At 39.1% G+C, this 113,568-nt stretch overlaps 3 protein-coding genes across 3 annotated transcripts; all 3 read right to left on the bottom strand.

Annotated features, from left to right (window-relative positions):
* Window positions 1-2,550: 2,550 nt before the first annotated feature.
* LOC309622655 (protocadherin beta-5) lies at window positions 2,551-15,322 on the bottom strand. Its single transcript, XM_082378650.1, has one exon. It carries the CDS (start codon window positions 9,874-9,876, stop codon window positions 7,486-7,488), a length of 2,391 nt encoding a protein of 796 aa, XP_082234776.1. The 5' UTR covers window positions 9,877-15,322; the 3' UTR covers window positions 2,551-7,485.
* A 4,977-nt stretch (window positions 15,323-20,299) lies between these two features.
* Window positions 20,300-37,484, bottom strand: LOC309623490 (uncharacterized protein). The gene is given in 4 exon segments (XM_082380439.1): window positions 20,300-22,132; window positions 22,134-24,701; window positions 34,556-34,559; window positions 34,931-37,484. Coding segments are annotated over 4 exon segments (5,127 nt in total). The 5' UTR covers window positions 37,282-37,484; the 3' UTR covers window positions 20,300-21,928.
* Window positions 37,485-37,619: 135 nt separating this feature from the next.
* LOC309623489 (protocadherin beta-1-like) lies at window positions 37,620-91,314 on the bottom strand. The gene is made up of 2 exons (XM_082380438.1): window positions 86,339-91,314; window positions 37,620-43,248 (listed from the first exon to the last, which is right to left on the bottom strand). The coding sequence occupies exons 1-2, from the start codon at window positions 88,789-88,791 to the stop codon at window positions 40,833-40,835; spliced, it is 4,869 nt and encodes a 1,622-aa protein (XP_082236564.1). The 5' UTR covers window positions 88,792-91,314; the 3' UTR covers window positions 37,620-40,832.
* Window positions 91,315-113,568: the final 22,254 nt, after the last annotated feature.

The raw sequence follows: 113,568 nt of genomic DNA, 5'->3' as shown, positions 1-113,568 counted from the left end.
TGTTTTTTTGATATTGAGCTGCATGAGCTGCTTGTAAATTTTGGAGATTAATCCTTTGTCAGTTGCTTCATTTGCAAATACTTTCTCCCATTCTGAGGGTTGTCTTTTCATCTTGTTTATGGTTTCCTTTGCTGTGCAAAAGCTTTTAAGTTTCATTAGGTCCCATTTGTTTATTTTTGTTTTTATTTCCATTTCTCTAGGAGGTGGGTCAAAAAGGATCTTGCTGTGATTTATGTCATAGAGTGTTCTGCCTATGTTTTCCTCTAAGAGTTTGATAGTGTCTGGCCTTACATTTAGGTCTTCAATCCATTTTGAGTTTATTTTTCTGTATGGTGTTAGGGAGTGTTCTAATTTCATTCTTTTACATGTAGCTGTCCAGTTTTCCCAGTACCACTTATTGAAGAGGCTGTCTTTTCTCCACTGTATATTCCTGCCTCCTTTATCAAAGATAAGGTGACCATATGTGCATGGGTTTATCTCTGGGCTTTCTATCCTATTCCATTGATTTATATTTGTTTTTGTGCCAGTACTGCATAGTTCTTTTCTTAAGGTAATGTTTACACAAATTGAAGTGCACCAATCTTAACTGTATCATTTTTAACAAATGGATCCATCAGTGTTAAAGATAATGAACGTTTCCATGATTCACTGGGAGCTGTCTTAATTATATTTTCCAGGTTAATTTTAATAATTAGGTGGCAAAATATTGGTCTCCTCTGGACACAACACAGAAAGGTAAACAATGTAAAAAATCACCATGTCCCATGCTCTTTTTTGCTCATGCATGCTAATTTGAAGTGACCATTTCAAGATTAATTTAGTTGTATTATTACCAATGAGTTGAAATAGTACTTTAACTGATGAAACATTGTAAAGTGTGTTAAACTTAATTTTATTTAGTTAACTTATAACTGTTGCATAGCTGATCAAGCTGATTTCCATTTATATGCCACGTGTGTTTGTTTTCCTTTCATTCCATTATAACATTTTAAAAATCTTCAAGTTATTAAAAGTGAAAGATAAAGACTAATCTTCAAGGATGAATTGAACTTCTTGGAAATCTTTCTAAATTTAGTTATATGCAAGGAAAAACACAATTATTCAGGGAAAAGATAGAAATGATATATAAGCCAATAGCTTATGAAAACCTTTCAACTGATGTGATATATGCTGCAGAAAAGTTTTAAAATATAAAGAGTTTGATGCTAAACACATTTGAAATCTGAAATGGTTGGGGAAGATCATTCACTTCAATATATTTGAAAAATTTCCCTTGAGACTTTGTGTTTGACCCATAGACTAGTTAGAAGTGTGTTTAGTTTCCAAGTGTTTGAAGATTTTCCTGTTATTTTTCTGTTATTGATTTTTAGTTTGATTCCATTGTGGTTGGAGAACCCATGCTGTATGATTTCAATTTTTAAAAATTGGTTGAAGTTTGTATTATGGACTTGTTTACATGGTCTGTCTTGTATATGTTCTCTGAGCATTTGAAAAGGATGTGTATTCTGGAGTTGTTGGGTGGGTGTTCTATAAATATGTTGGTTGACGGTATTGAGTTTTCTGTATTCTTGCTGATTTTCTGCCTAGTTGTTCTGTCAGTTGAGATAGGGTTGAGAGAGGGTGTTTAAGTCTCCAACTTTAATTGTGGATCTATTTCTCCTTTCAGTTCTATCAGGTTTTGCTTCACATATTTTTCAACTCTGTTGTTTGGTGTGTACATATTTAGGCTTGCTATGTCTTCTTTTATCATTATATAATGTCCTACTCTATCTTCAGTGTCATTTTCTTTGCATAATATATTTTTCTATCTTTTTACTTTCAATCTGCCTGTATCATTATATATATTTTCTAATTAATTAATTAATTTGTTTTTGGCTGCATTGGGTCTTCGTTGCTGCACGTGGGTTTTCTCTAGTTGCGGCGAGTGGGGGCTACTCTTCGTTTCGTTGTGTGGGCTTCTCATTGCAGTGGCTTCTCTTGTTGCAGAGCATGGGCTCTAGCTGAGCAGGCTTCAGTAGTTGTGGCTCACGGGCTCTAGAGCGCAGGCTCAATAGTTGTGGTTCACGGGCTTAGTTGCTCCTCAGCGTGTGGGATCTTCCCAGACCAGGGCTCGAACCTGTGTCCCCTGCACTGGCAGGCCGATTCTTAACCACTGTGCCACCAGGGAAGCCCCTGTATCATTATATTTGAAGAGAAGTTTCCTATAGACAGCATATGGTTGGTCATTTTTAAAAACCCATTCTGCCCACCTCTGTTTTAATTGGTGTGTTCAGACCATTTACATTTAATATAATTACTGATACGTTAAAGCTTAAGTCTGCCATTTTATTTTTTGTTTTCTATTTGTCTATCTTTTCTTTCTCCATTTTCTTTTTCCTGTCTTCTTGTGGGTTATTAGAACGTTTTTTAGAATTCTACTTTAATTTCTCTGTAGTGGGTTTTAGTGTATCACTTTGTATAGCTTTTATAGTGGTTGGCCCACACATAACTTATCACAGTTTACTGGTTGTCATTTTACCAGTTCAAGAGAAGGGTTAAAAACCTTCCTCCCTTTACATACCTTTACCCTCCCCCATTTATAATTGTCTTAAATATTTCCTCTACATAAATTTTGAACTATATCAGACAGTATTATAATTTTGGATTCAACCATCAAACATAATTTAGAAAACTAAATTCTAAAAAGGAGAAGGAAAGTCTATTGTGTTTACCCATATTTTTGTTTACTGTGTTCTTCCTTCTTTCCTGATGTTCCAAGATTCCTTTTTTTATTCATTCCTTTCTGTTTGGAGAACTCCCTTTAGCCTTTTTTTTTTTTTTTTAGGGTAGGCCTACTGGCAACAAATTTCTTCCAGGAGGATATTTTCACTGGACATAGAATTCTGGGTTAATTTTTCTTTTCTTTCACCACTTGGAAAATATGCCATTTTCTTCTGACATCCATGGTTTCTGATGAGAAATCTACTCTCATTCAGATTGTTATTGCCCTATGGGTAATGTGTCATTTCCTTCTTGCTGCTTTTAAGATTTTTTCCTTCTCTTTAGTTTTCAGAAATTTGACTATGTCTTTTGGTATAAATTTTCTGTTTGTTTGTTTATCTTGTTTTGGATTTGTTTGGCTTCTTGAATCTCTGGGTCTCTATCTTTTGCCACATTTGGAAAGTCTTCTCCTCTCCTTCTGGAATTCCAGTGACACAAATATTAGATCTCTTGGTATCGTCCAACAGGTCCCTGAGGCTCTGTTAATTTTTTACACTCTGTTTTCTCTCTTTTGCTCAAATTGCGTGCATAATTGCTATTGTTCTATCTTCTAGTTCCCTGACTCTTTATGTCTTCCTGTTGTTGAGCTCATCCACTGTTTTTCATTTCAATGATTGTATTTTTAATTTGTAAAAATTCCATTGGTATTCCTTTATATTTCTTTATTTCCTTGCTGCAACTTTACATTTCTTTTCTGAGAATATTTTTTCTTTTGTTTCAAGCATGTTTATAATTGCTCATTGAGGCATTTTTCAAAGTCCATTTAAAAATCGTTGTCAGATATTTCCAACATCTCTTTCATCTTGGTGTTGGCATCTTTTAATAGTCTATTTTATTCACTTCGATATCTTTCTAGTTGTTGGTATGACCCAGGTAGTACCTTCCTAGATGTGCCTGTACCCAAAAGGAACTCTTGCTCAACTGCATGAAGAGATGTATTCAAGAATGCTTATAGCGGTATTATTATGGTAACAAAACTCTTGGAGCAACCCAGAATTCAATCAACAGTAAAATGAATTTAAAGCTGAAGGTGCATTTATATAGTGGAATACTGTAGAGTGGTGTAAATGAATGAACTGCATTAACATGGATGAATTCAATACCATAATGATTGAAAAAAGCAAGCCCACAGATGATCCATACTACATGAATCCATTTATATAAATTTCAAAGACAGACAAAAATCAAACAATGTATTATTTAGCAATATATGCATATCTGATACAATTACAAAGAATAACAAGTAATTAATTAAAAATTCAGGATAGTGGTTGATTATAATGAGGGTGGAAGATGTTATCGTGGAGGCACACAGGGATTTCCAAGGTCTTGGTATTGTTCTAATTCTTAAGCTGGGTGATGAACATTTTATTATTTTTATTTTAAATTGTACATATACATTGTATACACTTTTTGGAATGTTTAATAGATTTCAAAATAGAAAAAAGTAAAAACAAAAAAGTAATGTCTTTGGGGTCAGGCTGCCTGGACTCAAATCCTGATTCCACCACTTACTAGCTAGGTAGCCTTGGGCAAGTTACTTTAATTCTGTATGTCCAGTTTGTTCATCTCTAAAATTGGCATACCATTTGTACCATTATTTTGAGGATTAAATGAGATATGTGTAAAGAATTTAGAAAACAGTAAGGTGCATAGAAATTGTATAATAGTAATAATAATAATACATTGTATGTAACATATAATTTTAATAATTATTAGTTTCTCTCCAGACCTTCCTTCAAAAACATTAAGGCTCATTTCTAAAGAAATAAAAGAAATTTTTTTAGAGAACACTAGGATATTTTAGTGGAGATTTTAGGAGTCCCAGCATAAAACCTTTGTATCCTGACACTTGCTGGGCCACATCCTGAAAAGAGTTCTTTGCCCATTCATCACAATGCCCCTTAAAGTAAAGTCTGATATTTTATAAACCTGGCTCTGCACTACCTCACATGGAGCACCATGTCAAAATGTCCACTCAGGACAGAAACTTGGGTGCAGACCACCTTATCACACAAAAGCAGAGAAGACTTGGGACTTCCCTGGTGGTCCAGTGGTTAACACTTCACCTTCCAACGCAGGGGATGCGGGTTTGACCCCTGGTCAGGGAGTTAAGAACCCACATGCCTCACAGCCGAGAAACCAAAACATAAAACAGAAGCAATATTGTAACAAATTCAATAAAGACTTTAAAAATGGTCCACATCAAAAAAATCTTGAATAAAAAAAAAAGCATAGAAGAGAAAACAGCAATTGCTACACACCAGCTACTCAGTTTCTTTTTCTTACATATGAACAGATAATCTATCACCAGACATATGAAAACCACAAATGACACAGAAACACAAAAAGAGAAATGCAACCTCCAGGAAACAAATCATTCAGGAAATAAAGTGAACTTTGAAAATCCCAAGTGCTACTATGGAAAAGACACAATCAGATAATAAGAAAACTCTTAGGGATTTAAATATGCCACTAAAATTAAAAATTCAATAAAAATACTCAAAATAAAGTGAGGGACTAACTTTAAGTGAGGATATAGAGGAAAAATCAAAGATGTAAAATAAAGGAGAAATATAAGAAAGATAGAGAAACTATTTAAAATGTTCAATATCCAACAAGTACAAGTCTCAGAAAAACATAACAAGCTAAAGTTAGGAATACAATTATTCAGGAAATAATACTAGAGATGAAACAATACCAGATATGAAAAGGCATGAATCGTTAGAATGTATAAAACATTGAATGACATAAGTAACATGTAAGACATTTATGAAGTGGAAGCGAAAACTAAATGCATTTTCAGATATGCAGAGACACAGAAAGTTTATTTTTGTGCACCCTCTCTTAAGAAGCCACTAGAGGATATACTGTAGCAAAGAGAAGGAATTAAAAAAAAAAAGAAGGAGACTTTCTTGAACCCTACCCCGATCACCTAACATAAGCCCAAATCCTCTAACTCCTTGGTAGGGCACTGTTACTGAGTTGACCCATGGTTCCCCATGGTGTGCAGTCTCCCTCATTATAAGTCAGTAAACCGACCTTTACTAACTATAATGTTCTGATATAATGTGTTCCTGGTGATCTTTAGCTGCAGGGCATTCATAATTTATATGGTCACTAAAAGTAAATTTTTAACATTGCTTTTCAGGTTTTAAAACATCTATAGACAAACAAGGAATTCTTAGCTACAGTTGTAGAATGGGTCATTAACCCTAACTATATAAAAGTAAAAGCTCATTTTTGAGAGGTTTGAAAGTATAAGGGAGAAACAAGTAACAGGGAGAATAAGAATTCTATTAGTTACTTTCACGTAAGAAAATCAAAGAAACTGTTGTTAGTGGAACAATAAATGGAGCTTTCAGTTTGAGCAGAGAAGTAACAGAAAATAGTGAGACAGCTATATATGAAGGATGTATGAGAGAAATTTTAAATACCGGATACCAAACAACAATAGCATGAAATTAATTGTTTAAAGTTTATGAAAAAGTTACAAACATATTCTTTAGTGATAAGAAAGTATTTAAAAAGTTAGAAAATGAAGGTTTAAGAGTGCTTTCCAAAGGGATGAAATGAAAGACAGATAATACCAGGTATTGGCAGGAATGCTGAGGAACTGGTATATCCAGACACTGCTGAAAGCAGTGTAAACTGGGACAACCACTTTGGAAAACTATTTGGAACTATCTACTAAAAGTGGACATGCACTAACTAAATGAGTAGCAATTCCACCCTTAGGTATATACCCAACAGAAATGCATATACATGTTTGTTGAAGGACATGTAAGAGAATGTTTATAGCAGCATTATTCAAACAGCCAAACGCACCAACCCAAATATCCACATACAGTAAGATGGGTTATAAATTGTGACATATTCATACAGTGGAATACTATACAGCAACAAGAATGAAGAACTAAAATTAAAAGCAGTATCACGGATAAATGTCATAAACATATTGTTGACACGCCAGATGCAAAACGGTTCACACTCTACTATTCCATTTATATAAATTCAAAACAGGCAAAACTGAACTATAGTATTGGAAGTTGAGATATTTGTTATACTTGACCTGGTAGTGATTTTAAGGGGTAAATTGTGTGGCACCTGGGATGCTAATAATGTTTTGTTTCTTCAAGATGCTGATACCAAGTATGTTCACTTTCTGAAAATACAGTGAGCTGTGTTAAGGATTTGTTCACTTTTCTGTATGTATGTTATAATTGAATTAAAATATTCATTTAAAAAATTATTTGCCAGTAGGATGAGAGCTAGGAAAGAAGTGTAAATAGAAGAGTGTTGGTTTTCATCATGCTTTCTCACATATTATATTTGTTATATGAATGTATTCCTTTGCAAACAAAATGAATATTATGTAAATATTTTAAATTTTTGCTATTTAGCATCAAATAACTTAGAGCGTGATGAAACAATGAATATAGAGAAAACAATATTTTATTAAGACAGTTCATTGCAACAAGTACCAACGGAAGGAGCAAAAATTTCAGGAAAACCAACAGCATGCAAGGATTTGGAATGGCGCACTATAAATAAATGCAATGACAATAGAATTTAGTTTTCCAAAATTGGACAAGGTAAAGTTAAATGGACTAATTCATTACAAAAAGGAAATGAAGGCTATACCTGAAGATGGAATTTTTCTCAAATTCGGTATCTGGGGAAATTAGAGATAAATGACAAATACCTTGCATCATGATGAGATCCCTAACTGAATCCAAAGCTATTCCGGAAGTTGTCGTTTTCCTCGATTTCTTCACCAGCACCCTGAGGCGGGAGGTTGGGGAGAATCGGCTTCAAGAATTTAAACTCATTTAACCCGGAGCCTCCCGTCAGACACACCTCGTACTGGTAGCTCTGGGACAGGGTCCCCGTGCCGCTGACGTCCACCAGGTGGCCCGGAAAGGGGCCCTCGGGCACCGAGCAGCGACCCACCGAGGCCGCCTCGCCCCTCATGCACAGCCGCACCGCGACAAACACCAGCACCGAGAAGAGGAAGAGCGACGACACCGACGCCAAGGCGACCACCAGGTAGACGGTGAGCGGGGCGGCCGGCGCCGCGTCCGCCGCTTCCGCTTCCGGGGCCGGCAGGTAGGGCTGCGAGAAGCCGTCCACCAGCAGCACGTGCAGCGTGACGCTGGCCGACAGCGGCGGCTCGCCGTTGTCCTTGACCAGCACCACCAGCCTGTGCTTGGCCGCGTCGCGCTCGCTCAGCAGCCGGGCCGTGCGCACCTCGCCGTTGTGCGCCCACACGCCGAACAGCCCGGGCTCCGTGGCCTTGAGCAGCTGGTACGACAGCCAGGCGTTCTGGCCCGAGTCGCCGTCCACCGCCACCACCTTGGTCACCAGGTAGCCCGCCTCGGCCGCCCTGGGCACCAGCTCGGTGCAGGGCGCCGAGGCGTTCTGCAGCGGGTACAGCACGAAGGGCGCGTTGTCGTTGTCGTCCGCCACGAGCACGCGCACCAGCGCCTGGCTGCTGAGCGCGGGCGAGCCGCGGTCGGCGGCGCCCACGCGGAACTCAAACGCCCGCAGGGCCTCGTAGTCCAGGGACCTCAGGGCGAAGAGGTGGCCGTTGTCCGGGTTGATGGACACCAGGGAGGCCAGGGGCACGTGCGGGTCGAGGGGCGGCAGCAGCGAGTAGGTGACCTGGGCGTTGGCGCCCGCGTCTCTGTCTGTGGCGCGGACGGTGCCGATGTGCAGGGCGGGGCTGTTGTTCTCGCGGACGGACAGGGTGTAGGAGGTCTGGGTGAAGGCAGGGGCATTGTCGTTGACGTCGGACACCAGCACGGTTATGTTGTGCTGGGTTTTCAGTCTCGGTGTCCCCATATCTGTGACGGTGATGGTGACGTTGTATTCCGCTCTGCTCTCTCTGTCCAGTGGCCTCTCGGTCACTAGGGTGTAAAAGTTTTTGAATGTGGGTTTCAAGAGAAAGGGGAGATCATTCTGGATGGAGCAAACCATCCTACCGTTGTCCCCGGAATCTGGATCAGAAACACTGAAAACGGCCACCACAGTCTCTGGGGAGTTTTCTGGGGTAGAGCTGGTGATCGTCGACATGGTCAGTTCAGGGACGTTGTCGTTCACATCCACCACCTCTATAACTACAGTGCATTTTCCTGAAAGGCCCCCGCCGTCTGTGGCTGCAACCTCCACGTTATAATATCGAGTTGACTCGAAATCCAATGCCCTTTTCAGACGAATTTCTCCTGTTATTTCGTCTATTACAAACAGTTGAGTAACTTCATCACCTTGGAATAGAGCGTAGGCTACATTCCCATTCGTTCCTGCATCTAAATCTCGGGCGGAGACAGTGACAACTAAGGAGTTTAGGGGGCTGTTCTCCGGAATCTGTACCTCATAGACCGACTGTAAAAACTCAGGGGCGTTGTCATTGATGTCCACGACTTCAATGCGGACTGCAGTGGTCCCGGACCTGGGTGGAGCCCCACTATCCAGCGCCGTGAGGGTTAAACTGAGCTCAGGCCCTTCCTCCCGATCCAGCGGTTTGTCCAGCACCAGTTCTGGGTATTTTCTGCCATCTCCGCGATTATGAGTGACAACATGAAAATGAGAGTTGGGGCTGATTGTGTAATTCTGAATAGTGTTGCTACCTATGTCAAAGTCCTGAGCTATTTTCAAAGGAAACACAGTCCCTGTCTGGACGTTTTCTGGGATTTTTAGGAGCATTTCCCTCTCGAGGAACTCTGGGGAATGGTCATTTATATCTGTGAGCTGCAGATCAGCTTGAAAAAACTGCACCGGGTTTTCCAGTAATAGTTGGAAATGCAGTATGCAGGGATCGGTCGCCCCACACAGCACCTCCCGGTCTAGTTTTTCACATAGAAGCAAATTCCCGGTCGTTACATCCAGCTGCAAGAGCTGTTTATTTCCTTTGTAATGGATTCGCGCGCCCCGAGTGGCCAGTTCCCCCACCCTGAGCCCCAGGTCTTTTGCCAGGGTGGCCACAAAAGACCCACTTTCTGTTTCTTCTGGCATGGAATACCTAACTGCTTCAGAGCCAGCCTCCCACAAAAGCAACAATATAGCAAGAAAGATAACTTGCCTTTTCTGTAGCGTTTTTGCTGGTGCAGTCTCCATTGTTCAGACCCTGTTCAAGAACGTGCAGTTTCTTCAACTCCGTATGCAATCAACCCAGATGATTTGGTTAAATAAACTCGAATTAGATCTTTCTGACTGACCTGCAGTAGAACGATGCCCTTCTCTGGAGATCTCTGCCTCTAGATCTTATGTAAAATGCTTCCTTCTTTTAGAAAGCATTCAGAGTTCTGATTCCCAGCTTAATGGCTTCCCGGGTATCCACAGAGCCATTCATTCCTACTCCTAGCCTGCAGCACCACCAGGCGTCCTTATTTACTATTGCATATAGTATTTGCCGTTTCATTCCAAGTTAGAACCTTTTAAGTCACAGAAGTGTTCCCAGTTGTATCTCCACTTCTCAGTTATTGTAAGTTCTAAATAAACATGTGCTAAGTTAACTTCCAGTGAAAGAATACTATTCAGAACAAACTAAAACACTAGTATTCCTCATAAAATATCTTTTGAGTACTCGAAGAAACTTTCTTTTGTGTGATTCTTACTTGATTATATTCAAGAAATAAGCAATAATGGATGTTTACAAAAGTTTACACTATTAAAATTATTTTTATTTTTAAATATTACATATTAGAAAAGGGCATAAATCATGAATGTACAACTCAAAAAATTTTCAGGAAGTAAACACACTCATAAGCAAAATCTAAATTAAAATTAAAATGTTACAAAAACCCTAGAAGCCCCCTCCTCTCATTGTCTGGTCACTACCCTCCCCGCTAAAGGTAAGCACTCTCCTGATTTCTATTATCATAGAGCTTGTGTGTGTGTGTCTTTTTTGAACTTTTATAGAAATGGAGTTATAGAGTGTTTGTTATGTTTGTCTTCTTTCACTCAACATTACCTTTGTAAAATTCATCTGTTACATATTGTTCTAATTTTATTCTCATTGCTTTATGTTATTCTATTGTATGACTATACCAACATTTGTTTTTTTATTCTCCAGTTGATGGACACTGGGTTTTTCAGTTTGGGAATATTTTGAGTAGTGCTGCCATGAACACTCTTGTATATGTCTTTTGGTGTCTATGTGTGCATTTATATTTACTATATTCCTAGGAGTTAGACTGTTGTGCCTTAAGATGTGCACATATATATATAGCTTTAATAGATATTGCAAAACAGTTTTCAACTGTGGTTTTACCAAAACCAGCAGAGTGAGAGTTCCAGTTGCTCCATATGCTTGTCAACATTTGATAACATCTTTTAATTTTAACCTCTCTGATGAGTGTGTGATGATGTCATATTGTAATTTTAATTAGCATTTCCCTGATGATTAATTAAATTGAGCACATTTTTCACATGGTTATTTTTATTAATGTATATTCTTGTGAAGTACATAAGTCTTTTGTCTATTTTTCTATTTAGGGTACTTGTCTTTTTTTCTTATTGATCTTTAGAAGTTCCTTATATATTCTGGGTATAAGTACTTTGTTAGAAGTATGTATTGCAAATAGTCTCTCCCATTCTATGGCATGCATTTTAACTCTCTTGTGGTATCTTTGAAGAACAAAACTTCTTAACTTTTACTCTAATTTTTCAATATTTTTTATTTATGGTTAGAACTTTTTGTGTTTTCTTTAAATCTTTGCATACACTAAAGTCAAGAAAATATTGTTGTATGGTGCTTTTGAAAAATCATTTACTTTACTTTTCACATTTAGAGCTATAATCCTCCTGAAATTATTTTTTTCATGTTAGTGAGGCTAGGGTCAAATTATTTTTTTTTTCATATAAATATCCAAATGACTGCACCATCTATTGAAAAGAAGTTCCATTCCCAATTGTTTCTGATGTGCCATTTTTTTCATAAATCAGGGGTCCATAGTTCTGTTCAAGAGTCTTTTTTTCCCATTTTCTCTTTGTTTATCCCATAATACAATATTATCTTAATTACTATACTTCATAATAGGTTTTAGTATCTGATTGCTAAGTCCTCCAGTTTTATTCTTTTTAAGATTGCTTTGGTTATTATTGTCCCTTTGTATTTCCATATAAACTTTATCTTTTTTTTAAGATTTTTTTTGATGTCGACTATTTTTTTTAAGTCTTTATTGAATTTGTTACACTATTGCTTCTGATTCATGTTTTGGATTTTTGGCCACAAGGCATGTGGGATCTTAGCTCCCCGATCAGGGATCGAACCCGCATCCCCTGCATTGGAAGGCGAAGTCTTAACCACTGGACGGCCAGGGAAGTCCCCATATAAACTTTAGATTCAGCTTGTCAGCTTCCACAAAGAAATCTGCTGAAGTTTTTTTAGGATTTTATTGCATCTGTAGATTGAGAAGAACTGACATATTCCCAATATTGAGTCTTCCAACTATTGAACATTATATATCCCTCTGTTTATTCAGATATTTAACTTTTCTCAATAATATTTTATATTTTTCAGTGTAGAAGTCTTATGTATATTCTGTTATGTTTGTTTCTAGATATTTGATGTTTCTGAAACTATTGTAAATGATGCTTGAAATTTTTAATTTTCTGGGTTTTGTTGCTGTATAGAAATACAATTATTATTTGCATGTAGACCTTATATCCAGTGGCATTACTAACTTCATTTATTAATCCTAATAGTCTGCAGATTCTTTATGACTTTTAATGTATACAATCATGTCATTTTAAAAAAAGACTTCTTATTTCTTCTCTTCCAATCATTGTGTCTTTTATTTTTTCTTTGCTTTATTCCACTGGTTAGAACCTATAGTAAAACACTAAAGTGAAATAGTAAAGGCAAGCATTCTTGTCTCATTCTTGATCACTGAGGGAAAGTTTTAAATAATTTACCATTAAGGATAATGTTTACTGTAGGTTTTAAAATACTTTCTGAAAGTTCCCTTCTGTTTTCAGTTTGCTAACAATTTTACCATGTGTGCGCTGAATTTTATCTTGTGACTTTTTCTGTGTCCATTGAGGTAATCATATGATTTTCCTCCTTTACCTATTAATGTTATATAGTATATTGATTGGATTTGCATTCCTAAAATAACACAGTTTTCTCATAATTTATTATTTCTCTTTTATATATTTCTGAATTTTATTTACTGATATTTTGTTTAGAATTTTTCCATCTGTGTTTGTAAAAGAGATTGGTCTCTAGTTTTCCTTCCTTATGATGTCCTATTCAGGTTTGGATGTCATAATCCATTGAAGTCATTCTGGTACCCAAATAATCTGGGAAATATTTCCTGTTTTTCTGTCTTCCAAAAGATTTTGTATAAATTGGTGTTAGTTGTTCCATGAGTATTTAGAAGAACTCACTAGTGTGAACTGAAGTGGCAAGGTTTTTAATCACAAGTTTAATTTACTTACGATATGACTAATCAGATTTCTTCTTGTTTCAGTTTTAGTAAATTGTGTTTTTAAAAGATGTTTTCCATTTTACATAAATTATCAAATTTATTGGCATACAGTTGTTCATAATATCCTCTTTTATGTTTTAATGTCTGTAGGATTGGTAATGATGTTCCTTTTTCATTCCTGATATTTATGATCGATGTTTTCCTTCTTTTTAACATTAGTCTTATGAAGAGTTTTTAATAAGAGTTATTAATTATTACGTGGAAACAACTTTAAGTTTTGTTAATCTTCTTGGTTGTATATTTGTCAGCTTTGTATTTATTTATGTTTATGTATTATTATGTATTATTTTCTTCCTTCTACATTGGTATTTAATTTGTTCTTTTTCTAGGTTCTTCAGATGAAAGCTTAGATTATTGATTTTTAACCTTTCTTTTCTAACCTGTGCATTTAAAGTTTTAAAATTTCCCTGTAAAATCTGTTTTGATATATCAGATCTTAACTTTTACCCAGTTCAAAATATATGGAAATTTCTTCTGTGATTTCTTCTTTGACTGATGGATTATATTATTTAATTTTGAAGCATTTGGGTATTTCTTTTAAATTTTTATTTCTGTCTTAATTTCATTGTCAAAGAGCATATTGAGTAATTTCAATTCTTTAAAAAAAAATTAGAGACTTGCCTTATGACCCAGAATATGGATAATTTTGATATATGCATGTGCATATAAAAAGAACGTGTACTCTCCAGTGTACTATGTATGCCAGTTTATTCAAATATAATTATTGTGTTGTTCAGATTTTTAATATTCAGTGTAGGTGTGTCTTCTTATTCTATCAGGGGTTGAGAGAGTTGTAATACATCCTCCTCCTATGACTGGATTTATCTATTTCTTATTTATGTTCTTTCAGTTTAACTTTCTGTATTTTGTAATTATCTTATGGGGATATATTCAGTCTTAGAATTGACAAACTTCTGGTATATTTACCTCCTTATCATTATGAAATATATCTCTTTATCTCTAGTAATGCATCTTTCTTTAAAGTCTCCTTTGTCTTATGTGAGTATATCTATACTTGGTTTATTTTGGTTAGTGTTTGTGTCATGTATCTTTTTCTAATTTTAAATTTTCAAACTTTCTGTCATAACACACACACAGAGACACACACGTTATGTGACAGCATATAGTTGAATTTTTCTTAAACCTAATCGGACAATATTGGTTGTTTAATTTGATTATTTAATCCACTTGCAATTAATGTAATATTTGATATCTATCCACTTATATTTACCATCTAAACTTTTGCTGTTTGTCCCTAAAGTTTTTTTCTTCTTTTCGATTATTTAGATATTTTTTTCCTTCAATTCATTTTAAAATTATCTTCTTGTGATTATCTTAGAGATTACAACATCCATCTTTGATCTACAAGAGTCTAATACAAAATATTTAATTTTACTACTCCCATGATAATGCTTAGAACCTTAGAATTCCTTAACTCTGTTTATAGCACCTGCCTTTTACATTATTATTGTCATGAATTAAAATTTTATATATATTTTAAATCCTTTAAGAAACTATTATTTTTGCCTTTAATAATCAATAGCAATTTATAGTTACCCTTATTCTTGTTCTTCATTTCTTCCTGAAAATCTGTGATTCCTTCAGGACTGTTTTCCTTCTGCCTAATGAATTCCACTAAAAGTATTTCTTTTAGTGCAGATGCGACTGTGATTAATTCTTGCAGTTTTTGTTTGTTTGAAAACTTCATTTTTGAAAGATATATTTTCCGGTGATAGAATTCTAGTCTGGTAGTTATTTTTTTCAGGACTCTGAAGACATCATTCCTTTGTCTTTTGGCTGCTTGATGGTCAGCTCTCCATTTTATTGTTGTTCCTTTCAAAGCAATGTGTCATCTTCATGTGGTTGCTTTTAAGATTTTCTCTTTGACTTTGGTCTTTAGCAGCCTTCCTGTGATATTCCTAGCTGTGCTTTGTTTTTTATTTAACATCTTTATTGGAGTATAATTGCTTTACAATGTTGTGTTAGTTTCTGCTGTATAACAAAGTGAATCAGCTATATGTATACCAATATCCCCATAACCCCTCCCTCTTGCGTTTCCCTCCCACTCTCCCTATCCCACACCTCTAGGTGGTCACAAAGCACTGAGCTGATCTCCCTGTGCTATGAGGCTGCTTCCCACTAACTATCTATTTTACATTTGATAGTGTATATATGTCAATACTACTCTCTTGCTTCGTCCCAGCTTACCCTTCCCCCTCCGTGTCCTTAAGTCCATTCTGAACATCTGCGTCTTTATTCCTGTCCTGCCCCTAGGTTCATCAGAGCCTTTTTTTTTTTCCTCTTAGATTCCATATATATGTGTTAGCATACGGTATTTGTTTTTCTCTTTCTGACTTACTTCACTCTGTATGACAGACTCTAGGTCCCTCCACCTCACTACAAATGACTCAATTTCATTTCTTTTTATGGCTGAGTAATATTCCATTCTATATATGTGCCACATCTTCTTTATCCATTCATCTGTCAACGGACACTTAGGTTGCTTCCATGTCCTGGCTATTGTAAATAGAGCTGCAATGAACATTGTGGTACATGACTCTTTTTGAATTATGGTTTTCTCAGGGTATATGCCCAGTAGTGGGATTGCTGGGTCATATGGTAGTTCTATTTTTAAGGAACCTCCATACTGTTCTCCATAGTGGCTGTATCAATTTACATTCCCAACAACAGTGCAAGAGGGTTCCCTTTTCTCCACACCCTCTCCACCATTTATTGTTTGTAGATTTTTTGATGATGGCCATTCTGACTGGTGTGAGGTGATACCTCATTGTAGTTTTGATTTGCATTTCTATAATGATTAGTGATTTGAGCATCTTTTCATGTGTTTGTTGGCAATCTGTATATCTTCTTTGGAGAAATGTATGTTTAGGTCTTCTGCCCATTTTTGGATTGGGTTGTTTGTTTTTTTCATATTGAGCTGCATGAGCTTCTTTTATATTTTGGAGATTAATCCTTTGTCAGTTGCTTCCTTGGCAAATATTTTCTCCCATTCTGAGGGTTGTCTTTTCATCTTGTTTATGTTTTCCTTTGCTGTGCAAAAGCTTTTAAGTTTCATTAGGTCCCATTTGTTTATTTTTGTTTTTATTTCCATTTCTCTAGGAGGTGGGTCAAAAAGGATCTTGCTATGATTTATGTCATAGAGTGTTCTGCCTATGTTTTCCTCTAAGAGTTTTATAGTGTCTGGCCTTACATTTAGGTCTTTAATCCATTTTGAGTTTATTTTTGTGTATGGTGTTAGGGAGTGTTCTAATTTCATTCTTTTACATGTAGCTGTCCAGTTTTCCCAGCACCACTTACTGAAGAGGCTGTCTTTTCTCCATTGTATATTCTTGCCTCCTTTATCAAAATAAGGTGACCATATTAGTGTGGGTTTATCTCTGGGCTTTCTATCCTGTTCCATTGATCTATATTTCTGTTTTTGTGCCAGCACCATACTGTCTTGACTACTGTAGCTTTGTAGTATAGTCTGAAGTCAGGGAGCCTGATTCCTCCATCCATTTTTCTTTCTCAGGATTGCTTTGGCTATTCGGGGTCTTTTGTGTTTCCATACACATTGTGAAATTTTTTGTTCTAGTTCTGTGAAAAATGCCAGTGGTAGTTTGATAGGGATTGCATTGAATCTGTAGATTGCTTTGGGTAGTAGAGTCATTTTCACAATGTTGATTCTTCCAATCCAAGAACATGGTATATATCTCTCCATCTATTTGTATCATCTTTCATTTCTTTCGTCAGTGTCGTGTAGTTTTCCGCATACAGGTCTTTTGTCTCCTTAGGTAGGTTTATTCCTAGGTATTTTATTCTTTGTTGCAATAGTAAATGGAAGGAAACAATAGCAAATATCAATAAAACTAAAATCTGGTTCTTTGGGCTTCCCTGGTGGCGCAGTGGTTGAGAGTCTGCCTGCCAGTGCGGGGGACGCGGGTTCGGGCCCTGGCCTGGGAGGATCCCACATGCCGCGGAGCGGCTAGGCCCGTGAGCCACAACTGCTGGGCCTGTGCGTCTGGAGCCTGTGCTCCGCAACAAGAGAGGCTGCGGGGGTGAGAGGCCCGCGCACCGCGATGAAGGGTGGCCCCCGCTTGCCGCAACTGGAGAAGGCCCTCGCACAGAAACGAGGACCCAACACAGCCAAAAATAATATATAAATAAAATTTTTTTTTAAAAAGCTGGTTCTTTGAGAAGATAAACAAAATTTATAAACCATTAGCCAGACTCATCAAGAAAAAAAGGGAGAAGACTCAAATCAACAGAATTAGAAATGAAAAAGGAGAAGTAACAACTGACACTGCAGAAATACAAAGGATCATGAGAGATTACTACAAGCAACTATATGCCAATAAAATGGACAACCTGGAAGAAATGGACAAATTCTTAGAAAAGCACAACCCTCTGAGACTGAACCAGGAAGAAATAGAAAATATAAACAGACTAATCACAAGCACTGAAATTGAGACTGTGATTAAAAATCTTCCAACAAACAAAAGCCCAGGACCAGATGGCTTCACAGGTGAATTCTATCAAACACTTAGAGAAGAGCTAACTCCCATCCTTCTCAAACTCTTCCAAACTATAGCAAAGGGAGGAACACTCCCAAACTCATTCTGTGAGGCTACTATTATCCTGATACCAAAACCAGACAAAGATGTCACAAAAAAAGAAAACTACAGGCCAATATCACTGATGAACATAGATGCAAAAATCCTCAACAAAATACTAGCAAACAGAATCCAACAATACATTAAAAGGATCATACACCATGATCAAGTGGGGTTTATCCCAGGAATGCAAGGATTCTTCAATATATGCAAATCAATCAATGTGATATACCATATTAACAAATTGAAGGATGAAAACCATATGATCATCTCAATAGATGCAGAAAAAGCTTTCAACAAAATTCAACACCCATTTATGATAAAAACTCTCCAGAAAGTAGGCATAGAGGGAACTTACCTCAACATAATAAAGGTCATATATGACAAACCCAGAGCCAACATCGTTCTTAATGATGAAAAACTGAAACCATTTCCTCTAAGATCAGGAACAAGACAAGGTTGCCCACTCTCACCACTATTACTCAACATAGTTTTGGAAGTTTTAGACACAGCAATCAGAGAAGAAAAAGAATAAAAGGAATCCAAATCGGAAAAGAAGTAAAACTGTCACTGTTTGCCGATGACATGAAACTATATGTAGAGAATCCTAAAGATGCTACCAGAAAACTACTAGAGCTAATGAATGAATTTGGTAAAGTAGCAGGATACAAAATGCACAGAAATCTCTTGCATTCCTATATACTAACGATGAAAAATCTGAAAGAGAAATTAAGGAAACACTCCCATTTACCATTGTTTTTTATTCTAATTGGGTTTCACTGAGCATCTTGAGCAGTACATTTTTTTCATCATTTTTGGAAAATTCTTGGTCATTATTTCTTTAAACATTGCTTATTCCCCATTCCTAGTCCTTCTAGGATTACAATCATATGTGTGTTGGAGTTTTTCATTATGTTCCACATGTCACTAAATGTTCTTGTCTGTATTTTTAATTATTTCATTCCTCAGTGCTTCTATTTGGATATTTAATATTGGCCTGTCTTGCATTCACTAATCCTATAATCCTTTACAACTACTATGCCATTACACAATCTAATATTTTAAAATTTCAGTTATTATATTCTTCAGTCCCAAAATTAATTTCCATTTTATTCCATTCTCTAGTGAAATTCTCTTCTACCTATTTTCTGTATTCCTTATTTTAACATATTAGTCATACTTATTTTAACATCACTGTCAGTAAATTCTAGTATGTATTTTATGTGTAGGTCTTCTGTATTGTTTGTTTTTTCCTCTAGGTTTTATTCATGTCAACCAGCCTTTTTGTATGTGTACCTCATAATTTTTTATTGAATGCTGAAGATTAATGTAAAAAGCTATCCAGGATCCAGATGATATTATTTTCTTCCAGAAAGAGTTCACCTTTTCCTCTGTTAGCTTGGTAGAGTCATGTCTAATCAAATTGCCTTAATTCAAACAAGCACTGTGCTTAGTCAAGGTTCTTTGCAGTCCTGAAAAGCACCTGACCCTTCAGAATTTTCAGTTCAGAACTCAGTGTATTCTCCACAGCCTTTCCCATGGCAAGTCACAAACTCTAATTTTCATGCATTTTAAGACTATTAAAACTTCACTCTGCTTTTCAGAAATTTTCCTTTAAGTTTTTAGTCTTCTTCCCTGGAATGTCCCAGAATTTGACAAGCATCATGAGGGGGAAAACTGGCCTTGAGCTTGAATCCTCCAGTTTGCCAAAGGCTGTTGAAGTTACCCCATCCCTGGCAGAAGCCTTTTGTCTGTTCTTTGAGTTTGCAAATTTCCTTAGGGCAAATTGACTGTAGGAGTCAGTTCAGAACTCCAAGGATTTTCCTTTTCAGGAATCTTAGCCCCTTCAGTTCTTTTTATATCATCTGCTGTCTGTTGCTTGAAACTGGTAATTTCTGAATTTAAAACAGGTTTTATTGTTGTTTTCTGCTGTTAGATAATCCATCTAACTGGGAAACAGAATTCCACCAAATATGTGCATAACTTATAATTTGACTATTTAAAATCTATATTTTGTAACTTCTGGTAGTAAGAAATAGGGGGTCTTAAAGTGATGTGGGTTATATTGCCTTCAGTAGAATTTCTGTGCCTAAAACAGCATGTGTTAAACTCACTATATGCTATGCCTAAAAACAACAACAAAGGAATTGTAAAAAATGCACATATAATAGAAGCACTTGAGAAACTATGATTGAAATGGGTATTATTATCCAGATATTTGGCCTCCACTCTCTATTTTTGTTTTGCAAAAGTAGAACTGGCCTATTTTTCTTAAGGTATTCATTTTGTGGAAGTTAGTTGGATTATATTTACTATTATATTATAATCATTGAATTTTAAAATGTTGATCTATTCTACACCAAAGACTGGTGGTGATCCCCAGCTAGTAAGGAATGATCCATACTTTATGAATACACACAGTAACTTATAAAGTAATACACAAAGTAATTCATAAATTTACTCATATAAATTCATAAATGTGGTTCTGAGTGTTTGGCCAGTCTCATTTGGGTGATTATACAAATTGGACTTTCCTGGTATAAACAAAAACATGAACTTAGATTTTCATAATGTTGAAATATATTGCTGAAAACTTCAATCACATTTCTTGTCATTATACATAAAAACTATTCATTTAAATATCTAACAGTAAATGGAGAAGTCGTTAAAGTTGACTACCGTATTTATGTCTTATATATTTCTTTGTGTTTAATTTTGTTTTCATTTTTATCACTTTCTAATTTCAAGCATTAGATTGGATGAAGGCTAAAAGCTATGTTTCAATAATAAACAGTAATTTTCCTTTTTTATTTCATTATATCCTTAGAAAAAATGTAATTCAGAGAAAGATGCAAGTAATTAAATTCCAGTAGGATGATACAAGATCTAAAAATAAATACTTAGGTTATAAAGCAGGCTCTTTAACTACTCACATTGTGCCGAAAGTTCAATAACTGATCTTATAATTACATCCATATAAATTTAGTTGGAAACCACATAATCGTCTTGCTTGCTTAATGAACACAACATGAAACAATTATAATTCAGGTAAGTTTATCTTAATTTCTATTTCTATTCTTGTTGTCTTAAAAGAAAAAACAATGCTTATTTCTTACTACTAAAAGTTAGCATAATTGAAAAAGTAAATTTATGCAAAATACCCAAAAGCTACATTGAAGAACAAAACAAGGTGACTTGGAGATCAAAAATAAATCATCATTTTGTTCATAAAAGTTGCCCATGTTTGCAAAGTAACTTAAAATGAGCAATCAGACTAGAACATAATAACCAAAACTGAGAAGAAATTCTCTTTTGAAACATGCAGAGAAGCTGCAGGAAAACCAAGAAAAACGCATACGTTAAACTACATTTGAACTCCTATTAATAGGGCAAAAGGAAGGACAAGAAAGTATATGCCCTCTACCTCTTGCGTCCTTTTAAAGGATTTAGGGTTTACTTAAGGTTCTAAGATTTTAAGTATTTTACCAAGCAGTGACTTAGTTTTATTTTAGTGAAGTGGTACCAAGTTATATAAGATTTTCTCTTTAATTGTTATTTATAAATGAGAATAATTTTTATTTTAATATCAGTGAGTATTTATGGAGCAATTACAATGTGCTACGTGAGTAGCAAACAAGATAATCTCTAGCATATACGCTGCTCACAATGGGATATGGTCACAACTGTAGTGTATCAATAATAAAGTGCATGTTTAGGTACAATTTGGGAGAAACAAGTATGCTAATTTATATGTTCGTGGCTATTCAGGGGGGCATAGCCTGGTAGAATAGTGAACAAGAAAGGTCTAGGTAGCTACAAAGAATTTCAAACATTCTGGTCTTGCAAATATAAAGCTATGTGGTAAAGACAAGCACCAAAAATATATAGAAATGTAAGATTACACAGAAGCTTTAAAATGTTTCCTTGAAAAGACATTAACCAAGAAGTTCCTTTAAATAAAATTTCTTCTTACACTACTTGAGTAATTTATAATTATGGAAAGATTAATCAAGAGAAGGTCAAATATGGAGAAATACATAATATCAAGTGTAACTAAAAATGCTAAATCCAATGAATATTAATAAAAGTGAGATTTAGCACAGAGACATGCATAAGTTTGCAATAGTGATATACATATTTATACAACAATACAATCTCAAGAGAAAGTATCGCAATGTGAGTCAGGTTTAACAAAATTGAGAGGCTCACTTGACCAAATACGACACTTAACTGAACAAAACTACTCCTGCAGTTGGGGCTTTCTTTTAATTTCTCTCTCTGTGTTCTGATCCAAGAGGTTGGGAAATACTGGCTTCAGGAATTTGAACTCACCAGTTCCATGGTCTCCCGTCAGACACACCTCGTACTGGTAGCTCTGGGACAGGGTCCCCGTGCCGCTGACGTCCACCAGGTGGCCCGGAAAGGGGCCCTCGGGCACCAAGCAGCGACCCACCGAGGCCGCCCCGCCCCGCCTGCACAGCCGCACCGCGACGAACACCAGCACCGAGAAGAGGAAGAGCGACGACACCGACGCCAAGGCGACCACCAGGTAGACGGTGAGCGGGGCGGCCGGCGCCGCGTCCGCCGCTTCCGCTTCCGGGGCCGGCAGGTAGGGCTGCGAGAAGCCGTCCACCAGCAGCACGTGCAGCGTGACGCTGGCCGACAGCGGCGGCTCGCCGTTGTCCTTGACCAGCACCACCAGCCTGTGCTTGGCCGCGTCGCGCTCGCTCAGCAGCCGGGCCGTGCGCACCTCGCCGTTGTGCGCCCACACGCCGAACAGCCCGGGCTCCGTGGCCTTGAGCAGCTGGTACGACAGCCAGGCGTTCTGGCCCGAGTCGCCGTCCACCGCCACCACCTTGGTCACCAGGTAGCCCGCCTCGGCCGCCCTGGGCACCAGCTCGGTGCAGGGCGCCGAGGCGTTCTGCAGCGGGTACAGCACGAAGGGCGCGTTGTCGTTGTCGTCCGCCACGAGCACGCGCACTAGCGCCTGGCTGCTGAGCGCGGGCGAGCCGCGGTCGGCGGCGCCCACGCGGAACTCGAACGCCCGCAGGGCCTCGTAGTCTAGGGACCTCAGGGCGAACAGGTGGCCGTTGTCCGGGTTGATGGACACCAGGGAGGCCAGGGGCACGTGCGGGTCGAGGGGCGGCAGCAGCGAGTAGGTGACCTGGGCGTTGGCGCCCGCGTCTCTGTCTGTGGCTCGGACGGTGCCGATGTGCAGGGCGGGGCTGTTGTTCTCGCGGACGGACAGGGTGTAGGAGGTCTGGGTGAAGGCGGGGGCGTTGTCGTTGACGTCGGACACCAGCACGGTTATGTTGTGCTCGGTTTTCAGCCTGGGGGTTCCCATATCTGTGACGGTGATGGTGATGTTGTACTCGGCTCTGCTCTCTCTGTCCAGCGGGCTCTCTGTTACCAGGGTGTAGAAATTCTTGAAAGTCGGTTTTAGAATGAATGGCAGATTATCTGGAATAGAGCAAACCATCCTTCCATTGTCTCCGGAGTCTCTATCTCGAATTCGGAAGATGGAGACTACAGTCTCAGGAGCATTTTCTGGGATGGAGCAGGTGAGTGAAGGTATGGTAAGTTCAGGGGCGTTGTCATTCACATCTACCACCTCTATGACTACAGTGCCTTTTCCGGAAAGGCCTCCTCCATCTGTAGCCTCAATTTCCACGTGGTAAGATTTAATTTGTTCAAAATCCAATTTCTTTGTCAGTCGGATTTCTCCTGTGACTTCATTTATTGAGAAAGTTTGTTTAATTTCCTCTGATGCTTGGAACAAGCCGTAGGAAACAGTCCCAAAGTTTCCAGCATCTACATCCCTAGCTAAAACAGTAAGTATTGGGGAGTGTAGGGGGCTGTTTTCCAGAACCTGCACCTCATATGGAGTGTGCACAAACTCAGGAGCATTGTCATTGACATCCATGATCAGGATTCGTAACATGCTGGTGCCAGACCTAGGTGGAGACCCACCATCCAGCGCCATGAGGGTTAAGCTGAACTCAGGCTGCTCCTCTCGATCCAGTGCTTTGTCCTGCACCAAATCTGGATATTTCTTGCCCTCACTATGATTTCGAGTGACAACGTGAAAATGAGAATTGGGGCTGATAGTGTATTTTTGAAGAGCATTGCTGCCCACATCCAAATCCTGAGCTAATTTCAACGGAAAAACAGTCCCTGGCTGGCTGTTTTCCGGTATTTTCAGGAGCATTTCCCTATTTGGGAATACTGGGGAGTGGTCATTTATGTCCTGGATTAATAGTTCTCCTTCAAAAAACTGCACCGGAGTTTCCAGGAACACTTGGAAATGCAACACACAGGGTTCAACGGGGCCACATAAATCTTCCCGGTCTAGTTTCTCCCTCAAAAGCAAATCTCCAGTCTGGCGATCTAGCAGCAAGCGCTGCTTGTCATCGTCACACACCACCTGGGCCGACCGGGCGGCCAGCTCCCCAATTCCCAGGCCCAGGTCCTTGGTCAAATGGGCTATAAAGGAGACGCTCTCTGTTTCTTCCAGCACAGAATAACGAATAGGCGCAGGGTGAGCCTGAGACAAGAATACCATCAAAATAAAGGTCATCACTTGCCTGTTCTGTTGAATTCTCTCTAGCGTCTCCATGTTGGAGCCAGAGTGCTTACATCCAATCCCTTCAGCAACCACAAAAAGACCCGAGGTATTAAATTCTGACTTGCTTGGTAGAATCTTCACAAAGTTGCCTTTAATCTTAAAGTCGTTTAGTATATCGCTACCCAAACTCGTTGGTAACCCAGCACTGCTGGCAAAGCTTCTTCTGTGTGGTGTTGATTTCGTCTGGCAACAAAGGGATACGGGAGCTTTTTAGGGCTCTTTATTCACAGTCTTAGCCGGCAGCGCCACCCTGCGTCCTGATTGAGAAGCTAATACTGTAGTCTCAAGTCGGCCTATTTTGAAGGTGTCCAAATGTAAGCCGTTTAAAAAAGTGTATAGAACTTTTACAAGTTTTGTTATTCCATTAAATGGCTTAAGGTATAGGTTATTCCATTACATTGCATGAGCTAGAATAATTGTGAGCACAAAGCAAGGGGATATCTTCCTCTCCCCATACCCTTACAAGTGGAACTTAAAGAACTCCATTTCCCTTTTGTCATAATCTAACCAAGGGAGATAAACTCTTATAAAATTACAATTCATAATAGTTTTATCTGTTTATTTCCAAGTATGTGAGAAATTTATGATGATGCAAAAAGTTTGTGTAAGGTGTTCTGTACCACCTGGTCTTAGGTTCTATTTTTTTACACTGGTGTGCAAATAGTAATACAGTTGAATAAAGAGGCATCTTGCTTTGTTATAAGTCCTTTTACAGTGTGAACCCACATTAAAATATTAAGGAGGTCAAATAGTATTAGAATCAGATTCTTAGATCCAGAGAGGAAATGAAAGGATTTTTACAGATAAAGAAACAGAAGCTCAGTGGGTGATAGGACTTGATTATTCTACTTGACTATTATCAGGATAATATCAAGAGAAAACTGAGTGAAAATCATAGAATTTTATTAAGATAAAGGCTTTAAGTTTAAGCTGATTTAGCTAGATATCTGTATTTAATAATGAGTTTGCTTCTTACCACATTGATCCTTTGTAGCCCAGATATCACATTCCTTGACTAACCAATTTGCGGGAAGACAAGAAGCAGTGATTTAAAACATTTTAATGTGTGAGCAAAGGGTACCTCAAGCTTTGTCTACTTATATATGGTGAAGAGGAGAGACTTGTTTATAAAATGGATTTCAGTGCCATGCAGCTATTGTGATTTCCCTGATACAGTAAGTTAACTGAGACACAGTTAATCAGTTTACTGGTTACAATTAGTATATTGAATGGAGTACCACTTATCTTGGTACATATGGGATTTCTCCTCCTTAAATATCTTGTAATTTAATTACTTAATTAACTTCATAAATTATGATTCACATTTATTGAATTATTTTAAAATCATGTCAGTAATCTTAGATTCTGATAATGATAGAAAGTATTAGGAAAGATTATTATTATTATTTACTTTTTTTTGGCCATGCCGTGCACATGCGGGATCTTAATTCCCCAACCAGAGATCGAACCCGTGTCCCCTGCAGTGGAAGCGTGCAGCCTTAACCGCTGGTCCGCCAGGGAAGTCCCAGGAAAAATTACTTTTGAAAGAAGCCTGTACTATAGTAGTCATTCAGTAAATATCATTTGGATAAATTAATTAACCCACTCTAATGATCATATTTCTACCTATATTAGAAGATTACTGTGAGATCATGCATTCAGCCATGAACATGTCTGACACTGAATAAAGAATTCTGAGAGATGAGAGTATAATACACGCTAAGCACTGTTCAAATAAATTTACTTTTATTCTAGCTCTGTTAATTCCTGTTGTAAGAGATCTAGTAGTAGCAATAATAGTAATATTAATATGCTGTAGAATTTTCTTTCATGTTTAAGGCAAATCGGAGAAATATATATCAACATTAAGTGAAATGAAAAAATAATAATAAACATACTGAAAAGAAAAAAGAAAGAATATTATTTTAGATATAAATGGAAAGCAAATTTCATGAATGAAACAAAAAATTGTTTCATACTATATTAACTGAGCTCTAGTTAGATTCAAGTTAAAGAGTTCAGGACAAAATTCAAACTAGATTTTGTTTACTTATTCCTATATGCTGACATAGAAATAGTGTTGCAGATTAGCTCTTTTCGATCCTTTTGTCAATCCAAAGCAAATGAAGTCTAGGTAATATTAACATATATGTGTCACTATATGCCAGATAGTATTCTAAGCATTTTACATACACTAACTCATTTTATCCCTCAAACAACCCTATGAGGTGGGCACTCTTATTGGGCACATTTTATAGACAAAGACATCGAGGAATAGAAAGTTTAAATAATCTGCCCACAGTCGCGCACCATGTGAAATGGCAAAGGTAGGATTCAAACTGTTACAGAATGGCTCCAGAATCCATTCTTTGATCTAACTAAGTGGAATTAGAGAGGTGAACAACTTTTTAGATAATTTAGATCCAAACTTCAGCCTTGCCTTGGGTACACAGATATCATAGGTGAAATATATTTGTATTCAAATTTTCAATTAATATAAGAATCTTTTAAATAGTTTGTCTCCCTTTAGAGATAGGTACCAGCAAAAAGAGGTGCTTACAAAATTTAGAAATTGAAAGGAAAACTAAGAGTGTTTTGTTGAGATCATTAATTAGGTTTAAAAAAAAGAACTAAGAGTGACATGAATAATGAATTCCCTGTAGCCTTAAATATATATCCATATATAAGTATATACACACACATATATATGTATATATAAATAAATACCTATGTATAGATCTTTTGAACTATTATCAGGGTGTAAAGTTAAAATCAAGAAAGGTGGCCTAAGATGATAGTTTAACATTGGATCATGGATTATTTTGCCAAACTGCCAAACTTATCAGGAAAAAACTATTATATTTGCATGGAAGAGGCATTAATGATAAAGAGAATGACCACCTGCGAAACCATTCCATTCCAGTCAGGAAAACTGCATTATCCATTCTGAAGGATTCATACAACAACTTACACAATTGGTTGCCAGACCTGAAGCACAATATTTAAAACATTTCTTCCATTTTGAATACACAAAGAGAGATAGAATAGTTAGAGGGATACTCTGGTAATTAAATATCAGTTTTAATTCCTCCCTGGTAAAATATAGGCAAGAACTTTAAATATCATTGAGGGAAAGATAAAAATCATTTTAAAGGAATTTGAATACAAGAAGTCCTAAAGTTCAAATGCTAAACACATACTTTGAAGTTTTGAGTAGTCTCACTTGTTTTTAAAAAAAAATGAGAGAATGTTTTTTTAAACTTCATGATGACTTGAGGGCTGTTTTGTTCTTAACTTGGAGGGGGAAAGTACAGAGGGATATTAAGTGATAATTGTTGAAAGGAGAGATAAATTGGTGAAATATGTATTAGATTTTAACTAGTATTTTTAGTTACTGAAATCACACTTCAAATAGTATTATTTCAAAATATTAAGCAGCATTGATAATTGGTAATTATAAATGGTTTGTAGATTTTACTAGGAACTCTTATAAAAGGAATTATCTTTTGGAATTTCCTACTAAATAGATAAATTAGATTCATCAGCTGGCCATTCAAATGAAATAACTGTAAAGCAAACAATACTTGTCACTGGTAAAAGCAAACTAAAATTTAATATCTTTTAAACTTTTAATATCTTATAGCTAAACTGAAGCTATAAGATGTTTTAAAAATCACACTAATTGAAATGCAAATTTAGAAAGGAGATATTTGAATAATTAGAGTGTTTGGCCTTAGAAATTTGTGATGAAATCCAATATAATTTCTAATAATTCCTTGTAGTACATACTAAATTAAAAATAGTATTTGTATGTTTAATGTATCAAAATATTCAAACATTTATTGTTGTTATTTTTCAAGATTGTTTTGGCTATTTGCATTTCCAAGTGAATTTTACCTTCAATTTGCTAATTTCTGCAAAAAAAAAAAAAAGCAAGCCTGCTGGGATTTTGATAGGAATTCAGTTGAATATGTAAACCAACGTTAAATCTTCCAACACATGAACAATTTCCATTTACTTAGGTTTTCTTTCATTTCTTTCACTGATGTTTTATAGTGTTTGGCATACAAGTCTTGCACTTATTAAATTTATTCCTAAGTATTTTATTATTTTTGATGCTATTGTAAATGGAATGTTTTCTTCATTTCATTTTTGCATTGTCCAATGCTAGTGTATAGAAATAGTATTGATTTTTGTATATTGGTCTTGTATCCTTTGCTGAATTCATTTATTAAGTTTAGTAGTTTTTTTGTGGATTCCTTAGGATTTTCTATATGCACAGTCATGTCACCTGCAGAGATAGTTTTACTTCGTTTCCAATCTGAATTATTTTATTTCTTTTCTTGTCTAATTGCTCTGGCTAGAACTTCCAGTACAATGTTAAATAGGAACAGTGAGAGAGAACATCCTTGTTTTGTTTCTGATCTTAGGGAGAAAGCTTTCAGTCTTTCACCATTAAGTGTGAAGTTAGCTGTGGGTTTTTATAGTTGCCATTTATCAAGTTGAGGATATTCCTTATTATTCTTAGTTTCATGAGTGTTTTTATTATGAAAAGGTGTTGTATTTTGTACAATGCTTTTCCTGCATTTATTGAAATGGTTGTATGGTTTTCCTTTTCTGTTAATATGGTATATTGCATTGATTGATTTTCATATGTTAAATCAACCTTGTATTTCTGGGACAAATCCCACTTGGTCATGTTGTATAATCCTTTTCACATGTTGCTGGAGTCAGTTTGCTAGTATTTTGTTGAGGATTTTTTGTACCTATATTCACAAGAGATATTGGTATTTAATTTCCTTTCCTTGTGTTATCTTTGGTTCTGGCAGCAGGGTAATACTGGCCTCATAAAATGAATTGGGAAGTGGTCCCTGCTCCTTTTTTTTTTAAACAAGTTTGTGAAATATTGGTGTTAATTCTTTTTTTAAAAAATATTATTTATTTATTTGGCTGCACCTGGTCTTAGTTGTGGCACTCGGGATCTTCGTTGCCACATGCAGGATCTTCATTGCAGCATGCAGTATCTTTAGTTGCGGCATGCAGGATCTTTAGTTGCGGCACGTGGGATCTTTAGTTGCGGCATGTGGGATCTAGTTCCCTGACCAGGGATCAAACCTGGGCCCCCTGTATTGGGAGCGTGGAGTCTTAGCCACTGGACCACCAAAGAAGTCCCTGGTGTTAATTCTTTAAATGTTCAGTACACTTCCCAGTGAAGCCATCTAGTCCTGGGCTTTTCCTTGCGGAAAGTTTTCTGACTACTGATTAAGTCTTGTTGAATAGGATGAAACATTCAGGATGAAGAAATCCATTTCCCCAGAGATAAATATAAGGGGAAAAAAACCCTCAAAAGACAATATTTAGAGAAGACAATTTTAATTTTTGATAAACTTCTAATTTTTCTAGAAGTTGAGTTTCTCATCAAAGTCTTTCCTCATGGACAGCCCATATTAGTTGGACACTATTGACTTCAAAAATCTGAACCCATTTGTCTCTGATATTCCAGTCAGAAACCTCTCATATTAGTAGTTCTGGAACTAAGTCCCAGTGATGGTCACATCCCCAGAATGCTCAGAAGGTGGCCTTATGAGCAGCAGTCCACTGAAGGCTCCCTGTTCATCCTCCACATTTGAGCATCATTGAATAGGAGCAGAGAGAACTGAAAGAGGAAGATGGCTAAATCAAATTAGTGATCAAGAGGATAGAGCATATGTTGGCTTGAGTAAACTTCTATGGGTGGTTCAAGGAACGGAAGGTAGGGCTGGGATAGGTCCTAGACCAGGTATAGCATGATTATGCCAAATAGAAGGTGGCTTCTAGTTGTCTTTAATAACAGCACAAGCTTGTGCCTGGCTGTGTCTATCTCTTAGGAGCCTAGATATGCTTCAGTGCTCTATACTAACAGGTTGTGGGTCCATGTGCTAAACATTAAGTACTTTGAGGCTCTGAGTCTTTGAAAAAATAGTCATGAGTTCTAGCTCATCACCATCCAGGATACCACCTTGTTCTACCTGGTACCAACTCAGTACACAATATAGGATTGCTTAGCAGTGGGTTTTCTTTGTCATCCAGCAAGTTGGGTGCGTCATCCAGGACCATCATATGCAGCACTGTCATGCATATTAATCAAGACCATGTTTTTTCCCTGTAGGTAATTCTCATGTATCAGTTACTTCAGTTACAACTCACTTTCCTCAAAATCAGCTTTATTCTAAGATTAAATCAGCTTGTTTACTCTAAAGATTGAAAAGTAAATGATGTCTTCATTAGCTCTCATGTCTATAGCCTTATCAGACATCATGACAGCCAAGAAGCAGAGGGTGACAGTCCCTAAGATTTTGCTTCATGGAGAAAATGCAGAGCAGTGCCACCCAAGGGAGACTGGGGCCCAGCTCAAACACATCATTAGGTGTTGGTCCAGAACTTCTACCTGTGTGTGGCAAAGTTGAGCTAAGCTCCTTAATTAAGGCTTGGATTTGTAGAGCCTGAGGCTGTAACTACTTTGAGACTCCTTCCTCCCTTTGCAAGACTACCAAAACCAGTACTGGTATGAGGGAAACCTCCAATAGAACATGAGTTCTCAATAAAATATCACCAACTAACAAGACTAACAGTGTGAAAACAGACTCAACAAATAAAAGATGTATACAGAAGAAACAGAGATTGGAACAATATGGAAAGAACTTAAAGGTAAAAGATATTTAATTTCCTCCAACAAAAAAGAAGGAACTGGCAATTGTTTAAAAAAAAAAAAAAAGAACAAATTGTTGTGAAAACCTGCCAAATGGAAATTTGGGGGAAAAAAAGCCCACAAAAAACTATAGTTAATTTTTAAAAATTCAGTATATTGGGTGAATCTCAGGTTTGCACCTAGCAAATATCAGAACATCAAGAATAAAGAAAAAATCTTAAAGAAGTTTACAGATAAAAGAACGAGAACTAGACTGATATACTTTTCATCAACAGTCTTCAATACCAAAAGAGGGAGAAGGAAAATTAGTTTACATTTTATTTTTTTATATAAATTTATTTATTTATTTTTTGCTGCATTGGGTCTTCGTTGCTGTGCGCGGGCTTTCTCTAGTTGCGGCGAGCGGGGTCTACTCTTCGTTGTGGTGTGCGGGTTTCTCATTGCAGTGGCTTCTCTTGTTGCAGAGCATGGGCTCTAGGCGCGTGGGCTTCAGTAGTTGTGGCTCGTGGGCTCTAGAGCCCAGGCTCAGTAGTTGTGGCTCATGAGCTTAGCTGCTCCGCGGCACGTGGGATCTTCTCAGACCAGGGCTCGAACCCGTGTCCCCTGCATTGGCAGGCAGATTCTTAACCGCTGCACTACCAGGGAAGTCCCTAGTTTACATTTTAAAATCTATGATCAACCAAGCTATTGGCTAAGAACATGAGGATTAGACATAGAAATAACTGAATTATGCCTAATAGGTTGCCAGCTTTAAAACATATAACAGTCTACTCTAAGAAGCAAAATAGAGTAGTGGGATATATTTTTAAAAACTGTCATTTTTTAAAGTCCCCATTTGCAAGGAAGCCATATTTAAGGATTAAGGAAGATTTATTAAAACTGTGGTAAGTTAGTTCACTAGTTTTTTTTTTTTTTTTGAAATTCACTTTCTTTTATTTATTTATTTATTTATTTATTCATTCATTCATTCATTTATTTATGACTGTGTTGAGTCCTCGTCTCTGTGCGAGGGCTTTCTCTAGCTGCGGCAAGCGGGGACCACTCCTCATCGCGGTGCGCGGGCCTCTCACCATCGCGGCCCCTCCTGCTGCGGAGCACAGGCTCCAGACGCGCAGGCTCAGCAATTGTGGCTCACGGGCCCAGTTGCTCCGCGGCACGTGGGATCTTCCCAGACCAGGGCTCGAACCCGTGTCCCCTGCATTGGCAGGCAGATTCTCAACCACTGCGCCACCAGGGAAGTCCCTAGTTCACTAGTTTTAATGAGTGATATTTGAATATAGTTTAGTCTTTTAACAACTCTACATAAAAGTTTAAAGTTCATTTTCATCTCTTTGCCTTTCAGTGTTAAAAACTAGATTAGAATATTAGTAAGAGATCAATCTGGAAATAATTCACAGTAATGAGTTTGTCCATCCTTTAAAAGAAAAACTACTGGGAAATTATTATGAATGTAGAAACTCATCACTTTTACCTAGTGCTAGACTTTCAGTTGGGGGAATTCCAAAAAGTGGCAAAGATAGTTAGTACTATACATATAGTGCCCTGTCATGTACTTAATAAAATATCCAGATAAAGAAGTTTCTGAAAGTTGTCTTCAAATAAAAGGGTAAAAGGTTTCCAATAGCCAAGAAATAAAAGCAACTTTGAACCAAGAGTAAGGTATAATTTTTTCCTATCTTCAAATTTAGTCCATATGATCTTTTCTGGCTTTACTAAACTCTGATCACTTCTCAACAATATGTGAATTCAGTGCATCTATCAACTAAGATATTATTAAGTATCTGTTCTTCTTGTGTCTGGGTCTAAATAACTCCCCGGTTATATAGTGCCTCCAATTTGAGTCCAAAATCATATACCATATTGGCCAAAAAAGAACTGGCCTCCATATTTTCTGTAGTTGAAAACTTCCCTGGTTCTGATACGACCTGGAACTAAGCCAGCCAAATACAGAGAAGTCTTGATCAGAATTCTTTGCCTTTTCTCTGATCTTCATGAAAATTCAGCTAAGTATGAAAAGAAGAAAAAAAAATCTGACCAAAGAGCCAGATTCAGTATCTCTATAAAGTACTTAATGAGTGAAAGGAAATACTGTCTTTCCCCTGATTAATAAGGATTCATGTATTTGACTCTCATACATAAAATAACACCATTTTAATATGATTATAACTTTATGTGTGATTGAAGACATGTCAGTATTAAATTTTTTTGTTTTTTGGTTTTTTTTACAGTCAGTCATTAGGGGTTTTAAATTTTTGAGCTGTAACTGACATGTAACACTATATTAGTTTCAGGTGTGACACAATGATTTGATACTTGTGCATATTGCAAATGATGACATAAGTCTAGTTAACATCTAGTTAACAACATTCTTTTTCTCTTTTGAGAATTTTCAAAATCTTTGAGAAACTTCAGTTCTCTTTCTTCTAGTCATGAGTATTCAATTCCTGGAAAGTTCTATGCCTCTGGATGAGAAAATACCTATGAGGAGAAATTTTATTTTTCCCTAATCAGATTCTTTAATTGGGGACTAAATGTTTTGTACTTTAAAATAAGGTTTTTTTCTATTTCATTCAAAATAGACATAAAAATTGATGTTTGGTTGCTTCAAGAGTTTATTCTTAGCTGTAGTTAATTTAGACTTTCACAGTGATACTGCTCTCTCCCCTTTAGAACTTCCCATTCTTCTAATCTTCTTTTAATTACTCTATAGGAGGTAGAATGCTGATGTGGTTGGGCAGTGTTTATCCCAGAAGGACCATACATAATCCTAAATCATGTCAGGTTGAAATCTGAAGGAGGGAACTAAGAGAGGAAACAAAGAAAATATTTCCTTCATATATCACCATATAAATGCCAAGTAGGTATTAATTTTTTAAAAGTAGGATCGGATGGGACACCACTTTTGCTATAAAGCATTTAGAGAACATATATACATGTACTTTCTTGAAATTTTTTAAAAATGGCCCTCAGGTTGATAATACATCTCAGAAGTTAAAAAACAAATTGTCATTCTACCAGATGCTTATTAAATAATCTTTTCATGCCAAATGGAAAAGCACGATCAGTTGTTCAAAATGCCTATGTTTTATTTTTTTTTCTCAGTCATCCATCATAATTACACTTTAGGCAAATCTAAGAGTAATCTGACCTATTAATCTACATTTTTGTCCATTTTTAGCCAATATAAGCATATACAATGTTGAAATATTAATTACAAATGTCAAAACAGAAAATGAATTATATGTGTAAGTTTTATTTGAGTACTAAGCCTCTAAAGGATGATACACCTTAAAATGGTACATATTAAAACATTTTTATTTATCCACTTCATTAACCACAGACAAAGCTGCTTTAGGAGTATTATAAAGAATATTACCTGACTATATTCAATAGGGTAAATTATAATATTGGTGGTTCAGAACTCTCTCTACATTGCTTTGGATATAGAATTTGAAATGACTACCTTAAATAAACCTATTTGAAATCATCATTAAAAGATAATGCGTTTATTTTTACTCACCTATTAGAAAAAGAAAGAGGCATTAATACTGGATTGAAAAGGTAGGAAGCGGATGAAGAAAGAACATGCAGGGTTAACTAGATAGAAAGTAAAATCAATATATAAACAAAATACTATATCAACTCAAGAGCCTTGACTTAAAATAACTTAAAGAAAGCATTCGTAGCCAGACAACTTTTTGATTCTTCTGTTAATGAAACCTACGCTATCCTTGCAACTGCCTTTTTGCGCTAGTCCTGCCCAGTGTCTTGAATCAGACCACTAGGGAGAATCGGCTTCAGGAATTTAAACTCATTTAACCCGGAGCCTCCCGTCAGACACACCTCGTACTGGTAGCTCTGGGACAGGGTCCCCGTGCCGCTGACGTCCACCAGGTGGCCCGGAAAGGGGCCCTCGGGCACCGAGCAGCGACCCACCGAGGCCGCCCCGCCCCGCCTGCACAGCCGCACCGCGACGAACACCAGCACCGAGAAGAGGAAGAGCGACGACACCGACGCCAAGGCGACCACCAGGTAGACGGTGAGCGGGGCGGCCGGCGCCGCGTCCGCCGCTTCCGCTTCCGGGGCCGGCAGGTAGGGCTGCGAGAAGCCGTCCACCAGCAGCACGTGCAGCGTGACGCTGGCCGACAGCGGCGGCTCGCCGTTGTCCTTGACCAGCACCACCAGCCTGTGCTTGGCCGCGTCGCGCTCGCTCAGCAGCCGGGCCGTGCGCACCTCGCCGTTGTGCGCCCACACGCCGAACAGCCCGGGCTCCGTGGCCTTGAGCAGCTGGTACGACAGCCAGGCGTTCTGGCCCGAGTCGCCGTCCACCGCCACCACCTTGGTCACCAGGTAGCCCGCCTCGGCCGCCCTGGGCACCAGCTCGGTGCAGGGCGCCGAGGCGTTCTGCAGCGGGTACAGCACGAAGGGCGCGTTGTCGTTGTCGTCCGCCACGAGCACGCGCACCAGCGCCTGGCTGCTGAGCGCGGGCGAGCCGCGGTCGGCGGCGCCCACGCGGAACTCGAACGCCCGCAGGGCCTCGTAGTCCAGGGACCTCAGGGCGAAGAGGTGGCCGTTGTCCGGGTTGATGGACACCAGGGAGGCCAGGGGCACGTGCGGGTCGAGGGGCGGCAGCAGCGAGTAGGTGACCTGGGCGTTGGCGCCCGCGTCTCTGTCTGTGGCGCGGACGGTGCCGATGTGCAGGGCGGGGCTGTTGTTCTCGCGGACGGACAGGGTGTAGGAGGTCTGGGTGAAGGCGGGGGCGTTGTCGTTGACGTCGGACACCAGCACGGTTATGTTGTGCTGGGTTTTCAGTCTCGGTGTCCCCATATCTGTGACGGTGATGCTGATGTTGTACTCGGCTCTGATCTCTCTGTCCAGCTCTCCTTCCGACACTAGGGTATAAAAATTCTCTACAGATGGTTTCAGGATGAAGGGGAGATCGTTCTCGATGGAACACACCATTTTCCCATTGTCTCCAGAGTCTAGGTCGGAAACACTGAAAACAGCCACCACAGTCTCTGGCGAGTTCTCTGGGATAGGGCTGGTAATTGAGGACAAGGTCAGTTCTGGTGGGTTGTCGTTCACATCAACCACCTGAACTATCACTGTTGATTTTCCTGAAAGGCCTCCACCATCCTTGGCTTCTATGTCCACCTCGTAAGTTTGGATCGCCTCAAAATTCAAATATTTGATTAGTCGGATATCACCAGTAACTGGATTTAGTTGAAAAGTTTTTCTAATTTCTTCAGAAACATGAAAAAATGCATATGATATTGTCCCCAAATTTCCTGTATCTAAGTCAGAAGCTGAAACAGTGACAATAAGAGAGTTAACGGGGCTGTTCTCTAGAACTTGAACCTCATAGAGGGACTGTGTAAATTCTGGGGTGTTGTCGTTTATGTCTAAGACCAGGATGTGAACCTGGACGGTCCCAGACCTCCGTGGAGTCCCGCCATCCAGCGCAGTGAGCATTAACCTAAGCTCTGGCTGCTCCTCACGATCCAGCGCTTTGTCTAGTACTAGTTCTGGGTACTTCCTTCCATCCCTACGACTGCGTGTGAGAACGTGGAAATGGGAATTAGGAGTGATCGTGTAGTTTTGGAGACTGTTTCTTCCCACATCCAAGTCTTCAGCATTTCCCAAAGGAATTATTGTTCCTGGTGGAGTGTTTTCTAGGATTTTCAGCTGCATTTCATTTTCAGAGAATGCCGGAGAATGGTCATTTATGTCTATGACCTGGAGCTCATTTGTAATAAACTGCAAGGGGTTTTGCAGTAATATCTGAAAATGCAGTATGCATGGCTCTGCGGAGCCGCATAGCTCCTCCCGGTCCAATTTCTCATGCAGGAGCAAATCACCGGTCTGATGGTTGAGCTGAAAATGCTGTCTGTTCCCTTTAGACACAACTTGGGCCCCCCTCGCGGCCAGTTTCCGTACACTCAGCCCCAGATCCTTTGCTAGATTGGAGATTAAAAACCCCCTCTCTTTTTCCTCAGCCACAGAGTAGCGTCTCGACTGGGACCCAGCCAGAGACCCACCCAGAAAAACAAAGAGAAACAGGACTTGCCTTTGTCTAAGAAAGCGCTCTCCTCCGGCCTCCATTGCATTTTCTGCCGTGTTCTTCCGAGAAATATTGTCAAGCTAGCCTCCAACAGCACTGGGAAACGCAGTCTTTTGCCTCCTAACCTTTGAAGAAAACCTAGCGAATAATCCTTACCAGAGTCTCAGATTTGCTAGCTTAAAAATCTGCCCCGGCTCACAACCCCTAGTTTACTGCACTGAATCGGTGTGTTACAGAGTATACACAGTGCCTGCGGTTTAATCCTCCTTCTTAGTCAACAGCGCCACCGTGCGTTCGCTCACAGTTTCAAAATCTTGGAGAAGGTGATGTTTGCTGGGCTTTTTGTTTTTTTTTAATCGCTTATTCCCTTTTATCAAACCGAGTTGATGCTACTGTAGGAATTTCTTCTGTTATATGGGTTAAATAAACACAATCTAGGGAGAAGAAATGCGCTCTTATCTAAAAGAAGTGACTGTCCCTGGTAGAGTCCCATTTCCATGATTTTGCGGGAGTGGACACCTGCTAGAGCTACTCACCCCACCTCCTGTAATTATTACAGAAAAATTTTTACAAGATTTTGCTCTAAGTGATGAAGTTTCGTTTTCCTACTTGTGTTTCTCTTTATTTTCCAAATTTTGTAAAATGCACACGAGTTGCATTTATAGTCAGAAAAATGCTATGAAAAGACGACCTCAAGCAAGGTGATAAAAAATTATAATAAATCATGTCAGGGGATATATCCAGAGACCACAAATGCCTAATTCCTTCCACATTTTTGCACTCACTCAAGGAACACAGAGCTTTCTCCTCTTCCTATTTCACAGTAATTCTATGATTACTGGTTCCATCTGTATTAACTCTTTAATCTGCATAACTGTATTTCACCTGTGGAAACCGATATTTATTGCGTTTGTAGAAGTTAGATGTATTGTGGTAATAAGACAGGCTATGTCTATATATCTTATATAGTTTCCCATCTAATGGGGTGAACAGAATTTAAACAGATGTTTAAACAGTACTATATAGGAAATGTATAATGAGTGCACCGGAAGTATACAATATGCAGACCTAACTTAATGGGGGGGATTCAGAAAGTTTCCCAAAAATGTCCCATTTAATCTGGAATATGAAGGATGAGAAGAAGTTTGCCAGGCTAAAACTAAAATGGGAAGATTCCATATATAAGAAATGCAAAGGCCTGGGGACAGTAAAGCATAGCTATTCTAGATAATGAAGGTAGGACAGTGTACCCAAAGTTTAGTGTCTCAAGAGTAAGTGGGGGGCTTCCCTGGTGGCGCAGTGGTTAAGAATCCACCTACCAATGCAGGAGACACGGGTTCGAGCCCTGGTCCGGAAGATCCCACATGGCGAGGACTAACGCCCGCGCGCCCTAGAGCCTGTGCTCTGCAACAAGAGAAGCCACCACAATGAGAAGCCCGCGCACCACAACGAAGAGCAGCCCCAGCTCGTGGCAACTAGAGAAAGCTGGCGCGCAGCAACGAAGACTCAACGCAGCCAAAAATAAATAAACAAATAGACTTATAAAAAAAAGAGAAACATAAATATCACCTATTAAAAAAAAAAAGAGTAAGTGGGAAGAGAAGGCTGGACAGGTAGGCAGGGGCCAAATAATAGGTAGCTGGATTTTATTCTAAGAGTGAAAGGAAGCTATTGCAAGGTTTTGGGCAGAGCAGTGAAACAGCACAAATATCATGTGTTGAATATAGCTTCTTCACAATTATAAGTAATGTTATATGAAGGACCATTTATTAAATTTACTCTTAATATTAGTGATACTAAAAATAACAAAATTACACTTCTTATCCTTATGTTATCTTATTTGGACATAACTGCAAGCTATTGAAATAGCTGTTATCATTTCCAGGGGGACAGAAATTATATGACTTATTCAAGATCCTACAGGTAATAATTTGGTGGATCAAAGACCTTTGATACCAAGATACTTCTCTATATGAATGCTAAACTCAAAATGAGACCTTTAAATTTTATATTATAATTTTAATAGTATAGTTTGTTCAAATAAACATACAATAATATAAAAATTTAAAGATAGTTTGAAGAATATTAAAAATTAAAATTCTGTTTTAATGTGTGGATCAGAAATTGAACTGCAAGAAATAAATAATAAAGAAAGTTAAATGAATCATTTAAGGAATTATGGAAGGAAAATATAAATCATAAAATTGAAAACAATTTCCCCATGTGGATTCCTTAAGCTAGTGGGCAGGAGAGAAGATTAAAATTAAGCAGAAAAAGAAAAAGGAAAAATATGTTGAAGGAAAGAGACACCAAGCACTGATAACTGCATAATGTTTGAATAACAGTGAAGTTCTGTTAACAGCCAAAAATTAAATCAGAGAGCATTTAATTCCAGCAAAATTTGTCCTGTGAGTATTTTAATGTATTTGAGTGTCAGTATATCACAGATGAAATAAAGACATTTCTTTCCTTCAATCAGTCATTTAAAATTTTTATGAAGAACCTAGTCTTGCAGTCATTGTGCTAATCATGCAATAAATGGAGAGCTACTGAGAAACATAACTCAAGCACTAAAAAGGAAACAAAAAAGCATTGAAAAGTCTAGGAAACTGAAGGGGTAAAATGGAAGTAGTCAGAGAAAAAAAAATAGAATGAGCAAACCAGGATAAATATTTTTTCCATGGGCTTATTTCCAATTGAATCATAAATGCTTCAGATGTTTTTTTAAAATGCAATGCCAAATTACATATGAAGTTTCTAAAATTTGGTCATGGACAAAGACATGTACTCTCTCAGATCTTTTGGATTTTAATGAAGTACTCAAAGAATAGATGGTTTTAAATAATTAAAACAGATTTTTAAATGGATTGAAACAATCAGAGGTTTTAAAATTTTTAATAAAAAGCATGAATAATTAGCATGTCTGCAAATGACTGGACATTGCTATTTATTTAACTACATTTTAGAATATTGGTAGTTGATTTATTGAAGACTTTTAATGTGAATGATTTGTAGAATCCAACAGTCAAGGTTTTCACAATCTCTAAAGAATCATAATTATCAGGTATGAACATTTTAAGGAAGTATATATTTAGAAAAGTGTGAGGGGTGCTTTGTTATTCATGAATGTACCTATGTTAATGGTTTTAGCCAATGTGAGTTCACAAGAAGAAAGTTAAACTAGCCTAAGAGAATACTCTATACAAACACAAATATTCTGGGTAGGAAAAAAGAATAACCCTATGTACTTATTGCAAACCTTCAAAAATGTAGGACTGCAAAAATTACCTAGGGACTGTGGAAGGTGAATTTTGAAAAAAAGTGCTCTAAAAATTAACGACTTCAGAAAATACAAAATATACTTTCACACATTAAATCGAATTAAATTACAGTGATATTAACAGTAAGAAAAGAAAGAAAATTTGCATTCATTATACCACAGAGCAGCACATCTAGAAACACCAGTAACATGCACTGAATTGGAATAAGATGGTTACATTTCAAATAGAAAGAAAACTCCAATGGGCAAGGCAGTAAAAAAGGACTTTCCACAATTTAACTGAGACTAGGCATCATAGACCCTTATTCAAACTTAACTGAATTCAAAACTATTCCTGAAACTGGGGTTTGCCTCACTAACCCTCTCCTCATCCTGAATAAGGAAGTTTGGGATAATCGGCTTGAGGAACTTGGAAGTCCCGGAGCCTCCCGTCAGACACACCTCGTACTGGTAGCTCTGGGACAGGGTCCCCGTGCCGCTGACGTCCACCAGGTGGCCCGGAAAGGGGCCCTCGGGCACCGAGCAGCGACCCACCGAGGCCGCCCCGCCCCGCCTGCACAGCCGCACCGCGACGAACACCAGCACCGAGAAGAGGAAGAGCGACGACACCGACGCCAAGGCGACCACCAGGTAGACGGTGAGCGGGGCGGCCGGCGCCGCGTCCGCCGCTTCCGCTTCCGGGGCCGGCAGGTAGGGCTGCGAGAAGCCGTCCACCAGCAGCACGTGCAGCGTGACGCTGGCCGACAGCGGCGGCTCGCCGTTGTCCTTGACCAGCACCACCAGCCTGTGCTTGGCCGCGTCGCGCTCGCTCAGCAGCCGGGCCGTGCGCACCTCGCCGTTGTGCGCCCACACGCCGAACAGCCCGGGCTCCGTGGCCTTGAGCAGCTGGTACGACAGCCAGGCGTTCTGGCCCGAGTCGCCGTCCACCGCCACCACCTTGGTCACCAGGTAGCCCGCCTCGGCCGCCCTGGGCACCAGCTCGGTGCAGGGCGCCGAGGCGTTCTGCAGCGGGTACAGCACGAAGGGCGCGTTGTCGTTGTCGTCCGCCACGAGCACGCGCACCAGCGCCTGGCTGCTGAGCGCGGGCGAGCCGCGGTCGGCGGCGCCCACGCGGAACTCGAACGCCCGCAGGGCCTCGTAGTCCAGGGACCTCAGGGCGAAGAGGTGGCCGTTGTCCGGGTTGATGGACACCAGGGAGGCCAGGGGCACGTGCGGGTCGAGGGGCGGCAGCAGCGAGTAGGTGACCTGGGCGTTGGCGCCCGCGTCTCTGTCTGTGGCGCGGACGGTGTCGATGTGCAGGGCGGGGCTGTTGTTCTCGCGGACGGACAGGGTGTAGGAGGTCTGGGTGAAGGCGGGGGCGTTGTCGTTGACGTCGGACACCAGCACGGTTATGTTGTGCTGGGTTTTCAGTCTCGGTGTCCCCATATCTGTGACGGTGATGGTGATGTTATATTCGGATCTTGTTTCTCGGTCCAGGGCTGTGTTTGTGACTAAAGTGTAAAAATTCTCAACAGAGGGTTTAAGAATGAAAGGAAGATCATCTTGGATGGAGCAAACCATCCTTCCGTTGTCTCCTGAGTCAGGATCTGAAACGCTGAATACAGCAATTACAGTCTCCTGCAAGTTTTCTGGGATCTCACTGATAAGCGTTGACATGGTCAGTTCCGGCGGGTTGTCATTCAAATCCATCACTTGGACAAACACCACACAACTGCCAGAAAGGCCCCCACCATCTGTCGCCTGAATATTTAATGTATAAGTCTGAATAGATTCAAAATCCAGTTCCTGTGTTAAAAGGAGTTCTCCTGATTTTGCATTTATTCCAAATGTTTTCCGAATATCCTCAGATGCTTGGGAAAGTACATAAGATATTTCTCCATAGGTTCCAATATCTAAATCTCTGGCAGAGACAATGGCAACCTGGGATCCAATGGGGCTGTTTTCTAGGACATGCACCTCATAGTGCAGCTTTGCAAACTCGGGGGCATTATCATTGATGTCTAAGACTTCAATGCGGATTAGGGCGGTCCCAGACCTGGGTGGAATCCCGCCATCCAGCGCTGTGAGGGTTAATCTGATCTCAGGCTGTTCCTCTCGATCCAGTGCTTTGTCCAGCACCAGCTGTGGTAATATTGTGCCGTCGGAACTGTCTTGTAGTTTAAGATGGAAGTGGGAATTGGGGCTGACTGCGTAACTTTGGAGACTGTTCCTTCCTACATCTAAGTCCTGGGCACGCTCTATTAGGAAAGTAGTTCCAGGAATGATACTTTCTGAAATTTTCAATATTATTTCTTTGTCTAGGAAAACTGGAGAATGATCATTTATGTCCCTAATCCGTAGCTCAGCCTGGAAAAACTTCAAGGGATTTTCCAGTAACATCTGGAAAGGTAGTACACAGGGCTCAGTAGGGCCACATAGCTCCTCCCGGTCCAGTTTCTCATTTAACAACAAATCCCCGGTCTGCCTATCAAAATGCAAAGGCATTTTTTTCCCTTTGGAAACGACCCGGGGGGTCCGAGCAGCTAGATCGTCTACCTCCAGCCCCAAGTCTTTCAACAGATTGGCCACAAAGGAGCCACTGTCCATTTCCTCAGCCACTGAATAATGCCTAGGCTCAGAACCAGCCTGAGCTATGCCCAGCAAAACAAAGAATATCAAGACTTGCCTTTGTTTCAGAAAGCATTTCTTTCTCTCTCCTGCCTCCATCGCTCTCTCGTCTCCCAGCAAACTTGCCCCAGCTCGGATTCACGTTGTCGCTGATCTATCTCCCAGTATCACTCAGACACTGGGATAAGTGGAGATGCCTAGGGCCCTGATTTCCCGGAGCAACTGCCTTAGAAAGCCTCCTTTTCCTGCTTGCTTCTTTAGCAGAGCATCTGGCTAGAGGAGCGCAGACTGGTAGCTTTCTTCCTTCTACTTCTAATGCTGCAGCGCCACCCTGCGTCCTTTCCGAGTGTTTATTTTTTCCAAAACATAAAGGAAATCCCAATCCTTTCTTTCAGACTGATGGCAATCTAAATGGAATATTTTCAAGTAGTGTCTCTCAATGTACCGAAGTAACAATAATTCCATATTATCTAAAATCCAGTCCCTAATAACTTTTTAAAATTATCCTTCCATTATCCTCCCCCAGTTTTCTTCAACTTAAGAATTCATATTCACTCTTGAATTCCTTTTACAAATGCACTTATTTTCTTAACCACTTGACATAAGGAATGTCTTAGAAAATTTGTTTTTAAAACAAATTTCATGATTGTATTGGTATTACATCTATTTATTCTAGAACAGTCCCCTGTATTTTATTGATACTGAATTTTTTGAAGTGTCCAGATCAGTTGTCTTATAGGTAAACAAAAGATAAAAATAGCTAAGGCATTGGTACTTGTTGACTATAAATTAACAATTAGCTATGCTTCAGAAGAAGAGAAAACACTACTGAAGACAGAGCAATAAAGCAACTATAGCATTATTCAGAAAGGGGGTGTTTCCTCTACTTTTTACCCAGAGCCCAAAAAGCAAGAATGCCAAGGGTGATAGCTGTCTCCACATACTGTCTTGTTTTTAGCTTCAAAGAACCTAATTTAACTGGAGATAAAGTGATGTTAAAGAGATGTATCTCCCATCTCTCTGTCTTGCATTAGGTTGGCAGAGCATGGGGATTTTTTTTTTACATCCAATGGAAAGAAAATTCTGGAAGGAAGGACCAAGGCATTTTCTTTTTATTCCAGAGTTCTGAGATAATCCTTAAAGAGGTGAAGTCTTCTTCTGGAAGTACTGTAGGATGAGCAGGTAAGTGTCAACATCACCAATTTTATGGAATTGTCATCCAACATCTTTTACATGAAGAAAGGTATTTCTGAAACTATTTCCTATGTAAATTGCCTGAATGTTTGCCATGTAGCCATGAAGTTGCCTGGTAATTTTCTTGTAGTGGATGTTTATGATGCACAGATATGAGGTGTATTTAAAATGTGTGGTCAGTATGCACTAGAGATTGGAGAATTCAGTGAGACTGGAGAATTCAGCGAGCCTGGAGAATTCTGTGAACAGCTCCTTAATGTACTGAGATTAAATCTTTAGCAGGCTTTGACAACCAGGTTGCTGAAGAGCATGCATCTCAAAGGTTGTCACTGATTGTCACAATCTGGACCTTTGGAGGTCTGAGACTAGTGTTGATACCTACCATTCTCTTCTGTGAGAGTTAAACTTACCATAGGTTGTTCTTCATCCAGTGATTTTCCCCCAAGAATGGGAAAATTACTTACCCCACTATTGCATCGCATATTATTGTGAAATTAAACTCCCTGTGTGGTTTCCAATGGTGGAAAATTCAACCAAATCTCAGGCACATCCCCATGCACATTCTGAAACATTCACAAGAATTTTTCAAAGGGGCAACATCTCAGATTCATAGATTTTTCTCAGAAAACAAAAAAGTTTACAGGTAATACTTGGAAATGTATAGTTTCTATAGGTCTGGCTTCCTATTCGGGAGGAAAGGCTCTTCTGTGGGTGTATCTAAAATATTCTTTGATCTCTTAATAGTTTAGATCCACCCACAGAAGAGCCTTTACTCACGAATCTTTGGTCAGTTTGGAAACCACCTTGCTCAGGTCTGTCTGCCCGCCGCTACGCAGACACTCCCCTTTCCGCTGCAAGGCCAAATCTCCAGGAACCGGCTATAAAAAGCAGCCTTCCTTTTCCTGGACTGTTTACGCTACGCCCAGGAAGAAAAGGAAAACTCACCACTTGCCTTTTTTCTGCCAGATTTTCTCTCAGTTTCCAGCATAGCTTCTTTGACTGCGTTGTCTTTAATGAAAGAAGCCTTCGGAAGTCGTCCAGTAGGGATAACATCAACATATATCTAGTTCCCATTTGTTTGAAGAAAGGTCTAAAATCTCAGCTTGCTGCCGACGTTTTCCAAGGCGCGTCGACCCCCAGCCCCTCTCAGTTTTGTCTTTTCTAAAATGGAGTCTGTGGCAAGCGCCTGGCTCCACCTCCATTTTTAGCCTGCAGCGCCGCCAGGCGTCTGAACTGAAAACCTGGTTTGTACAGCGCTTTCCCTCAGAAACTGTCAAAAAAAAAAAAAAAAAAAATCCACCTTCGTGTCACGTGGTCTAGTGGCACAATTCTTACCTCCTGATAGTTTAAATTACTTCTCCGACTTTTGGTTTAGCTAATTACACTTTTTAATTAGTATACGGCTTTCTTATCAGTCAGCTGTACAATTTCTTTTGAGAGTAACTTGAATTTGATTTCTTCCATTTTAGACAGGCCAGTCGTTTGGCTGTTCATTCACTGAGTTTTTAAATTCATCGGCAGGTGTTTATTACACACAGATTAATTTCAGGCACTGTGAAAGGCATTAGGGATATAAAATGGAATAAAGCCTGGTACTCAAACCCCAAGAGGTTACAGCCTAGAAGGAAAGTAAAGCGATAATTACTGTAGTGAGTAATAAGTGCTAAGACAGAGATTTGCACAGGCACTCTGAAGTACTCAAAAGGAATATTTAAGTAAGAACAGAAATGGGGTATCAGGAAAGATCCTCAGAGGAGGTGAGGTTTGAGCTAAGTTGAATTTTATGGTACCAACTTAAACAGAAACCCATTGAAATAGTTTTCTACTGCAGATAAAGTATTTCTGATTTTACAGGAAAGAAGATTTACTCAAATGATGGGAACATCATGGCTTATTTGGGATACAGTCTTTTACTCAGTCAACATCACAGAGTTCTGTATGACGTGTTGTGGGGTGACAACTAACTAAAAGACTAGGGCTGGGCCCTTTTTTCCTATTTGAATTTGCTCCTCTATCTAATACTCAATTTAAAGGAGAGTCCTAAGCATGAGTATGTGCGTGTATGAGTGGCTTGTTCTGTTAACAATATCTTTAGGAGATATTTTTGAGTGGTGATTAAGAGCACAGACTTTTATGTCAGGAAGACTCATATTCAAGTACTGGCTCTGCTACATCGTATATGTTAAGTTAGGAAAATTCTTTACTCCCTCCAGACTTCAGTTTCCTCATCTGAAGAAAAAAAAAAAAACAACGGATGTAAGGATGGTATCTGCTTAATGAATTTGTAAGAATTAAGTGAAACAATGCTTATGAAATAGTCAGCCTAGTGCTTGGAACATCATAGTATTTCATAAGTGCTAGCTATTTTAAGTGGTGATACAATGAAAACAAGGAACTTATCTACATAGTTCGGTTTACTCCTACCAACAAATGTAAGTCTAAATGACTCCCTTGTGTACTGTTGGTGGGAATGTAAATTGGTGCAGCCACTATGGAAGAGAGTATGGAGGTTCCTCAAAAAATTAAAAATAGAACTATCATATGATCCAGCAATTCCACTTATGGATATATAGCTGAAGGAAATGAAATCACTATCTCGAAGAAATATTTGCACCCCTATGTTCATTGTAGCATTATTCACAATAGCCAAGACATGGAAAAAACCTAAGTGTCCATCCACGGATGAATAAAGAAAATGTGGTGTGTATATATACATGGTAATTATGTCAGAAAAAGGATATGTTAACTGACCTTACTGTGGTAAACATCTTGCAGCAGATAGGGGAATATTAGAGTAGTGGCAAGAGGACAGAACCAAGCAGGGTGGTTTACAAAGAGACCAAAGAATATCTTAGATCCACCCACAGAAGAGCCTTTGGTTCCAAAGGGAAGGCAGATGTATAGAAGCACTACATTTCCAAGTATTACTTGTAGACTTCCTTTCTGTATTCTGAGAAAAATCTATGAATCTGAGATGTTCTCCCTTTGAAAAATTCTTCTAGAGTTCCAGAATGTACATGAGGAAGTGCATGAGATTTGCGTGAATATTCCATCATTGGAAACTACACAATTGGTTCAATTTCTGTTTTGTTGTTGTTGTAATTATGGTGACAATATTGAGCTCTCCTCTCATAGCAACTTTCTATTATTGAAGTATAGTTGATTTACAATATCATGTTAGTTTCAGGTGTACAGCAAAGTGATCCAGATATATATATATATACACACATACATATATATATTCTTTTTCAGATTCATTTTCATTATAGGTTATTACAAGATATTGAATATATCTCCCTGTGCTATATAGTAAATCCTTGTTGTTTATCTGTTTTATATATAATATTGTATATCTGTTAATCCAAACTCCTATTTTATCTCCCCCCCTTCCCCTTGAGAAACCATAATTTTGTTTTCTGTCTGTGAGTCTATTTCTAATTTGTAAACAAGTTTATTTGTATTATTTTTTATATTTCATATATAAGCAATAATATTTGTCTTTCTTGGTCTGACTTACTTCACTTTCTATGATAATCTCTAAGTCCATCCATGTTGCTGCAAATGGCATTATTTCATTCTTTTACACGGCTGAGTAACATTCTTTTTGTATATGTACACCACATCTTCTTTATCCATTCATCTGTTGATGGACATTTCCATTGTTTCCATGTCTTGGCTATTGTGAATAGTGCTGCTATGAACGTAGGGGTGCATGTATCTCTTTGAATTATAGTTTTGTCTGGATATATGGCCAGAAGTGGGATTGCTGGATCATATGGTACTCCATTTGTAGTTTTTATAGGAATCTCCATGCTGTTCTCCATAGTGGGTGCACCAATTTACATTCCTACGAACAGTGTAGGAGGGTTGCCTTTTCTCCACACTGTCTCCAGCATTTGTTATTTGTAGACTTTTTAATGATGGCCATTCTGACCGGTGTGAGGAGGTACCTCATTATAGTTTTGATTTGCATTTCTCTAATAATTAGTGATGTTGAGCATCTTTTCATCTGTCTGTTGGGCATCTGGATGTCTTCTTTGGAGAAATGTCTATTTGGGTCTTCTGCCCATTTTTTGATTGGGTTGTTTGTTTTTTGTTTGTATGTTTGTTTGTTTTTTGATATTAAGTTGTATGAGCTGTTTGGATATTTTAGAAATTAAGCCCTTGTTGGTCGCATCATTTGTAAATATTTTCTCCCATTCTGTAGGTTGTCTTTTTGTTTTGTTGATGGTTTCCTTTGCTGTGCAAAAGCTAATAAGGTTGATTAGGCCCCATTTGTTTAATTTTGCTTCTATTTCTTTTGCCTTGGGAGACTAATCTAAGAAAATATTGCTATAATTTATATCAGAGAATCATTTACCTATGTTCTCTTCTAGGAATTTTATGGTGTCATGTCTTATATTTAAGTCTTTAAGCCATTTTGAGTTTATTTTTGTGTGTGGTGGGAGGGAGTACTCTAACTTCATTAATTTACATGTGGCTGTCCAGCGTTCCCAATACCACTTGAGAAGAGACTGTCTTTTCTCCACTGTATATTCGTCTCTCCTTCGTCAAAGATTAATTGACTGTCAGTGTGTGGATTTATTTCCGGGCTGCTTATTCTTTCCCATTGATCTGTATGTCTGTTTTTGTGTCTATATCACACTGTGGTTTTTTTAATAACATTTTTTAAATTTTGGATTGCACATGGGCAAGGGCAAGGGGTCTGGTGTGTATTTGTGTGTGTGTGTGTGTGTGTGTGTATGTGTTTTCCACTCATTTTTTTCAGAGCTTGGGACTGCTAAGGTCTTTTCTTTTGTTAAGGCCGCGCTGTGCGGCATTGGGGATCTTAGTTCCCCGACCAGGGATTGAACCTATGCCCCCTACATTGGGAGCACAGAATCTTAAACAATGAACCGCAAGGGAAGTCCCCACACTGTGTTTTTTTGTAATTTATTTTATTGAACCATAGTTGAGTTATGATGTGATGATTTCTGATGTACAGCAGAGTGATTCAGTTTTACATATATACAGATACTTTTTCATATTCATTTCCTTTACTATTTATCATAGGATATTGTATATAGTTAAATGTGCTATACAGTAGGACCTCCTTTTTAATCCATTCTCTATATAATAGTTCGCATCTGCTAATCCCAAACTCCCAATCCATCCCTCTCCTAATCCGTCTCCTTCTTGGCAACCACAGGTCTGTTCTCTATGACTCTGAGTCTGTTTCTGTTTGCAGATGAGTTCGTTTTTGTCATATTTCAGATTCCACATGTAAGTGATACCATATGGTATTTGTCTTTTTCATTCTGACTTCCTTCACTTAGTATTGGGAAGTGGTACTGGGAAGATGTTTTACGTAAGATGTTATGGAAAAACGCGAACGAACTTTTTGGGCAAGCCAATAGATACTCTCTTGATCCATCCATGTTGCTGCAAATGGCGTTATTTCATTCTCTTTTATGGCTGAGCAATACTCCATTGTATACATGTACCACATCTTTATCCATTCATCTGTCAATGGACATTTAGGTTGTTCCCATGTCTTGGCTTGTGAATAGTGCTGCTGTGAACATAGGGGTGCATGTATCTCTTTGAATGATAGTTTTGTCTGGATATATGCCAAGGAATAGGATTGCTGGATCATAATGTAGCTCTTTTTGTACTTTTTGGGGGACGCTGCTTACTGTTTACCCTAGTGGCTACACCCATTTACATTCCCACCAATAGCGTAGGAGGGTTCCCTTTTCTCACACCCTCTCCAGCATTTGTTCTTTGTAGGCTTTTTAGTGATGGCCATTCTGACTGGTGTGAGGTGGTACCACTTTGTAGGTTTGATTTGCATTTCTCTAATAATCAGCAATGCTGAGCATTTTTCATGTGTCCATTGGCCGTCTGGATGTCTTCTTTGAAGAAATCTCTATTTAAGTCTTCTGCCCATTTTTGGATTGGTTTGGTTTGTTTGTTGGTTTGTATTGAGTTGTATGAGCTGTTTGTATATTTTAGAAGTTAAACCCTTGTTGGTCTCATCGTGTGAAAACATTTTCTTTCATTCCGTAGGTTCTTTGTTTTGTTTTGTTGATGCTTTCCTTTGCTGTGCAAGCGCTTATAAGGTTGATTAGTCCCATTTGTTTATTTTTGCTTTTAATTCTTTTTAGTTGGCCAGCTGATCTAAAAACATATTGCTAGGATTTTTGTCAGAGGATGTTTTGCCTAGGATTTCTTCTAGGTGTTTTATGGTGTCATGTCTTTATATTTAAGTCTTTAAGCCATTTTGAGTTTATTTTTGTGCACGGTGGGAGGGAGTGTCCTAACTTCATTGATTTACATGTGGCTGTTTATCTTTCCCTATACCACTGGCTGAAGAGACTGTCTTTTCTTCATTGTATATACTTGCTCCTTCATCAAAGATTAATTGACCGTCGGTGTGTGGATTTTTTTCTGGGTTCCTTATTGGGGTCCATTAATCTATATGTCTGTTTTTGTGCCAATACCACACCGTGTTTTTATTTATTTATTTATTTTATTGAAGTATATTTGATTTGCAGCATTGTGTTAATTTTCTGCTCTGCAGCACAGTATTTAGATTAACTATATAAAGATTCTTTTTCATATTCCTTTCTGTTACAGAGTATCACAGGATGTTGTTTATAGTTGCCTGTGGTATACAGAAGGACCTAGTTGTTTATCCATTCTCTATGTAATAGTTTATATCTGCTAATCCCAAACTCCCAATCCATCCCTCCCCTGCCCTTCTCCCCCTTGGCAACCACTGGTCTGTTCTTTATGTCTCTGAGTCTGTGCAGATGAGTTCCTTTTTGTCATATTTCAGATTCCACATGTAGGTGATACCATATGGTATTTGTCTTTCTCTTTCCTACTTCCTTCACTTAGTTTTGGGAAGTGGTACTGGGAAGATGTTTTCCGTACCATGTTACGGAAAGACCAGAATGAACTTTTTGGCCAACCCAATGTGATAATCTCTTGGTCCATCCGTGTTGCTGCAAATGACATTATTTCATCTTTTTTTTATGGCTGAGTATGACTCCATTATATATATATATATATACCGTATTGTCTTGATCCATTCATGTCCTGACTGACATTTAAGTTGATCCCACGTCTTGGGTATTGTGGGTAGTGCTCCACATAGGGGTGCATGTATCTCTTTGAATGATAGTTTTGTCTGGATGTATGACCAGGAGTGGGATTGCAGGATCATATGGTAATTCTAGCTGTTTTTTTTTGAGGAACCTGCCTACTGTTTTCTATAGTGGCTGCACCAATTTATATTCCCCCCCACAGTGTAAGAGGGTTGCCTTTTCTCCACACCTCTCCAGCATTTGTTATTTGTAGACTTTTTAGTGATGGCCATTCTGACCCGTGTGACGTGGTACCTCATTGTACTTTTTTTTTTTAATCAGTCATCAATTTTATACTCATCACTGTATATGTGTCAATCCCAATCGCCCAATTCAGCACACCACCATCCCCACCCCACTGCAGTTTTCCCCCCTTGGTGTCCATACGTTTGTTCTCTACATCTGTGTCTCAACTTCTGCCCTGCAACCCGGTTCATCTGTACCATTTTTCTAGGTTCCACATGCATGCGTTAATATACGATATTTGTTGTTGTCTTTCTGACTTACTTCACTCTGTATGACAGTCTCTAGATCCATCCACGTCTCAACAAATGACTCAATTTCGTTCCTTTTTATGGCTGAGTAATATTCCATTGTATATATATACCACAACTTCTTTATCCATTCGTCCGTCGATGGGCATTTAGGTTGCTTCCATGACCTGGCTATTGTAAATAGTGCTGCAGTGAACGTTGGGGTGCCTGTGTCTTTTTGAATTACGGTTTTCTCTGGGTGTATGCGCAGTAGTGGGATTGCTGGGTCATATGGTAATTCTATTTTTAGTTTTTTCAGGAACCTCCATATTGTTCTCCATAGTGGCTGTATCAATTTACATTCCCACCAACAGTGCAAGAGGGTTCCCTTTTCTCCACACCCTCTCCAGCACCTCAGTGTACTTTTGATTTGCATTTCTCTCCTAATCAGTGATGTTGAGCATCTTTTCATGTGTCTATTGGCCATCTGCATGTCTTCTTTGGAGAAATGTCTATTTAGCTCTTCTGTGCATTTTTGACTGGGTTGTTCATTTTTCTTTTATACTGAGTTGTATGAGCTGTTTGTATATTTTAGAAATTAAGCCCTTGTCGGTCACATCATTTGCAAATCTTTTCTCCCATTCCGAAGGTGATCTTTTTGTTTTGTTGATGCTTTCCTTCGCTATGCAAAAGCATATAAGGATGATTAGGTCCCATTTGTTTATTTTTGCTTTCGTTTCTTTTGCGCTGGGAGACCGATCTAAGAAAATATTGCTACAATGTATGTCACAGAATGTTTTGCCTATGTTCTAGGAGTTTTATGGTGTCCTGTCTTACATTTAAGTCTTTAAGGCATTTTGAGTTTATTTTTGTATATGGTGGGAGGGAGTTTCTACCTTCATTGAGTTTCATGTGTCTGTCCTCATTCCCAGTACCACTTGCTGAAGAGACTTTCTTTTCCACATTGTATATACTTGCCTCCTTCATGGAAGATTAATCGTCCATTGGTCTGTGGATTTAGTTTTGGGCTCCTTAATCTGTTACAGTGATGTATGTATCTGTTTTTGTGCCTCTACCACACTATGTTTTTTTCGATTTATTTTATTGAAGTATAGTTCATTTACAGTGCTTTGTTAATTTCTGCTGTACAGCACAGTGATTCAGTTTTACATATATATAGATTCTTTCCACATTCTTTTTTAGTACAGTTTATCAGAGGATATCGAATGTACTTCCCTGTGCTCTACAATAGGACCTTGTTGTTTATTTATTCTCTATAGAATAGTTTGCATCTGCTAATCCCAAACTTCCCATCCTTCCCTCTCCCAGTTCCTCTCCCCCTTGGCCACCACAGGTCTGTTTTCTATGTCTTTGAGTCTGTTTCTGTTGTGTAGGTAAGTTCATTTGTGTCCTATTTCTGATTCCATGTATAAGTAATATCACATGGTATTTGTCTTTCTCTTTTTGACTTCCTGCATGTAGTATGATAATCTCTAGGTCCTTCCAGGTTGCTGCAAATGGCATTATTGCATTATTTTTTATGGCTGAGTACTACTCCATTGTATACATGTACCACATCTTCTTGATCCATTCATCTGTCGATGGACATTTAGGTTATTCCCATGTCTTGGCTTGTGAATAGTGCTGCTGTGAACATAGGGGTGCATGTATCTCTTTGAATGATAACTTTGTCTGGATATATGCCAAGGAATAGGATTGTTGGATCATAATGTAGCTCTTTTTGTACTTTTTGGGGGACACTGCTTACTGTTTACCCTAGTGGCTACACCCATTTACATTCCCACCAGTAGCGTAGGAGGGTTCCCTTTTCTCACACCCTCTCCAGCATTTGTTCTTTGTAGGCTTTTTAGTGATGGCCATTCTGACTGGTGTGAGGTGGTACCACTTTGTAGGTTTGATTTGCATTTCTCTAATAATCAGCAATGCTGAGCATTTTTCATGTGTCCATTGGCCGTCTGGATGTCTTCTTTGAAGAAATCTCTATTTAAGTCTTCTGCCCATTTTTGGAATGGTTGTTTGGTTTGTTTGTTGGTTTGTATTGAGTTGTATGAGCTGTTTGTATATTTTAGAAGTTAAACCCTTGTTGGTCTCATCGTGTGAAAACATTTTCTTTCATTCCGTAGGTTCTTTGTTTTGTTTTGTTGATGCTTTCCTTTGCTGTGCAAGCACTTATAAGGTTGATTAGTCCCATTTGTTTATTTTTGCTTTTAATTCTTTTTAGTTGGCCAGCTGATCTAAAAACACATTGCTAGGATTTTTGTCAGAGGATGTTTTGCCTAGGATTTCTTCTAGGTGTTTTATGGTGTCATGTCTTTATATTTAAGTCTTTAAGCCATTTTGAGTTTATTTTTGTGCACGGTGGGAGGGAGTGTCCTAACTTCATTGATTTACATGTGGCTGTTTATCTTTCCCTATACCACTGGCTGAAGAGACTGTCTTTTCTTCATTGTATATACTTGCTCCTTCATCAAAGATTAATTGACCGTCGGTGTGTGGATTTTTTTCTGGGTTCCTTATTGGGGTCCATTAATCTATATGTCTGTTTTTGTGCCAATACCACACCGTGTTTTTATTTATTTATTTATTTTATTGAAGTATATTTGATTTGCAGCATTGTGTTAATTTTCTGCTCTGCAGCACAGTATTTAGATTAACTATATAAAGATTCTTTTTCATATTCCTTTCTGTTACAGAGTATCACAGGATGTTGTTTATAGTTGCCTGTGGTATACAGAAGGACCTAGTTGTTTATCCATTCTCTATGTAATAGTTTATATCTGCTAATCCCAAACTCCCAATCCATCCCTCCCCTGCCCTTCTCCCCCTTGGCAACCACTGGTCTGTTCTTTATGTCTCTGAGTCTGTGCAGATGAGTTCCTTTTTGTCATATTTCAGATTCCACATGTAGGTGATACCATATGGTATTTGTCTTTTTCTTTCCGACTTCCTTCACTTAGTTTTGGGAAGTGGTACTGGGAAGATGTTTTCCGTACCATGTTACGGAAAGACCAGAATGAACTTTTTGGCCAACCCAATGTGATAATCTCTTGGTCCATCCGTGTTGCTGCAAATGACATTATTTCATCTATTTTTTATGGCTGAGTAGGACTCCATTATATATATATATATATACCGTATTGTCTTGATCCATTCATGTCCTGACTGACATTTAAGTTGATCCCACGTCTTGGGTATTGTGGGTAGTGCTCCACATAGGGGTGCATGTATCTCTTTGAATGATAGTTTTGTCTGGATGTATGACCAGGAGTGGGATTGCAGGATCATATGGTAATTCTAGCTGTTTTTTTTTGAGGAACCTGCCTACTGTTTTCTATAGTGGCTGCACCAATTTATATTCCCCCCCACAGTGTAAGAGGGTTGCCTTTTCTCCACACCTCTCCAGCATTTGTTATTTGTAGACTTTTTAGTGATGGCCATTCTGACCCGTGTGACGTGGTACCTCATTGTACTTTTTTTTTTAATCAGTCATCAATTTTATACTCATCACTATATACGTGTCAATCCCAATCGCCCAATTCAGCACACCACCATCCCCACCCCACCGCAGTTTACCCCCCTTGGTGTCCATACGTTTGTTCTCTACATCTGTGTCTCAACTTCTGCCCTGCAACCCGGTTCATCTGTACCATTTTTCTAGGTTCCACATGCATGCGTTAATATACGATATTTGTTGTTGTCTTTCTGACTTACTTCACTCTGTATGACAGTCTCTAGATCCATCCACGTCTCAACAAATGACTCAATTTCGTTCCTTTTTATGGCTGAGTAATATTCCATTATATATATACCACAACTTCTTTATCCATTCATCCGTCGATGGGCATTTAGGTTGCTTCCATGACCTGGCTATTGTAAATAGTGCTGCAGTGAACATTGGGGTGCATGTGTCTTTTTCAATTACGGTTTTCTCTGGGTGTATGCACAGTAGTGGGATTGCTGCGTCATATGGTAATTCTATTTTTAGTTTTTTCAGGAACCTCCATATTGTTCTCCATAGTGGCTGTATCAATTTACATTCCCACCAACAGTGCAAGAGGGTTCCCTTTTCTCCACACCCTCTCCAGCACCTCAGTGTACTTTTGATTTGCATTTCTCTCCTAATCAGTGATGTTGAGCATCTTTTCATGTGTCTATTGGCCATCTGCATGTCTTCTTTGGAGAAATGTCTATTTAGCTCTTCTGTGCATTTTTGACTGGGTTGTTCATTTTTCTTTTATACTGAATTGTATGAGCTGTTTGTATATTTTAGAAATTAAGCTCTTGTCGGTCACATCATTTGCAAATCTTTTCTCCCATTCCGAAGGTGATCTTTTTGTTTTGTTGATGCTTTCCTTCGCTATGCAAAAGCATATAAGGATGATTAGGTCCCATTTGTTTATTTTTGCTTTCGTTTCTTTTGCGCTGGGAGTCCGATCTAAGAAAATATTGCTACAATGTATGTCACAGAATGTTTTGCCTATGTTCTAGGAGTTTTATGGTGTCCTGTCTTACATTTAAGTCTTTAAGGCATTTTGAGTTTATTTTTGTATATGGTGGGAGGGAGTTTCTACCTTCATTGAGTTTCATGTGTCTGTCCTCATTCCCAGTACCACTTGCTGAAGAGACTTTCTTTTCCGCATTGTATATACTTGCCTCCTTCATGGAAGATTAATCGTCCATTGGTCTGTGGATTTAGTTTTGGGCTCCTTAATCTGTTACAGTGATGTATGTATCTGTTTTTGTGCCTATACCACACTATGTTTTTTTTGATTTATTTTATTGAAGTATAGTTCATTTACAGTGCTTTGTTAATTTCTGCTGTACAGCACAGTGATTCAGTTTTACATATATATAGATTCTTTCCACATTCTTTTTTAGTACAGTTTATCAGAGGATATCGAATGTACTTCCCTGTGCTATACAATAGGACCTTGTTGTTTATTTATTCTCTATAGAATAGTTTGCATCTGCTAATCCCAAACTTCCCATCCATCCCTCTCCCAGTTCCTCTCCCCCCTGGCCACCACAGGTCTGTTTTCTATGTCTTTGAGTCTGTTTCTGTTGTGTAGGTAAGTTCATTTGTGTCCTATTTCTGATTCCATGTATAAGTAATATCACGTGGTATTTGTCTTTCTCTTTTTGACTTCCTGCATGTAGTATGATAATCTCTAGGTCCTTCCAGGTTGCTGCAAATGGCATTATTGCATTATTTTTTATGGCTGAGTACTACTCCATTGTATACATGTACCACATCTTCTTGATCCATTCATCTGTCGATGGACATTTAGGTTATTCCCATGTCTTGGCTTGTGAATAGTGCTGCTGTGAACATAGGGGTGCATGTATCTCTTTGAATGATAACTTTGTCTGGATATATGCCAAGGAATAGGATTGTTGGATCATAATGTAGCTCTTTTTGTACTTTTTGGGGGACGCTGCTTACTGTTTACCCTAGTGGCTACACCCATTTACATTCCCACCAGTAGCGTAGGAGGGTTCCCTTTTCTCGCACCCTCTCCAGCATTTGTTCTTTGTAGGCTTTTTAGTGATGGCCATTCTGACTGGTGTGAGGTGGTACCACTTTGTAGTTTTGATTTGCATTTCTCTAATAATCAGCAATGCTGAGCATTTTTCATGTGTCCATTGGCCGTCTGGATGTCTTCTTTGAAGAAATCTCTATTTAAGTCTTCTGCCCATTTTTGGAATGGTTGTTTGGTTTGTTTGTTGGTTTGTATTGAGTTGTATGAGCTGTTTGTATATTTTAGAAGTTAAACCCTTGTTGGTCTCATCGTGTGAAAACATTTTCTTTCATTCCGTAGGTTCTTTGTTTTGTTTTGTCGTTGCTTTCCTTTGCTGTGCAAGCGCTTATAATGTTGATTAGTCCCATTTGTTTATTTTTGCTTTTAATTCTTTTTAGTTGGCCAGCTGATCTAAAAACATATTGCTAGGATTTTTGTCAGAGGATGTTTTGCCTAGGATTTCTTCTAGGTGTTTTATGGTGTCATGTCTTTATATTTAAGTCTTTAAGCCATTTTGAGTTTATTTTTGTGCACGGTGGGAGGGAGTGTTCTGTCTTCATTGATTTACATGTGGCGTTTATCTTTCCCTATACCACTTTCTGAAGAGACTGTCTATATTATATACTTCCTCCTTCATCAAAGATTAATTGACCGTCGGTGTGTGGATTTTTTTCTGGGTTCCTTATTGGGGTCCCTTACTCTATATGTCTGTTTTTGTGCCAATACCACGCCGTGTTTTTATTATTTATTTTATTGAAGTATATTTGATTTGCAGGGTTGTGTTAATTTCCCACTCTGCAGCACAGTATTTAGATTAAATATATAAAGATTCTTTTTCATATTCCTTTCTGTTACAGAGTATCACAGGATGTTGTTTATAGTTGCCTGTGGTATACAGAAGGACCTAGTTGTCTACCATTCTCTATGTAATAGTTTACATCTGCTAATCCCAGACTCCCAATCCATCCCTCCCCCATCCTTCTCCCCCTTGGCAACCACTGGTCTGTTGTTTATGTCTCTGAGCCTGTTTCTGTTGTGTAGGTAAGTTCATTTGTGTCCTATTTCTGATTCCACATATAAGTGATATCATATGGTATTGTCTTTCTCTTTTTAACTTCCTGAATTTAGTGTGATAATCTCTAGGTCCTTCCAGGTTGCTGCAAATGGCAGTGTTTCATTCTTTTTTATGGCTGAGTACTACTCCATTGTATACGTGTACCACATCTTCTTGATTCCTTCATCTGTCCATGGACATTCAGGTTGTTCCCATGTCTTGGCTTGTGAATAGTGCTGCTGTGAACATAGGGGTGCATGTATCTCTTTGAATGATAGTTTTGTCTGGATATATGCCAAGGAGTGGGATTGCTGGATCATAATGTAACTCCTTTGGTACTTTTTGGGGGACCGTATTTACTGTTTCCCCTAGTGGCCACACCCATTTACATTCCCACCAATAGTGTAGGAGGGTTCCCTTTTCTCACACCCTCTCCAGCATTTGTTCTTTGTAGGCTTTTTAGTGATGGCTATTCTGACTAATGTTAGGTGGTACTGCTTTGTAGTTTTGATGCATTTCTCTAATAATTAGTATGTTGAGAATCTTTTTATGTGCATTTTGGTTATCTATATCTCTTCTTTTGAGACATGTCTTTTGGCCTTCTGCTCATTTTTCAAAAATTTTTTTGATATTCAGTTTTATGACCTTATTCTCATTTTGTTAATTGTTTTGAATTTTTTTTGTAGGTATTTTTTTATTTCTTTCTTCTTTTTTTCTCCTGTGATTTGATGTGTGTCTTTAGTGTTATGTTTGGATTTTTTTTTCCTTTTATGTGTGTATCTCTTATAGATTTTTGGTTTGTGATTACCATGGGGTTTTTATAAAGCAATTCATATATATATACGTGATTATTTCAAGTTGCTTATGTCCTACTTTCAATTGCCTTTTAACACCCTGCATTTGTACTCTCTCCTCATGATTACTGTTTTTGATATATTTTATATCAAGTTGTTTCGTGTATTCCTTAACTGCTTATCGTGGATATAGATGGTTTTACTTCTTTTGTGTTTTTTTTTAAATCCATAGGATTTAATTTATTTATTTTTATTTATGGCTGTGTTGGGTCTTCGTTTCTCTGCGAGGGCTTTCTCTAGTTGTGTCAAGCGGGGGCCACTCTTCATCGCGGTGCACGGGCCTCTCACTATCGCGGCCTCTCTTGTTGCGGAGCACATGCTCCAGACGCGCAGGCTCAGTAATTGTGGCTCACAGGCCCAGTTGCTCCATGGCATGTGGGATCTTCCCAGACCAGGGCTCAAACCCCTGTCCCCTGCATTGGCAGGCAGACTCTCAACCACTGCGCCACCAGGGAAGCCCCACTTCTTTTGTTTTTTAACCCTGTTACTAATGTCCTACTAACTTTTTGCAGGGATGATTTTCTACCTTTACTGTATGTTTGCCTTTACTAATGAACTTTTTCAGTTTGTAATATCCATGTTCCTATTTCTGACCCTTTCTTTTTTGATTGAAGAATTTCCTTTAACATTTCTTGTTAAGCTGGTTTGGTGGTGGTGAACTCTAGTTTTTGCCTGTCTTTAAGGTTTTTGGTCTCTCCATCAACTCTGAATGAGAGCCTTGCTGGGTAGAGTATTCTTGGTTGTTGATTTTTCTGTTTCATCAGTTTAAATATATTGGGCCACTCCCTTCAATTTCTGCTGAAAAATCAGCTGGTAGCCTTATGGTGGTCCCCTGTGAGAGTTATTTGTTGCTTTTTCCTTGCTGCTTTTACTACTCTCTTTAACTTTTGTCATTTTAAGTACAGTGTCTTGGCGTGTTCCTCTTTGTGTTAATACTGTACAGAACTCTCTGCACCTTCTGGACTTGGATGTCTGTTTCCTTTCCCGGTTAGGGAAGTTTTCAGCTATTATGTCTTCGAATATGTTCTCAGCCCCCTTTGTCTCTCTCTTCTCCTTCTCGTACCCCTGTAATGTGAGTGCTTGGTGTTGTGCCAGAGGTCTTTTAAATTGTCTTCATTTCTTTTCATTCTTTTTTTTCTTCTGTTCAGCTTCAGTGATTTCCACTACTCCATCTAGCTTGCTGATCTGTTCCTCTGTATCATTTAGTCTCCTGTTGATTCCTTCTACTGTATTTTTTATTTCAGTTATTGTATTCTTGATTTCTGTGTGGTTGTTCTTTATATTTTCTAACTCCTTGTTAAAAACTTCTAACTTCTCACTCTGTGCAGCCATTCTTCTCCCGAGTTCTTTGATCAACTTTACGATCACTACCCTGTACTTTTTTTTGGTTAGATTGCCTATCTTTACTTCACTTAGTTCTTCTTCTGGGGTTTTATCTTGTTCTTTTCTCTGGAACATGTTTCTCTGTCACCTCATTTTCCCTAAATTGCTGTTTTTATTTTTATGTATGTGGTAGGTTGGTTATATTTCCCGACCTTGGAGAAGTGGCCTTTTGTAGGATATGTCCTATGTGTCCCAGCAGCACATGCCCCTCTGGTCACCCAAGCTATATGTTCTAGGGGTTCCCCCTATGATGGCCATGTGGGTCCTTCTCTTGTGGCAGGCTATATGGGTGGTATGCTAGGCTTGGTTGGTTCCCAGTCTGGTTGGTTGCCAGACCCTGCCTTATGTGGAGGCTGCTGACTGCTGGTTGGTGGGACCGGGTCACAAAGTGGCTGATTGCGGAGCCCCAGGGGGCCCTGGGGCTTATGATCACTCACTGGTGGGCAGAGTCAGGATCCTGAAGACTCTGGGGCTGCTGTCTGCACATTGGTGGGTGAAGCCAGGTCCTGGGGTTAGTGCTGGCCTACTGGTGGGCAGAGGCAGGTCCTGGGTTCTGGTAGCAGGACCCAAGGGTTCTAGAGCTGGTATCTGATTGCTGATGGTGGGGGGTGGTTCCTGACAGAGTTGGGTACAAGGTCCTGGGTATCCTGAAGTTTGTGCTGGCCTCCTAGTGGACAAGGCTGTGGCCCAGCTGGTCCCAGGGCAGGGTCTGGCCTGCTGATGGGCAGGCTGGGTTCTCAGGTTTGGGGATTATGGTTTTCTTGAGTCTGGTATCTGCCCCCTGGGGGGTGAGGCTGGTCCAGAGGCTAGAACAGGCTCCGTGGAGGTCAGGACCAGGGACTAGGGGATTCTGGGACTGGTGCCTGCCCACTGGTGTTTGGAGCTGGGTCCTGGGCCCTCTGGTGGGCAGGGCCATGTCCAGAGGTGACTGTGGGCTCAGGGGTCTTAAGGCAGCCTGTCTGCTGATGGGTGTGGCTCTGTCCCTGCCCAGTTAGTTGCTTGGCCTGAGGCATCCTAGCACTGGCACCTATGTGCTGTTGGGTGGGGCCAGGTCTTGGTGCTTATGAGCTAAAGGGAGGATTCTACAACGGCACTTGCCAACACCAGTGTCCACATGGTAGAAGGAGCTCCCCAGAATGGCTGCTGCCAGTGTCTGTGTTCCCAGGGTGAGCTGTAGTTGCCTCCTGCCTCTCTGGGAGACCCTCTGAGATCAGCAGGTAGGTCTGACCCAGGCTCCTCTCAAATTATAGCTTCTGCCCTGGGTACTGGAGCATGTCAGATTTTGTGTGCTCCCTTTAAGAGTGAAGTCTCTATTTCCCCAGCCCTCTGGGACTACTGAAAGTAGGCCCCACTGGCCTTCAAAGCCAAATGCTCATCTTCCTGGTGCAGGGCCCCCAGGCTGGGAAGCCTGTCATGGGGCTCAGATTTCTCACTCCTTTGACAGAACCTCTGCAATGTAATTATTCTTCAGTTTGTGGCTCACCCACCCAGCAGAATGGGACTGGACTGTATCTCCAGTCTGCCCCTTCTACTCATCTTGTTTTGGTTCCTTCTTTATGTCTTAAGTTGTAGAAAATCTTTTTTGATAGGTTCCCGTCTTTTTCATCGATTGCTTGTTCGATGAAATGGTTGTGATTTTGGTGTGCCTGTGAGAGGAAGTGAGCTGAGGGTCTTTCTACTCTGCCGTCTTGGCCAATCCTCCTAGGATTTTTGATTTGAGACCTTTCCTTTATCCAAATATATGTATTTAGTACTATAAATTTCCCTCTTAGCACAGTTTTCACTGTTGTCCACAAATTTTGATATGCTGTATTTTCATATTCATTCAATTCATTGCATTTTAAGACTTCCCTTGAGACTTACTCCTTGACGTATAGATTATTAAGATGTTTGTTATTTAGTTTGCAACTGTGTTGGAGCTTTTCATCTTATCCTTCTATTATTTATTCATTTCTAATTTGCTTCCATTATGGTTGCAGAGTAACTTCTATATCATTTTAATTTTTTAAAATTTGTTGGGGTTTGTTTTATGGCCTAGGACATAGTCTATCTTGGTATAAGTTCTGTAAGCATTTGAAAAGAGTATAATTCTGCTTTTATTATGTTCTGAGACTCTGAATTTAATTTAAGCCTTCTGTATTAACTGGCTTTCTCTGACACTGCTCTGGTAGAGGAAGAGAGAAAGCTGACTCATTATTGCCAGGGAGAGTTGGAAGTCCAGGTTCCCCACTTGGCCTCTGTTGACATCTGAAGAGGTGAGCTACTCATTACCATGGGTGGGTGGGAGTTCCAGCTTCCCACATTTTCTCCACTGATACCATGGCAGGTAGGGGATAGGAGTGGGGAGACTTGTTACACAAGTGTGTGAAAGACAAGCCTTCCCACTCAGCTTTGCTGGCATGGGTGGTAGGGGGACTATTATTTTTTTTCTGTGTTGTTTGTCCAGAGTAAAACAATTATTATCTAAAAGTTTTATGTCTTGCTAGGCTTCCCCTTTCCTGATCCATTGGGTAGAGTAGGGTTGGGTTCTTTGTTGGTTTTTTTTTGAGGCTTTTTTTGCCTATGACTATTGGCATTTCTGGATTGTCAGCTTCTTAAACTCCAAGTGTGAGATATATGAGGGGGAAAAAAGTAAGAAACTCACAACTGTGTTGTTGTTCCAGTTCCTAGATCCCTAGCTGGTCTGCCCTCTTCTCTCTACCTTACAAATTTTTATGTTTGTTTTATATATAATTTGAAAAGTTCTTAGTTGTACTTATCAAGAAGTATGGGGAAAAGTAGATTTATTCCATCTTCCTGGAAGTCGAAGTCTTATAAGCTAATGTTTAATCATTGCTATTTTCTCAATATAGTCATTCTATCCATCTATAAAGAAAGGCGGTTGGGAATGGTGGAGGGAGAGAGTCAATAGGAGGGGTTAGAGTGACCGAGAGATTGGGATTAGTTTTGCCAATATTTAGAATTTTTGTATCTGTTGATAGTGATATTGGGAAATAATTTTTCTTTTTTATTTCTCTTGACCAGTTTTAGTATCATAAAATGAGTTGAGGGGTGCATCAGGTACCCCCAAGATCACCCTTTGATGATTTGTTAGTAGGAGTCACAGGACTCAGCATACAGTTTTACTTACAACTAAGACATATTAGAAGAAAAAAGAAAACACAGCTAAATCAGCAAAGAGTAAAGGGACATGGGTGAAGTCTGGAGGAAATCAGGCACAAGTTTCTAAAAATTCTCTCCCTGTGGAGTTACACAGGGCACACTTGATTCCTCCAGTGATGAACTATGACAACATGTGGGAAATGCTGTCTACCAGAGAAGCTCACTAGAAACTCAGAGACCAAGGTTTTTACTGGGGCCTGGTCATTTAGCTACCCTCTACCTGGCTTGGGCCAAAATTCCAGACTCCAGAAAGGAAAGGTTTTCAGCATAAATCACAGTGAGCCACTCCTATCATTTAGGGAAAGCTTTATATCAGTGTAGTTAACTGCTTATGATTCAAGTCTCCACACTGCGTTTGCTTTTGGTATTATATCCAAGAAATCATTGCCAAGGCCAATGTCAAGAAGCTTTTCCCTAGGTTTTCTTCTAGGAGTTCTAGTTCAGTTCTTATATTTAAGTCTTTACCTGTTTTGAGGTAATTTTTTAGTGGTGTAATATGAGGTCCCAATTTCATTCTTTTGCATGTGGATATCCAGTTTTCCCAACACCGTTTATTGAAGAGACTGTCCTTTCCCCATTGAGTATTCTTGGCACCCTTGTCAAAGATCAATTGACCATGTATGAATAGTTTCATTTCTGGGTTCTCTGTTCTGTTCTATTGGTTAATACATCTGTTTTTATGCCAGTATCACACTGTTTCCATTACTGTGGCTTTGAACTATATTTTGAAATCAGGATGCCTCCAGTTTTATTTTTCCTGCTCAAAATTGCTTTGGCTATTTGGGGTGTTTTGTGGTTCCATGTTAATTTTAGGATTGTGTATTTCTGAAAAAATGCTATTAGGATTTTGATAGATCTATACTGAATCTGTAGATTGCTTTAGGTAAAATGGACGTTTTGACAATATTAATTTTCCCATACATGCACACCAGGTGTTTTTCCATTTATTTTTGTTGTTTTGATTTTTTTTTCAATTGTGTTTTACAGTTTTCCATGTCAAAGTCTTTCGCCTCCTTGTTAAGTTTGCTCCTAAGTATTTTATTATTTTTGATGTTAATGTAAATGGTATTGTTTTCTTCATTTCCTTTTCAGATAGTTTGTTAGCATATAGAAATGCAACTGATTTTTTGTACATTAATTTTGTATCCAGCAACTTTACTGATTTCATTTGTTAGTTCTAACATTTTTTTTTAATGTGGAGTCTCTAGGGTTTTCTATACATAAGATCATGTCATCTGCAAACAGAGATAATTTTACTTCTTTCTTTCTGATTTGAATGCCTTTTATTTCTTTTTTTTTACCAAATTGTCTTGGCTAGTACTTCCAGTACTATATTTAATAAAGTGGTGAGAGTGGACATCTTTGCCTTATTCCTGATCTTAGAGGAAAAGCTTTAAGCTTTTCATCATTTTGTATGATGTTAGCTGTGGGCTTTTCATATATGACCTTTACTGTACTGAGGTGAGTTCCTTATATACTTAATTTGTTGAGAGTTTTTATCATAAAAGGGTGTTAAATTTTGTCAAATGCTTTCTCTGCATCTGTTAGGATGATCATGTGATTTTTGTCCTTCCTTCTGTTCCTGTACTATATCACATGATTCGCATATGTTGCAGCATCCTTGCAACCCAGAGATAAATCCCATTTGGTCATGCTGTATAATTATTTTTAATGTGCTATTAAATTTGGTTTGCTAGTATTTTGTTGAGGGTATTTGCATGTATATTTATCAGGGATATTGGCTTGCAGTCTTCTTTTCTTGTGGTGTCTTGGCTTTGGTATCAGGGTGATGCTGGCCTCATAAAATAAGTTTGAAGATGTTCTCTATTTTTCTGAAAGAGTTTAAGAAAGATTGGTATTAATTATTCTTTAAATGTTTGGTGGAATTCATCCATTAAACCAACTGGTCCTGGGCTTTTCTTTGTTGAGAGGTTCATAATGTTTTTTGTTTGTTTGTTTTTGTTTTTTTATAAATTTATTTTATTTATTTATTTTTGGCTGCGTTGGGTCTTCGTTGCTGTGCGTGGGCTTTCTTTAATTGCAGTGAGCGGGGGCTACTCTTCATCGCAGTGCGCGGGCCTCTCACTATCGTGGCCTCTCTTGTTGCAGAGCACAGGCTCCAGACGCGCAGGCTCAGTAGTTGTGGCGCACAGGCTTAGTTGCTCCGTGGCATGTGGGATCTTCCCGGACCAGGGCTTGAACCCCTGTCCCCTGCATCGGCAGGCAGACTCTCAACCACTGCGCCACCAGGGAAGCCCGAGAGGTTCATAATGTTTCGATCTATGATCTTGGAATAGGATTTTTGCAGCCCATGCTAATTTGCCATCTTGGCAAGAACCAGAATCAGTATTATCTTTTCTCTTTCTGCCTTTCCCTCGATTCTCTTTTTCTATTCTTTTATTGAACATATATTAGGGTTTTTCAATCTATGTTCTATGTTTTCTGTGGCTGGTTTAAAACTTCGGTCCAAGATTTTTTGACACTCCTGTATTCAAGAGGTAGGACCTATGTCCCTTCACCTTGAATCTGGTCTCTGGCTGCTTGATCAAAGTCAACAAAGTATAATGAAAGCGATATTTGCTCTTGGACCCCAGCCGCCATGTTGCAAAGGAGCCCAGGCCATATAGAGAGGGCACATGCAAGTATTCTGGTTGACTGCCAACATCAGTGATGTAAGGGAAATCACCTCCAGATGATACTAGCCCATAGTTACCATGTCAACCCCATCTTTGAGCCTTTCTACGTGAGGCCTCAGATAACAGATCAGAGACAGCGCATCCTCACTGTGCCCTCACTGAATCCCTGACTCAGAGTCCATGAGAATAATAAAATGGTTGTTTCATGCCACTAAGTTTTGGGGTGGTTTGTAACTTTTTGTTCTGTTATTGATGAATCCCACAGTTATATACAAATTTACTAATTTGTTCTTCAGTAGCTCCCAGACTAAATTTTATACCATCTACTGAAGTTTTATTACATGACTATGTTTTGTTTCTAAAATTTCTAGTAGGCTCTGTATGTATCCATCTAGTTTTGTTTTATTTCAGTCTCATGTTTTATTTCTTCCATAATTTATTGCCCGTTTTGTGGGTATAATCCCAAATTCGTCTTCACAAGTGTCTTTTTAAATTTTTTATTTTGAATAGTACTTTTTAAAAATATAATTCTCTTTCCTTCCTCTCCCCACTGATGTTCACCTCCTAGACCACCCAGATATGGTCTAGAATCAGGTCTTGTAATAGTTACTTGGGCTTCTGATCCAAAATAGTACAGTTGACGTCCTTGAGCCTGTTTGCTATAAGGTTTATTACATAGTCTGTGCCTTCCAGCCTCCATAGGGCTGAAACATACTACAATGTACAACTTCAGGAATCTTTTGGTGGTTTTTTAACCTTTTTCCATGAACAAGACAGGCCCATCCCAGCTCCTGGCTCTAAGCAATGACCCTGGCTTTTATTCTCTATCTTTCATGGAGAACCTTTTGTTCTTGATACCCCATAGGAGCCAAACTAATGGGAACCAATGCCACCATCTTATCTGGGAGCTCAGAAATGCAAGGATTTCATCCCTGCTCATCATTTTATGTCTGTTTCATTTATGGTTTTTGCAGTTAAAATTTTTCTATTTTAAAAGCTTATCTATTATCTGTGTGGTTTAGAGCAAAGCATGGTACACAGAACCATAAGTTTGCTTCACCAGCTGAAACAGAAAACCCTTGTTATTATTACTTTTTATTTTTATATATTTTTTCCTTTAACATCTTTATTGGAATGTAATTGCTTTACAATGTTGTGTTAGTTTCTGCTGTATAACAAAGTGAATCAGCTATATGCATACGTATATCCCCATATCTCCTCCCTCTTGCGTCTCCCTCCCACCCTCCTTATCCCACCCCTCTAGGTGGTCGCAAAGCACTGAGCTGATCTCCCTGTGCTATGCAGCTGCTTCCCACTAGCTATCTATTTTACATTTGGTATTGTATATATGTCAATGTTACTGTCTCACTTCGTCCCAGCTTACCCTTGCCCCTCCCCATGTCCTCAAGTCCATTCTCTATGCCTGTTCTGCCCCTAGGTTCATCAGAACCTTTTCTTTTTTTTTTTAGATTCCAAAGATATGTGTTAGCATACAGTATTTGTTTTTCTCTTTCAGACTTACTTCACTCTGTATGACCGACTATGGGTCCATCCACCTCACTACAAATAACTCAATTTCATTTCTTTTTATGGTTGAGTAATATTCCATTGTATATATGTGCCACATCTTCTTTATCCATTCATCTGTTGATGCTTCCATGTCCTGGCTATTGTAAACAGTGCAGCAATGAACATTGTGGTACATGACTCTTTTTGAATTATGGTTTTCTCAGGGTATATGGCCAGTAGTGGGATTGCTGGGTCATATGGTAGTTCTAGTTTTAGTTTCTTAAGAAACCTCCATACTGTTCTCCATAGTGGCTGTATCAATGTACATTCCCACCAACAGTGCAAGAGGGTTCCCTTTTTTCCACACCCTCTCCAGCATTTATTGTTTGTAGATTTTTTGATGATGGACATTCTACTGGTGTGAGGTGATACCTCATTGTAGTTTTGATCTGCATTACTCTAATGATCAGTGACATTGAGCATCTTTTCTTTTTTTTTCTTTAATAATACCAGGTAACATTTATTGAGTGTTTACTGTGTGCCAAGCACCATTCTAAATACCTTAAATGTACATTATGTCATTTAACCTCATAACAAACATATGAATCAGGTACTTTATTATTTCCACTTCAAAAATGAGAAAACCAAGGACTGAGGATAAAGCAACTGGACAAAAGTCATACATATTAATAGGTAATGGAGTTAGGAGTTGAACCTAGGCTTTCTTACCCCCAAACCCTTGCTCTCAGGTACTGCACTGATAAAAAAAAAATACCAGGAAAATACACATTTAGGAGAAATATTAGAAGGGCAGTTCTTTCTGCCCAACTCCTTAACACAAGAGTGCCCCAGTCTTTGGTCTTCTTTTCTTTACTTACACTCAGATCCTTATGAGCTCAGCCAGTCTTATGACTTTAAGTATCACCTATATGCTGACAAACTCCCAAATTTAGATCTTCAGATCTCTTTCATAATTCCAAACTCATGTGTCCAATTGCCTTCTTGACATATCCATTTTGATGCTGGGTGGATATCTCAAACTTAACAACTCCAAACTGAACTGATTTTTCCCCACAGTCATATTTCTCCCACAGCATTCTGCATCTCAGTCAATGGCAACTCCATTATCCCAGCTGTTCAAGTCAAAACCTAAGTCTTTCTTGGCTCTTTCACTCCAATCCAATCATGTTGGCAAATCCTGTTAGCTCCCACTTCAAAATTTATTTAGAATCAGACTCCTTGTCCTATCCCCTCCATGAAACCAGCCTGGTCCTGACCACCATTCCGTCTCACCTGAATTACTATAATAATCTCATAATTGGTTTAACTGCTTCCAATCCCATCCATCTACAGTTTATTCTATAGAGAGCAGTCAAATCGATCATTTTAAAATGTAAGTCAGATCATGGCAATCCTGTGTTGAAAACCGTGCAATTGCTCCCAATTTCACCTGGAATAAAAGTCCGAGGTTCATAATGGCCTATAAGACCCTGTGTGAGCTGACTCTCCCTTAAAAAGGTCTTGAGAGGAGAGGATATTTTCTCCTCTTCCTCTTTTCCTCCTCTCCTCTTTCTCCTTTTTCTCCTCCTCCTGCTCTACTTCATTTTCATCTTTATTCTACTTCATTTTTTACTTACTCCATAATACAAGTTCTAGAACAAAATGGAATTCAGTACTTGGTAGTGTCTATTGAATGAAACACGAATTCTCTATTTGGCCAAATAAAGAGAGAGCATCTTTTCATGTGTTTGTTGGCAATCTGTATATCTTCTTTGGAGAAATGTCTGTTTAGGTCTTCTGCCCATTTATGGATTGGGTGTTTGTTTTTTTCATATTGAGCTGCATGTTTTTTTCATATTGAGCTGCATGAGCTGCTTGTATATTTTGGAGATTACTCCTTTGTCATTTGCCTCCTTGGCAAATATTTTCTCCCATTCTGAGTGCTGTCTTTTCATCTTGTTTATGGTTTCCTTTGCTGTGCAAAAGCTTTTAAGTTTCATTAGGTCCCATTTGTTTATTTTTGTTTTTATTTACATTTCTCTAGGAGGTGGGTCAAAAAGGATCTTGCTGTGATTTATGTCATAGAGTCTTCTGCCTATGTTTTCCTCTAAGAGTTTTATACTGTCTGGCCTTACATTTAGGTCTTTAATCCATTTTGAGTTTATTTTTGTGTATGGTGTTAGGGAGTGTTCTAATTTCATTCTTTTACATGCAGCTGTCCAGTTTTCCCAGCACCACTTATTGAAGAGGCTGTCTTCCCTCCATTGTATACTCTTGCCTCCTTTATCAAAGATAAGGTGACCATATGTGCGTGGGTTTATCTCTGGGCTTTCTATCCTGTTCCATTGATCTATATTTCTGTTTTTGTGCCAGTACCATACTGTCTTGATTACTGTAGCTTTGTAGTATAGTCTGAAGTCTGGGAACCTGATTCCTCCAGCTCCGTTTTTCTTTCTCAAGATTGCTTTGGCTATTCGGGGTCTTTTGTGTTTCCATATAAATCGTGAAACTTTTTGTTCTAGTTCTGTGAAAAATGCCATTGGTAGTCTGATAGGGATTGCATTGAATCTGTAGATTGCTTTGGGTAGTATAGTCATTTTCACAATATTGATGCTTCCAATCCAAGAACATGGTATACCTCTCCATCTGTTCGTATCATCTTTAATTTCTTTCATCAGTGTCTTATAGTTTTCTGCATACAGGTCTTTTGTCTCCTTAGGTAGGTTTATTCCTAGGTATTTTATTCTTTTTGTCGCAGTGGTAAATGGGAGTGTTTCCTTAATTTCTCTTTCAGATTTTCATCATTAGTGTATAGAAATGCAAGAGATTTCTGTGCATTAATTTTGTATCCTGCTACTTTACCAAATTCATTCATTAGCTCTAGTAGTTTTCTGGTAGCATCTTTAGGATTCTCTATGTATAGTATCATGTCATCTGCAAACAGTGACAGTTTTACTTCTTCTTTTTGGATTTGGATTCCTTTTATTTCTTTTTCTTCTCTGACTGCTGTGAATAGGACTTCCAAAACTATGTTGAATAATAGTGGTGAGAATGGGCAACCTTGTCTTGTTCCTGATCTTAGAGGAAATGGTTTCAGTTTTTCACCATTGAGAATGATGTTGGCTGTGGGTTTGTCATATATGGCCTTTATTATGTTGAAGTAGGTTCCCTCTATGCCTACTTTCTGGAGAGTTTTTATCATAAATGGGTATTGAATTTTGTCAAAAGCTTTTTCTGCGTCTTTTATCATATGGTTTTTATCTTTCCATTTGTTAATATGGTGTATCACATTGATTGATTTGTGTATATTGAAAAATGCTTGCATTCCTGGGATAAACCCCACTTGGTCATACTGTATGATCCTTTTAATGTGCTGTTGGATTCTGTTTGCTAGTATTTTGTTGAGGATTTTTGCATCTATGTTCATCAGAGATATTGGCCTGTAGTTTTCTTTTTTGGGGACATCTTTGTCTGGTTTTGGTATCAGGGTGATGGTGGCCTTGTAGAATGAGTTTAGGAGTGTTCCTCCCTCTGCTATATTTTGGAAGAGTTTGAGAAGGATAGGTGTTAGCTCTTCTCTAAATATTTGATAGAATTCGCCTGTGAAGCCATCTGGTCCTGGGCTTTCGTCTGTTGGAAGATTTTTAATTACAGTTTCAATTTCAGTGCTTGTGATTGGTCTGTTTATATTTTCTGTTTCTTCCTAGTTCAGTCTCAGAAGGTTGTGCTTTTCTAATAGTCTGTCCAATTCTTCCAGGTTGTCCATTTTATTGGCATATAGTTGCTTGTAGTAATCTCTCATGATCCTTTGTATTTCTGCAGTGTCAGTTGTTATTTCTCCTTTTTCTTTTCTAATTCTGTTGAGTTGAGTCCTCTCCCTTTTTTTCATGATGAGTCTAGCTAATGGTTTATGAAGTTTGTTTATCTTCTCCAAGAACCACCTTTCAGTGTTATTGATCTTTGCTATTGTTTCCTTCATTTCTTTTACATTTATTTCTGATCTGAACATTATGATTTCTTTCCTTCTGCTAACTTTGGGGGTTTTTTTGGTTCGTTTTTCTCTAATTGCTTTAGGTGTAAGGTTAGTTGTTTATTTGAGATGTTTCTTGTTTCTTGAGGTAGGATTGTATTGCTATAAACTTCCCCTCTTAGACTGCTTTTGCTGCATCCATTGGTTTTGGGTTGTTATGTTTTCATTGTCAGTCATTCGTTTCTAGGTATTTTTTTATTTCCTCTTTGATTTCTTCAGTGATCTCTTGGTTATTTAGTAGCGTATCCTTTAGCCTCCATGTGTTTGTATTTCTTACAGTTTTTTTCCTGTAATTGATATCTAATCTCATAGCATTGTGGTCAGAAAAGATACTTGATATGATTTCAGTTTTCTTAAACTTACCAAGGCTTGATTTGTGACCCAAAATATGGTCTATCCTGGAGAATGTTCCATGAGCACTTGAGAAGAAAGTGTATTCTGTTGTTTTTGGATGGAATGTCCTATAAATATCAATTAAGTCCATCTTGTTTAATGTAGCATTTAAAGCTTGTGTTTCCTTATTTATTTTCATTTTGGATGATCTGTCCATTGGTGAAAGTGAGGTGTTAAAGTCCCCTACAATGATTGTGTTACTGTCGATTTCCCCTTTTATGGCTGTTAGTATTTGCCTTATGTATTGAGGTGCTCCTATGTTGGGTGCATAAATATTTACAATTGTTATATCTTCTTCTTGGATTGATCCCTTGATCATTATGTAGTGTCCTTTGTCTCTTGTAATAGTCTTTATTTTAAAGTCTATTTTGTCAGATATGAGGATTGCTACTCCAGCTTTCTTTTGATTTCCACTTGCATGGAATATCTTTTTCTATCCCCTCACTTTAGGCTATATGTGTCCCTAGGTCTGAAGTGGGTCTCTTGTAGACAGCATATGTACGGGTCTTGTTTTTGTATCCATTCCGCCAGTCTATGTCTTTTGGTTGGAGCATTTAATTCATTTACATTTAAGGTAGTTATCGATATGTATGTTCCTATTACCATTTTCTTAATTGTTTTGGGTTTGTTTTTGTAGGTCTTTTCCTTCTCTTGTGTTTTCTGCTTAGAGAAATTCCTTTAGCATTGTTGTAAAGCTGGTTTGGTGGTGCTGAATTCTCTTAACTTTTGCTTATCTGTAAAGGTTTTAATTTCTCCATCGAATCTGAATGAGATCCTTGCTGCGTAGAGTAATCTTGGTTGTAGGTTTTTCCCTTTCATCACTTTTAATATGTCCTGCCACTCCCTTCTGTCTTGCAGATTTTCTGTTGAAAAATCAGCTGTTAACATTATGGGGATTCCCTTCTATGTTATTTGTTGCTTTTCCCTTGCTACTTTTAATATTTTTTCTTTGTGTTTAAGTTTTGATAGTTTCATTAATATGTGTCTTGGCATGTTTCTCTTTGGGTTTATCCTGTATGGTACTCTCTGTGCCTTCTGGACTTGATTGACTATTTCCTTTCCCATGTTAGGGAAGTTTTCAACTATATTCTCTTCAAATGTTTTCTCAGCCCCTTTCTTTTTCTCTGCTTCTTCCAGGACCCCTATAATTCAAATGTTGGTGTGTTTAATGTTGTCGCAGAGGTCTCTGAGATTGTCCTCAATTCTTTTCATTCTTTTTTCTTTATTCTGCTCTCTGGCAGGTATTTCCACCATTTTATCTTCCAGCTCACTTATCCATTCTTCTGCCTCAGTTATTCTGCTATTTATTGATTTCTTCCAGAGTATTTTTAATTTCAGTAATTGTGTTGTTCATCACTGTTTTCTCTTTGGTTCTTCTAGATCCTTGTTAAATGTTTCTTGTATTTTCTCCATTCTGTTTCCAAGATTTTGGATCATCTTTACTATCATTACTCTGAATTCTTTTTCAGGTAGGTGGCCTGTTTTGTCTTCATTTATTTGGTCTTGTAGGTTTTTACCTTGCTCCTTCGTCTGTAATATACTTTTTTTGTCGTTTCATTTTTTTTTTTTTTGTCTCTTTGATGGGCGTCGCTGTATTCCTGTCTTACTGGTTGTCTGGCCTGAGACCTCCAGCACTGGAGTTTGCAGGCAGTTGGATAGAGCCAGGTCTTGGTGCTGAGATGAGGACCCCCAGGAGGCCTCACTCTGATTAATATTACCTGGGGTCTGAGGTTCTCTGTTAGTCCAGTGATTTGGACTTGGAGCTCCCACCGCAGGAGCTTGGCCTGAACTGTAGCCTGGGAACCAAGATCTCGCAAGCTCGTGGCATGGTGAATAAAGGAAAAAAGGAACAGTACAATATCAAAGAATAAAAAACAAAATAAAATTAGAAAAATAAAAAATATATTAGGAAAAATAAAACTATAATTGAAACAACTGCAACAAGGTAAAATAAAACCACAACAGAAAAAAGAAAAGGGGGGGGAGAACAAGCCAAAAGGAGAGAACAATAACAAAGTATAAAGAATAAAATAAAATTAGAAAAATAAAAGATGTATTAGGAAAAATAAATATATAAAAGAATCAACAACAGTGAATCAGCAAGGTAAAACAGAACCCCAATCTAAAAGAGGAAAAACAAAAAAAGGCTTGGCTATGGGGGCAGAGTTTAGGCGGGGGTGGAATTTAGGGGCGGGGTTTAGGGTGGGGCAGGACCAAGGCTGGTGGGGTGGTGATGTTGGAGCATGGGGCAGGGCCTAGGCGGGCATGTTCAAGCATGGGCCTGGCCTCTGCTTAGGACCTGTGCACAGCAGGAGACAGGCAGCACGTGGAAAGGAGGGCCTCTGGAGTGTGGGATTCCAGAGTTTGGAGGTAGGGCCCTGAGTGAGGGTGTGTGGGTGGGGTTTAGGCCCAGTGCTTTGGAGGGGTTCTGTGAGTGTAGAGGTAGGGCCATGCGTGGGGTTGCAGGAGTGGGACTTGGGTTCTGCGTGGCAGGAGGGAGGCTCTGAGGGCAGAGGATTAGGCCCAGGAGCCCAACAGGCTCCCCAGTGCCTAAGTGGACTGGGAAAGCACTGGCCGGGTTCCCTTCTGTTCCTTCTGCCCCTCCCCCCCATCTCCCCCAGGGTCTCCCGCATCCCGCTGGACCCCTAACCGCAGGTGGGTCCCTCTGAGTGTAGGAACTCTTCCCCTCACCAAGTCACCCCTCAGGGGTGCTGGTCCCAAAGGTCCAGACTTTACTTTTGCTCCCCCTTCCCTCCCTCCCACTCCCTCAGGACCCACACGGCTGGAGGGGGCCTCCATGGGCAGAGGATCAGGCCCGGGATCTCAGCAGGTTCCTGGGGGTTCCAAAACCTGGCCACACTCCCTATTGTTCCTCTGCCCTCCCAATGGTTCCCCAATTTCCCCCTTCCAGCGTGGGATCCCTTCCCCTCCCCCAGCCGGCCCTCAGGGGCGCCAGTCCTATCCTGCCTCCACTTCTCCTCCCCCTTCACACCCCCCATGCCCCATGTCCTGCCTTGTTGCTGGGGGTTCCTCCCGTCCCCTTAGGTGTCTGTGGTCCCCCACAGATGCCTGGTAGGTGCCCTAGTTGTGAGGAGACGATTTCCACGTCCTCCTAGTACGCCATCTTGACTCCGCCCCCCATTTTTACTTTTGAATATCGTTTCAGTGTTATATAAACACAACCAATACTTTAATAATATTATAAAAAGTGCTACATAGATTTGGAAATGAGGTCAAATTTTGGGCCGAAGAGTGGATGTGTGATTAATCACCTATTTGATATTCAGCTCTATAGAAAATAGACCTTTATATGAGACAATTATCTGGGTAAATTCTGCTTCCAAGAATGAGACAGGTTCATCTTTAAATATAAAACAACAAGAAGCACAGACACAGAGAAAGCAATATATATATTTATTTTTGGTAGAATTAAATAAAACCAAAGAGACCAATTCCATTTTGCATATATCTCTATGTCTAATTTTAGCATCTAAATCTATGTTTAAATGACACCTAGGGGTTCCCTGGTGGCACAGTGGTTAAGAATCTACCTGCCAATGCAGGGGACAGAGTTCAAGCCCTGGTCCGGGAAGATCCCACATGCTGTGGAGCAACTAAGCCCGTGCACCACAACTACTGAGCCTGCATGCCACAACTACTGAAGCCCATGTGCCTAGAACCCATGCTCCACAAGAAAAGTCACCGCAGTGAGAAGCCCACGCACCTCAACAAAGAGCAGTCCCTGCTCGCCACAACTAGAGAAAGCCCATGTGCAGCAGCGAAGACCCAATGCAGCCAAAAATAAAATATAAATTTTTTAAAAATTTGAAAATTAAAAAATTTTAAATTTTGTTAAAAGTACAGCATTAAATGACATCACTGTTATACTTAGCTTATAAATATATAAATAGGTCTACATAAAATTTTAAATTTTCATAGTTTAATATCTAATGGTTTTATATCTAATGGAAATTTAAAATCAAGTTAATGGAATTTTCATTTAAAGTTAAAACATTATAAATAAACCTTAACAAGTGAAAGAAATTTATGCTTGCTTAAGATAATGTAACATAGTATTACAAAAAAATACTAATTTTGAACAAACTGTGTTCTATGTGTATAATTCCAGGCTTAAAAATCTCCTCTTCATCCCAGATAAAAGAGTTTGCTCAGCAATATAATGGTAACATTGGATTATAGTCCAAATAATAAAGTAAATGTCCATGAATCCATATATAAAGAAATAAGTAAATAATAAATGTGGGAGAAGTGACAAGCATTCCTTAAAGAATTTCAATTAATGTAAAAGGAATCAGAAATAGAAAATCACCATTCACTGCCACAGTATTAATTGCCACAGAAAATAGCCCACAGTGGATACTAAAATTTGTGGTCAAAAGTTAAAGTAAAAACATTGTTTTGTTTTGTTTAATGTTTATTTACTTATTTGGCTGCGCCGGGTCTTGGTTGTGGCATGCGGGAATCTTCCTTGCGGCATGCAGGATCTTTTCTTTAGTTGAGGGTTGGGGGATCCTTAGTTGTGGCATGCAGGATCTAGTCCCCTGATCAGGGATTGAACCTGGGCCCCCTGTATTGGGAAGGCAGTCTTAACCACTGGACCACCAGGGAAGTCCCTAAAGCAGAAACATTGTATTTGCATAGTTTCAAAGTGTCTCTCCCCAGCTATTAATTACAAAGGGAAAAACAGTAACATTACAGTAAAGAAACTTGACAGATATTATCTTAACCAAGTGATCAAGATTAACATCACTTTAACACTACTGAACTGTACACTTAAAAATGGTTAACATAGTAGATTTTGTTTTTTTACCACAATAAAAAAATTAACATCACCAGATAAGACATTTTGACATCATGTACCCCCCTGATATGATGCACTGAGAAGGCCACAGTATCATTTCTGTGATATTCTTCCCAGTAATGCATAACATCAATCTAATTATGAGAAAACAAAGACAATGTCAAGTTGAGACACATGTTTGTTAACTATTAGCTTACTGTGGTAATCATCTCACAATATATGCTGTACACTCTAAATTTAAACAGTGCTATATGTCAATTATACCTCAGTAAAACTGGGGAAAAATTGAGGGACATTTTACAAATAACTGACCAGTACTCTTCAAAAGTCTCAAAGTCAGAGATTGGTTCAAGATGGCGGAGTAGAAGGATGTGCTCTCACTTCCTCTTGCGAGAACACCAGAATCACAACTAACTGCTGAACAATCATCAACAGGAAGACACTGCAACTCACCAAAAAAGATACCCCACATCCAAAGACAAAGGAGAACCCACAATGAGATGGTAGGAGGGGCACAATCACAATAAAATCAAATCCCATAACTGCTGGGTGGGTGACTCACAAACTGGAGAACACTTATACCACAGAAGTCCACCCCCTGGAGTGAAGGTTCTGAGCCCCACGTCAGGCTTCCCAACCTGGGGATCTGGCAACAGGAGGAGGAATTCCTAGAGAATCAGACTTTGAAGGCTAGCGGAATTTGATTGCAGGATTTTGACAGGACTGGGGGAAACAGAGACTCCGCTCTTGGAGGGCACACACAAAGTAGTGTGTGCATCGGAACCCAAGCAAAGGAGCAGTGATCCCATAGGAGACTGAACCAGACCTACCTGCTAGTGTTGGAGGGTCTCCTGCAGAGGTGGGGGGTGGCTCTGTCTCACCATGAGGACAGGGACACTGGCAGCAAAAGTTCTGGAAAGTACTCCTTGGCGTGAGCCCTCCCAGAGTCCACCATCAGCCCCACCAAAGAGCCCAGGTAGGCTCCAGTGTTGGGTTGCCTCAGGCCAAACAACCAACAGGGAGGGAACCCAGCCCCACCCATCAGCAGACAAGCAGATTAAAGTTTTACTGAGCTCTGCCCCCAACAGCAACAGCCAGCTCTACCCACCACCAGTCCCTCCCATCAGGAAACTTGCACAAGCCTCTTAGATAGCCTCATCCACCAGAGGGCAGACAGCAGAAGCAAGAAGAACTACAACCCTGCAGCCTGTGGAACAAAAACCACATTCACAGAAAGATAGACAAGATGAAAAGGCAGAGGGCTATGTACCAGATGAAGGAACAAGATAAACGCCCAGAAAAACAACTAAATGAAGTGGAGATAGGCACCCTTCCAGAAAAAGAATTCAGAATAATGATAGTGAAGATGATCCAGGACCTCGGAAAAAGAATGGAGGCAAAGATCGAGAAGATGCAAGAAATGTTTAACAAAGATCTAGAAGAATTAAAGAACAAACAGAGATGAACAATACAATAACTAAAATGAAAAGTACACTAGAAGGAATCAATAGCAGAATCTGAGGCAGAAGAACGGATAAGTGACCTGGAAGACAGAATGGTGGAATTCACTGCTGCAGAACAGAACAAAGAAAAAAGAATGAAAAGAAATGAAGACAGCCTGAGAGACCTCTGGGACAACATTAAACGCAACAACATTCGCATTATAGGGGTCCCAGAAGGAGAAGAGAGAGAGAAAGGACCAGAGAAAATATTTGAAGAGATTATAGTCGAAAACTTCCCTAACATGGGAAAGGAAATAGCCACCCAAGTCCAGGAAGCACAGGGAGTCCCATACAGGATAAACCCAAGGAGAAACATGCCAAGACACATAGTAATCAAATTGGCAAAAATTAAAGACAAAGAAAAATTATGGAAAGCAGCAAGGGAAAAATGACCAATAACATACAAGGAAACTCCCATAAGGTTAACAGCTGATTTCTCAGCAGAAACTCTACAAGCCAGAAGGGAGTGGCATGATATACTTAAAGTGATGAAAGGGAAGAACCTACAACCAAGATTACTCTACCCAGCAAGGATCTCATTCAGATTTGATGGAGAAATCAAAAGCTTTACAGACAAGCAAAAGCTAAGAGAATTCAGCACCACCAAACCAGCTCTATAACAGATGCTAAAGGAACTTCTGTAAGTGGGAAACATAAGAGAAGAAAAGGACCTACAAAACCAAACCCAAAACAATTAGGAAAATGGTAATAGGAACATACATATCAATAATTACCTTAAACGTGAATGGATTAAATGCTCCAACCAAAAACCACAGGGTTGCTGAATGGATACAAAAACAAGACCCGTACATATGCTGTCTACAAGAGACCCACTTCAGACCTAGGGGCACATACAGACTGAAAGTGAGGGGATGGAAAAAGATATTCCATGCAAATGGAAATCAAAAGAAAGCTGGAGTAGCAGTACTCATATCAGATAAAGTAGACTTTAAAATAAAGAATGTTACAAGAGACAAGGAAGGACACTACATAATGATCAAGGGATCAATCCAAGAAGAAGATATAACAATTATGAAATATAAATGCACCCAACATAGGAGCACCTCAATACATAAGGCAACTGCTAACAGCTATAAAAGAGGAAATCGACAGTAACACAATAATAGTGGGGGACTTTAACACCTCACTTACACCAATGGACAGATCATCCAAACAGAAAATTAATAAGGAAACACAAGCTTTAAATGACACAATAGACCAGATAGATTTAATTGCTATTTATAGGACATTCCATCCAAAAACAGCAGATTACACTTTCTTCTCAAGTGCACACGGAACATTCTCCAGGATAGATCACATCTTGGGTCACAAATCAAGCCTCAGTAAATTTAAGAAAATTGAAATCACATCAAGCACCTTTTCTGACCAAAACGCTATGAGATTAGAAATTAATTACAGGGAAAAAAACGTAAAAACCAGAAACACATGGAGGCTAAACAATATGTTACTGAATAACCAAGAGATCACTGAAGAAATCAGAGAGGAAATCAAAAAATACCTAGAGGTAAATGACAATGAAAACACAATGATCCAAAATTTATGGGTTGCAGCAAAAGCAGTTCTAAGAGGGAAGTTTATAGCTATACAAGCCTACCGCAAGAAACAAGAAAAATCTCAAGTAAACAATCTAACCTTGCACCTAAAGGAACTAGAGAAAGAAGAACAAACAAAACCCAAAGTTAGCAGAAGGAAAGAAATCATAAAGATCAGAGTAGAAATAAATGAAATAGAAACAAAGAAAACAATAGCAAAGATCAATAAAACTAAAAGTTGGTTCTTTGAGAAGATAAACAAAATTGATAAACCATTAGCCAGACTCATCAAGAAAAAGAGGGAGAGGACTCAAATCAATAAAATCAGAAATGAAAAAGGAGAAGTTACAACAGACACTGCAGAAATACAAAGCATCCTAAGAGACTACTACAAGCAACTCTATGCCAATAAAATGGACAACCTGGAAGAAATGGACAAATTCTTAGAGAGGTATAACCTTCCAAGACTGAACCAGGAAGAAATAGAAAATATGAACAGAGCAATCACAAGTAATGAAATTGAAACTGATTAAAAATCTTCAAACAAACAAAAGTCCAGGACCAGATGGCTTCACAGGCGAATTCTATCAAACATTTAGAGAAGAGCTAACACCCATACTTCTCAAACTCTTCCAAAAAATTGCAGAGGAAGGAACACTCCCAAACTCATTCTATGAGGCCACCATCACTCTGATACCAAAACCAGACAAAGATACTACAAAAAAAGAAAATTACAGACCAATATCACTGATGAATATAGATGCAAAAATCCTCAACAAAATGCCAGCAAACAGAACCCAACAACACATTAAAAGGATCATACACCATGATCAAGTGGGATTTATCCCAGTGATGCAAGGATTCTTCAATATATGCAAATCAATCAATGTGATACACCATATTAACAAATTGAAGAATAAAAACCATATGATCATCTCAATAGATGCAGAAAACGCTTTTGACAAAATTCAACACCCATTTATGATAACTCTCCAGAAAGTGGGCATAGAGGGAACGTACCTCAACATAATAAAGGCCATATATGACAAACCCACAGCAAACATCATTCTCAATGGTGAAAAACTGAAAGCATTTCCTCTACGATCAGGAACAAGACAAGGATGTCCACTCTCACCACTATTATTCAACATAGTTTTGGAAGTCCTATTCACAGCAATCAGAGAAGAAAAAGAAATAAAAGGAATCCAAATTGGAAAAGAAGAAGTAAAACTGTCACTGTTTGCAGATGACATGATACTATACATAGAGAATCCTAAAGATGCCACCAGAAAACTACTAAATCTAATCAATGAATTTGGTAAAGTTACAGGATACAAAATTAATGCACAGAAATCTCTTGCATTCCTATACACTAATGATGAAAATCTGAAAGAGAAATTAAGGAAACACTCCCATTTACCACTGCAACAAAACGAATAAAATACCTAGGAATAAACCTACCTAGGGAGACAAAAGACCTTTATGCAGAAAACTATAAGACACTGATGAAAGAAATTAAAGATGATACGAACAGATGGAGAGATATACCATGTTCTTGGAGTGGAAGAATCAATATTGTGAAAATGACTATAGTACCAAAGCAATCTACAGATTCAATGCAATCCCTATCAAATTACCAGTGGCATTTTTTACAGAACTAGAACAAAAAATCTTAAAATTTGTATGGAGACACAAAAGACCCCGAATAGCCAAAGTAGTCTTGAGGGAAAAAGACATAGCTGGAGGAATCAGACTCCCTGACTTCAGACTATACCACAAAGCTACAGTAATCAAGACAATATGGTACTGGCACAAAAACAGAAATAGAGATCAATGGAACAAGATAGAAAGCCCAGAGATAAACCCATACACCTATGGTCAACTAATCTATGACAAAGGAGGCAAGGATATACAATGGAGAAAAGACAGTCTCTTCAATAAGTGGTGCTGGGAAAACTGGACAGCTACATGTAAAAGAATGAAATTAGAACACTCCCTAACACCATACACAAAAATAAACTCAAAATGGATTAGAGACCTAATGTAAGACCGGACACTATAAAACTCTTAGAGGAAAACATAGGAAGAACACTTTTTGACATAAATCACAGCAAGATCTTTTTTGATCCACCTCCTAGAGTAATGGAAATAAAAACAAAAATAAACAAATAGCACCTAATGAAACTTAAAAGCTTTTGCACAGCAAAGGAAACCATAAATAAGACGAAAAGACAGCCCTCAGAATGGAAGAAAATATTTGCAAACGCATCAATGGACAAAGGATTAATCTCCAAAATATATGAACAGCTCATGCAGCTCAACATTAAAAAAACAAACAACCCAATCCAAAAATGGTCAGAAGACCTAAATAGACTTTTCTCCAACGAAGACATACAGATGGCCAGGAAGCACATGAAAAGCTGCTCAACATCACTAATTATTAGAGAAATGTAAATCAAAATTACAATGAGGTATCACCTCACACCAGTCAGAATGGGCATCATCAGCAAATCTACAAACAACAAATGCTGGAGAGGGTGTGGAGAAAAGGGAACCCTCTTGCACTGTTGGTGGGAATGTACATTGATACAGCCACTATGGAGAACAGTATGGAGGTTCCTTAAAAAACTAAAAATAGAATTACCATATGACCCAGCAATCCCACTACTGGGCATATACCCAGAGAAAACCATAATTCAAAAAGACACATGCACCCCAATATTCATTGCAGCACTATTTACAATAGCCAGGTCATGGAAGCAACCTAAATGCCCATCGACAGATGAATGGATAAAGAAGTTGTGGTACATATATACAATGGAATATTACTCAGCCATAAAAAGGAACGAAATTGGGTCATTTGTAGAGACGTGGATGGATCTAGAGACTGTCATACAGAGTGAAGTAAGTCAGAAAGAGAAAAACAAATATCGTATATTAACGCATATATGTGGAACCTCGAAAATTGGTACAGATGAACCGGTTTGCAGGGCAGAAATTGAGACACAGATGTAGAGAACAAACGTTTGGACACCAAGGGGGGAATGCGGTGGGGGGATGGGGGTGGTGGTGTGATGAAGTGGGAGATTGGGATTGACATGTATACACTGATGTGTATAAAATGGATGACTAATCAGAACCTGCTGTATAAAAAAATATATAAAAAAATTTTTTTTAAAGTCTCAAAGTCATGAGAGACAAGAAAAGGTTAAGGAACTATGATGAATGGTAGGAACTAAATGCATTGTGAGATCCTGAATTGGATCCTTGAAAAGAAAAAGGACAGTAGGAGAAAACTGGTAAAATCTGAATAACGTTTGTAGTTTAGTTAATAGAGTTGTACCAAGGTTAATTTCTTAATTTTGTTATCTGTGCTATGGTTATGTAAGATGGTAACATTAAGGGAAGCCAGGTGAAGAGTATATGATAACACTATACTATTCCTGCAGTTTTTTTAAGTCTAAAACTATCTCATAAAGAATTTAAGGCAATATCAAAAAAACAAACAACCCAATCCAAAAATGGGCAGAAAACCTAAATAGACATTTCTCCAAAGAAGATATACAGATTGCCAACAAACACATGAAAGAATGCTCAACATCATTAATCATTAGAGAAATGCAAATCAAAACTACAGTGAGATATCATCTCACACCAGTCAGAATGGCCATCATCAAAAAATCTACAAACAATAAATGCTGGAGAGGGTGTGGAGAAAAGGGAACCCTCTTGCACTGTTGGTGGGAATGTAAATTGATAGAGCCACTATGGAGAACAGTATGGAGGTTCCTCAAAAAACTACAAATAGAACTACCATATGACCCAGCAATCCCACTACTGGCCATATACCCTGAGAAAACCATACTTCAAAAAGAGTCATGTACCACATTGTTCATTGCAGCTCTATATACAATAGCCAGGACATGGAAGCAACCTAAGTGTCCATCGACAGATGAATGGGTAAAGAAGATGTGGCACATATATACAACGGAATATTACCCAGCCATAAAAAGAAACGAAATTGAGTTATTTGTAGTGAGGTGGATGTACCTAGAGTCTGTCATACAGAGTGAAGTAAGTCAGAAAGAGAAAAACAAATACCATATGCTAACACATATATATGGAATCTTTAAAAAAAAAAAAAAGGTCATGAAGAACCTAGGGGCAGGATGGGAATAAAGACGCAGACCTACTAGAGAATGTACTTGAGGACACAGGGAGGGGGAAGGGTAAGCTGGGACGAAGTGAGAGAGTGGCATGGACTTATATACACTACCAAATGTAAAATAGATAGCTAGTGGGAAGCAGCTGCATAGCACAGGGAGATCAGCTCGGTGCTTTGTGACCACCTAAAGGGGTGGGATAGGGAGGGAGACGCAAGAGGGAAGAGATATGGGGATATATGTATATGTATAGCTGATTCAGTTTGTTATAAAGCAGAAACACCACTGTAAAGCAATTATACTCCAATAAAGATGTTAAAAAAAAAAAAGAAAGAATTTAAGGGACTGCCCTAGTGGTCCAGTGGTAAAGAATCCTTCCAATGCAGGGGATGTGGGTTTGATCCCTGGTGGGGGAACTAAGATCCCACATGCCGCGGGGCAACTAAGCCCGAGTGCCACAAACTACAGAGCCCACTCACCCTGCAGCCTGTGCGCCAAAACTAGAGAGAGAAGACCTGCACGCCACAACTAAAAGAGAAGCCCGCGCACCACAACAAAGAGCCCACGTCCCACAACGAAAGATCCTGTGTGCCACAACCAAGACCCAGTGCAGCCAAAAAAATAATGAATGAATAAATAAATAAAATATTATTTTAAATATAGTATAAAAAAATTTTTAACTTTATTATAACTTAAAACTTCCAGTAGAAATGTAGATCTATATGCATTTCAAAGTTAAATTTGTAATTGAAGCAATTTGCCCAAACTAGAGGTACTGTTCTACCCTTGGAATACCAGGTACAAATGTTGTGCCTATCTGTGTGGGACACACCCTGTGGGTCTGAATTTACACATTGTATAAAATAAGGTACATAATTAAAGACTCAGTAAAGCAAACTTTTTAAACAGTTAAGGCACAGTTGGTAGTATAATAGCATCCTTGAAATATGTTAATGTTTTAATTTTTTTCTTTAATTTTAGAATGAGAGAACTTAAAATAGCTTACAAATGCAAAACAGTGATGATCAAAAAGAAACCTAACTTGGATCCCTACTCCATTTCATTTTTTGAATGATATGCTAGGAACTAACTCTTTTTCTTAGTTTCCATGTTGTCACATCAGCATGCTCAGAGGAGAAAAATGGCTTAAGATCAAATCTGGTAATACATGAAAATCTATCTTTTCTTAAGGCCACTTTATTGGTATTAATGCATTCTTTCTCCTTTAATATCTTTTGGTTTTGTAGTTGTTCAACAGCATTTGTTATCTACAAGTCTATTTTTTTCCTCATCTACCTTCAAACAACTGCTCTCTGATGAGGAATGAGATATCTGTGTATAAACAGATTTAAGACTTGCCTAAGGTCCCCGACAACCATTAAGAAATCTACAGCTAACTTAATTCCTGAACTGAATCTCTTTAGCCTTATATCTGCCTTTACATTTGCAAATAAGTCAAATCCTTTTTCTTCTTCTTTACCCTTCCTCCCATCCAGTTATCTATGAGGACCACCATTCACCAGACATTTGCATGATTGTGAATGATGGTATGCAAGATGTTGATTCAAAGATGATCTCTACTCATCAGGTGACAAATCTAAAAATTTCTGAATAACAATAAACTATATTTCTACTTCTTGAACCTAATTGCTTTCTGATGTATCAAAACTAGGAGCTAGTTCTTATCCCTATGCATGCATAACTTTCTAATGGAAAATAACTTAAAGGCAAAATAACATGATATCTCTATGGAACTAAGCATATCCAGAGCCAGGACTAATGAACTTCCACGGGAGACATGAATAATGGCTACATATAGTCATCAGATACTTGGGCATGGCCCTCTGACCCCCAAGACCTATTTCTATCAGAATCTGGTGGTAAACTGGAGCCAGCCTCCGTTTTTACCTCTCCAGTGCCATGGGGGAAGGGGAAGTTGGGCATAAGGTGCTTAAGAAACCAGAATTCACTATTGCCAGTGCCAGTGGCTGAGGACACTTCATAGGGACAAGGCTGGGATATGGATCCACTGGCTTCTCCTTGTACCAGGTTGTTAGAGAAATTACAGTCATCATAGAAATGCTCTTGAATTGTGAACTTTTCTCTGTATTTAATCTTCTGGCAGATATGTGTAATGAAGATCACTGCGACAGAGAGGAGAAAGAGAAAGGAAAGCACAGCCAGAGAAATGACCAAATATTTAGTGGATGGATTTACCCTTGTAGGATGCTTGAATGGATCCCGGAACTGCAGATAGGGCTCAGAAAAGCCATCTACCAGGAGGATGTTAAGTGAGGCAGTAGTAGAAAGAGCTGGTTGGCCGTGATCCTGAACAAGAACGATCAGTTTCTGCATCGTGGGGTCTCTCTCAGATATCTGCCGCAATGTACGGATTTCCCCATTTTTTTGTTGAACAGAGAATAACCCAGGGTCAGTGGCCTTAAATAGATGATATGAAAGCCAGGAATTCTGACCTGAGTCACCATCCACAGCCACCACCTTAGTCACCAGGTAGCCTGCCTCTGCAGACCTAGGCACCAGGTCATTGCAGGGCAAGGTGCCATTTTGCAGTGGGTACAAGATCATTGGGCAGTTATCATTGTCATCCAGGACAACCACTCTGACAGTAACCTGGCTACTCAGTGACAGGAAGCCCCCATCAGTTGCCTTTACCACAAACTGAAAATCTTGAATGGCTTCATAATCCATAGTTCTCAGTGCATAGAGTTTCCCATTGTCTGAATTTATGGAGATGTAAGCAAAGACTGATAGATCTCCACTTTTTGGAGGCAGCAGAGAATATGTTATTTGGGCATTCTCACCCAAATCTAGATCCTCAGCATGGACTTTGCCAATAAAAACTGCAGGGCTGTTGTTTTCTGGAACAGTCAAGATGTAGGAATCTTCCTGAAATACTGGGGGATTGTCATTAATGTCAGATATTAGCACCTCTATCACAGTCTCCGAGGACAGAGTGGGTGTTCCAGTATCCATGGCAACAAGGGTGATATTATAGCCAGAGACCTCCTCCCGATCCATGCCTCTGTCAGTGACCAGTGAGTAGGAATTCCTGAATGTAGGTTTGACTACAAAGGGAAGGTCTTCTTTGAGGAAGCAAGTGATTTTTCCTCCCACTCGAATGTCCCGGTCTCTGATAGAGAAAAGGGCCACTACCGTATGTAGTGGAGAGTCCTCAGGGAGCGGGCTGGACACAGAGGAGACTGTAACTTCAGGAGGATTGTCATTAACATCCACCACCTCCACCAGGACTTTGCTGTGGGCAGAGAGGCCTCCTCCGTCAGTAGCCTGAATGTCAATGTCATATGTTTCAATCGCTTCAAAATCTAGGGACCCTCTTAGTCGAACCTCTCCAGTTTCAGAGTCAATCTGAAACGTCTGGAGAATTACTTCTGGGTTTTGCGCTAAAGAGTAAGTTATCTCCTTGTTGGAGCCCTCGTCTAGGTCGGTGGCAGTCACCGTAGCCACCAAAGAACCATTGGCACTGTTTTCCGGTACCTGAGCGCGGTACACCAGTCGAGAGAATTGGGGCACGTGATCATTGACATCCAGAACCTCCACGCGGATGTGGGCAGTGCCAGACTTGGGCGGAGACCCTCCGTCCACAGCTATAATTGTCAGGTTGACTTCAGGCTGCTCCTCTCTGTCCAGGGGTTTATCCAGCACTAGCTCGGCATACTTGGGCCCATGGCTGCGGAAGCGGGTGTGCAGGTGGAAATACTCACTGGCGCTCAAGGTGTAGTTTTGGAGACCATTGAGGCCGACGTCCAGATCCTGCGCGCTCTGCAGAGGAAACCGTGAACCCAGGGGGGTGCTCTCCGGAATCTTTAAAAGAGGCTCCTTGTTTAGGAAAACCGGGGCATTGTCATTGATATCAAATACCCTGACCTCCACGCGAAAGGACTGCAGTGGCTCCATCAGGACTATTTCAAACTCCAGAACGCATGGATCGGCTTTGCCACAAAGTGACTCCCGATCCAGTTTCTCCTTCACGAACAGATCTCCTGTCTTGCGGTGCAGCCGGAAATGCAGTATATTGCCCTCGGAAACGAGCCGCGCCCCGCGCGCAGCCAGCTTCCCTACCTCCAGCCCCAAGTCCTTAGCCACGTTAGCTACAAACGAACCACTCTCCATCTCCTCTGCCACCGAATAGCGGATGGCCGCCGCACCCCCCACAGAGAAGCACAGAAAAAGGAGAAGCGAGCCCACTTGCCTGCTTTGCAAGAGTTTTCTGCGTGCAATCGCCATCCGTTCTCACAAGCGCACTCTCTGCAGCAGATACACCTGTTGCGTACACACTTTCACTTTTCTGCCAACAGGTTCCTGCAACAGCTGCTCTCGGCTTTGCTAGCCTCTAACCGCAGCGCCGCCAAAGGCTAACCGAGCCAGGTGAGCTGTTTTGCACTTGGAAGAAAAATTGCATTAAGTAACTCAACTCCCCAGTCTATCGAATGTATTAATAGATATGTTCTCATTCTGGAGAGTAAGGTAGAGGTTGAAAGTTGTTGCCAAAGCAACAGCAAACTCGCCTTTCAATTCCCTTTCGGGGAAAAAAAGCCCTGGGGAATTGAACACCCAATGAGGATACTCGTTAAGCAAGCTTAAAGTTGAAGTCATAGTATCTGTGAGCCGGCTGGGGCCGCTGCAGCAGCGGGCAAACAGCGAGGTGTTAAGGTACTTGGCACACTCCACATACACACTCCGCCCAGAGACCAAGGGAGAGGCAAAAAGATGCTGCAGTGTCTTCTGAAGCGTGAACCAACTGGATGGGAATGAGGGAGGGGGGCTTGGAGGAAGTGATCAGTAGGAAAAGGAAAGGGGACAGACAGATATCATCTCTCAGGAAACTGGGGTCCATTAGGTACACTGATAGGGGAACTGTTCAACTTGCCTCATGGTTTGCATAAACCCATTCTTTTCCACAGAACCCTCAAACGCTTAGGAAGCGACGGGCTTGTCACTTATGATTCTGATGGAAGCAATACTTACCGGGTATGATTTCTATATACTGGTACTGTATTAAGTAATTTACATGCATTATCTCATTTAACCCTTGCAACAACTCTATGAGGTACACATTATTATTATTTCTTTTTTACAGATGAAATTGAGACTGGAGAGGTTATGTTACTCCCCCAACGTCTTCTACCTAGTAAATATTAGAGAAGGAACTCAATTTGATTTTGTCTGACTCCAAAGTCATGCTCGTAATTAGTATGTAACTCTGCTTCCCAAATAATATAGTAGATAAATTAAGTGAAGATAAATGTTTGGCTTTGGATTTTAAAGGAAATTAAATAATAGACTACTTACATATATTGAAAATGGCCCAATGGAAATTTTGCAAGATATTTGTTGAGAGTTTTTTACAGTCATAAGATCATAGAATGTTTAAGAATGATAATGAACCTCAGAAAGATTAGGTCCAATCTCCCCACCTCTTTTTTAAATAGATGAAAAAACTAAGGCCCAAATGATGAAATCACTTGCCCAGTCCATACAGCTACTGCTGGCAATATAAAAACTAGAACCTGTCTTCTGACACTCTATCTCATGCTCATTAGCAGGAGCATTTGGTGGTTTCCCATTTGTAAAAAAAACTCATAACACTTACAGTAGGTAATCTTCAGAATCTAGTCTCTTTCCTTTGATATTTAGCTCAGTCTCAGATTGATGTTGTGTTCTGCTCTAGCTCATTCATTTCCATTGCTGTATAGAATTCCAGTCTGGTCAATGCTCTTTGGCCACAGACCATCAGGAACACACCTGTAGTTGAACAAAGTTGTATTTTCTGATTACTGCAACAAGGGAGACATCACACCACAGAGAATCATGGGGCATCTCAATAAGAGGGTGTTAAAAAGGACTTGCGATATTTGTGCAAGGTGATTTGGGGGTGGTTTGAAGTAGGACTTTGCTCTGGATTGGATGCTGTCAGAAACAGTTATTTTTATAGTTGGATATATTAATAATTCTTAGAAGGTGAGAAAAATGGAAGGAGGCTAAAGCTGTGATTGGTAATTCATATTAGCCATTTTTGTGGATTGGAAAATGTTCCTTTTCACCTGATTATGGCATCCTCTTGTTTTTCTCTTAATCCATCACTGTCACAGAGTGGCCTTGTCTAATGTTGTTCTATGAACCTGTTTTAGTTCAACACGAGAACAGCATACCCTAGCTCTGAGTATCAGGCTAGCTCCTAGCTGTCACGGACTGCTTTTGTCTTTTTCAGCATTAACAGCAAAACTCATTTACTATTGTTTTACTGTTCACAGAAGTATGTCATTATATATGTCACTTTGTACACACGTGTGTACATTTGAGGGGGGGCATATACCTAGAAGTGGCATTGGTGTCATAGGGTATGCTCTTTTCAGCTTTACCTGATACTGCCAAACTGCTTTCTAAGAAGTTGTACCAATTTACACATCTCATCAGCAGGATGAGATGTGTAAATAGGTCCATTATTTTAAATTGGTCCATTTGTTCTAATTCTTACCAACACTTATCGTTACTAGTCTTCTTAAAAGTTTAACCATTTTGGCTATCTCAGTGTGGGCTTAATTTGCATTTCTCTGATTATTAATTATTGATGACGTAGGGCACTATTTAATATATGTTTAGTCATCTGGATAACCTTTGGTTGGAGGGGGGGGTTGTTCAGTTCCCTTGGCCATTTTTTTTACATTGGATTGTCTTTTTCCTATTGATTTGTTGTAGTTCTTCATATATTCTAAATATGAGTCCTGAGTATCTCTTTATAATTAAGAAAAAGAGGGGGCTTCCCTGGCGGCGCAGTGGTTGAGAATCTGCCTGCTAATGCAGGGGACACCGGTTCGAGCCCTGGTCTGGGAAGATCCCACATGCCGCGGAGCAACGGGGCCCGTGAGCCACAACTACTGAGCCTGCGCGTCTGGAGCCTGTGCTCCGTAACAAGAGAGGCCGCGATACTGAGAGGCCCGCGCACCACGATGAAGAGTGGCCCCCGCTTGCCGCAACTAGAGGAAGCCCTCGCACAGAAACAAAGACCCAACACAGCCAAATAAATAAATAATAATTAAAGGTGCTAAAAATAAAAAATAAAAAATAAATGAAAAGGTCATTTCCCATCATTTAAAAAAAAAAGAAAAGAAAAAGAGACATGCTTATCCTTAGTTGATACATAGCTTATCCTTAGTTGATATATATCTACAGAGTTTTGTTTAAAAGAGGTATTTCTCCCAGTGATTCACACATTAAGCAGAAGCTTATGGCATCCTAGGAAGTCTTTTTTTTAGCTGAGGTATAATTGACATATAACATTATATGAGTTTAAGGTATACAGTATGATTAGATATTAGTATATACTGCTAAATGCTCAACACAGTAAGTCTAGTTAACATCCATCACCACACATAGTTATAAACGTTTTTCTTGTAATGAGAACTTTTAAGATCTACTCTCGGCAATTTTCAAATATACAATACAGTGTTGTTATTAACTACAGTCACCACCTAGGAAGTCTTAATACAATCAGTTTGTAAGTAACTCATTCAAAACCCATAAATTTAAAAAATACATTCTTATGACTTGAAATACAAGAAATGTTGCTCTTCAATTGGATTCCTCTGAATCTTAATTTGTTTAGTTAGTTCTCAGGGTATGTATTATCTGCTTGATGGGATGAAATTCCAAAATATTTTCTTTTTTCTCTGAAAACTTTGGACCCTTTAAACATCATGGTATTTTTTAAAATAAGTTTTTATTCTTTCCAGTGAAGGTAGAACTAGGACATACAGAATAAATCTACAACCTACCAAGCTGTAATGCCAGTGTCTTTACTCAAAATCTAGTCATTGGGAAGAGGGGCAAACCACACCTAGTAAAATATCATGAAGTTTAGAGAGAATAAAAAATGCATTCCAAAATTGTATCTAAGGACTTCCCTGGTGGCACAGTGGTTAAGAATCTGCCTGGCAATGCAGGGGACACAGGTTCAAGCCCTGGTCCAGGAAGATCCCACATGCCGCGGAGCAACTAAGCCCGTGCGCCACAACTACTGAGCCCATGTGCCTAGAGCCCGTGCTCCGCAACAAAGACAAGCCACTGCAATGAGAAGCCTGCGCACCACAATGAAAAGTAGCCCCCGCTTGCCGGCAAGCAGAAACGAAGACCCAACGCAGCCAAAAATAAATAAATAAATAAATGTATTATAAATAAATAAATAAAAGTAAGCATAGACTGAGAAGGTAGGACTGCATAATTTTTAAAAAACTGTATCTAAGTACTAACTCTTAGCTTTTAAAAAATCATATTTTGAAATAATTTAAACCTTCAGAAGAGTTTCAAGAGTGCTTACAATTACCCATTACATACCTATTGATTTGGTTTGACCAAATTTTAGTCAGGTTTCTCTTTTTCTCATAGGCCTCTGAACTTTAATTCACCCCCAAACTGAAACAAGTCCTAAAATCCCCCACTTAATTGTTCATTCTGAGAACTGGCCAACCACAGAGGGAAAAATATTCCTGTTAAAGCACCCTGATTATACCATCTGCTTCCTCTATCCCCTTGTCCTACTCCCACACAAAGTTACTGCTAGCCCTGCTGATCCCTCCCTAATTTAAAAAACAAAAAAAAAAAACTGTTTTTCTGTATGAGACATTTGCAGATTTTGTGATCAATGAGTTCTGCTATTGCAATAGTCTTTTAAAACAGCTTCTCCTTCCCTAAGTCCAGATTTGTTGATATTTGACATAATAAACAATAATAAATAATTGTATAGTCTTCACCTAGATTCACCAATTTTGCTACATTTGTTCACTTTCATATATATACACATGTATGCATATACATCACGTTATACATTATATATGTGTGTGTGTGTGTGTGTGTATATATATATATGTATATATATATATATATGTACACACACATTTATTATTCAAAACCAGTCACTCTTCCTCTTAACTTCTGTGGGCAGAATATATCTCTCTGCTCCACTGATGTTGAGTTTGGCCATGTGAATTATACTAGACCCTCACGATGGGTTTAGTATAATTCTCCACCCCTTCACTTTGGGCTTGACCCCGTTGAGTTGCTTTGGCCAACGGGATGTTAGCAGAGTGGGTAGTATCTGTGAACGTAACTTTATTTGAAAACAGTGTCTTTTCAGATATAATCAAGTTAAGATAAGCTTATATGGAATTACGGTGAACTCTAATGACTGGTATCCTTATAAAGAGAGATTTGGAGACACACAGACACACACAGGGAAGAAGGCCATATCACGACAGAGATAAGAGACTGGACTGATGCTGCTATAAGCCAAGGGATGCCAAGGACTGCTGGCAACAACCAGAGCTAGGAAATAGCAAATAAGGATCCTCCCCTAGAGCCTTCAGAGACAGCAGGGCCCGGCTGATGCCTTGATTTCAGACTTTTAGCCTCCAAACTATGAGAGAATAAGTTTGCTTTTTTTAAGCCACCCACTTTGTGGTAGTTTGTTATATCAGCCCTAGGAAACTAATACACAGAGTAAAGCAAGTTGTGGCTTGAAATGTGCTGCAATAATTGGGCTTGCCCTCTTGCTCTTCTGCCACCTTTCTAAGAACTTTTTCTGGATAGCCCACCGATTCAAGGATGAGTATGGAACAGCACTGGATACAACCTGTATACTGAAGCAAAGCACAGCTGATCTCAGCCTAAATCTGCTGACCTCCAGATGCACGAGTGGGAATTAATGTTATTTTGAGCTGTTAAGTTTTGCACTGTATTTTGTGACCATAGCTGGCAGATACAGTATGTAAACATTGTATTTTGTTATGAGTTAGTTGCAGACATTTTAACATATCATCCCTAAATATCTCAATATGTACCTCTTACAAACAGGGGCATTCTCCCACATAACTTCAATTACAATTATCACACACAGGAAATTTAACATGAATACTATTACCTAATATTGTATTCAATATTTGAATTTCCTCAATTGTTCCAATAATGTCCTTTATGGCTGTTCTTTTTTTAATCCAGGATATAATCAAGGTTTGCACATTGTACTCAATTGTCATGTTTTTCTAGTTTCCTTTAAACTAGAGCAGTTTAAAGAAAATATTTTTGACTTTTTTTTTCATGACACTGCCATTTTTAAAGAGTCATTTTACAGGATATCCCTCAATTTGGGCATTGTGTCTTCATTAGATTCAGATGAAATATTTTGACATCAGTGCCACCTTGGAGATGTTGTAGTCTCTTCAGTGCATTACATCAGGAGGCATATGATGTAATTTATGTCCCATTATTGGTTATACTAAGTTTGATAATTTGGTTACAAAATAGTGTCCAAATTTCTCAATTTGAAAGGTACCTTTTAATTTTTCATGATTAGTTATCTTTGGAGAGATGTTTCAAAACTATGTGACCATGATGTGGAGAAAAGGGAGCCCATGTGCACTGTTGGTGGGAATGTAAATTGGTGCAGCCACTATGAAAAACAGTATGGAGATTCCTCAGAAAATTTAAAAGAGCTACCATGTGACCCAGAAATTCCACTCCTAGGTATTTATCTGAAGAAAACAAAAACACTAATTAGAAAAGATATATGCGCCCCTATGTTCATTGCAGCATTATTTACAATAGCCAAGATAGAGAAGCAATCTGGATAAAGAAGATGTGGGGTGTGTGTGTGTGTGTGTGTGTATGTGTGTATATAACAGAATATACTCAGCAATAAAAAAGAATGAAATCTTGCCATTTGTGAAAACATGGATGGTCCTAAACGGTATTATGCTAAGTGAAATAAGTCAGATAAAGACAAAAACTGTATGATTTCACTTATGTGTGGAATCTAAAAAAACAAACAAAAAAAACCCCAATGAACAAACATAACAAAGCAGGAACAGAGTTATAGATACAGAGAACAAATTGCCAAAGGGGAGCGGGGGGGTGGGGGGGACAAAAGAAGTGAGGGAGATTAAGAGGTACAAACTCCAGTTACAAAATAAATGAGTCAAGGGGATGAAATGTATTGTGGGGAATACAGTCAATAACTATGTAATATTTTTGATGATATAACTAGACTTACCATAGTGATCATTTTGAAATGTGTAGAAATACTAAATCACTGTGTTGTGTACCAGGAAATAGCAGTGTTATAGGTCAATTATACTTCAAAAAAACAAAATCATAGAAAAAGAGATCAGATTTGTGGTTACTAGAGGCAGGGGGAGGGGGAGGGTAGGAAGAGGAATTGTATGAAGGTAGTCAAAAGGTTCAAACTTCCAGTTATAAGATAAATAAGTACTAGGGATGTAATATATAACATGATAGATATAATTAACACTGCCTTATGTTATATATGAAAGTTGAGAGTTCTCATCACAAGGAAAAATTTTTTCTATTTCTTTCATTTTGTACCTATATGAGATGTGAATGTTCACTAAACTTATTGTGATAATCATTTCATGATGTAAGTCAAATCACTGTTATATACCTTAAACTTATACAGTACTGTATGTCAATCATATCTCAATAAAACTAGGAAAAAAACTATGTGAATATTCTATTTCCAAAACAATTTTATTACTCAGTGTTTTCCAACATCCATGGATGATACTTGCCTATATTAATATATACTTGTACTTACATAAGTATCTGTGGTGTGTGTATGTGTGTGGGTGTAATCATGGTATTTATACTTTCAATGCATTAAAACAGGTTTCTTCCTTTCCATCCCCCAATTCATATTTATATTAGCCTTGTACCAAAGTGAGAATATTTGGTTCCCAGCACCATCAATATATTTGCTCATTATGCGAATCTTAAAATATGATAATTTTACAATAAGATTTGGTAATCATGATCCTTGGTATTTGCCCAAAGTAGTTGAAAACTTATGTCCACACAAAACCCTGCACACAAATGTTTATAGCAGCTTTATTCATAACTGCCAAAACTTGAAGCAACCAAGATGTCCTTCAGTAGGTGAATTGATAAATAAACTGTGGTATATCCAGATAATGAATTATTCTTTATTATTATTATTATTCAGCACTAAAAAGAAATGAGCTATCAAGCCATGAAAAGATATGGAGAAAACATAAATGCATCTTACTTAAAATGCATGCTGCTAAGTGAAAGAAGCAAGTCTGAAAAGGCTGCTCTATGATTCCAACTATATGACATTATAGAAAAGGCAAAACAAAAAGAAATCAGTGGTTGCCAGGACTTAGGGGGAGGGAGGATGAATAGGTGGAGCACACAAGATCTTTTTAAATGGACTTTATTACTATGCATGTGTAATTACAATACTGGCTAATCTCCCCATTGGTTGTTTCTATTGTATTCAAACTTGAAATAGTCTTACTTTTAATATTTATGATATTTGTTATAGTCATATTTATAAGCATATTAATATCTGGGATACCCTCTAACTTTCTTTCATATATACTCAAGTCTGAAAAAAACTTTAGGAGCACATGTATTTTATTTTATTTTTAAAATTAATTTATTTATTTTTGTCTGTGTTGGGTCTTTGTTGCTGCACCCGGGCTTTCTCTAGTTGTGGGAGCGGGGGCTACTCTTCGTTGCGGTGCACGGGCTTCTCATTGCGGTGGCCTCTCTTGTTACGGAGCACGGGCTCTAGGCGTGTGGGCTCAGTAGTTGTGGCTCATGGGCTCTAGAGCACAGGCTCAGTAGTTGTGGCGCACGGGCTTAGTTGCTCTGTGGCATGTGGGATCTTCCCGGACCAGGGCTTGAAGCTGTGTCCCCTGCATTGGCAGGCGGATTCTTAACCACGGCGCCACCAGGGAAGCCCTGGAGCACATGTATTTTAAAACATTGAGTTCACACCTGCGGTTTTAGACTTTACTATTATTTTAGGATTCTTTTCTTTTATTGTGTCTTTTCATGCATTTTAGGTTTCTTATTCCTTTTGGCAGGAACAAGAGGCTTTGAGGGTATAGAAGTCTTTCTTAGGCAGCTCAATTTATTGCAGCTGCTTTTGATCTACCATCTGTTGCTTTAAATGACAATGCCTCTTGTTGTTTACCATGTGCATCTGCATATAATGTTTCTGTCTTCCACAGGAATATAAGAATCCTTAATATAAACCAATACCATTTATAGTCCAGATTTATATTACATTCTTACTTTAAACAGAGGGCTTTCATGCCCATGTTGACTCTGGTAGCATGGGTTATAGGTGTCTTTCCATGTAATCTGACAGGTGTTTGGGAAACTTCCCAATTTAACCAAATGGAGGCTAGGTTAGAATGTTTATTCTTCTCTTAACTAAACTCCAACCAATTTATCTCCTTTATCAGTGAAGATAATTCAAGTAACATCCCCAAATTGGATACCTAAATTTTTATTTAAATCAGGATTTTGAAAAAAAAAAGTTTTATGTCTGAAAACAGAAATGATAACTATTTTCTGTGTTAAGATCCATAGAAGAGTAAATGAGAAAACATCTATAAGAATACTAAATATTAACTGGGTTGGTTGACAAAGCCAAGAGTGCTTCCTGGGTAGTCCTATCTTTTTCTGGGATTTGAGAAAGAAATTCATGTTACTCTCAATTTGCTAGAAGTGACTTTACACTGTAGCCCACATATCTGAAGATATAGTAAGACTCTGGCTATAAAGCAGTCACTTGTTTCGGAATATGGGAAGAGTGATATTAAACTAATTAGGAAGAAGAGGTTACCATCAAAAACATAGAAATTGTAAGGTCAGTTGGAATTTTGACTTCATAGCCTCTTGAAAAATAAAAGTACCCACCTTCCATAGTATTTTTAATAAAGGTAACATTTGAAAGAACTATTCCATTACCTCTTTCTCCTGTTTCATTCTCATTATCTATCAAAAGAATCTCTACTTAGCAACTCGATTAACTTCAGGGGCTCCTCATCTGAAGTTAAATGTACAAACTTCAAAGTGACTTCATCATCACTGTGTAAAAGTACACAGTGTGAAAATACACAGGGTAAACATAAGAAGCATACCATAACTTTCCTGTATTTTCAACTCTGATAGTTTATATATACCAGTCCTGGAAGAAAATAAGAAACATGAGTTTTCCTCCTAGAATTTCTATGACCTCTTACCACTTCCTAAATATAATTACACTTGTTTTTTCCTTCCAGAAGCAGAAATCAGAGAGAGAAGTACTCTCAGCTAAGCTTCCTTGAATGTATTTGGCTAACAAGATAGAGCTTCAGAAGCATTTCTTTCAGCAAAATGTACTCTGTGAATACTTTAGTAACTATTTCTAAATGTCTATAAAAACAAATATTTTTCAGATACTCATCTGATAACAAGATATGCTGAAAGAAATGCTTGGGAAAAATTTTAACATTTGTAAATTATTTGAGGGGATGTGGGAGAAGTGAGAGATCACTCTGGAAATTCTCAATTCTCCTATACCTCTCTGTGGCTTTTTAAAATGGTCAGATCTCCCCAAAACCACCTCCTGAGGTTCAATATTCCAAACCCCTCCAATTTGTTTCTTCAGAGTTTAGGATCTCCATCCAAAGTCCTTGTTGAACTTTATCAAAAGCATTTTCCTCATCTACCACCAGGTGGCAGGTGGATCCACTTTTTGGAGAGCGACCCTGACCCCGCCCTACCGGAAGTTGTCAAGCAAAGGAAGCCTCTGGCCACGCCTAGAGTTCAGCACCCTAGACGCGGACAGCGACACCGCCCAATTTAGTCCCGTGACTCTCTGCAGAGATTGTCACCTGACAAAGGAACTGGCCAATCCCAACTGGTTCCAAGGGCCGCGTGACTGACAGTTTACAAAGCCACATATGGAGGGGGAAAGAACTCCTTGATTTGGGACATTTAGGTTGGCAGGGGAACCAGGTGATTTTAAATAATATATCGTAATGCAAAAATCCTAATTTTTCCCCCTCACTACCCACCAGATTCTAAGTGCATTCTTAGAAATGCTATCTTGCTGTGCGAGAGACAGTAGATTAACCAGCCTCGGTGTGTTGGTTTATTCCGACAAAACGCGTTAAGACAACGAAGGCGGTACAAAAGTCCGTGTGAGTTATGGCGGCCAATCCCTCTTCTTGCACAAAGCTGTCAGCTTTCCTAAGAAACCAGCATGGTGACGGACTGCTTTTTCTGCATAGTTTTTCAGTTAGTCTCGAAAACCCAAACAGTAGCTCTTTTTGTTCACATGAAATTACTATTTTAGACAGAGAGGTTGGACTGAGGCACGAGTGTACTCTAAAATTGACGGTTTAGGTGTCATCTTTCCAGTTGCCTAGCAACAAATTAGACAAAAAAGAGCACGTCTGCGGGTTTTAACTTACGTAACAGCAAAAGCCCAAGGGCAAATGAAAATGCTCTCTGGACAGCTTGACATATTAACTAGTTCTAGTGTTTAGAATCAGTCTAATTAAATCTCAGTGCTGGGGCAGCAGGTAGAGCTAACGGGAACAAGTAGCTATTTAAGATGGACAAATAAGCTAAATTAAGCCGAGTTTTACCTGTAAATTATCCGTGTTGTACGGATTGCTTTCTCACTATTTCCCACTATTTTGGCGGCGATAATTCAGATCTTTAACCAGCAGAGGGCGAGTCGACTGCATTTTTCGCCCCTAAGACACTCCCTTCCTTCACCCCACCCTTTCTCATCCCTTGCCCCTGGGAAATTAATTTACTAGGCTCTTCAAATATAGACCAACGGAGGGTGGAGGAAGGAGAGCAGCAGCGCAGAACTCCACAGAGTGCCAGCCCTGTCAGCCTTGGATCTGTGGCTGCTCTGCTGTCCCCTTACTTGGAGCTGCAGAGGGGATTGCAGCCCTTGTCCCAGGAGGAGGCTGGGATTAAAAGCAGCCCCACCCCCAGAAGCCGTGGATATTTGTGATCACTAGCTTCAGAGAATTGGGAGAGCCAGAGAGAGCCCGGTTACACGACAGATATAACCTATGAAAGAGAAAAGAACCAATTCACTTCTCAGGGCCAATAATAGCTCAGTATGCTGGAACATCAACAAAAAAAGGCTCTGCTCTGGCTTTGATACTCTAGGAACAAAAATGGGGTGGGGGTAGGGAAAGGAGAAGATGAAAGACTAAGAATCTGACTGAGTCATCTTTAAAACAGAACAAGCAAAGCAAGCCACTCAGGGGGAGAGACAATGACAGAAAGCCTGCTAGAATGCAGGGCAGAGCAATAAAGCATGCTGTACAAAGTTACTTTATTGCTGGGCGGAACCCTCTGCATTCTGGACAGGCATACCACTTGCTCCAGAGGAGGTGGGTTTTACCTTGTATTGTAAGACTTTGCAGAATCTTCTCGGGCAGGCAGCCAGAAATCCCATTAATTGGACATGCCCTTTTTCTTCTCATATTTATGTCTCAGTTTCAAGCTAGTAAAATTAATTTTTTCTGGAGGACATTCAACTAAATTTTATGCAGCATTGCATTTTCTCTCCTTCAATCACTAAATTTCTATAAAGCTTGTTTTTAAAGAATACCATTTCATTAACAAATACAATTCATGAGGAAGTATGATACTCTGTTAAAGTTGATGGTGTGTTAGGTTAGATCAACACTTTTCAGAAAGGATGATTTGATTCAGTTTCATCATTAATCTTTCAAGTAAATTGCACTTTGATGGTGTTGTATTGCACACTTTCTGTATCTAATCACTTATAAAATAAATTTTTTATGCATATACCAAACTTCATTCATGTTACACCAAGATCCAAACAAATGCTTAAAACTGGCTAATATAATCTCTCCATGGAAGCCAGAATTATCTTTAAAAAACTGTAGTAGTAAGTCACTGAACAAGCACTTAGTAAAACAGGATGTTCAAAAAGCCAATAAGCATATTAAAAGGTTTCAACATCATTAATTATCCCAGAAATGGAATTTTAAACCACAATGAAATGCCTTTATCCACACAAGAGAATTAATTAAAAAGCTGACATTTTCAAGTGTTGGAAAGGATGGGGCAACTTCAGCTATCACACACTGCTGATGGGCTATAAGTTGGTACAGTCACTCTGGAAAACTGTCAGCATTTACTAAAGTTCAATATATGCATACCCTACAACTCAGTAATTGCAGTCTTAGGTATATTCTCAATAGAAATACTTATATGTGCACACAAAAAGACATGTAAAAGAATGTTCATCTTAAACTTGGAAGCAATCCAAACCTCAACAATAGAATGGATAAATGTATTGTTATTGCCATATACAGAAATATATACATAATGACTTTTTTAAAAACTACTGCTACATGCAACAGTATGTATAAATCTCACAATGTGATGTTCAGCAGGAAAAAATCAGAAACACAAAATTTTGTACGATTCTACTTATATAAAGCTCAATTATTGGAAAAACTAAGGTAAGTCAGAATAGTAGTTGCCTTTGGTGGAGATAAAGACTGAAAGGGGGCATGAGGGAGGCTTCAGGGGGTATTGGTAATATTCTGTTTCTTGATCTGGGTGGTGGTTACTCAAGTGTGTTCGCCCTTTAAATATCTATTGAGCTATACACTGATTTGTACATGTTAATTATGTTATGCAATCTAAATTCCTTAAAGTCACCTATAAGGCCTTGCAAAAACTAATCCTACCTAAATTTCCAATCTCTTATTAACCATTTTCTCCCTCCATCACCACACTTGAATTACTCTGAGCTTTCATCAGTTTCTAGAACATATCTATCTCTTTTCAATCTTAAGGCCCTTGGGCTTGCTGTTTTCTCTGCCTGGAATGCATTATCACCAGCTCTCTTCATAACATGTTCCTTCTAATCCTTCAACTCTCAGATTAATGATACCTTTTTAGAGAAACTTGCTTTGACTCTCCTATCTGAAGTCCCTGTGTCATTTTTCTATTTGCTGCCATCACAAATTATCACAAACTTAGTGGCTTTAAACAATACAAATTTATGATCTGAGACTTCTGAAGGTCAGAAGTCTGCAATGGGTCTCACTGGGCTAAAATCAAGGCACCAGCAGGAGCAATTTCCTTCTGGAGGCTCTAGGGGAGAATCCATTTCCTTGCCTTTTCCAGCTCTTAGAGGCTGGAGGCACTTCTGGATTTGTGGCTCCTTCTTCCATCTTCACCGTCAGTAGTGCAGCATCTTCAAATCTCTCTCAGACTGTGACCCTCTCTTCCCTCTTTTCTACCCTTTCGATATTGTTGAATCCAGCCAGATATTTCAGTGTACTGTCCTGATCAAGGACAGCTGATTTAGCAACACTAATTCTCCTTTGTTACGTATTATAACATATTCACAAGTTCTGAAGACTAGAGTCGTGGACATCTTTGAGGGGCATTATTCTGCCTACCACAGTCCACCTTTTTCTAGCACAGCACTGTATTTATTAAGAGCACTAATAACAGTTTTTAGTCATTTTATATATTCCTCTGCCCATTCACTGTCTAACTGCCCCCACTCTAAGGTAAATTCTATGAGCGCACAGACCCTATCTGTCTTGTTCCCTGCTGTTTCCTTGGTGCTTAGCATAATGCTTGACACGCTACAGAAATTCATTAAGTATTTGTGGAAAGAATAAATAAATATGAGTTTAGGTCTATGTTTTAACACTTGAAAACTCTGGTTTTTACCTTTTCCTTTCATATAAAAATATATATATTGTGTCTTGGCAGGAGGGGGATTTCTGGTGCAATCAGTATAGATTTTTGAAGCTCTCTACTATACTAACTCACTGTAAAAAAATCACTCCTACAAATAGAGTCCATATATGTCATATACATATCTTCATTTTTATCATACTTAAAAGTAGAGTTTATAAGTTACTTCCTCCTGGAAAATAGTGTATCACAGGGCTCATATTCTGAAGAAAAGATAATCCAGGGTGAAGAGTTGGAATTCTTTATTACAGTCATGTGAGAAAAAAATGTGGTGCATGGGGCTCTAAGTATGATCCTAGAATGTAGTTGCAAAGACAGGTATCATCAGATAATCACTGTACATCTGATATTATAACCTGTATTACCAGGTTGTAATATCAGATACCAAAGTTTTTTAAAAAAATACTTGGTGATTCATTTATTTACTCAGCAAATATTTATTAATCATCTATTAAGTGTCAGACCCTTTTCTAGTCTCTGGGTACACAATACAAAGTCCCTGCATATAGGGAGCCTACAAATAGATGCACAATATTATGTGAGGTAGTGGCAAGTGTTATAAAGAAGAAAGGGAGATTAATCCCTTGTTGGTTGCTTTGTTTGCAAGTATTTTCTCTCATTCTGAGAGTTGTCTTTTCGTTTTGTGTATGGTTTCCTTTGCTGTGCAAAAGCTTTTAAGTTTCATTAGGTCCCATTTGTTTATTTTTGTTTTTATTTTCATTACTCTAGGAGGTAAATCGAAAAAGATCTTGCTGCAATTTATGCCATATGATCCAGCAATCCCTCTCCTGGACATATATCTGGAGAAAACCATAATTCGAAAAGATACATGCACCCCAGTGTTCACTGCAGCCCTATTTACAATAGCCAGGACATGGAAGCAACCTAAATATCCATCAACAGAGGAATGGATAAAGAAGATGTAGTACATGTATACAATGGAATGATACTCAGCCATAAAAAAGAATGAAATAATGCCATTTGCAGCAACATGGATGGAACTAGAGATTGTCATACTGAGTGAAGTAAGTCAGACAGAAAGACAAATATCATATGATATTGCTTATATGTAGAATCTAAAAAAAGGGTACCAATGAACTTATCTACAAAACAGAAATACAGTTACATATGTAGAAAATAAACTTATGGTTACAGGGTGTAAGGGGGGTAGGGATAAACTGGAAGATTGGGATTGACATATACACACTACTATATATAAAACAGATGACTAATAAGGACCTACTGTATAGCACAGAGAACTCTACTCAATACTCTGTGATGGCCTATATGGGAAAAGAATCTAAAAAAAGAGTAGATATATATATATAACTGATTCACTTTGCTGTACACCTGAAACTACCACAACATTGTAAATCAACTATACTCCAATAAAAATTAAAAAAAGAAAAGAAAACAAAAAAGAAGAAGAAAGGGGATGATGAGAAACCAAGAGAGGGTTTTGAATGGAGATTCAAATAAAATTTAAAAATAAAAAGGTAAGTCTGGTTGTTATATGGGTATAAGAAGGGATACCAGTTAGAAGGCCATTGCAGAAATATGGGCAAAAAATAGTGATAGTTTGAATTAGGGTGATAGTGCTGGAGTTAATATAAATTGGTTGGATTTGGGACATATTTTAAAGAAAATTGAAGTGATTTGATGACGGTCTTAGATATAGAATGTTAAAGAAAAATGGCCCTCAGTTTGTGTGGGGTATTTTGGTATTGGTGGTGCTATTTACTGTTATGGAAATTTAGGGTAAGTTTTGGTATGGAAAAAAAATTAAGAATTTTGGACATGTTAAATTTGAAATGTTTGTTAAACATATAAGTTATGTTGATTGGGCAATTGAGTATTGAGGTCTGTGGACTTAGGGGAGATATCACATCTAGAAAGATTTGAGCAAAGGTTAGGAAAACTATAATTAAAGTAATGAAATTGAATGAGATCACCTAGGGAATTAGTGTAGTTAGAGAAAATGGCCAATCCTAGGGCACGTCAACATTTTGAGGTCTAGGAAATGGAGAGAAGCCAACAAAGGAGACTGAGGGGGAGTAGCCAGTGTGGTCATAGGAAATCAGGAGAGAATATGTCCTGAAAGTCTGAAAGTCACTGTGTCAAGAAGGAGGAAGGAAATACCGCTGTGTTTAGTTAGATGAAACTTGAGATGGAAAGATGGAGGTCCTTTGTGACCTTGGCAGAGCAGATTCAATGAAGTGATAATATAAAAACCTGATTTAATGTGACAGTCCATTATGAAAATATTATTCAGCTTGGATTCCTTTTAAATAATGCTACTTGAAGTAGAGATTACATGAATTTCCAGGTTTGATGATCTATATACATATAATAAATTAGTTAACTTCTAAATTCACAATTCCTTGATATTAGATCAAAGTATATAGGTTACTTGACTGTAATGGTGGCTGCCTGAAGGAAAAAATGAGGCAGTTCCTTCGTAGCTCTGTGGATAATATTTAATTCTCTGCCTATGATTTCCCTTACTGGGAATTCTTCTCCTCTTCTGAAGTAATTACAGATACTTACTGTTTGCCTCAAAATAGAAACATAAACTTCCTTTGTGGAGGGATCTTCATTGAACTTCCTATTTTATCTGAACCAATGACTTTCAAAGCATTTTCCAGGACCTTCATATGATGCACTGATGTTCACAAACTAGTTTTTTGTGTTCCCTTGTATACATGTTAAGGCTGTTTCTAATAATTGCCATCATAATCACCCGGCCTCCTATTCTTGCAAATTGTCCGTTCCACAGAGCTCTTAAGTCCTTCTCACAGGTCCAATAAAGGAGTTTTAGAATTCAATCACTAAAAAACTTGTGCCAGCTCTTTTTCACAGAAGTGTTAAATCGAGGGACTTCTAAAGTTTCATTTCACCTAACACTCAATTAGCACTATAGTCATTCAGTTTTGTTTTGTTTTCTTTCTATTTTCTTGGCCATGCTGCGTGGCATGCGTGATCTTAAATTTCCTGACCAGGGTTCGAACCCATGCCCCCTGCATGGAAGTGGAAGCGTGGTGTCAACCACTGGACCGCCAGGGAGGTCCCTCAGTTACTAATTATTAAGCACCTTCTGTGTGTTTGGCCTACTCAGGGTCAGAAATATGATGTTGAATGAGATGGACACCGTTTCAGCCTCAAAAAACTTGGGTCCTAATGGTAAGATAGGCAATTAAATTGTTACAATAAATATGTTACAGACTATCATAAGAATATAGCATAATAGAAAAACTCAAAATTCCAGGTGGGGGATGGAAGGTTATGAAAGGCTGGGCTCTGAAAGATGAGGAGTTATCCAGGAAGGGCAACAGTGACTTGGTAATAGGGAAAAGCATGTACACAGGTTTAGAGGCCATGGAAGAATGGAAGGATAGTGCAACATTTAAAGAACACTGTGAGAAAGGGAAAAACTTTATCATTATTTTTCTCTCCTTTAGGGTGACCTACCTCAATACTTATTGATTTTCAAACTACCTTAAAAATTGATTTTCATTATTATGGATAAATGCCAAATTCTATTTTTTTAAGTATTTTTATGCAATAATCAATATTCATTAGTTCATATATAATAGCTAATACACATAAACACTACAAATTTTATTGGTATTTTTGAAATTCTTTTCAGATAATCTTAGGTACATTTAAGAAGTGTTCTCTAGACTTGTGGTTGCCAAGAGGGAGGGGGTTGGAGGAGGGAGGGGGTTGGAGGAGGGATGGAGTGGAAGGCTGGGGTGAGCAGATACAAACTACTATATAGAGAATGGATAAACAACAAGGTCCTACTGTATAGCACAGGAAATCATATTCAATATCCTGTGATAAACCATAATGGAAAAGAATATTTTTTTAAAAAGAATGTATATATATATATGTATAACTGAACCACTTTGCTATACAGCAGAAATTAACACAACATTGTAAACCAGTTATACTTCAATGAAAAAAATAAAAAGTTGTTCTCTAATCCTTCCAAGATTACCTAACCACTCCGATTGTTCATTAATTCACTCTCATGAGGCTCTGGGGAATACTTGTACATATTAAGCATTTCCCCTTATCCCAATTCCACAATAACAGTCATGAGAGATACAGTAATTTGTTAATAAATATGTATTAAATGATGCCTCATTTCTGATATGCTCTAAGTATGACAATTAAGGAAATGTAATTTATTTCTAAAATTTAATAAACCAAGATAACATGAAACTGATGATTCATCCTCTTATTATTTCTGGACTTCTGGATGTGGAAGAGCTGAATGAAAAGAGAATAGATGTGGAGAGTTAAAATTGTAATTTTTTTTCTGTGAGAAACTGAGGAGATACCTAGTATAGGTTTCATTTTATATATAAAGAAACTGAGGCCCAGAGAAATGGGATGTCTTAACTCCAAGTTAGAAACACAGCTGTCATAGAAATCAGATTCCTACTCCTTAGTCTACTACTTTTCTCATTATGACAGACTAAGATCTTTGGCACTCAAGAAAGTTTGTTTGTTTGTTTTTTTCCATGAGAGTTCTTTTGATCTTTAAAAGTTTGCGGGCCACTGCTTAAAATTCATTAATTTAGTCAATTAGCCAGTATCTATAGAGGTCCTATAATATTTTAGGATTGTTCTATTTGCTAGGGATACAGCACTGAATAGACAAAAATCTCTGCCCTCTAGGAATCCCAGAGAGATAATTAGACCACTTATAACAGCTTCACCCTGGAGACATTCAGAGATATGGGTACATTTGAACTTCAGGGGTGTGTGCATATGTGTGTGTGTGTTGTGTGTGTGTGAGAGAGAGAGAGAGAGAGAGAGGGAGAGATCTGTTTCATTTAAAGTCAGGTTTATTGAGATATAAATTCCATGTAGATATAAATTCCATTCCACCTCCTTTAAGGTGTATAGTTTGATGAGTGGCAAACATACATAATCATTTAACTACTACCGCAATCAAGATGTAGAATATTTCCATTACCCCCAAAAGTTTTGTCATGCCACTTTTTCTTCAGTCTCTCACCCCACCCACAGCCCCTGGTAACCACACTGATCTGGTTTCTGTTCTGTATAAACGGAATCACAAAGTATGTAGCCTTTTGCACTGAGCATCCTTCATTTAGCATAATGCTTTGAAATTCATCCATGATATCGCATGTATCCGTAGTTAGTTCCTATCCATTTGTCTTTAGTACTTGGTAATTGAGCTTCCTTGTCATAGCCTTACTTCGCACAAGGACGAGGTGAAAAAGATTTAGAATCAACCAACATGGAAAGTCTAATAGGAGATTCATCCATCAAAGGAGAGATTCTGAAAGGGATACACATCACTGTTAAGAGAGCTACATGTAACTTCCATCCAGGGGCTACAATAAAAACTGTCTGAAACACTATTCCTGAGCCTGGAAGTAGGGCAAGGAGAGTGGGGGATAGGAATCACTACTAAGAATTTGGAAGCACTTCTAGCCCTCACATAATTTTGTAGCTTCTATGCACTGGACCTGGACAGTTGGCAAGGGATGGGGGGTACAGGGATAAAATCCTCAGAGAATGTAACTTTATACTGCTATCAAACTGGTAATGCCCCTGGAATGTGGTTAGAGTAAATTATCTCTAGAATAACGCCTCTTTACCCCAGGCTTCAAATAATTTCCAAAAATAGAATTTCAAGTTAAGTGAGCAACTTACCATTAAAAAAAAAAAAAGTAGTTCAATGTGCAAGGAAACAAGATACCAGAGTGAGAGCCAGCAGAAATAAAAACAGCTGAAGCAGACATGCATTGACGTCAGACAATGGAATTATCAAACACAAAATATGAAATGACTGTATTTAATGTATCTAAGGAAATAAATGTTTGAAAATAAATGGAGAGAACAGAAACCGTGAAGAATGAGCAAGTATATTTGAGGAAAGAACAAATAGAACTGCTAGAAATGTAAAGTTGTAATAAATGAAAGTTTAAAACTCAAAGGGTAGTTTTAAGAACATATCAGACATAGATGAAAAAGAATAGACTGGAAGGCAAAAAGAATGCAGCAAAAAGAGAAAACAGATGGAGATTATGAAAGAGTTTACAAGACACAGATCTATATATACCATTTCACTCTATTCTAACTGGAGTCCCAGAAGGATAAAACAGAAGGGATAAAAGCAATATTTGAGGAGATAATTAGAATTTTTCATAACGCCAAGCCACTAATTCAAGAAGCCAAATGAATCTCATATAGGGTCAAATAAACACATATATAGATCATAGTGAGATTGCAGAATACTGAAGATGAAAAGATTATCTTAAAGTAGATATAAAAGATCAATTTCTTTTTAAGTAATGACAGAGAACTAACTTCCCAGCAGCAATAGTGGAAGACAAAATACAATGAAATGACACTGTCAACATCTGATGTAAAATTATAGTTAACTTAAAATTCTAAGCCTAAACAACAAGGTCCTACTGTATAGCACAGGGAACTATATCCAATCTCCTGGGATAAACCATAATGGAAAAGAATATTTTAAAAAAGAGGATGTCTACAAGTGTATAACTGAGTCACTCTGCTGTACAGCAGAGATTGGCACAATGATATAAATCAAATATACTTCAATAAAAATAAAAATTTTTTTAAATTCTAAGCCTAGCATAAATATCTCTCATAAGCCAGTAGGAAAGAGGATCAAGATAGTGGAATAGGAGGACGTGGAGCTCACCTCCCCCGACAACACATCAAAAACACATCTACATGTGGTACAATCCTCACCAAAAACTAACCGGAAACTGGCAGAAGAACTCCTAAACAACAAAAGCTGCAAAAGAGATCTCCATGTAACCAGGTAGGATAGAAGAAAAAAAAAAATTACCAGGTCCAGAACTACACCCCTGGTAGGGATCTATAAGGAAGAGAAGGTCCACACGGGCAGACCCTTGTCCTGGGGAGCAAGGAGGTCATGCCACAACCTGGGCATCCCAGTCCTGGTGTCCCGTGCAGAGAAGACAAGCCCCCTTGCCTGCTGGGAAATCCGCTGAGACAGACAGAAGGGCTGGAAAAGCCTAGACTCTACTTGCAGGAAGTGCACACATGCTGGCTTGCCAACAATCAGGGCAGAGAGAGCCATGCACTGGCGTCTGCAGCCTTGCTACACTTCTCAACATAAAGGGGCTAACACCCTAGTCCAGTTCACTCCACACCACAGCCTGGTGCACAATCTGGGCGAAGACCTGGTCTAGCTATGCAGAGACAGACTGGGGTAGCTAGGGTGTGATCTGGGCGGAGCCAGGGAGACCACTGTCACAACATGCATAGGGCAGTGCCATAAGAGCATGCACTGGCTAAGCACCTGTCTCCAGGCAGGCCCTGGAGAGGATTCAATCTAGCTACGCCTCTGCATAGAGTATGGTCTGGTTGGGATGGCAATGGCCTTGTCAGCACACTCAGGAGTTCATCTCCCAATGAGAGAGCACCTCCCCGCCCCCAGCTCTGCCCACTCCTCACTTGCGGCTTAGTGCTAGATCTGCGGCAGACAGGTCCTGGGAGAAGACTGCCACAGAGACAGCCCAGACCTTAGGGGCAGCCCAGCCACCTCAATTCCTGCAGTCACAGTGCCCTGACCCCCAGCCTACTCCACACCGCAGCCTTGCACTAGATCTGGGACGAACACAACAGAGAAAGGGACATGACCTTGGGCTGCTTCTGGGTGAACTGCGGACACCTACACAGGCAGTGCACAGGTCCTTTCTGACTGACTGCACAGGCCTCACTTGCTTCAGCACTCACCTCCTTTGGGGCAGGGCATGCACTCAAGGGCAATGGAGCCTGACTGAAACTGACCCTCAGAGGTTCTTATCCAACAACTGGGGAACAGACCCACCCCTGACAGGGCAGCCACAGTCATAGAGCAGAGAAGAAGCTTTGCCTCACATCCTGCACAGGCTCTAGATACTACAACACTAATCACCCCCCCCCCCATTAGGGGGATAACAGCCAGCACACCCTGAAGAAAGACGAGGCTAGTGTCCATACCAAAACCAGCCCTCACACCAAAAACACTAGACATGCAGTCTACAGGGACACTCCCACATAAAAACACCCCTTCAAGACCACAGCAGATAACTTTCTCTGTCTCTATGAATTTAGGAGAAACGGTTAAGTAAAATGAAAAGGCAGAGGAACTACTCCCAATTAAAAGAACAAGAGAAATTCCCTGAAAGTAAATAGTAAAACAGAACTCATCAGTCTACTAGACCCCAAGTTGAAAAAGGTGGTAATACAGCTCCTTGAAGCTAAAGGACAAAGAGAAAGACTGGGCAGGCCTGAGGCACTAGCTTCCAGGATAAAATTCCCCCTCAGGGAAATACCCTCTTGCTGATAAAAATACTAATGCAAACTCAATAAACTTATGCTTTGAAAAAAAAAAGGTGGTAATAAAAATGCTCACTGATTTAAGAAAGATTATCAAAAGAGACACAGATCACTGTAACAAGGAACTAGAAACTACAAAGATGAACCAATCAAAGACAGACAATTCAATTGCCAAGATGAAAACCAATCTCGAGAGAGACCTTCAAGATGGCGGAAGAGTAAGACGTGGAGATCACCTTCCTCCCCGCAAATACATCAGAAATACATCTACATGTGGAACAAACCCTACAGAACACCTACTGAATGCTGGCAGAAGACCTCAGACCTCCTAAAAGGCAAGAAGCTCCCCACGTACCTGGGTAGGGCAAAAGAAAAAAGAAACAACAGAGACAAAAGTATAGGGACGGGACCTGCACCAGTGGGAGGGAGCTGTGAAGGAGGAAAGGTTTCCACACGCTAGGAACCCCCTTCGCGGGCGGAGACTGCGGGTGGCGGAGGGGGGAAAGCTTCGGAGCCACGGAGGAGAGCGCAGCAACAGGGTTGCGGAGGGCAAAGTGGAGAGATTCCCGCACGGAGGATCGGTGCCGACCAGCACTCACCAGCCCGAGAAGCTTGTGTGCTCACCCGCCGGGGAGGGCGGGGGCTGGGAGCTGAGGCTCGGGCTTCGGAGGTCAGATCCCAGGGAGAGGACTGGGGCTGGCTGCATGAACACAGCCTGAAGGGGGCTAGTGTGCCACAGCTAGCCGGGAGGGAGTCCGGGAAAAAGTCTGGACCTGCTTAAGAGGCAAGAGACCATTGTTTCGGGGTGCGTGAGGAGAGGGGATTAAGAGCGCGGCCTAAACGAGCTCCAGAGATGGGCGCGAGCCGCGGCTATCAGCACGGACCCCAGAGACGGGCATGAGATGCTGAGGCTGCTGCTGCAGCCGCCAAGAAGCCTGTGTGTGAGCACAGGTCACTATACACACCTCTCCTCCCAGGAGCCTGTGCAGCCCGCCACTGCCAGAGTCCCGTGATCCAGGGACAACTTCCCCAGGAGAACACATGGCGCGCCTCAGGCTGGTGCAACGTCATGCTGCCTCTGCCGCCACAGGCTCGCCCCGCACTCCATACCCCTCTCTCCCCCTGTCTTGAGTGAGCCAGAGCCCCGAATCAGCTGCTCCTTTAACCCCGTCCTGTCTGAGCAAAGAACAGATGCCCTCAGGCGACCTACACGCAGAGGCGGGACCAAATCCAAAGCTGAATCCCAGGAGCTGTGCGAACAAAGAAAAGAAAGGGAAATCTCTCCCAGCAGCCTCAGGAGCAGCGGATTAAATCTCCACAATCAACTTGATGTACCCTGCATCTGTGGAATACCTGAATAGACAACGAATCATCCCAAAATTGAGGTGGTGGACTTTGGGAGCAACGATATATATATATTTTTCCTTTTTCTCTTTTTGTGAGTGTGTATGTGAATGCTTCTTTACGTGATTTTGTCTGTATAGCTTTGCTTTTACCATTTGTCCAATGGTCTGTCTGTCCATTGTTTTTGTTTCTTTAGTTTTTTGGGGTTTTTTTTTTTTGAGTATAGTTTTTAGCACTTCTTATCATTGGTGGATTTGTTTTTTGGTTTGGCTGCTCTCTTCTTTCTTTCTTTCTTTTTTATATTACTTAAAAATTTTTTTAATTTTTAGTAATTATTTTTTACTTTTTATTTTAATAACTTTATTTTATTTTTTTCATTCTTTCTTTCTTTTTTCTCCCTTTTCTTCTGAGCCGTGTGGCTGACAAGGTATTGGTGCTCCAGCTGGGTGTCAGGCCTGTGCCTCTGAGGTGGGAGAGCCAAGTTCAGGACATTGGTCCACCAGAGACCTCTCGGCTCCACATAATATCAAATGACGAAAGCTCTCCCAGAGATCTCCATCTCAACGCTAAGACCCAGCTCCACTCAATGACCAGCAAGCTACAGTGCTGGACACCCTATGCCAAACAACTAGCAAGACAGGAACACAACCCCACCCATTAACAGAGAGGCTGCCTCAAATCATAATAAGGTCACAAACAACCCAAAACATA

This window comes from Balaenoptera borealis, assembly GCF_965194805.1.
Source record: "Balaenoptera borealis genome assembly, chromosome: 2".
NCBI lineage: Eukaryota > Metazoa > Chordata > Mammalia > Artiodactyla > Balaenopteridae > Balaenoptera > Balaenoptera borealis.
This window is presented reverse-complemented; position numbering and strand designations above follow the sequence as displayed.

Bases quoted from the DNA above. Each gene is read 5' to 3' on its own strand.
- LOC309622655 (XM_082378650.1), bottom strand. From the start codon at position 9,876: ATGGAGACTGCACCAGCAAAAACGCTACAGAAAAGGCAAGTTATCTTT.
- LOC309623489 (XM_082380438.1), bottom strand. From the start codon at position 88,791: ATGGCGATTGCACGCAGAAAACTCTTGCAAAGCAGGCAAGTGGGCTCG. The intron at 43,249-86,338 runs GTAGCCATTATT...AGCTGGGGCAAG, and splicing joins CAAGTATCTGATGACTATAT to TTTGCTGGGAGACGAGAGAG.